The 121,896-nt window shown below is 40.4% G+C and overlaps 2 protein-coding genes and 1 long non-coding RNA gene across 3 annotated transcripts; 1 reads left to right on the forward strand and 2 right to left on the reverse strand.

Annotated features, from left to right (window-relative positions):
• Positions 1–49,023: 49,023 nt before the first annotated feature.
• Positions 49,024–56,294, forward strand: LOC117519414. Its single transcript, XR_004563282.1, has 3 exons — positions 49,024–49,035; positions 53,284–53,289; positions 56,217–56,294. It is a non-coding gene; the product is annotated as an uncharacterized LOC117519414 (long non-coding RNA).
• A 19,439-nt stretch (positions 56,295–75,733) lies between these two features.
• Positions 75,734–110,787, reverse strand: mfsd8l1 (major facilitator superfamily domain containing 8-like 1). Its single transcript, XM_034179995.1, has 12 exons — positions 110,641–110,787; positions 97,805–97,990; positions 97,321–97,383; positions 95,192–95,311; positions 94,413–94,492; positions 91,698–92,052; positions 89,681–89,754; positions 83,783–83,996; positions 83,503–83,625; positions 83,206–83,336; positions 80,486–80,605; positions 75,734–76,666 (listed from the first exon to the last, which is right to left on the reverse strand). The coding sequence occupies exons 1-11, from the start codon at positions 110,714–110,716 to the stop codon at positions 80,525–80,527; spliced, it is 1,503 nt and encodes a 500-aa protein (XP_034035886.1). The 5' UTR covers positions 110,717–110,787; the 3' UTR covers positions 75,734–76,666; positions 80,486–80,524.
• Positions 110,788–116,465: 5,678 nt separating this feature from the next.
• On the reverse strand, positions 116,466–118,821 carry LOC117519513 (DNA-directed RNA polymerases I, II, and III subunit RPABC3-like). Its single transcript, XM_034180830.1, has 4 exons — positions 118,732–118,821; positions 118,307–118,400; positions 117,450–117,533; positions 116,466–116,869 (listed from the first exon to the last, which is right to left on the reverse strand). The coding sequence occupies exons 1-4, from the start codon at positions 118,778–118,780 to the stop codon at positions 116,590–116,592; spliced, it is 507 nt and encodes a 168-aa protein (XP_034036721.1). The 5' UTR covers positions 118,781–118,821; the 3' UTR covers positions 116,466–116,589.
• Between the last annotated feature and the right edge of the window lie 3,075 nt (positions 118,822–121,896).

A 121,896-nucleotide genomic window follows, 5' to 3' on the forward strand; every position in this document is an offset into this window, starting at 1 on the left:
CCATAGGTATTAAAGGCACTGCGCTGTGGTGGTTTGAATCATATTTATCTAATAGATTACAATTTGTTCATGTAAATGGGGAATCTTCTTCACAGACTAAGGTTAATTATGGAGTTCCACAAGGTTCTTTGCTAGGACCAATTTTATTCACTTTATACATGCTTCCCTTAGGCAGTATTATTAGACGGCATTGCTTAAATTTTCATTGTTACGCAGATGATACCCAGCTTTATCTATCCATGAAACCAGAGGACACACACCAATTAGCTAAACTGCAGGATTGTCTTACAGACATAAAGACATGGATGACCACTAATTTCCTGCTTTTAAACTCAGATAAAACTGAAGTTATTGTACTTGGCCCCACAAATCTTAGAAACATGGTGTCTAACCAGATCCTTACTCTGGATGGCATTACCCTGACCTTTAGTAATACTGTGAGAAATCTTGGAGTCATTTTTGATCAGGATATGTCATTCAAAGCGCATATTAAACAAATATGTAGGACTGCTTTTTTGCATTTACGCAATATCTCTAAAATTAGAAAGGTCTTGTCTCAGAGTGATGCTGAAAAACGAATTCATGTATTTATTTCCTCTAGGCTGGACTACTGTAATTCATTATTATCAGGTTGTCCTAAAAGTTCCCTGAAAAGCCTTCAGTTAATTCAAAATGCTGCAGCTAGAGTACTGACAGGGACTAGAAGGAGAGAGCATATCTCACCCATATTGGCCTCTCTTCATTGGCTTCCTGTTAATTCTAGAATAGAATTTAAAATTCTTCTTCTTACTTATAAGGTTTTGAATAATCAGGTCCCATCTTATCTTAGGGACCTCATAGTACCATATCACCCCAATAGAGCGTTTCGCTCTCAGACTGCAGGCTTACTTGTAGTTCCTAGGGTTTGTAAGAGTAGAATGGGAGGCAGAGCCTTCAACTTTCAGGCTCCTCTCCTGTGGAACCAGCTCCCAATTCAGATCAGGGAGACAGACACCCTCTCTACTTTTAAGATTAGGCTTAAATCTTTCCTTTTTGCTAAAGCTTATAGTTACGGCTGGACCAGGTGACCCTGAACCATCCCTTAGTTATGCTGCTATAGACTTAGACTGCTGGGGGGTTCCCATGATGCACTGAGTGTTTCTTTCTCTTTTTGCTCAGTATGCACCACTCTGCATTTAATCATTAGTGATTGATCTCTGCTCCCCTCCACAGCATGTCTTTTTTTCCTCATTCTCTTATTCTTTTTCCTGGTTCTCTCCCTCAGCCCCAACCAGTCCCAGCAGAAGACTGCCCCTCCCTGAGCCTGGTTCTGCTGGAGGTTTCTTCCTGTTAAAAGGGAGTTTTTCCTTCCCACTGTCACCAAGTGCTTGTTCACAGGGGGTCGTTTTGACCGTTGTGGTTTTTACGTAATTATTGTATGGCCTTGTCTTACAATATAAAGCGCCTTGGGGCAACTGTTTGTTGTGATTTGGCGCTATATAAATACAATTGATTGATTGATTGATTGTTTGTTTGTTTGTTTGTTTGTTTTTGTTTTTGGGTTGTTGTTTTTTTTTGGGGGGGGGGGGTTGGTCCCCCAACATTAATAGAACATGTTTAAAAGTTAAGCCTGTTAAGCCATTAAAGTTAAGCCATCAATGTTATCCCATCCAGTTTAGTGGAAAGGGAAGCTTCGGTGAAATGGTGTTTGTTTATTTGCACAGAACCTACGCTGCTAGTAGTGCAGCTGAGCTTAGCAGATCTAGCTTTCTGTATTTATCCTGTCTTATTATTCTATGGTATGTGATGTCCCAGAGCTTGAAGTAGACTTGTTTGTGAATGGTGGTGTGATTGTTCACAGCATCAAACACTGTAGCCTACTGACTATTATTTTGTGGATGGTGTGGATCATTTTAACTTGAAATTCTTTGCAAATTCTATCTGGAATGTTCACGATCACCCTGGAGTACTGCAAAATCCAATTCTCAGACTAAGCCGTTTAAGTTTTTCTTTTCGTTTCTTTCTATTGAAAAAAAGATTTGGGCCTCGTCAGTGTGTGTGAGGTCACTGAGGCAGACCACCTACTGCTGACCCACACCGACTGCAGACAACTTTAATCTTTTTCTATGACCGACACATAAAGATAAAGAATCTATGGGGAGTCTAAAGTGGAGTGCTCAGGATGCAAGATTTAAGGTGTTTGGTTCTCCCTGTTGATCCTCATAGCCAAATGTCTGTTTCCTTGATGTCTCTCAATTGGTTTATAGCCTCTTTTTTTATTGCCTCCTCAATCCACACACACACCCCCACCACCACCACCACTACCTCAGAGGTTATCCACTTGAAAATGTTCCTGAATAAAAGTGTCCTTCTTAGTTTTATTCACTGGCTGTTTCAGTGTTTGGATACAATGTGAGAGCAGTAAGTCTGTGAAAGAAATCATATTTTATAAAGCAGAAGTGGCTTGCCAATGCCCAAGAAAAAAATTGTGGTTCCCTCAACATTGTTATTATGTTCTGAATATATAAACACACATGCAGACATACATACAAACACGTGAATCTACTGTATATAAGCTTCACCTTGAGTGGGAGTAAAATTCAAATGTCTGAGCTTTGAGCACATTTACAGCTCTCCCTATCACATAAAGGTAAAATGGACCCCAGAATGCATTGCACACTTAACATCCAGTGTTTAGTGCAAATTCTGTTTTATTTCTACATGTATCTATGAGTAGCCTGTGTACGTTTATTCAATTTTGGAAGAGAGTGCCCAAGAAGTCTTGGAGAGGAAGCGGCAGCAGGTGTTTGCGATCTCAAAGGGACTGCAAAATGTTAGTGACGTCTACACTGACCCATCTATTGAGTGTGGTTGGAAATATGAAAGAATCAAGAAACACAAATGTGATGCTGGCAATCAGATGTTGAACAGACATCATATCGGACTCGTGGAGCTTGGGAGTGTTGAAGCATATGTAGCCCTGTTAAGGCCAAAGTAGTGTTGGACAACAAGAAGATACTCTACGTAACTGTGTGTCACTTCAGGAGAAGAAAAAACAGACAAATGCGTTTGTGTTACAAGGTATGTATGTATTTTTTATTACCGGAGGTGGTTCTAGCTTGTGTGATGTCCTGGGCAAACACCCTCTTCGGTGCCCCACCACCACCACCACACACACACACGCACACACACAAACCAGTGGTGGGCACAGTTCCGTTAACTGCTAATTATGGAAGATAATGTTTTCATTATCAGATTAGCTTTTCAGGTAATTTTGAAAACCGTCATCGGACCAATTATATTCCGATAAGTTTTGGTCCAATAATTTTTAGACCGCTAACGTATTTTTGCACACGATAGACAAAGCTGAATAGTTACAAACATCTATGAAATCTGAAATCAGTTAAGTAGCTGCCTGTTAAATGTTTTATAGTAGATACACAGTTCTATCCTCCGTAAACAGAGGAGAGCTGGTTTCAGAAGAAACCACTCTATCATCTGCAGGCAAAGGAGAACTAGTCACAAAAAAATTTTAAAAAAGGCTAATTTCTTTTGATCCCATACTGATAGGCTGGCGATATCACCCAAGTCATCCAGAGGCATACAGTTTTAACTTTTTAGCCAAACTAATTTCGGACAAGTTACTTAAACTAACATCACATCTGAAGTTTTATAAAGTGAAAATATCAGATATATGTTTTAGTTTTAAAGTAATGCACTAATTTTGAAGGTTTTAGTGTGGACATGCTGTGCCCAGGTGCATTATGGATACCTCAGTACATTCACGACAGAAGAAATGCATTTGAGACACTCTGATCAGGCTCCACACGAACAATAGCATTAAACTCTTTGTATATTGTGCGTAAAACTCTCGTGAATATATTCTCTGGGTTTATAGACATTGTTATTGTGTTTGTTTTATGTAAAAATGCCAGAAGAAGCCCAGGTTGCTCCTCCATTATTTTTAATTGGAATCATTGCAATCGATTCCTGTTTGCTATTAGAGTCCTGCTTATGGTAAACACTGTCTGTCATCTTTGTTCCAGAGTAATATATATAAGATGTCTGAAATTCAGTTTGCATATTATTAAATTCCACGCAGCTTAAAAGTAGCAGACACGGATTATCTGGAATTTTGTTTTGGCAAGTCTTCATGGTCTCTACTGCCATCTACTGGCCAGTAGTGTTCATGGCAGTATTCGCCCTAGTGCTGAGCATCCAGTAGTTGGCAGTGTTCTATTTATTTTGACATCGGTTATATCAGACGCTTATCTAATTACAACATGGCTTTTTTTTTTTTTTTGAAAATGCCTTTTTTTTTTCAAATAAAAAAATGGCATATTTTACAAAAGCACATTTATCTGTAAACACCAACACATGACACACCTCACATTAACGTGTTGGTTTACATACAGTAAATGAGTCAACCAATCAGTGTTCATGGAGACACAGTTTACCCATAATCCTTTGCAATCTATCTGTGTTTGTTACAAAACTTCAGAATTAGTGCATTATTCAACATTAAAAGATATATGTTATATTTTTGTACAATTGACAGAAATGACATGAATGGAGTTATTCTATCAGTATTAATTTTATTTATAAACCAAACCATAAGTCAGCACTGCTTTATTTTCCAAGACCTCCACTTCACAGCAATGCTGTTATTAAGTAGAGAATTGACCTTTGCTGTTCCTCTCAACTGGAAGCTATGTAATAAACAGGAGCTTCCAGCAGTGGATAGAGTACACAAAGACAGAAGTGCTGAGTCATTGTTTGGGTCATAGTCACCTTTGATACTTCCAGAAGTGATTGTGGTGTTAAACCTCAAAATCAGTTTGTTAGTAGTTGCAAGTCTGTCGGAGACAATACTGGAACTTATCTGTAGCTTCTGATAAATTTTTGGGTGGTTTATCAGTTTAGCTTTATAAAAGATAACTTTTCAGTTAGCTGATTATCCGTTATCAAAGCTAATTTTTTTTGGTTAGCTGTGCCCACCACTGATGCAAACACACATGCAGTGGTGGGCACAGCTAACTGAAAAGTTAGCTTTGATAACCAATAATCAGCTGAGTGAAAAATTAGCTTTTATAATGTTAAGCCGATAAACCGCAAAAACAATTAGCAGAAGTTACTGCTAACTGCTAACTTTTACTACTGACTCGGTCACAGCCACATCGGATTACACTGTCGGCTACTGATAAGCCTGTTTTGATTTTAAGTGCTGCAGGGGCTGCTGGGTAAATTCAAAGGTCAAGTCACAAAAGGAATTATGATTTTCTACAGCATAATTATGAGGTTGAAATGCAAAATTTTATCTTTGTCATAATAACAAGGTTTTGTGAATATAAAATACAGGCAAAAGTCACAATACTGACTTTGGGTCAATTAGGAAATAGGAGGAAAAATTTGTCCTTTGAAATCATAATTTGGACTTTCGATGCAATTTTACTTTGACATTATTCCATAACTGTTATTTTACTTCTCTGTGGTAGAAACGGCTTCCATGCACGTCTTAGATTTCAGCTAGGAGAAAAGCTGCAGGATTCATGATGCTACAATATCTATCAGTAAAACTCCACAGCAACCGCACACACAGCACCTCTCACTGTTTGGACAGATTGAAATGTGTATCATCTTACCCATGACGCAAAGAGTATGTGGTGGAGATACATCCCTCCAGCTGTGGTGGTTAAGACGACTGGTAACAACCGTGGAAGAAATATGCGCATGCATCGCAATCTGTGAGATGTATGCGTGACAAAAAGAAAATGAAAAAGAGAAAATAGTTATATTAGATGCACATTACAATCATGTAAAAAGGCCTGACTCCTGCAGCTCCCACTGCACTGGGAAAACGGGGTCACAAATCCTCCATAATTCTGCCACTACACTATTATTACAGCTGCTCTGGACACTCGCAGCAGGAAGACTAGTAATGTAGGTTTTCAAGAACAACAAAAGAATGTGACAATGCAATGTGCCAAAAACCTCCACATCTCATCACCATCTGTCACCTCTGTAGAGCTTTCATTCATGCTGAGGACACACGCTTTTACTGATGGCTGCATTGATGCTGTTTTGTGATGCAACCAGCAAAAACAAGTATCTAATAAATATGCCCATAACACATGCAGCAGGTGACACTTTATCAATTTCTGATGGAACACTACACAAATCACAACCTAAAACCTGCAGAAAACCCAACTCTCATGCAACATCAGCCCAAAGGTTTCATTTGTTCACATCATGCACTGTAGTGAAAAGGAAAATTCTTAGATTTACAAAGTAAATGTAAGAATCACTGCAGGTTTTATTTATGTATTTATTTATTTATTCTTCATTTTTCATACATCCCAAATGTTTGTGGTTTGGAATTTTATTAGCAGTAGTAGTAGCAGTAGTACTAGCATTATCATTATTCCATCCAATTTCGATACTCACTTACACCAATTGAGGGTCATGTCCAGCAAGTTTGAAGGATCTATGATGAAGTATGTAGGCGTGACAGCCGTTCGAAGTGAAATGGCGTGCTCCGAAAAGCTCGCCAAAGTTTGACGACCCCTAGCAGCCATGCCTTTTGACTTTATTAGAATCTTTTGATAACTTTTGGTCACCATTGTGTTGTGATGATTTTGACCAAATTTGAAGACGATCGGATGAAATCCGATGAGTTCGTTCAAATGTAAGTAGTGGAAATGGCCAAAAATGGCAAAAATTTGCTCAAAATCGAAACTTAAAATCAAAATGGCTGACTTCCTGTCAATATTTCACCATGACAGTAATACTTTTTCGTGCGTCCTGGCATGGTAAATATGTGTACCGAATTTCGTGAGGCTATGACGAAAAAAGCCCAATGCGGAGGGGTTTTTGAAAATTTCTAGGGGGCGCTATTTCCCGATTTTTCTGCGACCATGTGCAATGCCCCCAAAATATCGAATTCCGGATCCGGCCGGACAACTTTGGAAAGTTTGGTGAGTTTTTGAGCATGGGAAGAGGCCGAAATTTCGATTTCAAGAGTGAGAATAATAATAATAATAATAATAATAATAAACAGCGCAATTACAATAGGGTCCTCGTAGGACGTTGCCTACTCGGGCCCTAATAAATCCATTAAGACAGTAAATTAACATTGCGTAATTAAGAGGAAATAAAAGGGTTGGTTTCTTCAAAACACTGTTGAGTCGAAGTTTCTAAAAACATTCTGGACTCACACGCCATTCCAACTCATTATAGAAACTTTGTATAATTTATTACCAACCTTGAAAAATGTCAGCTACACTCTAAAAAAGGAACAGCTGTCTCAATGAGAAAAATTGATGTAACAATTTACATAGATTTTTTTAAGTTACTTCAACTCAGTTATTTCAACTTTCAACTGAGTTAATACCACAAGACTTCTTTAGTTAAGTTGAAATAAATTTTAAAAAACTACGCAAATTGCTACATCACTTTTTCTTGTTGAGACAACGGTTCATTTTTTTTTAGAGTGTACCTGTTTTATACACACTACCCGATCTAGAGCCTGTGAATCCCCATGGGCAACAAACTAGTGTGTGTTATACTCAACAAAAATATAAATGCAACACTTTTGGTTTTGCTCCCATTTTGTATGAGATGAACTCAAAGATCTAAAACTTTTTCCACATACACAATATCACCATTTCCCTCAAATATTGTTCACAAACCAGTCTAAATCTGTGATAGTGAGCACTTCTCCTTTGCTGAGATAATCCATCCCACCTCACAGGTGTGCCATATCAAGATGCTGATTAGACACCATGATTAGTGCACAGGTGTGCCTTAGACTGTCCACAATAAAAGGCCACTCTGAAAGGTGCAGTTTTATCACACAGTACAATGCCACAGATATCGCAAGATTTGAGGGAGCGTGCAATTGGCATGCTGACAGCAGGAATGTCAACCAGAGCTGTTGCTCGTGTATTGAATGTTCATTTCTCTACCATAAGCCGTCTCCAAAGGCGTTTCAGAGAATTTGGCAGTACATCCAACCAGCCTCACAACTGCAGACCACGTGTAACCACACCAGCGCAGGACCTCCACATCCAGCATGTTCACCTCCAAGATCGTCTGAGACCAGCCACTCGGACAGCTGCTGAAACAATCGGTTTGCATAACCAAAGAATTTCTGCACAAACTGTCAGAAACCGTCTCAGGGAAGCTCATCTGCATGCTCGTCGTCCTCATTGGGGTCTCGACCTGACTCCTGTTCATCCTCGTAACCGACTTGAGTGGGCAAATGCTCATATTCGCTGGTGTTTGGCACGTTGGAGAGGTGTTCTCTTCACGGATGATGCGAAGGAGATGTGTTGCACTGCATGAGGCAAATGGTGGTCACACCAGATACTGACTGGTATCCCCCCCCAATAAAACAAAACTGCACCTTTCAGAGTGGCCTTTTATTGTGGGCAGTCTAAGGCACACCTGTGCACTAATCATGGTGTCTAATCAGCATCTTGATATGGCACACCTGTGAGGTAGGATGGATTATCTCAGCAAAGGAGAAGTGCTCACTATCACAGATTTAGACTGGTTTGTGAACAATATTTGAGGGAAATGGTGATATTGTGTATGTGGAAAAGGTTTTAGATCTTTGAGTTCATCTCATACAAAATGGGAGCAAAACCAAAAGTGTTGCGTTTATATTTTTGTTGGAGTTGCGTCAGGAAGGGCATTTGACGTAAAACCTATGCCAATTCAACATGCAGATCCACCTTGGATTTGCTGTGGCGACCCCGAGTGCAAGAAGGGAGCAGCCGAAGGGACTTCCTATATATATATATATAGTGAGGAAAATAAGTATTTGAACACCCTGAACACCCTGAACACAAGGTCCCCCTGCTCAAGCCAGCACATGTTCAGGCCCATCTGGATGATCCAAAGGAGGCATGGGAGAAGGTCATGTGGTCAGATGAGACCATAATAGAGCTTTTTGGAATCAACTCCACTTACCATGTTTAGAGGATGAGAACAACCCCAAGAAAACCATCCCAACCATGAAGCATAGGGGTGGAAACATCATACTCTGGGGGTGCTCTTCTGCAAAGGGGACAGGACGACTGCACCACATTGATGGGAGGATGGATGGGGTCATGTATTGTGAGATTTTGGCAAACAACCTCCTTCCCTCAGTAAGAGCATTGAAGATGGGTCATGGCTGGGTCTTCCAGCATGACAATGACCCCAAACACACAGCCAGGGCAACTAAGGAAGGGCTCCGTAAGAAGCATTTCAAGGTCCTGGAGTGGCCTGGCCAGTCTCCAGACCTGAACTCAATAGAAAATCTTTGGAGGGAGCTGAAACTCCAAACCTGAAAGATTTGGAGAAGATCTGTATGGAGGAGTGGACCAAAATCCCTGCTGCAGTGTGTGCAAACCTGGTGAAAAACTACAGGAAACGTCTGACCTCTGTAATGGCAGACAAATGTTTCTGTACCATTTGTTAAGCTCTGTTTTTCTAGGGGGTCAAATACTTATTTTATGCAATGAAATGCAAATTAATTATTTAACAGTTGAAGTGTACCTACAATAAAAATGACAGACCTCTCCATTCTTTGTAGGTGGGAAAACCTGGAAACGTTTGACCTCTGTAATTGCAATCAAAGGCTACTGTACCAAATATTAACATTGATTTTCACAGGTGTTCAAATACTTATTTGCAGCAGTAACATACAAATAAATTATTAAAAAATCATCACTTATTTTTCTCACTGTATATATGTTACAATATTGAGATAAATTGCTGCAGACTGCATGAACAAAACTATGTATTCTTTTTCACCAGAATATATGTAATTTTAAAGGTCAAAAGTAGTAATTTTATTTATTTCTAGATTTTAGACATTTATCAGGTTTTTGAAAATTACTATTTATAATATTCATAGTTGTGTCTAAACCTTCTGTACAAATTTAAAGATTTTGCTGAGGGGGCCCAGTGATATATTTCCAGCCCGGTCTCATGTTTTTTTTGTTTTGTTTTGTTTTGTTTTGTTTTTTTTCGTGCTCCCGTGACGAAATGAGTAAAATTTTCGTGACGGGTTTTTTTAACTCACTATTACTAACCCTACTCTTACCCCCGACCCTAACCTTAACCATAACCTAATCTTACTCTTTCCCCCCACCCTAACCATAACCACCCCGACCCCCCCGCTTCACTTTTAATTTTGTGCAGCCATCACGAAAAATGAGGCGCTTTTCGTCACAATATCATGAACCAATAGATTAATGTATATTTTGTGCTGCTGGATCACAACTTGCCGTGAGACCAGGTTGTATATTTCTACTCGCAACATGATAATGATGATGATCTGTATTATTATGCTGAAAAGATTTTGGAAAAAAATGGAGATTCATGACGTGAAAATCTTGTGGCATCTCTCCTGTAAGAGCTCAACAAAAAGCACGAGTTTCATCACGTACAGAGAGTTTGCACAGTACCTAGCGTCTCGTGTGTGTGTGTGTGTGTGTGTGTGTGTGTGTGTGTGTGTGTGTGTGTGTGTGTGTGTGTGTGTGTGTGTGTGTGTGTGTGTGTGTTCTGCACAGTCGTCCGTCATCCTGTCTCCAGAAGGATTTAATCTGGTCCCTGCGGCTTCATGCTCAAAGCCAATGACTGACAGCTGGCACGGGGTGTTAGAAATTTGCACAACTTGCTGTACTGTAAAACGTGCATGTGTCTATGTGCAAAACTGTGTGACAGGGGAAAAGACACACATCATCCATGCATGCATTCCATTAGGACCGTATCGTACATTCTGCAGGGTCTGTGCAGGTCTTGAAAAGTCTGTAAAATTCGGACATATTTGATTTTGCATTTCAGTTGGTTTTTGAAAAATTCAGAAGAGTTTTTAAAACGCTGGAAATGTGGCACAACAAACAAAAACTGTCACTGATAAATAATAATGACAAAATTATCTGCAAAATTTGAGAAAACACTACCTTTCACTAAGCCGATATGATGTGGAGTCACTTTCACCTCCATGTGGTAAATCGTTGTCCGTATTTGTTAGTCACAAGTGCAGTCAGGTATTTTGGTGTATTTTTAAGTAATCTATTGGGCAAAATGTGATCTGGAGACCTGTCTGTGGGACAGACAGGTCTCATGAGGAGGGTTTACCACCAGAAGCCCTGTGGGCTTGTGTATTTGTGTATTACACAGCCACAACACTTGGCAAGTGCAAACGTCTGTAGTGTGAAGTGAAACAATCTGGTTTCTTGAAAGAAAAAAAAATCTCGTACATTTTTTAATCTAATCTCAGAGAATGTGTCTTCTTGCAAATTTGTGACTTCACTGTCTCAGTGTTTTTACTTTTAAATTTGTTCTTTCTTCTGCAAATGTAACCACTTTGTTCCAAGGAATAACATAGTTTTTGTCATTCATTTTGCAATTTTAATTTCAGAAATTAGTTTTTTGTTGAACTGTCCTTCTGGCTTCACTTTTGTAATTAATTAATGTATGCCATCCAAGCCCCAAGACAGTTCCATGGTGTGGTGGATGCGGCACCGTGCAGCACAGCACATGCTCCCAGACCTGACTTGCTTACCGCATTTTACAGAGTACAAGTCAAACCAGAGTATAAGTCACACCTTTTTCTGTATATGGAACTTACGTTTTAACATAGCATTTAGGGAGATTGTGACGTAATAGTTTGCACATTGGACCGTGACACTGGCGATCTGTTCCCATTTGCAGCCAAGCTCCCAATGGACAGGGGTGCTGGGGAGGTGGAGCGGCACATGCTGTGGGCCCTTCTGGAAATACTAGTGCTGTCATTGGCTACACACCTTAAATAAAGATCCCTTATTATTATTATTATTATTATTATTCCCTGGAGGCAAGTTTAACAATGGACAGAAATTCAGTGCAGCACATGTACAGTGCATCTGGAAAGTATTCACAGAGCTTCACTTTTCCCATGTTATGTTACAGCCTTATTCCAAAATGGAGTGAATTCATTTTTTCCCCTCAAAATTCTACTCACAACACCCCATAATAACAACATGAAAAAAATGTTTTTTGGAAATTTTTGTAAATTTATTACAAATCAAAAAAAATAAGCAATCACATGTACATAGGTATTCACACCGTTTGCTCAATACTTTATTGATGCTCCTTTGGCAGCAATTTCAGCCTCAAGTCTTCTTGAATATGATGCCACAAGCTCGGTGCACCTATCTTTGGCCAGTTTTGCTCATTCCTCTTTGCAACACCTCTCAAGCTCCATCAGGTTGGATGGGGAGCGTCGATGTACAGCCATTTTCAGATCTCTCCAGAGATGTTCAATCAGATTCAGGTCTGGGCTCTGGCTGGGCCACTCAAGGACATTCACAGAGTTGTCCTGAAGCCACTCCTTTGATATCTTGGCTGTGTGCTTAGGGTCATTGTCTTGCTGAATGATGAACCGTCGCCCCAGTCTGACGTCAGGATGTCTCTGTACATTGCTACATTCATCTTTCTCTCAATCCTGACTGATCTCCCAGTTCCTGCCACTGAAAAACATCCTCACAGCATGATGCTTCCACCACCATGCTTAACTGTAGGGATGGTGCCTGGTTTCCTCCAAACATGATGCCTGGCATTCACACCAAAGAGTTCAATCTTTGTCTCATCAGACCAGAGAATTTTGTTTCTCATGGTCTGAGAGTCCTTCAGATGCCTTTTGCAAACTCCAGGCGGGCTGCCATGTGCCTTTTACTAAGGAGTGACTTCCATCTACCCACTCCTGGAAGGTTCACCTCTCTCCACAGAAAAATGCTGACAGGTTCTTGGTCACTTCCTTAACTAAGGCCCTTCTCCCCTGATCACTCAGCTTAGATGGGTGGCCAGCTCTAGGAAGAGTCCTGGTGGTTTCAAAACTTCTTCCATTTATGGATGATGGAGGCTGCTGTGCTCATTGGGACCTTCAAAGCATTTGAAATGTTTTTGTACACTTCTGAAGATTTGTGCCTCAAGACAATCCTGTCTCAGAGGACTTCATGCTTGGTTTATGCTCTGACATGCCTTGTCAACTGTGAGACCTATCTGTGTAATGGAAAAGGGGCTTTATATGTACACAGGTGTGTGCCTTTCCAATTCATGTACATTTAACTGAATTTACCCCAGGTGAACTCCAATTAACCTTTAGAAACATCTCAAGGATGATCAGTGGAGACAGGATGCACTCGACCTCAATTCTGAGCTTCATGGCAAAGGCTGTGAATACTTATGTACGTGTAATTTCTGAGTTGTTTATTAACACATTTGCAGAAATCTAAAAAAAATTCTCATTGTCATTATGGGGTATTGTGTGTAGATTTTGAGGAAAAAATGTTGAATCTATTTTGGAATAAGACTATAAGATAACTAAATGTGGAAAAAGTGAAGTGCTGTGAATACTTTATGGATACATTGTACGCACTACAGCCTGTGTTGTTGCTTAACATAAGCGCTTTTGAATTTTAAAATAACCAAAACAGACAAATAAATATGCAATGGACAACATTCACTCATTTTCATTAATTCATTTTATTTACTCGCTTATTCCTATTAAGGATCACAGGGAGGCTGGAGCCTAACATTGGAAAACATATTGGATGTTATTTGACACAGTTTGAACAATAAATGGTAAATGGACTGCATTTATATAGCGCTTTTCCATCTGCATCAGACGCTCAAAGCGCTTTACAATTATGCCTCACATTCACCCCGATGTCAGGGTGCTGCCATACAAGGCGCTCACTACACACCGGGAGCAATAGGGGATTAAAGGCCTTGCCCAAGGGGCAATAGTGATTTTCCAGTCAGGCGGGGATTTGAACCCATGATCTTCTGGACTCAAGCCCAACACCTTAACCACTAGACCATCACCTCCCCAATAGAAATCATCAGATGCATGAAGATGGTTGGTCCACAGCAACATGGAAAAGTGAACAATGGATTTATGCAGGAAGTCCACAACTTGTGGTGTGTACCATAAGGACTGTAAAACAATGGCCAAATAAATGTGTGTTATTTGAAGCACTTTGGACAAAAGAAACCTGATTAGAGAAACCTGATTAAAACATGATTAGATTGCTGACCAACAGCATTCCAAACACTACATTAATAATGAGTTCATTTGATTTTTTTTAAACAGCTTGTTAATTTGGGGTTTTTGTGTGTTGTTGTCGTGTACTTTTCTTAGTGATGTTTATTCTTTTACTGTCTGAGTTTATTTTGATTGGTGCTTTGATTCCTCAGGAATAATAATAATAATAATAACAATAATAATAATAATAATAATAATGTTGTTGTTGTTGTTGTTATTGTTATTATTATTATTAACAATCACATGATTTTCAGGTTATAAATTGGACGACGTCCCAAACTACAAAACAAACACTGCAACTTATACTCCAAATAATACCATTTATGACTTTTGTCTGCTATTCGATGTTTATTTCAATGCCACCCAGCATACATGATAATGCTTGTACAACTATGAAGAGAGGACATACAATTCATTAACTCCACGTCGCTCATGTACTATGGGGAAGCTTGTAAAGCCTGTCCTGGAGAACCTGCAGAAAACAAGGAACCAAACCAACCTGGGTTTGAACTCAAGGCCATCTAATAATGAGGCTACAACATTCTGCTTTTAGATTTCAGACTTTTGATTTTTAATCAGGTTCTAACCACTGACCACTACGCCACTCCACAGTTTACATTAGCTGGATATTAGTGAGTAAAGTTTGACATTTCATGTGAAGGCCTCAGTGTTAATTATGCCAGTGCACAGCTGCATGTTAGCATTAAAATGAGTTCTCAAGCCCTCAGGGTTTGAATGGTCGCTCTGTATGAACGTCCGTCTCATATGTCAAACTATGGGGGCACCGCTGGAGGACCTCTAAGCTTAAATCATCGCTCCAGTTGCTACTGTTGGACATGCTGTACTTACACTGTTGCTTGTGCAACGTTTGTTGTCTAGTACGTGCCTAAATCTAATTTGTGAGCTAGCCTGTGCATGTGCTCAAAAGAACATAAACATGCACACGGAGTCCCGTGTATATCTTAACCGCGCGTCCTCAGTCATCTGTGTGCTTTCGATTATAAGCATGTGTAAGATCTGAAACCGTCAACAGGAGGACACTCGTTTTCTGTGCCAAGTCACACAGTGCCCCCTAATTCCCCATAATCCATCCTGTCTCCTGGTTGGGAAGACTTATATGTAGTGTTTGTGTGTTGGGGGAAGGGGGGTGTTTGTGCCAAGCTCCAGTTTGGTGACGTCAACTATGTGTAGCTATACTCTCACAATACTTTGGGAACTTATTTTCCCAACAGCCTATCATTCATCACCGTAACCAGTAGGCTAAGCCCGTCCCAGGCCGAGTTAAACCAAATCATGTGCTTGCCTCTCACTGGGGAGCATTAAGGCCATTAAAGATCAAGACAAGGCCACTTTGCCACTGCCATCAGTCATTGTGTCAGCTACTAGTGTATTAGCAGTGTAGCATTACTACAGAGACTTCACGCTTGCATTACATATGTCCTTCTAGTAACACGTTAAATGCCTTGTTCAGGCATTGAAGCATAAAAGGCACAAGACAGTGTGAGTTCATGAAACGTGTTCTTGATCCTGATTGCTGCTCCGTGTTGAAGGGTTCTTCATTATCTTACAAACCTTTCTGTGACAGAACAACCCACTAACCAATCAAATTATAAACTAGGTTTCCGTTTCAGATTTACAGAAATGTTTAGAAATATTTTCAGAATGTTCATTAAAAAATTGTTGATAAATGTCAGTGTTTCCACTGAGTGACTGAATGGAGATTGGAGAAATTGTGCATAGTGCATATTTTGCATTTTGTACCACCAGTTATACAGCTTCATGATGAAGTGGTACAGAGGAGGATTTTCTTAAAAAGAATACCTGAAAGTTTAGCTACAATTTGACAGAAGGTACATCTGAGATGCAAGCCTAGATTTGATGTTGTGGTGAAAGCTATGTGTGAAAATGTGATAAAATATTTGAAATACCAAGCGTTCTAATACTTTTGGAGGGCACTGTAAGTCCCATGGTAGCAGAAGTTGCATCTGTTTTAAATAAAAATGCCTCTTGAAGAGCAAAACCCATATATAAGTCATACCGGTGTATAAGTCACACCTTATTTTTGGATTGTTAGTTATTTAATTTTGGATTTTTCTGCATGGTTGTTGTGTAAAATGGTAAATGGACTGCATTCATATAGCATTTTTCCATCTGTATCAGACGTTCAAAGCGCTTTACATCAATGCCTCACATTCACCCCGATGTCAGGCTGCTGCCATGCAAGGCACCTACTACACACTAGGGATTAAGGACCTTGCCCAAAGGCCCTTAGTGATTTTCTGGTCAGGCTGGGATTTGAACCGAGGCCCAACACTTTAACCACTAGACCATCACCTCCCCCTGACCATCACCTCTCCCAAAGATTAAGACAAGGCTACTTTGCCACTGCCATCACTCATTGTGTCAGCTACGAGTTTATTAGTAGTGTAGCATTACTACAGAGACTTCACGCTTGCAGTACATATGTCCTTCTCGTAACACGTTAAATGCCTTGTTCAGGCACTGAAGCATAAAAGGCACATGACAGTGTGAGTTCATGTCCTTTTTATTAGTGGTATTTATTCTTTCATTATTGATATTATAATAGCCAAGTGGCCTCTGTGTGTGTGTGTGTGTGTGTGTGTGTGTGTGTGTGTGTGTGTGTGTGTGTGTGTGTGTGTGTGTGTGTGTGTGTGTGTGTGTGTGTGTGTGGCTTCAATCATGCAAAAAGAGCTGACATTTGCCGTTTGGCATGTTTATGTATTTTGGGTCAAGGATGACCGCTGCGAAAATGGAAAGCTGATCGCTGAAAGCTGACAAATATTTTTGGAGAAATAAGCAATTTTAGCTAACCAGTAAACAATGGATGCTGTGCTGGAATGCGCCATGGGAGTTTGGGGTTTGAGGTTTTAAATGTTGTTGTTGTTTATGTTATTTTAACAGTGCTGTGTTATTGACTCATTGTGTTTTTGTTTCTCAGTTGGTTTAGTCAGTTTAGATAAGTCTCATGTTGCTATTCCCACGAGTGACTTAAGTTTCATGTTGGTACCATGAGTGAAATGTTTAGTGGTTTTAATGTCTTCAGCTACTGCCTTTGTTTGTCAAATTAAAACCACCTGCTTACAGTAGCTGTGCGTGCGTGCGTGCGTGCGTGCGTGCGTGCACACACAGTGGTGTGCTTGTGTATTTGGTATTGGGTCAAGGATGAACAACGCCAAAAATGGAACACTGATAGGACTAATAGTTTTGGAGAAGCTAAGAATATTAGCTAACGTTGCTAATTACATTTTGGACTCACACACCTTTCCAGCAGGGGGCAGTAAATCATCTTCATATTAAAAGCGTGAGTGTAAGTGCATATAATTGTAAATACGTTAAAAATACATGGATGACACAAGAAAGTGAAAACACTTATTTCCATTGTGGTCCATTTAAAATCAAATCACAAAATATAAGTCAAAATCAAATAATAATAATAATAATAATAGTGTGTATAAGACAACAGCAACCTAAACAATTTCTAAATACATTAAGATAGTGAGTTAACATTAAAAACTACATAATTAACGGGAAATAAAAGGGTTGACTTCCTCTTCTAAAAATTGTTGAGGTCTAAGGTTCTAAAAACATTCTGGACTCACATGTCATTCCAACTCATTGCTTAATTTATTACCCTTGAAAAATGCCAGCTACCTGTTTTAGAAACACAACCCAATCTAGAGCCCGTGGATCCTCAAGGGTTAGTGTTGCCCATAGAGCAACATGGTAGAGCTATTAGTCTGAGGTCAGTTCACAGTGTCACCACACTAACTGTCACTCAGAGCAACCACACCTCTAATTATGTATGCCTTCATGGCTTAAAATGTCAAACTAATTAGTTATAAAAATACAAAATTTACCCCTCTACAGTTGTCATGGGGGGGGGTTAACTAGTTATAGAGACCAAAACCTTTTTTTTTTTTGTACCAGGCTGTAACCATGTTTAGTTGTGCTCTAAAGTTAACAATCAAGGAACTGCAACTTTTTCTTCTTCCTGTTGTTCATCTTTTTGGACGGCAAGATCTTACAGCTTGTCTAAATGGGTGCACATGTGGGAGGATTAGGAAATACATTTCGATAAAAGTTTTGAAAATCCCTGACATGGCATAGGTCTCTGTGGCTAAAGTTTCTAAAGTCTTCGCCTGAAATGTATACTTCTTTGGAGGATACCGAGCACTTACTCCCTTAATGGTCAACTCAACCATTTGATTGAGCACATTGATTCATTCTATTGAAAAATGTGAGTGCTTTTACTTGGAAAGGCTGCATTTGGAGCTAAAGATATATATATATATATATATATATATATATATATATATATATATATATATATATATATATATATATATATATATATATATATATATATATATATATGCAAGCTAGCTAATATGGCACACAGCTAATCTACATCAAAATAAAAAGGGGAAAAGAGACAGTTCAGAAATGATCCATCTCCCATTGTAGGTCTTCTAGTGAGGCTGCTATAGGATGTGATGCATTACCTGAAAATCAAATCTTGTTGAAATAACTCCAGATGTGAATGAGAAAAGTTGAACCACATGCCAGCACACATTCGTAAGGATATCAGGACCCGTCAGTACACTCTTACATATTTCCTACTCTAAGGTACACACAAACCCAATGACACCACCACCATCGTTCTTCTCTCTGACTTGTACATACCCACTGCATTTGTCAAACATTCAATCAGTTATACTCGCTGTCAGTCATCTTCTGCACTGACCAGCCATTGTGGCGTGCAACTACAACGTTCACCAGCTTCCCTGCTGCACTCCAACGTGAACTCCTCACCCCAGCTGTAATACACTTGGACTCCCTCCAGCCTTCTGTCAGTCTCCCAGCTTTTACCTTTCACTCTCTGTTCACAACACCGGCATTTATAGACTCAAACAGATCTATCACTCACAGTCCTCTGTGTACCATCTCCCCCTTCTTATCCCACCATCCTTGTTTAGGCTCTAATCCAACTATTCCTGGTATTTAGACTGAGCGACAGTGTTTAATAATATGTTCAAGAATAAAAGGGTGTTATTAAAAGGGTGATCGGGGGAGGGAGGCAAGTAAAAGGACAGCTTTTAGGGCAGCCAGGTGAGGAAGCAGGCTGACATGATGGACGCTCATCGTGGGTGGAAATGGGACTTGTGGGTAGTCATGTACACTGGCACAAATGCATAATTTATGATGAAACCCTGCAGCAATCCAGTCGTTTTATGCCTACAATGATATAAATAAATGCTCTCCTGAGTGCTTTGTTTGTTGGGTTCCGCACTGATAATGCATCGAATAATGAGCACACTATCATGGTAATTTGTTGCATGATTCTATGTGAAGTTAGCATTCGCTGAGCAACACAAAAGGCATTACCGGTATGTCTAGGAATGTGTGCCGATCCTGACCAATGATAAGGCGGCATCTGTTACCCATGAGTGGAACTGGTGGGTTGTCCACGGACAGATATTCAAACACACCACCCTTGTCATTTGTTCCAAAGACCTCTCTCTGTAGCCTAGATTATGGAAGGGTTTCGTTGTTTCAGGCTGCTTGGTTTCCTTCATGTTATTGTAACGACTTTTGGCGGCAGAGGGTGCCCTTTGTTCCTCTCTTCGGTTTCTCGTCGGGATTAAGCAAAGTAAAGGGGGTGAAGTCGCGGCTGTAAACTCCCATCTAACGTCTCCTCCTTTTCTGAATTTAGGGACACAGGGCCCCAGTAGGGGAGAGGGAGACAATGACAATGAGGGAGAGAGACAGAGATTGCTTTTTCTTGCTGTGTATATTCCCTGTTTGTTGTGTTTGGACGCCATTCAGCATGCGAGAGAGCTGCCATGGGGCACACAGAGAGGATAAGGTGACTCCAGCTTTGGAAACAGTCGTAGGATTGTATTTCCATAAAAAAGCTTTTAAAACTGGTACAATAATGGTCTTGCCAACCTCGCTACGGTTTAATTAATGCGTAAGTGTAAGCGAGATCCCTATCAGTTCAAAGAAAAATGACAATGTTGACCCATTTGGAAAGTAATTTTGCCTGGCAGTGACATACTTAAAGCAGCACCAAAACAGCCCTTTCCAGTTTTGATTTGATTTGATTTGACTGATTTTTATCTGAAAGTAAGGCTGCCCTTGAATAGTTGGACACCAGTGTGGGCTTTGTCACTGTTGGAAGAAATGTGCCTCATATCTGTATTTGCTGTTGTTGTTTGTGTTGTTTACAAGCCAAATACAAAGATTAAAATGAAATCTGAAATCAAATTTGGTTGTTTTTCTTTAGCATGAGTGATTTTATACGCCGCCCCTGTGCAATATTTATTTTCTTCCAGTTTGTTCGCCGTCTCGTGATACTTCAGTCTTCCAGCTTCGCCTTCCCACGATGGCGGCTGTGGCTGAGGCGTAGTTAGCAGGTGGTAAATGAGCAACAGGGAGCTGGCTGTAAAATGTGTCAGGGCATCTGCAGAGAGGCAGCAGGGTGTAATGCAGACAGTAACAAATGGCAGTGAAGAGTCAGAAAGACAGCAAGAAGGTTTTTCTGTCTTGGACACACTTTCCCATTCACTTTGTCCTTTGGTCAGATGATTCTTTGTTCAGGGAAAAGTTGATAAAGTTTTGGTGGTGATCTGGATCTGCTTCACAGTTTTCCCTTGTTTTCTTATTCTTTAACATTCATGCTTTATGACATTGCAATGATGTAATGGGGGTAAAAGGTACTGCTCTCCTCTATCATACATATATGATAGAGGGTGGCCATTGTTATACGACTGATCTGGCATTAAGTAAATATAATATTTATTATTATATGGCTGTGACGGTACGCATGCTCCGATTGGCCGATTCCGGTCTTATTTGGGAAACCATAACAATGACCATTTACCTTGACAATCGGTCTGGAACACGTATCACATTCGTTACAAACAGAAAGCTAAAAACACGATTAGAAAAACCAAGTCGGACATGAACATACTCCATAATTATCTAAATAGCATTGGAAACGACACAGATTAAATGCTTTCTGGCTAACGACTGGACCATCTGTTAGCAAGTTCTTCATGGAGGTGAAGCAAACAGGTCTGACTACAAGCCCAAAACCGTCAGCAGCTTTCATATTTGGGTGATACCGTAAGTTTGTGTGTTTATATATATTTAATGACTATAAATTAAACAAATTATTAACCTCACACTCAGTTAATAATCCTTCATTGTTTGAATGAATAACTTGTGAATCTGCCATGTTTGTTGTGATGTCAACCCAACTGGATTTCATCCCCAATGCATCAAATTTTGATAACTTGTTAGAGCTCTTAGTATCATCAATGCAATGCCAAAGGTATCCTTCAGGGGAAAGTTTTCTATAACAGCAGGCACTGTGAATAGGACAAAAGGGGTTAAACCAGAAGCATTAGACGAAACAGAAGGGGTACCAGGTCACTATTGTTGATCTTCATTCGTATCCACCCAGCAAAAAACCCTCAAATTCATGATGTTGTCAGGTTAAATAAGGGGTTAACCAAATTGGGGCAGAAGTAAGGGTGCTGAAGCTGCCAAGTGTTTGACACTGGAGCACTGTTGGTCTCTTGGCAGGAAAACCCTTGTGGCTGCTGTCTCGCATCCAGTGGCAGTCACACAAGTGTCGGGCATACTAACACTCCCCTATAGCTTAACAGATACAAAGCCTGTTTCAGCCACTGACAACATGCTACAAATTGTTTTTACAATGTCTGACATGTTTTGTGAGCATGGAGGTCCATCCTCATTACATTTATCTTCACCCACTTTTCCTGTCAAGGGTCATGGGGAGGGGCAGTGCTATTGCATATTCCTGTTTATATAACACCTAAATAGATCCTTGTCATTTGATTGGTGGATTGTATGTCACGTGGCATTGATGATTTGTACCCCTGTCCAGAAAAATATTACATTGTATGATTTATATCATTTTTCATTCAGTTTAGTTCCATTTACGATTCTTTTTGGTTCCATATGTTTCACTCCATTAAACGACTCCACTAACTTTCCATAAAAATGCACCCATGACACAAGGAACCTAAATCTAGTAAGCTGATTAGAAGCTTATGCACTGATGTGAGGGACATCTCCAAGAGCCAGAGAAGCATTGTTACATGAAGAATTCGACAAGCTACTTTTACAAAAAAAAATTTTGCTGGATTGAGGAAAGTAGACATAAGTAGACATAGTTTTATCTATTTTATGTATCTGGTGTTCTGTTTCTTTGTTCTTATGTGAAGCAGTTTATCTTGAAAGGTGCTATATAAATAAACTTTACTAACTTACTTACTTGCTTACATAAATGCTGTTCTCCTGTCTAAGGAAAATGACAACTCACAAAGCTCTATTGAGGTGTCATATAAAACAAATAATGAATGTTTTCCATTTGTGCAATGGAAAGAATGTTTACATTTATGATCTGTGCGTCAGCTAAGTGGCAATAGCAGGGTACTGTTTTCACTGGTATGTGAGTATGCGTGCATTCGCATGTGGTAGGAACATTACTTGAATAGTTATATAGAGATAATTCGATTTTGGAGTAGTTTGGACAAAGGTCAGGGTAAAGATAAACATGGCCCAAAAAACACAATGATTTTTTTTCCCCAACAAGCAAGGAGCGTAGATTAATCAAACTTGGTAAGACTATATATCTAGAGGTACTTCGATTTTTGGAGAAATTTGGTCAAAGATCAAGGAAAACATTGTCCAAAAAACACTTGTTTATATATCTCAACAACCAAGAAGCCTAGATGAATGATGTAAAGCAAGAAATTGTGATTGATTAGAATGAATGACTTCATAATGAAGTTACACAGAAGTCACATCATGAAGTCATACACTGTCAAAAATGTCATAGCAGACATATTTATATTATGGTGTACAGAATGTGCAGGGTTTGCATCAGCCCACTGATGCCTTCTCTTTTTTTGTTTAGCTTTGTTTGCTCTCTGTCAAAACTATTCACCCTGCAAAGGAAACCCAGCATACATTTTCTCACATATTAAATTAAGGCTATTTAAGACATTTGCTGCCAGATCACTTCTAAAAACACACCCTTGGTCCCCAGTGTTTCACTTTCTGGACTTACACCCACCCACCCAGCTCTATCACTTTCTTTTCTTTAACTCTTGTTTCATTTCCTAACAAAACCCAGAACCTGGAAACACATGATTAGGTCGCCATTAATTGGTATCAGATTCACAAGTTTGGATCAGCATCGTGTGCACTGGAGCCAAAGTATTGCTCACATCTCCACGGAGAGCGGGTCAGCGAGAGCCCAAGTCTGCCGAGCCATTTGGCACACCATCAGTTTCCGTTCACAGTGTCGAAGACCTGCCATCACCCACACTGCTTCAGGGCCAGACAAAGTCCATGCACATACATGTATGACAGCTTTAATGTACAAGCCAAACTCTGATCACAGGACCTCCGTATTGACACCTTTCATGGTTTGTTAACACCTTGACACTGAGGGACAGCTGAGATGTTGATAATGTGACAGAAAGAACAGACCGGCATGGAGGGAAGGCTCAGAGAGGTGGGGCGGATTTGAGAATTACGGAATCTGGTCTGCATGCCATATTTTCTGCTTTTGTGCACCTCAGACTGAAACACTCACATACAATCTAGCGAGAAAAAAAAATACTGTATAAATGTAAATAAGTGTGTGTAATTTTGTTTTCTCTGGGTTTTTGCAAAACACACATGGAATTTGTGGTTGGCCGAGCCAATTAAATAGTTTTGACAAGGTATTGTTTTCCCTTCATTTCAATTTATTTGTAATGACATGAACTGGCAGATGAGGTTGGACGGACAACGGTACTTTGCAGATATCGCTGCACTCATGATGCAACCATTGACAAAAATGATGGAATCGCCACCCTCAAAGGATGTTCACCAAGCCTTTTTACATCATAGAAGACAAACAAATGGCAAATGATATCACACAAAACAATTAGCTGAACATTCTGATTTACAAGACATATCTCAAATTAAATATGATTGCTTCACTAAATGGTAGATTGGTAGAGTGTTGAGATTACAGTGATCCCTTGTTTATCGTGGGAGTTATGTTCTAAAAATAACCTGCAATAGGCAAAATCTGCGAAGTAGTCAGCGTTATTTTTTTACAATTATTATAGATGTTTTAAGGCTGTAAAAACCCTCACTACACACTTTATACACTTTTCTCCAACAGGCATTAACATTTTCTCACTTTTCTCTCCTGTGTAAACACTCTCTTTTTTCTTCTGGGTGAGAAGATTATAAGCAAACACATGCAGAACACAATGCGCGTGCTCTCCCTTCGCTCACTGCCTCCGGGGGTACGGATGCGGGACCCGCAAAGAATCCAAGTCATGGCCACGGAGCTCTGCAGCTGTGGTTACCAAGACCATGCAGCGGGCGCTGCGGATTTTTCCCCAAGAAGTCTATCCTTGCGGGCTACCGGAGCGCTCTGCATCAAAACAGCAAGCATAGTCTCTGGACCTGTTGCCAGAGCTGTCCGCAGCTCCGCACAGCAGACAGGGGGGCGGTGTGAGTGGCCCGCTGCTGCGTTTACCGAGCCCGCAGACTCAGTAAGCGCATCAGAGGCAGTGAGAGCAATCGCGGTGATGCTGACCGGTACCCGGACCGGCCCGCCTGATAAGGACGCAGAACACAAAGAAGAAGCATGCAAAATTGTACTAAAAAAAATCTGCAAAACTGCGAGGCCGCGAAAGGTGAACTGCGATATATTGAGGAACCACTGTAAAATTGTCAACAAAAATTAATTCTTTCTTTCTTTCTTCTTTCCTAGAGCCATTACAGAACTGAACAGACATGCCCAAGCTCCATTCAGAACAACAGCATTGCTCTAATTAGAACAATGGGGGACATGTGCAATATGGGACGAAGACAGTGTGGGATCAGTGCAATATGAGACATATATCTGACTGGAATAGTGTAATTTAGAGGTTTCTGCACTTGCCTCATTCATTCCCCCCCCGCCCACGTGCACACAAATTTCCTGATGTTCTTAACTGAGGTATGTTTGGATGTGGATGTGGGTGCATGTGAGGGTGTGTGTGGCTACGTTACGTGTGAGTGCAAGCATTGTTTTATTAGCATTCGTTATGCTGTTTACTGTGCAATGACAATAAAGGTGATTCTGTGATTCTGTTTCTGAACTGCAATTAATAAGTTGCTGGCCCTCCTTGGGACTTTTATGACAGCCTGAAATGTTTGAGGCATGGATTTCACTAACTAAAACAATATTCTCCATCAGTTGTAGCTCCGCCTTTCCTGAAAAATGATTGACAGATTAATTTTGCAGGATGGAGCATTGTCATACGCCAGTTTTCTTAATTTACACCATGCGTTTTCAATCAGACTGAGATCTGATCTGTTTCCAGGTCGTGTCAGAGAGCTGATATGCCTTTCCTGTAGAAGAGCTTTAACACTTAACTCTGTAGCAAGATATATTATCATTCTGTCACTTGTCTCCAACATCACAAAACCGATGGAATATGAAAACTTTTCAAAATGCCAGTGAATAATTTTGTGCACCTGTGATAATTAGTGGGATCTCCATGGGGTTCCTGGACACGAGCCCATACAGAGGTACTGTGAGTGCTGAATAGAGCAAGGGCAGAGTCTTCTTTTCCTACTGAATACTGCTATAAGACAAGGCAGGGGTGGTGACCAAGAGGTTAAGTGCGCTTGTTTCCAATGTGGAAGGTTCCTGGTTCAAGGCCACCCCTGCCTGTTCTCCATATAATGTGGAGTTGTGTCAGGAAGGGCATCTTGCGCCAAATCAACATGCAGTTCCACCTCAGATTTGCTGTGCTGACCCCAAGTGGAGTGATGGAGAAGATGAAGGGACTTACTTTTACTGGCATAAGTCCAGGATGTTTTCTTGATCCTACAGCATTCAGTATTTGCATTGCATTGACTGGGTGTTGGGTGGCTTAGGTGTCTTTTTTGACTAGGAATGGTCTAGTCACCTTGACTTCACAGACGACTCTCTGATCTTAGCAGATATGGAGTCTGCATGTCTATGTTCGTGATTGTCCTCAATCAAGATGAAGATCCAGGTTTTCAGTGACCTCCTGGACTCAGTCATCAGAATTGTATCTGTTTGTGGAGAAAGTGTAGAACTTGTATAGACATATTTGTTGTGTGGGCCGCCAGAAGAGGAGGTACTGCTGGCCCACCACCAGAGGGCGCCCTGCCTGAAGTGCGGGCTTCAGGCACGAGAGGGCGCTGCCGCCACGGACACAGCCGGGAGTGACAGCTGTTACTCATTACTTCCTGACAGCTGTCACTCATTCTTCATCACCTCACTCCATAAAACCCAGACGTCATCTCCACCTCATCGCCGAGATATCGTACTTCATTGAAGGTAATATCTTCAGCCGTTTTGTGTTACAATATATCTGTATATTGTGAGTGTTTGCAGGAGTACCGGTTCCTCTTTCTGTGGAAGCTGAGTGAGTGCAGGACAGCACTCTTTTCCCCTGAGGAATCACTGCGGTACTCGTCACATATTGAGTGAGAGGTGGAGGTGGCATTCCCACCGTTGTTGTTACTGGGTGTACACACACCCACACTTGACTGTCTTTGTTCTCGCCAGCAGTACCAGATCCGACAGTCGGAGACGGTGATCACCTGGGAATTCGGGACTTGGCGGCTCCAGTATTCACCAGGTTCGGTGGTGGCAGAAATCGTGTGGTTCCGGCCCTTCTCAGGACAGACGTCTTCTATCCTCGAGCCTGCCCACACGTCACCTTTGTAATTTGACTGTAATCATATTCTGAGATTGTCTGTATATTCGTTGTGCACATTTCACAACATTAAATTGGTACGTTTTGGCTCATCTATTGACCGTTCATTTGCGCCCCCTGTTGTGGGTCCGTGTCACTACACTTTCACAACAGGATATCTCGGCCAGCGTCATGGACTCCGAGGGGCGTCACCCGGCTGTTGAACGACCAATGGGAGAGCAGGGAGCGCAGGCGTCTGCAGGAGGCGTGATTGGTGAGCTGCAGCACATTCTCACCGCCTTTACGGCTCGGTTGGATCAAATGACTGAGCAAAACATCCTCCTGAACCGCAGGGTGGAGGCTCTCTCCGCACAGATGGCGGCGAGCACTCAGGGCGCTGCTGCAGCTCGTCCTCCTGTCGACCCTGTGCAGGATATGAACGTTCCAGTGGTGGTTCAACAACCCCTCCCACCATCCCCTGAAGCATACATAAGCCCTCCTGAGCCATACGGAGGTTGTGTGGAGACGTGCGCGGACTTTCTTATGCAGTGTTCGCTCGTCTTCGCACAACGTCCCGTCATGTACGCGTCAGATGCTAGTAAAATAGCTTATGTGATTGCTCTGCTTCGGGGTAAAGCACGCGCCTGGGCTACGGCACTCTGGGAACAGAACTCACGGTTGTTATCAGCATACACTGGGTTTGTGGGGGAGTTCAGAACAGTGTTTGATCACCCTAACAGAGGAGAGACCGCTTCAACTGTGCTGCTGTCAATGAGACAGGGACGCGAGAGCGCAGCCGCTTATGCATTCAACTTCCGCATCGCGGCTGCGAGGTCCGGCTGGAATAACGTTGCGCTCCGCGCTGCCTTCATAAACGGACTGTCATTGGTTCTGAAGGAGCAGCTGGTAGCTAAGGAGGAACCGCGGGATTTAGATGGGCTTATCGATCTCGTTATACGGTTAGACAATCGGTTGGAGGAACGCCGTCGGGAGCGAGGCGAAGGACGTGACCGGATACGCACCGCCCCTCTCCCTTCCGGGTTCGAAAAGGGGCCGCCCTCCCCACGCTCCACAGCTGCAGCGCTTTGTGGGGCAACAACTCCCCCTGCTGACGTTGTTAGGGAAACGCACAGGGCCAAAATGAGGAGGTTGATCCGTGGAGAGTGTTTTCTCTGCAGCTCAACTGAGCACACACAGAGAAACTGCCCCAAACGGCCAAAACAACAACACTCGCCCTTAGAGACTGGGCTAAGGGGGGTCAAAACATTCAAGTGAGACACACACAGATTGCCACACGACTCCCAGTCACGATCCTGAGCGGGGATTTAACCCTTCAAGCCCCAGCACTGGTGGACACAGGGTCAGAAGGGAATCTGCTAGACAGCAGATGGGCAAGGGTGGTGGCGCTTCCTTCGCCATTGCAGGTGCACATAAGACACAACCAGTAACTCTGGTGGTGTCTGGAAACCATCGGGAGGAGATTGAGTTTTTTGTAACTCCTTCTACCTCCCGCGTGATTTTGGGCATCCCATGGATGTTGAAGCACAATCCCCGGATTGATTGGCCGTCTGGGGTGGTGGTTCAGTGGAGCGAAACCTGCCATCGGGTGTGTTTAGGATCCTCGGTTCCTCCCGGTTTACAGGCTAAGGAGGAGGTCAAAGTCCCTCCCAATCTGACGGCAGTGCCGGTTGAGTACCACGATCTTGCTGACGTCTTCAGCAAGGATCTGGCACTCACCCTTCCCCCGCACCGTCCGTACGATTGTGCCATTGATTTAGTTCCTGGCGCTGAGTTCCCATCCAGCAGGCTGTACAACCTCTCACGACCTGAGCGCGAATCAATGGAGACCTACATCCGGGACTCATTAGCTGCCGGGCTGATCCGGAACTCCACCTCCCCGATGGGGGCAGGTTTCTTCTTTGTGGGCAAGAAAGATGGCGGACTCCGTCCATGCATTGATTACAGGGGGCTGAATGAGATTACGGTTCACAATCGATACCTGTTGCCATTGTTGGATTCCGTGTTCACCCCCCTGCATGGAGCCAAAATCTTTACTAAGCTGGATCTTAGAAATGCGTATCACCTGGTTCGGATCCGGAAGGGAGACGAATGGAAGACGGCATTTAACACCCCGTTAGGTCACTTTGAGTACCTGGTCATGCCGTTCGGCCTCACCAACGCCCCCGCGACGTTCCAAGCCTTGGTTAACGACGTCTTGCGGGACTTCCTGCACTGATTCGTCTTCGTATATCTGGACGATATTCTCATCTTTTCTCCAGATCCTGAGACCCATGTCCAGCATGTACGTCAGGTCCTGCAGTGGTTGTTAGAGAACCGACTGTTTGTGAAGGGCGAGAAGTGCGAGTTTCACCGCACGTCTTTGTCCTTCCTGGGGTTTATCATCTCCTCTAACTCCGTCGCCCCTGATCCGGCCAAGGTTGCAGCGGTGAGAGATTGGCCCCAACCAACAAGCCGTAGGAAGCTGCAACAGTTCCTCGGCTTCGCTAATTTCTATAGGAGGTTCATTAAGGGCTACAGTCAGGTAGTTAGCCCCCTGACAGCCCTGACCTCTCCAAAAGTCCCCTTCACCTGGTCGGATCGGTGCGAAGCCGCGTTCAAGGAGTTGAAACGACGGTTCTCTACTGCGCCAGTTTTGGTGCAGCCCGACCCTAGCCGCCAGTTCATGGTTGAAGTGGACGCCTCTGACTCAGGGATAGGAGCCGTGCTGTCCCAGAGCGGAGAGACCGATAAGGTTCTTCACCCGTGTGCCTACTTTTCACGCAGGTTGACCCCGGCTGAACGGAACTATGACGTCGGCAATCGAGAACTCCTTGCGGTGAAAGAGGCTCTTGAGGAGTGGAGACACCTGTTGGAGGGAGCGTCTGTGCCGTTCACGGTTTTCACTGACCATCGGAACCTGGAGTATATCAGGACCGCCAAGCGGCTGAACCCCAGGCAAGCCCGCTGGTCACTGTTCTTCGGGCGTTTTGACTTCCGGATCACCTATCGCCCTGGGACCAAGAACCAGAGGTCGGATGCCTTGTCCCGGGTACATGAAGAGGAGGTCAAAACTGCACTGTCAGATCCACCGGAGCCCATCCTGCCTGAGTCCACTATCGTGGCCACCCTCACCTGGGACGTGGAGAAGACCGTCCGGGAGGCCCTGGCACGGAGCCCGGACCCAGGAACAGGTCCGAAGAACCGTTTATACGTCCCACCAGAGGCCAGAGCTGCAGTCTTGGACTTCTGTCACAGTTCCAAGCTCTCCTGTCATCCAGGGGTGCGAAGGACCGTGGCAGTTGTCCGGCAGCGCTTCTGGTGGGCGTCTATGGAGGCCGACGTCCGGGAGTATATCCAGGCCTGCACCACTTGTGCCAGGGGCAAGGCAGACCATAAAAGGTCCCAAGGACTTCTCCAGCCATTACCGGTGCCTCATCGCCCCTGGTCCCACATCGGCCTGGATTTCGTCACGGGCCTCCCGCCGTCCCAGGGCAACACCACCATCTTCACGATAGTGGACCGATTCTCCAAGGCGGCCCACTTCGTGGCCCTCCCGAAGCTCCCAACAGCCCAGGAGACAGCAGACCTCCTGGTCCACCACGTCGTCCGTCTGCATGGGATACCCACCGACATCGTCTCTGACCGTGGTCCCCAGTTCTCCTCACACGTCTGGAGGAGCTTCTGCAGGGAACTGGGGGCCACCGTGAGCCTCTCGTCTGGGTACCATCCACAGACGAACGGACAGGCAGAGCGGGCCAACCAGGAACTGGAACAGACCCTCCGCTGTGTAACATCCACGCACCCGACAGCCTGGAGTAACCATCTGGCCTGGATCGAGTATGCGCATAACAGCCAGGTGTCTTCTGCCACCGGCCTCTCCCCATTTGAGGTGTGTTTGGGGTACCAGCCCCCATTATTTCCCGTGGTGGAGGGAGAGGTCGGTGTGCCCTCGGTCCGGGCCCATCTTCGGAGGTGCCGTCGGGTGTGGCGCACCGCCCGTTCTGCCTTGTTGAAAGCCCGGACGAGGGCCAAGACCCATGCAGACCGCCGGCGGTCCCCGGCCCCTGCATACCAGCCCGGGCAGGAGGTGTGGTTGTCAACGAAGGACATCCCCCTGCAAGTACAGTCTCCAAAATTGATGGACAGGTTCATTGGCCCCTTCCGTATCCTCAAAGTCCTCAGCCCTGCCGCGGTGAAGCTCCAACTCCCAGCTTCACTGCGGATCCACCCGGTCTTCCATGTTTCCAGGATCAAACCTCACCACACCTCACTCCTCTGTGCTCCCGGTCCGGCACCGCCTCCTGCCCGGATCATTGACGGGGAGCCGGCTTGGACAGTGCGCCGGCTCCTGGACGTCCGTCGAATGGGCTGGGGGTTCCAATATCTGGTGGACTGGGAAGGGTATGGACCCGAAGAACGCTCCTGGGTGAAGAGGAGCTTCATCCTGGATCCGGCCCTCCTGGCCGACTTCTACCGCCGACACCCCAACAAACCTGGTCGGGCGCCAGGAGGCGCCCGTTGAGGGGGGGGTCCTGTTGTGTGGGCCGCCAGAAGAGGAGGTACTGCTGGCCCACCACCAGAGGGCACCCTGCCTGAAGTGCGGGCTTCAGGCACGAGAGGGCGCTGCCGCCACGGACACAGCCGGGAGTGACAGCTGTTACTCATTACTTCCTGACAGCTGTCACTCATTCTTCATCACCTCACTCTATAAAACCCAGACGTCATCTCCACCTCATCGCCGAGATATCGTACTTCATTGAAGGTAATATCTTCAGCCGTTTTGTGTTACAATATATCTGTATATTGTGAGTGTTTGCAGGAGTACCGGTTCCTCTTTCTGTGGAAGCTGAGTGAGTGCAGGACGGCACTCTTTTCCCCTGAGGAATCACTGCGGTACTCGTCACATATTGAGTGAGAGGTGGAGGTGGCATTCCCACCGTTGTTGTTACTGGGTGTACACACACCCACACTTGACTGTCTTTCTTCTCGCCAGCAGTACCAGATCCGACAGTCGGAGACGGTGATCACCTGGGAATTCGGGACTTGGCAGCTCCAGTATTCACCAGGTTCGGTGGTGGCAGAAATCGTGTGGTTCCGGCCCTTCTCAGGACAGACGTCTTCTATCCTCAAGCCTGCCCACATGTCACCTTTGTAATTTGACTGTAATCATATTCTGAGATTGTCTGTATATTCGTTGTGCACATTTCACAACATTAAATTGGTACTTTTTGGCTCATCTATTGACCGTTCATTTGCGCCCCCTGTTGTGGGTCCGTGTCACTACACTTTCACAACAATATTCACGGGTTTAGAGTATCCCAGAATCCTTTGCGTGTTGGGGAGGGAGGCTTGATAATGGCTTAGCTTAATGCTAACTTTAACATTGAAAATGCCATAGACATGCTAATGCATTAGCATTGGTCCCATTTTTAAGTTTTAAAATACATCTATCAACTGTTTCAGAAGACCATAACAGGTCAGTTTCACAAAAAAAAAGGTAAATATTACTCACAGACATACTTAAAGCAAAATAAAACAAAGACGCAACAAAGCAGCAAATCGAAGCACTGCTTCATTGGTTCAAGGTTCAAAGCAAAGCAGTGCTGCAGAAACGGTTGATTATACAGACCCGCTGCAGGGTCTGTAATCAATGTAGAGAAATGATCATCATCACAAACACCCCCAAAAACAACGGCCACTCTGAAGGACCGATAGTCACCCTGATGCTATAGTCAACTGTGTGTCAGTTTTGCTGGACAGATGCCTGCAGTGATACAGTTTTAAACAAGTCTCAGACATGTCTCCTAAAGAATCCCAGCCAATTTTTTGTGGGCAAATCTCTCAAGCTACTCCAGATTTGATGGTCTTCTTGCATGGATCTTGGTCGTCAGTTCGCCCTACAGATTTTCAATAGGATTCATCAGGGTTTTGCTGCTGTCTGGTTGAGGTTTTCTTTCAAAATCTATATCTTTCTTTCTTCATGATTCCTTCCAGCTTGAGGAGATTTCTAGTTCCAGGCGTACTGAAGCATAATACTCCCACCACGGTGTTCCACTGTGGGGACGGTGTTCTTTAGGTTATACATCTCTCCCTTCTTTCTCCAGTCACAAGCAATATGTCTGTGGCCATAGAGCTCTAGTTTTGTTTCATCTGACCAAAGGACACACTTCCAGTATGCATAATCTGTCTCCAGGTTGTCCTTACCATACTTCAGTCTGGCTTGAAGGTGTCTCTTCTGCAGAAGTGGAGTTTTTCTTTGTCTTCAACCTCACAGTCCATTCCTGTCCAGGGATCCAGTGATTGTCTTCTTTGAGACTATAATTCCAGACTTGGCTACGTCATTCTCTAGTGTCTTGGCAGTTGTTCTGGGGTTTTTAAAAACATCTCTCACTAGTTTTCTTTTCAGTGTCATTGAAATCTTTCACTTCCTACATCTGCCAGGCTTGTTCTGTACTGTGTGGCTCTCTTTGAATTTCTTTATGATTCTTCTCACTCCAGTTCTTGACACTTGGAAACACTGCGATAACTCCTTCTCCTGCTTTTTTTTTTTCTCAAGTATAAACTGATTTCTTTTGATGCTTTCTCAAGTGACACCTCAGACCCCGACTGATGTTTTTATACTGTGTGTACATTGGAAGAAAACCCTCCGATTTAACTTGATTTCACAAGCTTTGATCATTATAAGGGTAAAGCACATCATTGCACAACAGTGATTTGTGCTGTGGTTCAGCAAAAAGTTCAGTTCTTAAAGGGTTAATAATTTTGACCCTGGTAGTTTTTTGGGGGGGTTTTTTTTTTTTTTTTTTTTTTGGTTTTTGAGAAATAATTTTGTTTCTGTGTGCAAAGTAAAATAATGTAAGCATCCAAACTAAAAAATAGGACGTTTAGAAATTCTGCATTAAGAGTTCCTTGCTCTGTTAAAAAGGAATTTAGTAAAATTCTGAAGAAAATGTTACATTTCGTAGTGGGGGCTAATAAATTGGTCCTCATCTGTACACTAAAAAAAAGTATTTATTGAACGATGTTTTCCTTGACCTTGACAAATGACCTTTAATCAAAGGATTCCAAAATCTAATCACCCTGAGATTTCTATCCAAGGAATATTCCCACGAAGTTTGAAGTAAATCCATCCAGCCGTCCACAAACACACACACACACACCTCAGTGAAAACAATACTCTGCTTTACGGCTTCACTGCAAGCACAGAGTGAAAACAAAAAGGAAAAAAAAAGTAATGTTGAGATGTGCAAGTTGTTGTTTGCTGCACGGCTGGTTACATGGTTGTATGACTAACCACACCCATAAAACAATGATTATGCAAATAAACACGAACCTACAAGTGCAAATAGAAACACACGGACAAGGACTCAAGTGTGCTCATATGCATATGGATACATAATTGTCGTTGTTCCCCTGCAGGTGGAGGGTTGGCATTTAAACAGTCAGCAATGCCCCGCTGAGCTCCCAGCAGATCTACAGTTCATCACAGGGTCATATCTCTCACAGTCCCTCTGCACAAGCCCCCCCAACATGCACTACTCACACCTTAAATAAGTGGCATACTGCCCCCTAGTGAAACTTTCCTATACCAATACAGGGACTTGCCTCAATCAGATCTGTAGTTCTTGGAGATAATTTGAACCAATAACCTCTCTGTGAACCTTGTGTCACTTAGAGTTCACAGTGTCTATGTTGTGTTAAGCTTCTTTTTATTTTATGTTGATGAGGCTTAGACACAATATAGTCTGACAGAGCGCACAAGAGTGCTTGTGTTTGTTGATTCACAGCATCCTACCCACTGTTCATGACGTCCCTGGATGGTGTTTCCAGTTTCCAAGAGCCTATGCCAATCTTTTTTTTTTTTTTTTTTTTTTTTTTGGAATATACAGTTAGTGTGGACCTGAAACGCATCACTGAGTGTTCTTCGTCAAATATATGGTGTTCTGTAGTACTGTAGATCAGAATTTTCAGATTTACAGTCAATCTAGGCACAAATAAATGAAGGCATTTTTGTTAGAAAAGAAAATAAATCTAGGTCATTGTTCGATATAAATCTATAGTAGTGCACAACCGAATCCATCAAAGGCAACTGAAAATTTTCAATTATCTTGATGGTGTACTGTTAAAGTCTCCACCAGCTAAAAGAAAGCAGGATTTTCCCTCATACCTATAGTTCACTGTGACATCATGAGGCAGACTGAGTATCATCAGGAGATGTGTAGCCATCTGTGATGTCTTTAAGACGGTTCTTAAAATATTCAGGATGAGGTAAACGAAAACACTATCCCACATGATTTGAGATAAAGACGAAATATTAATCGAATTAATTTTTTTAACTTCATGTATAGCATATTATGGCCCTTTAGCATTTGTTTTAATCTGTGATTATATCCTGAATACTGTTTTTAAGATCCTTACTTACATGGGTACAATATGTTTCATTCACTGTATATTTAAAAACAATGATAAATATGTATAATTATCATAAAATGTGTTTAAACTGTATTAGAAATTTTAATGGGAAAGGTGAAAATTGAGCAATTCACAACATGGAATACACATTTTCCAAATAATAATTACACAAATAAAATAATAATAATAATAATAAATATCCTCAACAAGAGCAATCTGAGATTTCTGATGTCTGCCAAACCAGATCCAGATCAGCTCCAAAATTCAGTGCCCTAATATCTATTTGTGATGCAAATTTGGTGAGAATCCATTAAGTATTTTTGACGTAATCCTTCAAAGCCTATACATAGTGAAATCTTGATCCAGAATCCCGATCCGGATCACGTCCAAAATTCAGTGGAATCTTCCATGCCCTAATATTTATCTGTGGTGCAAATTTGATGAGAATTTTTTTTTTTTTTTTTTTTTTTTTTTTTTTACGTAATCCTTCAAAGCCTATAAAGTGAAATCTTGATCCAAAATCCCGATCCGGATCACGTCCAAAATTCAGTGGAATCTTCCATGCCCTAATATTTATCTGTGGTGCAAATTTGGTGAGAATTCTTTTTTTTTTTTTTTTTTTTAAAGTAATCCTTCAAGGCCTATAAAGTGAAATATTGATCCAGAATCTCAATCATGATCCGGATCACCTCCATTATTTAATGGAGTCTTCCATGGCCTAAAATCTATCTGTGGTGAAACTTTCGTCAAAGTCCGTGTAGAGGTTTTGACATAATCCTGCTAACAAATAAATAAAAGTTAATGATTTTATTACATCCTTGGCAAATGTAAAAATAAATTACTGGGCTCTCTGGGGGGAAAAAAAAATCCAGTGACCAATTTCATATTTATTTACTTTAAGACTCAGTAAAATGTTATTGATATAGAAAACCTGTAAACAGAAAATTCACATGAGGTATTGATAAGGAAATCGATAAGGAATCAGATCGATAAGAGGAATTGATAATGGCATCGATATCGATAAAATCTTATCGATACCCATCCCTTATTATTTATGTTAAAATGTGTTAGTTCTGCCAAACATGTTTAAAAACACACAAAGGTGTTTAAATTTTTAAAAAAACGATGTCTAAAATGTGACAAAAGATAAAAATAGAATAGAAAGTTCTTTAAAAACATGTTTAAAACATTTGAAAAGGCTGTAAAATGGTTGAAAGAAGAGAAAGTTCTTTAAAAGCACATGTTTAAAATGTTTACAAAGGCTGTAAAATGTGTAAATGCATAGACAGTTCCTTAAAAATGCACAAATACTTTTAAAATGTGTTTAAGATGTGTAAAAGAATAAAAAGAAACACAAAGATACTGAAATTGTGTGTATGTGTGTCAGTGGGAGGGGCACAGCTATTCATTTGTTCTCTGGGGGGGGCTCACTCTCCCACACTTTGAAAACCCCTGCATTAGATTATCACACACAGCTTCTTGTTCTGCTCAGAACCCCAGCGCATCTACTGTATTTGTCAGTGTTTGTCATTGTTTGCTCAATTCCTGACATGTACACATGACCGGCAGAGACGTGGATGTGATGAAGGTGAATGAGGGGTGACGTTGATGAGCATTCTCAGTCCTGACCAAGACATATGATGTGCTGGAAAGACAGACAGCTATTTTAGGAAGGGGGGAGTAATGGGCCACTGACTTTCAGCCCCCCCCCCCACTCCCTGGCATGTTCACATCACAACTGGTCAGCTTTGATAACAGTCTTATCTTAACGAGGCCAGATCCTTTGTTAAGCCCACAGTGAATCCACGGATTGTTTTTTAAATAGGTTTCCCCTGTTTTACTCAACTTGATCTCAAGCCAAGTTTCTGATGGCATCACGAAAACTGATTTAATCTGTTAGTTTGTGTTACCGTCACTGTTGAAGCTTATACCTCCATCACACATACGCCAATTGAGGCCGAATTGCGTCAGAATGACACATCCGGCCATAATCAGGAAATAATCACTTGCGATCCGAAGACCAACAGACATCTACATATTTGGTCCCGTTCGCGCAGCTGTCCCGAGTGTGTTGCACATGTTCAAAACACTCTTGCTGCCATCGAGATGGAATGCACATCTGACAGCTGTCTATATGCAGTTTTTGCATCATCTGATCGTAGTCTGCATATTCTAACGGCATGAAACAGCATCTGAAACGATCTGATCGCGGTTGATTGAGCTCGAACGATCGGTCACAGCAAAGCCTGCCGGCATGTTGTGGGATGTCCACCTCCGCTGGACCCCGGCCAGAGAGGGCAAAGGAAATGCTGATATGTAATAACATGGATGTGGCATTCATCGTGTGCCACTGCACCTCTCCGCAGTAATGCATCATAGCGCACGTCAGGCACGGAGCTGAACAGATCTGCGTCCTGTAATATACATATTATTACCTGAGCACCATCTAAACTCTGTCTGAGGTGTGATGTGGAACTGTATCACCAGGCCGTGACAACGTTGTTAAACATGAGACTCACCTCCAGCACGGAACCAGGACAGCGCAGAGTGCACAGGAAACAAACCACAGCCTGTGGTGAGAAGCCTCTCATCAGGCAGCTGTGTTGTGTTGTGCTCCTGAAGTGAGCAAAAAAGAAAAAAGAAATTAAAGTTCACTGGAAAGGCTGTGTCTGATGCATGGTGTGACTCCTTGGCCCACTGCCAGCAAAGGTGTCCAGTGGCATGTGCGCACGTGCGCTGGCTCATGCAGCCCTTATGAACACACACACACACACACACACAGCTGAGTGATAATTTCAGCCCCACGCGTGTGTACAGGGTGCACGTGTGCGTGAGGAACGCACTGCTGCCTCCCGTGCCAGTCCCGTGTTTGCCATCCAGATGTTCATCCAGATGCCATCCAGTCTTCAGCGCCTTTTCTGGCCATCTGATAGTAGTCTGTGTCATCTAAACTGTCTACATACTCTTCGGATCCCATCGTCCAGGTGTGGACGAGGTAGTCTGGCTGCGTTCTGACACTGCTCACCACGCCTGTTTCCCTCTCGACTGCATCCGGTGATGGTAATATTTGCCATTTCAGCCTGGTTCCTGCACATTCTTGCTTTGTGTGACGGAGACTTTCGGGTTGTGATAGGGTTGGAGTTAGGGTTAAAAATAGTGACTGAAACTTGACCATGTCGCAAAAATGTGACACATTTCATGATGGAATCATGAAAAAAAGTGAGACTGGGCTGGTTTTACTCCATGTACCTCTGTTCAGCTCGCTAAATCTACCATGTTTCTTACGCATGCCTCATACATGCAAATTTGTCATTTATTCTGCAACAAAATCAGGAAAGTTCCTTAATTTTTTCTTAAACAATTGTTTGTAAGTGTTCCTGATGAGCCACAGTGATGTAAATTCAGGAAACAAATCAGCTGTAAAACTCCACAGAGCTGCCTCACAGTTTGCCAAATGCTTTCTACGAAGTATAGATATACAGACTTTTATAGATGATAAAAGTCATATAAATAATGCATGAATGGAGGCCTTTGGAACAGTTTTGTGAGTTTAAGGCCTCAAGGATATTTTTAGTGAAGTAACAAAGACATGCGCAACAATGTAACTGGGCCACCAAATCATCCATTAGTAGCAAAACAAATTTAGCCTGAGCTAGTTTCTGTTGTGATATAAGTCACCACTTTTACCCTTCAGCACACTTATCCCAGCTAGCTCCTCAGACCCACAACTGTCTGCCTTGTATTTGCTTGCGGTCATTTACAGAGGATGCCAAACCCACTGTTAGTGAAAATGCAGGGGTAAAAAGTTCAGTCGTTGTGTGGCAATTCAGCTCTTTGTTCCCTGTGTTTATGCTAACACTTAGTGAAGGCAGGCTTCGCTTGTGCTGTAAAAACCCTCTGCCTTCTCTATTAGGTGAAACACTAACTCCACGAGACATTATGTGCAATAAAAGTAAACAGTGTAAAAGCTTATAAACAAAGTTTCATTCGTAAATTAAAACATGGCTTTACCTTTAAGCTACTGTTACGTTATTATCATGGTGTCTTCTTTCAGGGCTGCTGGTCTCAGGATAGAACCTTTGACTTTCTTGGCATAAGATTTCATTTTTATGAAAATGGATAGGCAGAGTACAGTGTCTCAGAGATACTTTATCACAACAAAATTGGAAGACTTATGTGTGTTTCTGTGTTATATATTTGAATTTCAGTGTGTTGCAACTTGGAGATGTGCCTATAGCAATGGATATTAATCTTTTAGATACTTTAACGACACATAGTAAAGTTACATATGGTGAATTAATTCGAACCAGACACCTCTCATTTTATTTTTATTTCATGTCACTGTAGACAGGACTGTGCAAATGTTTGTGCACCCTAAAATTTTGATCAAATTTGTGTATTTCTGTAATTACTGTATTTCTTTAAGTTAGAATTTTTGTCATTTTAATGTTTAATAATAACAATAATAATGATGATGATGACAATGATGATGATGATGCCGTAATTATTGTATGGCTTTGCCTTACAATATAAAGCGCCTTGGGGCAACTGTTTGTTGTGATTTGGCGCTATATAAATAAAATTGATTTGATTTGATTTGATGATGATAATAATGTGTATAGTAACTATCAACACCAAATACCTAAAAATAAGAACTAAGTTTGATGGAGAATGTGATGTGTTAAGTCAAATTAACAAAATTAGATTCATAAAAATTTTAACTCATTTAAATTTGTGTGTTTGCTCACATGTATTATTTTAGAGTGTTTCTTTTGCTGAAATATTTAACTATGCATCCTAAAACGTTCATTTAATTTCATATAGTCTTGCTTAGTTGCGATAATAAGTATATTTTAGAGGTTTGAAAGGGACCACTGCTCAAGTTATTCAGGAAGCCATGTGCACAACAATTCATAAAAAACAACAAAAGTTTAATTGGAAAAATACAACGAATTAAAATGGAATTGGCTGCAAAAAAAATAATTCAGTTTGACAATGGAGTTTAAATCAACATTGTCACCAGCCAAATGTATATATATATATATATATATATATATATATATATATATATATATATATATATATATATATAGTTTGACATTAAATCGTTCCCTGTTAGTTTAAATCCAGAGACATGAGGACATTGTCACCAGCCAAATGTATATATATATATATATATATATATATATATATATATATATATATATATATATATATATATATATATATATATATATATATATATATATATATATATATATATATATATATAGTTTGACATTAAATCGTTCCCTGTTAGTTTAAATCCAGAGACATGAGGACCTTCTGTTTTACATTATTTCTCTTTGGCTCCTGTAAGAGGAAAGCATTTCTGCCAGCAACAACCTAAGGGAGAGATAACCTAATGGCTCCTGGAGCTATAAGAAGTCATTTCAGCTGAGGTTTCTTAGAAAAAAGAAGCTACATATTCAGCACTCAGAGACAGAATGAAGCAATAAACAAATATGCAAAAAGATGGAAAATGATTTTTATAGTTTTCACAGTACTGTACTTTAAACCAAATACATTTTCAAAGCTCACGAGGATCACAACACAAAGTTTAGTTTTAAATACGGTGTCATTATGTGGTATATGGGACATAAAACAGAAAGTGTGTTAATACAGGGAGGATCAGATTTGGCCATCAGAGACAGTAGAGGCTGAAAAAAACGTTCAGAAATGAGAAGGTCTAGCCCATGGAGTATTTTCTTATTGTGTCATTACTTTTTATTGCCTCTACCTGCTGTCGACTGGCCACCTCGACAGCTGCACGTGACAAACTAGCATAGTAAGCATAATCCATACGTTAGTAATAATTTTTCAATACTTGGCAATCCCTAGGTGGTGAGGAGGGTTGTCTCTTGATGCACTGTTTGTTGGTGCACACTGTATCTGACAGAGCCTGCACGTGGTTGCCGCGGGAAGCTTCTGCCGGTCAGGATCTTGCTCTTTCTCCTTCCTCTCTCTCAATTCAATTTATTTAATTTATATAGCGCCAAATCACAACAAAGTTGCCTGAAGGCCCTTCACACAAGTAAGGTCTAACCTTACCAACCCGCAGAGCAAGCACACAGGCGACATAAGGAAAAATTCCCAGTAAGAAACCTCAGGCAGACCAGACTCAAAGGGGTGACCCTCTGCTTGGGCCATGCTACAGACACAACTGACAAAACAATTCACAAAACGAATATACAGGAAATGCTGCCAGTGCACAGGACAGAACTGCCTTAAAAAACAGACACCACACCCATCTCTGGATGGAGCTGCACCTCAAACAGAGAGAAAAAACAGAATCAGGCATCAGAAAGACAACAAATACAATATAATTTGTCAGCATTAAGCAACAAGAAAAACAGAAGAAATACTAAGGTGATCGCCAGTCACTAGCTCTAAGCTTCACTAAAAGACACATTTTAGATAAAGTTGAGGGCCACGGCCTGTTCCGTTTCCTAATAAAATTAACTTAAAAGGGTAAAAAGCATAGTAATGAGTAATACTATGCCAGTATGCTAGCCATACGAAAGGTAAAATAAGTGCGTCTTAAGTCTGGACTTGAAAGTCTCTACAGAATCTGACACGATAAGTGAAAGCTCTGTGACCCACAGACTTTTTATTCACCCTAGGGACACAAAGTAGTCCTGCACCCTGACAACACAGAGCCTGGGCTGGCACGTAGGGTTTAATTAGATCACCTAAGTAGGAACGTGCCAGTCCATGAGCAATTTTATGTTTAACATGGAAATACTGTTGCATGCTGACAAACACATGGCCTTTGACAGATCCTTAGCCTGGTCCAGTGGTGGGTCCCGAAAATTTATCAAGAGGAGCAATTTTTAAATACATTAAGCAAGACAATTGTATCAATTTGTTGTTAGGTGATTAACTCAGACCCCTGTGACCCGGTCCCAGATAAACGGTTGAAGATGAGTGAGTGAGTGAGTGAGTGAGTGAGTGAGTGAGTGAGTGAGTGAGTGAGTGAGTGAGTGAGTGAGTGAGTGAGTGAGTGAGTGAGTGAGTGAGTGAGTGAGTGAGTGAGTGAGTGAGTGATTGACACATACAGCAATACCTCAACTCGATGGTAGCATACAACAGAAATATTTCCCCTCTAGCTACAAAAATTACAGGTGGAAAGCTGTGGAAGAAAGTTGCATCCAGGAATGTTCACAAGCAAAGTGTTCATCAAAATGAAGTGGCCCCGCAATAAATTAACCCACTTATTTACACTGGGAGCAACTGGGGATTAATGATCTTGCCCAAGGGCCCTTAGTGATTTTCAGATGGTGTGTGTGTGTGTGTGTGTGTGTGTGTGTGTGTGTGTGTGTGTGTGTGTGTGTGTGTGTGTGTGTGTGTGTGTGTGTGTGTGTGTGTGTGTGTGTGTGTGTGTGTGTGTGTGTGTGTGTGTGTGTGTGTGTGATATTCTCAAGTAAAATTAGATGATCTGGGTTATTTTTGTTACCTAAGTCACCAAGGTGTTAATCAAGCTGTGACATAAATTCATCTTAAATTGGGAGAACATCTGTGAAAACACACAGAATTGTGGGACTTTGGAGATGTTATGGAAATAAAAGGTGATTTAGCACAATATGACCTCTTTAAGTCTGATTCTCTACACCCAAAGCGATCAAAGGGGATAATGTGCTTATTAACCATCAGATGACAAAGTAAAACCTCTGAAATCATTCTAAAGTCAGTTTTAAGCAGAAACGAGGCGAAAATCTGTGAATGGCTACTGATGCTCCGAAATGACGTATGCGCAGTGAAGGCAGGGGACCGATTTTTAGGGGGAGCCATTCAGTTGGCAACACAGGCCTTTTTTAAGAAATAGTAAATGTTTTTGTGAAACAGTGAGGTGTTGCCAGTAATGACAAAAATTTGAAATACTGAACCAAGTGTCTCATTTCTTTAAAACTTTCAAAAAGCATCTTTCTGCCATTAAAGTATGAGATACATTCTTAGAGGGGTTTAAACTTAAATCCCATTCCTTCTAGCAATGCCTGTGGTTACAACTATTTCTATTTTAAAAACCATTCAGTCATACTGGCTCATCTTTTTTTTACACTGTCAAAGAAGGATATTTATTTGATTAAGTTTCATATATAACATCCATTATACTGCTTTAATACTTAGCCCACTGTGTTATTCATTAGTCATTTCTGTTTTTCATTTGTGGTTTTATTCCATTTAGAAGCAACAGTATACAAAATATTTTCTCGGACATTAAATCAGCTATTAATTTCTTAGTAGTTGTCAAAAATAATGTGCAGGGATGATGGTTAGTGCACTTGGTTACAGTGAGGAAGGTTCCTGGTTCAACCTCACCCCTGCTACATTTCTCTGTGTAATGGGGAGCAACAGGAAGGGCATCTGACATAAAGCTTACACCAATTCAACATACAGATCCACCTCGAATCTGCTGTGATGACCCCGAGTGAAAAACAAGTGGGCAGCCGATGGGACCTACTGCCAAAAATAACATAAACTGGACTGTCAAACTGTCACACATACTGAGTTCATTGGTTATTTAATACAGATTTTTAATGTTCAAGCTGCTGTTAATGTTGCAATTTTTCAAGTTGAAGTTTTAGTGAGAGCATAATAACCCATCCAATAAAGGGGAGTTTGGATTGGAAACAGCCAACGTGGAGACATGATGCATGAATCACAGATAAGGGACACAGAGCGGGTCGAAAGTCGAGCAAACAATGTGCGTTAGAGCTATGGGGGTTTGACACTTTTTGGAAGCAGACCAGACCCTGTGAAAAGAATGACTAAGATGTCAAAGTCTCTTGTAATCTGTCGTGTTTGTTTGTGCCTCCAAATGCTGCGTTCAGTTTAGAGATGAACCATGAAAGCTGGAGAAAACAGATTACATTGGGAACAAAAGTGAAATGACAGATGAGGAAATGGTTGATGGATTATGAAATCCCTGAAGATTGGGATGTTTGCCTGTCGTTAATTTTGTTTTATGAATGCTTGAAAAGAAGCCGTTGAGGGACCACAGCAGTATGCTGTAATGCTATATGCACATTTAGAATTTGTCACTGGATTTTCAGCAGCTATACACTAAGAGGCGAAAGGAAGACTGAGAATGGCAGATGAATGAAAATGGAGTGAAGAGTCCCGTTGCTAGGTCAGGAGTTGGTAGTGGATTTGTCACCTTGTTTCTTGGCAAGCAGCTCAGTAGCAGAGGACTAAAGTGCTACCACCCTAAGTACCCTTCATCCTGTCTCCTGATACCTCTCCCTAATTGGATTTAATGAGCAATTTAGCAACACAGCTCTGCTCGATCAAATCAAACTGCTACTGTCCACTGTGTTTAATCATGGGTCACTGATTAACAATGTGAACAGATCCCTGGAACCTTTCTGTCGCTTAATGGCTCCTTCCTCACACATTCTTTGCATCCAGTCTGTTTGGCCCAGTGGCCTCCAAATAGACTTTTGTCCAACATCTTCTCCAACATGATTTATTGGTCAGATTTGGAGAAGCTTTAATACTTTTTATCAAGATGGAGGTCTGAGCTCATATATATGGCTTTCCCATTATGCAGGACTACTTTGTATCCCAAATGTGAAAAAGAAGTCAACAGGCCACGGTGCTTGATCTTGTTGTGCTGCATTCCTTAACGCAAACCTGCCTGATGATAAAAGACTGGTTGAGTCCTTTAAATCCTGGCTCAAAACACAAATATACTTACATCTGTTCTAATGTTTAAAATCGTGCTGTAGTGCCAAATATTTATCCTTACACAATGTGATTTTAGCATCAGTCAGTAATACTGTGAGAAATCTTGGAGTCATTTTTGATCAGGATATGTCATTCAAAGCGCATATTAAACAAATATGTAGGACTGCTTTTTTGCATTTACGCAATATCTCTAAAATCAGAAAGGTCTTGTCTCAGAGTGATGCTGAAAAACTAATTCATGCATTTATTTCCTCTAGGCTGGACTATTGTAATTCATTATTATCAGGTTGCCCTAAAAGTTCCCTAAAAAGCCTTCAGTTAATTCAAAATGCTGCAGCTAGAGTACTGACGGGGACTAGAAGGAGAGAGCATATCTCACCCATATTGGCCTCTCTTCATTGGCTTCCTGTTAATTCTAGAATAGAATTTAAAATTCTTCTTCTTACTTATAAGGTTTTGAATAATCAGGTCCCATCTTATCTTAGGGACCTCGTAGTACCATATCACCCCAATAGAGCGCTTCGCTCTCAGACTGCAGGCTTACTTGTAGTTCCTAGGGTTTGTAAGAGTAGAATGGGAGGCAGAGCCTTCAGCTTTCAGGCTCCTCTCCTGTGGAACCAGCTCCCAATTCAGATCAGGGAGACAGACACCCTCTCTACTTTTAAGATTAGGCTTAAAACTTTCCTTTTTGCTAAAGCTTATAGTTAGGGCTGGATCAGGTGACCCTGAACCATCCCTTAGTTATGCTGCTATAGACGTAGACTGCTGGGGGGTTCCTATGATGCACTGTTTCTTTCTCTTTTTGCTCTGTATGCACCACTCTGCATTTAATCATTAGTGATCGATCTCTGCTCCCCTCCACAGCATGTCTTTTTCTTGGTTCTCTCCCTCAGCCCCAACCAGTCCCAGCAGAAGACTGCCCCTCCCTGAGCCTGGTTCTGCTGGAGGTTTCTTCCTGTTAAAAGGGAGTTTTTCCTTCCCACTGTAGCCAAGTGCTTGCTCACAGGGGGTCGTTTTGACCGTTGGGGTTTTACATAATTATTGTATGGCCTTGCCTTACAATATAAAGCGCCTTGGGGCAACTGTTTGTTGTGATTTGGCGCTATATAAAAAAATTGATTGATTGATTGATCAGTCTCAAATAGTTTAATTTTGTGTTTCAATTGTTTTAAAGCAATGACTCCTCTTGTGAAGCAAGGAGCAGTTGCTTCTTTTGGTATATCCAACATTTGAAAATAGTAAATTATTTGTTGAAGGCACAGTGGCCTTTTTCTGAAAAAAAAAGTTTCATGCAGTGAGACAGAGTCCACCAGATGTCTGTATTATAGTGTTTCGGATTTTTTTGAAAGAAGTTGTTTAATTTAATATTTCCACCATTTGGACACAATAAAACTTTTTTCTGACGTAATTCTTCCATTGGTGGTGCCAATACCTATGCAAGTGAGTGAAGATTCAAGTATTTACGGCCCTGCTGCTTCCACTCTTTCTGTATGGTTTTGAACAAGTGAACTAAAACAATGACTCTGTGTCTTTGGTACAAAGTCTCTGTGAAGGATCCTTGGGTGTCACTGGTATGATTTTGTGTCATTTCGGAGACTCCGATGAGGTGTACTCTTCTGTCACGAGGGAAAGTTACCTTTAACACGATGGCCATATGGTGCACTTCTTTATGCATGATCCACCACATAGGTGTCTCAGTGTTGGGGACCCCAGCAACTGAAACAGTCCAAGTTGACACCTCACTGTGGAAGATAGATGGCTACTTGTGGGAGGTGGGGATGTGCTGGTTGTCTGTTTGGGTGGTTGCCATCCAGTGTTGTGATTCTTGCTGGTTTGTTGTGTGTCTGCTCTCTCTCTCGCTCTCTCTCCTGAAGCTGTAATTGTGGCACCTGTGGTTCCCTCAACACCTGCAGTCGTTCATCCTGGCAGCATATATCCTGGTCTTCCAACCCATCTTTGCCAGAACATTCAGTGATTCTCCACCACTGGAGCTCCACTGGCGTGCACCTCAATCAGTCTGGCTTCAGTCATTCCTCCTTCCATGCCTCATTCTTGGTTCCAGTTTGCACATTTTAATAAAACGTTTTGCAGTTTTAGTTTATCTGGCTCATTGCAATCGAGTCCAACTGTTTGAAATGTGGTGGACAGAGTGACTCATTGGACAGATTTTGAACATTTGTGAGGAACTGATCTTTGTTTAGGCTATGCAAATTAATCTCTTTCTTTAAATGAAACCTACAACACTGACATGACCGAATACCACGGATGTCTGTACACCACACTTTGAAATCGACTCTACAGGGTTTTTGCTGATGAAGTGCTGCCTGGACGGATCTGCAACTTACTGTCATGACATTAATCTCACCACAATGTAAAAAAAAAGTCATATAAAACATGCTCAGATCAAGAATATGCACATTTCTGCTCTCATTTTTACAGATTATAAAGGCAGGATTACTTTCTCAGTGGGATGATAAAAGATTTTGGAGTCAAATGAGGGATCTGAGACCACATCATTGTGATTCAGGGGAGACAGGCAGCCTCCATGAAGAGGTGGTTAGGTGCTCAGGGAGGAGTGATTTGTCACTGCACATTGGCAAAGCTGCTTCTCAAATTATAATGCCAAAAGCAGCTTTATTAGGTCAAAGGAGAAAGGTCTGGAGGAGGAACAACAGGGCTCAGCATTGTATTACCTCTTCATTTTGAGTAGGGAATGTTACTGCTAATGCGCAAAGGTATTTTTAAAGCTTTCTAATCCACAACAACAGTGTTATTTTTGCATGATGTAGACGTGCCAGTTGTACCACAATGGAATGCTTTCAACTCTATAGATCAGATCCAGAGCCAAAAGTGTGTTGACTCAACACAATGGGGATGACACCTTAGCCCGTCTCTAATCTAATCTAATCTATGCTTGCAAAATGGTTGAATGTTTTAAAGAAGCTAGAGCACAAATCCTGATATCTATTCCTGAATACCCACACAACACATGGAGAACATGCCAATTCCACTTAGAAAGATGGGCAAAGAGCGAATCACTTCTCCACTGTACTACTCATGGAATGAATATAAAGCTCAATAAAAAGCTAAGGGTCCAAACTTCATACATAGTGCAAAGTTTGTACGAAGTGCACACTTAGTGCGCATGACGCAGGAATCGTGTGCAAACTGGGTAATGTCGTCCCTGCCTCAAATGCCTCCTACACTTGTTGCTACAACTATTTGCACACACAAGCGCCTGAAAGACAACGTGTGCACTGTGTGAACCCATCGCACCCTCTCACGGCAGGTGCCGGCCAAATTCCAGGTGACACGCACAAACATCTAATACCGCTTGCATGGCACTTAGAAAATGTGTGGCCAGTCCCACTCTTTGCACGATAACAGACTGCAGACAATCACTTTCGTACTCGCACAGAAATTTGTCGAAATCCCACACGAGTGTGGCTTTGGTGTGTGCGCTGAGATGACAGGAGGTATGTCCTCCCACTAAAGCAGCTGTGGAAATCTGTAGATCTGGACATTCCAGCTGGACACCACATACTGTGTTTGGACAGACATGGACAAACAACTGCCCACTGTGATGTGCGTGTGTCTGTTTGCTGTTATCAGGTGGACATAAATAAAAACATATATCACTGTGGTGACATGCTGCACACGGCGCGCACATGGACAGGCTGCTCCCAGGTTGAAACGGAGCGTCAGATCAGAACACGCAGCAGGTGATCTCACTGTCATGTCACTCACGTGAGCTCTGTTCCACATGATGCAGTGTCCTGTGGCGTGTCGTCCACAAGACATGCACGCATGGCCAGTTGGAGACATTCCAGCAGATGTGGACATGAATAAGACGAGCAAACTTCTTCTCATTCATGTTATTTCATGACTGTATGTCTGTGACCATGGATGATACTTGTATTGCTCGCTTGATAAATGCTGTGATTTTATATGGTGTGTAATTTAAATTTTTTTATTTTTGTAATACTTCCATGTCTTTCCTGATACGAGGCAGATTCCCACAGCTTTCAAAGAACAGCTCTGTAGCTCAGTGGTAAAGTGTCTGACTGGCAATCAGAACTTTTGGACCATGTGAGTTTGCATCCAGTGGGTCATATGTTTTTTTTTCCACATAAGCAGCGTGATGTGGTCCCACAGGTACCGGCTGGTTTATATATATATATATATATATATATATATATATATATATATATATATATATATATATATTCCACATAAGCAGCGCGATGTGCCACAGCTGGCACTGTGTGTTCCTGCCCGAAAGACACCGGCGCATGCACAAACTCTCGCACCGGGTTCATGCACACCTGCCTGTCGGCATGACGTTTCGTGGTGCGCTAATTTTGAACTGTTTCATGCTGCTTCACCGCTTTCGTCCAAATGCCATCCAAACCTCGCACTATGTGTGAAGGGGCCATTACCAAGCATACAGCTAGCTAACGGAATATACAGTGAACTGAACATAACCATAAAACTCACTTACTGTAAACTTCAGTAATAAACAGTTAACTAAAGCTCTACTAAAAAGCTAACTGAACAAGCTAACAGACTACAAGATAAATTAATCTACAACTAACTGCATATAGCATAAAAAGTAAGTGCAACCCTAACCAAATCTAAAACTCAGAGTTTAATTTTTAAAAGAAATTAATCACCTGGGGCCTATTCTCAAGGTTGGCCATCCGGGCATTTAACCTCGAGTGGCGTTTTTTTCCCGGTGAAAACATCACCAAGCTCAATAAAAATACTTGTAATTTGGTCACTTTTCAAAGGGGTCAGACTCGTCAATAAAGTCACTTTAATCTACAATGGTTCATTTCAGGTCATTTTAGTGTATAATCTCATTGTTTGAGGCAATGATAGCTGTCAGCTGGCCATTAGAAGTAAGTTAGAGACAATAAAAAACTGGCTGATTTCAATAAACCAACATACAGACTAAGCATGTTGTCACCGAGTGGCCAGTGACGGAAGTACGAATTCTCGCCTTTGGATTGGCCACTTCACCACGTCACGTAGGCGCCGACCTTGAGAATAATGCAATGCACCTTTGGAATAGTTCCTGTTGCTCCGGTCTCATTGACTGCTATGTTAACTGTTAAAATTAACATTGTTTGCACATAAAATTTAAGTGTCAAAAGAGTGAATTCTGTTAATTTGAGTCCAACTTAACTCCTTATAACTCATTAACTCTATTTGTCTTTAACGCTCTGATTACTGCACACAGTAAAAATTCTGAACACAGATGCTGCTGTGCCGATTCTCCGGCCAATCTCACGCTCCATTGTCCCCTCACTCGTGAACAAGACAGGGACCAAAGTCAAATCATTTTTGAACATTAAACAAATAAATTATTAAATAAATGATTCTTGTTAAAAATAAATCTCTATTTAGTCTGCAGCAATCAAAAAAATACCTTCCATATTATTATGCATAGCTTAACCCTGAATTATGAACTGCACTATTTTAAATTTTAAATCAAATTTACAAAAAAGTTTGATTAAAAAAAAAATGTTTCACTCTTGTAAACTTTATTTTCTTTCCTTCTTCCTTTCCCTGTTCATTCTCATTTTAATTGTTTAATTAATTGTTGCAGTGTTTAATGTCAACATTTAATTCTTTATGTTCTTATTAACAGCTGACCATGTATAATTGATGGTCTTGAATAAAAGTGTTTCAATGTAATTGTTGCCATAAATGTTTTAAAATGTGAAATGCTTTGTGCTGCATTTCTTGGATGAAAGTTGCTTCATAAATATAGTTTTATTGTTATTAAAGGATGGTTGGATTTACCCATACAGTATGTACAGTATGTGCAGTATGTGCAGAAGAACTGTACTTTGTTTTCAGTGAGCGGAAGAGAGCCTGTAGTTTACAACTTGTTCTTACATTATTGTTTAATTTTGAATACAAGCTGCCAGGGAACAGGCCCGGTGGTTTATCCTGGCAACATGTTTTGCCAGTATGTCAAAACCAAAATATCAAAGCTGCAAATTACTGCAGACATGTGGTCTAATTTGACCTTTCATGCAGCCGTTTGCACAGACATTTTTCTGTGCACAAAAGTAAATTTGCAAATTCATGTTGATGTGCAAAACAACAGAATTGGTCATGATTACAAGCCCATATGTGAAGAATTCTTAACTGAAGAGCATATAACAGGCGATTATCCATGTCACACAAAACGTCATTCTATGTTTTATTTAATGCTCTTCATAGTCTTCTGTGCTAGAATAAATGTAGTAACAATGAATATTTTACAACGAAAGAGTGACTGGACATTTGCATATTTTACCATTTTAAAAGTAGCAAAGGATGTGCATTTGTTTTTCAGACAAGAAATTAAATAATGATTTAAATGATTATGAACCGTTGTGTTCACTCTCTTTGCTTAAATATGTACAGTGTTTTCAGTATTTGTATTTACTCGTTTCAAGAGTAAAGGCACAAAAATAAATGTGCAATTATCTGTTCACCCGTCAGATTCTTCAGTCGAAGCCTCAAGCTGTTTTTATTCTTTCTACTATCACTAGCAGTCATTCTGACTGCGTCTCAGTTTTCACTGCACTCTCTCTTCTTTCATTCTCATCCTCTTGCCTCAAGTTTGTTCAATTCCCCTATGGTTCAGTAGCGGGGCACTAGGTCAAGGCACTGGCTTGATTTTCACACTGTTTCCTCTACTGAGAGCCACATCAACTTAATCAGGGTTAACAATTGTGGCGGTGCCTTGCTGAGACGGGCGACCATCAGCTTAGCGCTGCTTTGCTTGGGTGATACAGAAGCGGTCTCTGTTCAGAGAGCAGAGGGCTGGAGGTATGTGGGTGGGGGTGAGATGGCAAAATGCACTTTTGGGGAATGGATGTATTTGTATTGTAATGCCAAGGAAAAAGACATTAGTTTCCAAAGCATTTAAATGATTACTACAGTATAAAGATGATGATGATGATGATGATAATTGTGTTCAGACACCATTTTCAAAAACCGTTATTTCAAAGTTCTTCATAAATTAAATACAGTAAAAACAACAAAAATAAGTTGATCCTCTTCAGCCCAGGCAAAATTATAATCTTTTTTACACATTTTACAAACGTCATGTCTTGACAGTAGCAAAAAGTAAGTGAAAAAAAAAAGTAAGGTGGATCTGCATGTTGAATTGGCACAGGTTTTACGTCGGATGCCCTTCCTAACGCCCTTCCTAATTACGTGGAGAAATGTGGCAGGGGTGGGATTTGAACCCGGAACCTTCTGCACTGAAACCAAGCACATTAACCACTTGGCCACAACCCCTTGCTACTAGCAAGGCTCCCATTTTGACTTAAATGTGAATTGGTCGGTAATTCATGAAGATACAGTTTGTCCACAGTAGGTTCTGTGATGAATAATATGTGCACAATTTAATCATCTGTCTTATCAGACAGTTTCACTGTGCAGCAAAGTACAGAAGAGTTGGGAGGGAGAGGATTAATATTATAAGTACATAATTACATCCATAAATACAAACAAATACATAATGTTTTAATGTTTCTAAGATTTGATGGCATATAAATGTCTAATAACAGCAAACAATGATTCCATAGGAGTGCATTAAGAGGATGCCTTGTAGCCTGCTGGCCTCTTTTTCACTTTTGGAACACAGAGTAAATTTGTGTTCCCATTATGGCAGATAAACATACTTGGTGTGTATTTTTGTTTTGTTTTTTCATTAATATGTATGTAGTGTATTGCAACACTTGTGCATGAGGAATACCGCTTGCACTGGGGAGATGCATTGAATTGAAAGTTCACATTTTTTGCATATTCACAGTTTAAACATATGAATCTTTATATGCACAGCTAGTGCATGGAGGAGAGGGTAAATCTAATAGTTGGAATTTCCAGACTTGTGCAAAAATAAATTTCCTATTGACAGGAAAATTAAGAGGGGAAAAAACATAGAATAGTGTTTTTAAAAAAAAGTGCAGTTAATGCAGTCGATATAGTGGCATCGACGTGTTTAGTAATGGGTGCAAAGTAGCAGAAAATGTAGTGCCAGTGCAAACTGTGGAGTGGTAGGGTGATGGATCTGCACAGACCAGTACAGTGTGCAGAGTGCAAGACAACAATAATGTGATTATGCATAAAGCACAGACGTGTTCAAGCACTTTTTTAAATCATTGAAATGTTTGGAAAGAAAAAGAGAATACTTGGTGGGGGAGAAGACCGTGTATCATTTTTATTGTTAAACTGATGCCATAGATGATCAGAGTCAGTGTATAATGCAGTTTAAGTTAAAAAAAAAAAAAGAAGAAGAAGCCTGTTTTAGTATAAAACGCCAACATTGGAGACAACTGCATCATAACCCATTTAACAAAACTCGGTTGCCGAAGAACTCCCACACTGAGGAGTTCAATATTAATTCAGCAATGCACTTTATACAACCACAGCATCAACAAAAAATGAAAAATGAATAAATAAACGCTTCACCAACAAAAACGGAGCTTCAAAATTGACCTTTTAAAACCAAAAAACAAAGCCTTTACCATGAGACTGTTACAATCTTCCCTCATCCTTTTATACGAGCTCAAGTGTTCCACTTTCTTTATATCCTCCGTAACCATAGTGCCCGAGGCGTAATGTTGCACCTCTTCGGAGCAACACATGCATTATTAAGACAGGATGTGCGTGCAACCCATGCAGGGACACTCACAGACTTTCACAAGTTTGTGTTGTTGCCACTATTTTGATTTGACTTTGGCTGGAGCATTTTTCATGAAAAGGGATTAAAGGTCCGTGACACCAGTGCACAGGCTAAATATTTCATACGACATCTCAAAAGCTCCGAAGTTCAGACTTGAAAGCATTTCTGCCCGTTCAGAGTCCATCTCAGCTGCCTTCATGAAAGTCTTATAATGATGGCACTAAAGATGTTATTCTTGAAGTGCTAAGTTGTCCACTGAACTACTGGGGGACAGCGTTCAAACATCGCATTTACGGACAAGAAAATTACATAGACAGTTACTTTCCCATATAAATGAAAGGCATCAGAAGGATGATCCATACCTTGTGTGTTCTGCACACTATAGCTATGACCACTACCTTTGCACACACACACACACACACACACACACACACACACACACACACACACACACACACACACACACACACACACACACACACACACACACCCAGGACTAAACCAAACCAACTTTTTTAGGTTCTTTAGATGACCCCAAAACACAATCAGGATGTTCCCAAAAATAAAAATGGGCCTCAAGCCAGTTATCCAAGATGGCGTACAAGATGGCCGCCAACATAGGGTTTTTCACTACAACACCTTTAAACAACATATAAACAACTTAAATATCACAGAGATTCAATGGGAAGACCATTGCAGGTCACAGCAAACTCATTTGTGCCTAAACTAAATTCATTCATGGGTTTAAGATTCAAAATGGCATCCAATAGACCCTTATCATTGAATCTCTGTGATATTTAAGTTGTTTATATGTTGTAGAGAAGCTTGAATCTTCGACTGGACTGGGTTGCTTGACGTGAGGATGTTTCGCTTCAAACCACAGAAGCTTCCTCAGCTAAAATTCTTGCTCTGGTTGTTTATATGTTGTTTAAAGGTGTTTTAGTTAACAACCCTATTTTGGACGGCCATCTTGGATAAATGGCCTGAGGCCAGTTTTTATCTTTGGGTACATCCTGATTGTGTTTTGGGATCATCTAGGGAACCTAAAAAAGTTGGTTTGGTTTAGTCCTGGGGGGGGTGCAAAGGTTAGTGGTCGTAGCTCCCCTAGTAACAAATTAAATATAATCATAAATATGCATACATATGTCTGCAATGGTGTTTTTGTTTATGTATGATGTCATCCCATGACTTTTTTTGTGATTTCATTATGAAGTCATTCACAGCAACCAATTACACATTTTTTGCTGATGATATACTTTATCCTCAGCAAAACATAAACAGTATATATATTTATATACTGTTTATGTTTTAGATCATCCATCTAAACCTCTAGGTTGTTGACATTCACCAAAAAAGAAAGTTTAAGAAAAATGTTTTATGGAACAGGTTTGAACTGACCTTGATCTTTGACCAAACTACTCCAACTTCTAATCACATATATACGTAGATATCAAGCAAAGCAATATTCCAACAGAGTTTGAATCAAATTCGTCCAGCCGTTTTTGAGTTATCCTGTTCACACATACACACACTTTAGTGAAAACAATACCCAGTTATTGCCATTTATCCCACACACAGGGTAAGTAGCTACATTTTGAGAAAAAAAACAATTTGGCAACTTCAGAGATTGACCATTCCAAATGAATCTTTTTTCATGTAGGATTTCTGTTTTGTTTTTTGATACAGTGGATAAGGTCATATGAATTCTACGACACCAACCATACCCTACAATGAAATGGACCAAAAACAAAACAATACCTAAGGCGGGATTGTTCTTTCAAATATACCTTGCTGCAAAAGTCATTACACTTGCTAGGTAGTTACTCCATAGTGTTGGAACGTCAAGAACAATGGCAATCATCAAATTTTTCCAACTACTTATCCCAGAGTTGTGGTCAACAAATTTAGGCCAAATCCTAATTCTCAATTGAACCTAATGCACAGAGATCATCTACTTGCCATATTTACCTCCGCTAACAAAGTTGGAGGATGTTGGCCCATGTTTGTTCGTTTGTTTGTCTGTTTGTTTGTTTGTGAATGAACAGCCTGGAGCCCACAATTTTTCATATTAGGCCATGGGATGTAATGAATATATGCTTAATTTTTCATTTTCATGCAACAATGGTGGGGCAACCTAAAACTGGTATGGCTTTGGGGGAAATGTGTCCCTGATCAGGAATATCAATGTCCCCACCCTGGAAGAGTGTTCATGAATTTATAACGTGTAGTTGATGAAAACGTGTGTTTTCCTATGTATGGGACATCAAGTGTATTGTGATTAATGTTTTCCACAGATCATCAGATTCAGGATTAAAATTGATTGAGAACATTATACAAACTATTCTGAAGTACTGCAAAGTCTTTTCTTGCATGTGCAGTGGGGTGGGGAAAGGGGGCAAATTTATACCACGTGTTTAATGAAAAATTATGATTAGCAGGTAATATCTCGTATTACATTTTTGAAGGGGTAAAGTGAAGCAGACCATGTTGGAAAATAATTAAAGATTACAATGTATCACCTCAATGCTAATACTTGAAAAAAAAGCCAGAGTGTTACTGGGGTGGGGTCAATTATTGTCATATACCTCCATGAAGTCCACAAATTTTGCAGTATTATGTTTGCCAAGACCGATCTACGTTTTACCTACTTGAATTTACCACTCGACTTCTCTTTACAGCTGTCAGGACCCCGAGGATAGGACAAGATCCCAGGACCCTACCCCAGGACCCTTCCCCAAGGACCCGAAGGAATGGATGACACCCTAGATTTAATAAGCTCTTACAATGCACATAAACACAAAATGCCCAGTTTTCTGCAGACTAGATCTTTAGATTTTTTTTGCTACTGAAAAATAATGAAAAAGCAAAGAATTGAAATTGTAGAATCTGGACTATTATGTGCATTGTACATAATGTAAACATAAACACAATATGACTTGAATAATCAACACAGACAACTTATATTTTTTTTATAGTTTCTAATTCTCACCTGTTTCTCAATATACAATGAGGTACTGTAGCTTCAAAACATTTGGCAAGTTGAAACATATTTTTTAATCAAATATTTTCCTAATTCTTTAAGCACCTTCAGTAATTTGGTGGATATGGATGGTGCATAAAACAATCAATTAGACATCATACATAACCAAATTCTTAAAGAATTAGAAAAAGATTTGTAAAAAATATTTTTTGATGTGCCAAATGTTGCAATTCTACAGTATTATATACTGTTTAATCTACTGCATTACAGTGGAACCTAATTATGAAACGTCCATGGGACAAGTAAATTACTTGATATCCAAATTTTTATAATATCAGGGTGGCAAAAATAATGAATGATAAAGAATAAAAAAAAATCAACCTTTGGATGTAAAAAATACTTTATTTTATGAGGAATTTGTTATTGTAATAGATTTCTTTATAACAAGTTTCAACAGTATCATGTGCCATATAATCAGTTGTAAAGTATTATCAATTGTGCAGTATTATATTTTACTGTGACAGTAAATATTGTACAGATAAGTACATGTACAGATACCTAACTGCTGACACTTGCATGGTGTACACTGAGATAAGCTAATTTAAAAATTTTGATATCAAGCATGTTTTCTGTCCATTTGTTCTTATTATCCCAGACAGTGACCAAAAGTATTTTAACCTTTGTGACAGAAAAGATTTCCATTTTAGACACAATGTTTGAGATGCTACAAATTTAATGTAATAATTTTTGTCATAAATGTTATATAAAATGATTGGACAAAAACATTCTTCCAACAAACCAATGACACTCAGCCAATTTCTTGAACAAGACTTTGCACTTGGGCTTTAAATGGATTTCATGATTATGAAGAACATGAAACGGTAAAAAGAATGCTTTATAGATTTTTGTAGAATATGTGAATGCCTAGAAAGCAGCACCTGACATAAATGAACAGTGTTCGATTTACTTTTGTCAAATTGTGCATTCGGTATGTTCTCATTTTCATGTTTCAGTGGTTAAAAATTGCTATAAAATTTTAAATAAATAGTACGGCGATCGTGATTGGTCTGCTACACCATCACATCGAATATGTTATTGTTGATTGGATGGATAAAGTGAAAATAATTGCTGGAATTATTCATTTTCATGCTTTTGTCAGCAGGTTTTTGATGTGGGGCTGTACATCTTCTGAACAACAATAATATTTTTTGAATTTCCATTCAAGAATAAAGTTCCCCCCTATGTGCTGCATGAAACAGAGCTTTAGATGAGCATGTATTGTGGCCTATATATCATTATGAATTTTTTTTTTACTGAAGATTCATATCATGATAGGCAAGAAGTGATTCAATTATTGTTGGAGTTATTCTGTAGATACACTGTTTTATTTGATCATGCATGTTTTGTGTTCCCTGCTCTGGTAGAATGTAGTTCTCTCTGCTCTGATAAAGTGTATTGTACTGATGTGATGGGTGAAGGTTACTTAAGATATGTGACATGACGTGTTTCTGCAATAGAGAATTGAATGTTCCTACCACAGTGTGATTGTGATACATCAGTCCTTTTGTCAGAAGAAGTGTGATTAATCGTTAGATGTTTTAAACACATCTTAACCGAGCCCAAGATTAAAAAAGGTTCTGAACATCCTGAATGTATTATGCAATCAGCAGTTCTGCAGCAACAGCTCACGCGCTATCACTCTTCCCCTCAGGAGCTGTACCACCCATGTATGTAGGGAAGTCCTAAATAAAAAGAGCGGGAGCGCAGGCCAGACTTTAGTGTAGCTTTGGTGTACAGCCTGACTGCACTCCTCGCGAGCTTAAATTAAATTCTATTTCTCACTTGTTTTATTGCCTGGTTGTCTCTTCCTCAAAGCAAAGGTATTCTAAACCCGACAAAGACTGGGGGCTCGTCCGGGGTCCCAACAGACCTGACGGTTCCAGCGAGCGTGATCGACACCAGAGAAATCCTTGGCCAAGGTAACTCAGACCCTTTGACGGGACTGGCTCAATCCGTTGGCTGGAATCTGAAAGGTTGACGGGATCACCGAGAAGGAAAGAGACCGACGGAGTGTGAGTATAGAATTTGATTCTGATAAAATTGTTGTTGTGAATGGTTTTACGCAGCCTACTGAGGCTGCGTAAAATAGAAATGTTGAAATAGTGAAATAGTGACAGAAAGTCACGGTTAAACAAGGAAATAAGTGCACAGTGAAAAGGCAGTTAAACCTCGCAGGGATGGTGGAGTCCCCTAATGCAGGACATTAGTTAAATTCCACGGGAGGGCGAGCTCCCCTGACCTAAGAATACGCGTACGGTTATTAAAAGTGTTTCTATGTATTTGTGTAAATAAAATAACTGTGTGTGAGTGTAATAAAAGTGACTGAGTGAGAGTGTGGAGTCACTTTGACTCCCCTCTATGAAAATCTCACAGGAAAGTAAGTAGTAAGCTTTGAGAAGAAGCAAAGGCAAGGCCTTCCCGTGCCCTCCGGGGTGGCGAAAGGGAACGCACTTCTCAGAATAGTTGATTACTACCCTGTGATTGTAACAACACCAGTGGATTAGGACCCTGTAGGGGCAAAACCATCACTGGTCTAAAACGCAGCAGAGAGAAGAACAAGTCTTATATTTTCTGCCCCTTTTTACAATACAATCTTTCAATATCCAGCGTCATTTTTCAACATTATTTAACAGATTGTATTTCTTTAACTTGTCACATACCACTGACTTATTTCATAATTATGTTAAAAAGCACCTGTATAAATAGTTTTTCTTTGCACAAGCATTTTTGATTCCCTTTGTCAGCCATGGTTTATTTACTCTTTTCTTACTAATTTCTATTAATTTACAGTTTTTATGATATGATTTCATCAATATTTTCATAAATGAGTTATATGCTACATTAACATCACTGACATAAACTTCTTCCCAATTTTGATTTTTAAGATCATATTTTAATGCCTCTAAGGCTTTTACTGACTTGTCTCTTTTAAAGTTTATAACAGTTTTTTTCTTGTACCTATTTTTATATTTAAATATTGAAAAGACTGGTAAATGATCACTAACATCTGTCATCAAGATCCCATTCCTGATAATTTCATCTGTTCTATTTGTAAATATATTGTCGATTACCGTTGCACTTTGCGATGTGATTCTGGTTGGTTTTATTATCAAGTGGAATAACCCCAAACTATACATTGAATTCACAAAATCACTTATTCTTTGGCAACTGGAGCTCTCTATGTTAATGTTAAAGTCTCCACATATAAAAAGCGTTTGGTTTTTAATTTGATAGAATAACTCTATTATTCTATCAGTAAATTTCACAACACAAGTGTCTGGTGCTCTGTATACACAACTGATTAAAATATTTTTAGATGTTTCATGTACAAGTTCCACTGTTACAATTTCTATGATGTCATCCACAGTTGTCATTTCTTCTACAATTGTACATATCAGATCTGCCTTTATGTACAGAGCAACACCACCACCCCTTTTATCTCTTCTGTTCACAAAATACAGCTCATATCCCTCTATTTGAACATCAGTCATGAGATCATCATTAAGCCAAGATTCAGTGATTGCAACAATATTAAATTTATTTTTAAACTGATTTAAATAATCTTTTATTTGCGACATTTTACAATACAAGCTTCGACTGTTTATATGTAAGAGTGACAGGGTATCTTCTGCAATTTTTTCACTATTTAGCTGTTCTACCGTATAATACTCGCAACCAATCGTTTTTAAGTCAAATGTACTTTCATCAATATTAGTGTCTATGTCATATATTTTATCATCTGTTTCCATGTTTGATCAGATTTTTTTTTTTGTTGGTCCAATTACCAACAGACTTCATATTTGATTGTCTATTCAGGTCTGTATTTTGTAAGGTCCTCCATGTTTTTGATTTGTATACCGTTTGTTCCTTCTTTTACTCTAATCCACACCCTACAATTCCAGACCCATGTAGCAACAATGTGCTTCTGTTTTTTTAATAGTCTTGCTTCCCTAGCAATATCTGCATTTTTTTTTTTGTTTTTTTTGTTAAATGCTCATTTATATAGACACTTGTTCCTTTCAAATTCTTTGCCTGTCTTAATACTTCATTTTTATATTTTCTGCTTGTAAATCGTATAACAATGTTAGACAGTTAATTTTTTCTATCTTTAGTTGGAACAGTATAGCAGTCTGATATTGTGTCTTGATGGATGTCAACACCATTTTGATATAAAAAGTTTGTAACTTGCTGTTCCAATGATTGTTGTTCTTCAGGTGGTGCATTCTCCCCACTGGTTCCACCAGAATCCACCACCCTTGCATATGTCCGATGCCTTGTTTCTAGTCCAGATATTATAACATCATCTTTTCTGGTGAATTGTTCAAGTTCATCTACACGTTGTTCAAGTTTCTTAATGATCTTGTCCTTCTCTTTAACCAGTTTTTGGAGTTCTTTAATCTCCACCGTCAGCTTGTCTAAATTAGACATGTCTTTTAATATCTGGTTTATTGAGGTCTTTATCTCCTCTATATTTTCCTCAAGTTTCTCCGTTTTCTTGGGTGGTGCCATGTTAACTATCGTGGCTTAGTATGGCCACTGTTAATTGCAAAAAACAATTTTCACCCGTAACCTCCACCACCACAGGTCCGGTCACCGCACACCAACCCTCCCCGTTGCTCATTAATACTAAAAGTACCCGACATGTTAGCAGGTAGCTTGACAGCTTGTAGGACACTATCATGTGTCACTACCGCGTACCCAGTCATCGTTTCTCCTAAATGATTTTTCTTTGAGGAGCCGTCCACAAATACCACTGTGCCCTCTGAAAGAGATGTATCTTTTAAATCGGGTCTACATTTAGATACTCGTTGGGCTTCCTCCACACAGTCATGTGGTTGCTGATCCTAACACACTTACAATTGATAAAGCAACTGAAGTAACACCTGATCTCTTGGTAGAAATGCAAAATCAAAGCCCGGACAGTGAGAGGAAATTATGGGAAAAACATGGAGCCGTCAAAAACAAGGACGGTCTCTACATGTGACCCCTTAACAAACCTGTGTTGCCCAAAAAATTGTATAAATGGGCAGCTATTTCGAGCCATGGTGTTTCCCATGTCTCGACAGGGGGGATGATTAAACAAATCGAAACAGTGTATACAACATTTGGATTTAATAATTTTTCAAAACAATTTTGTAAAGCATGCATGATATGTGCAAAACACAACGTGCAAGGGAATTTGAGACCTCTACGAGGAAAGTTCCCCGAACCACAATATCCATTTCAGACCATACACATGGATTATATTCAATTGAACAAAAGTGAAGGGAAAGAATTCTGTTTGGTCATTATTGATGCATTTTCAAAATGGGTCGAGATCTTCCCCACAAAACATGCAGATGCATTAACAGTGGCAAAAGCACTGTGCAAAGACATAGTACCTAGGTATGGTATACCAGAAAAAATATATAGTGACAATGGACCGCATTTTGTAAACCAAGTTGTGAGAAACATTGGACAACTGTTTTGCATAAACCTAAAAAACCACTGTGCATATCACCCGCAAAGTGCAGGACTAGTGGAAAGAATGAATGGGACAATTAAAAATAGGCTAAAGAAGGCGATGGAAGAAACAAACAGACCATGGACACAGTGCGTGGACTTAGTAAAAATGTATATAAACATCACAAGTACAGCAGGATTAACACCATATGAGATCCTTTTTGGCCGACCGTACAGATTACCTCAGTTCAGAAATCCATGGGAAATACCAAAAGAAGCAAACCTAGCTGATTATATGAGAAAGATGCTGGAAAAGCAAAAGGACAGGACCTCAAACATTGATGATCCCATCTCTCCACAGGACGACCCTAAAGTGGTACCTGGAGACTGGGTACTGATAAGAAGCATCAAGAGGAAACACTGGCACTCACCTAAGTGGGAAGGTCCATTCCAAGTACTGCTCACTACACCCACAGCCTTAAAAATAGGAGAAAGACAAACGTGGATACATTTAACACATTGTAAGAAAGTGATCTCTGTAAACCCAGTGTAAGTACGGAAAGTGAGCAAGTCTGATAATAGTGTGTGGCTCTGGTGTTAAGATCCAGGGCAGACACGAAAATCAGCAGAAGAAATTACAAGCCACTGACCAGAAACTTAGGACACTGACTTTAGGGAGATCCTGACTATGTCGCGCCATACACCATTATGGATGAAAACAGCATTGTGCTGCTGGGCATTAGTGTTAGGAGCCATAACAGTCACTATATGGGGAATGCACGTGTGGACACCATTAATGAAAAAGGGAATTGACTATGGGGAAGTAGAGAACATCACAACCAGAACAGACGAAACTACAAGTGGAAATTCAATCCGCCGCGTTAAACGATATGTGGTTACCTCAAAGGGAGTAACCTGCTACAATCATGGGAGGCAGATACTATGCGGACTAAATCCTTGTGAAGACCAGGAAACATCCTACCAATGGTTTTATGCCTGTTACACCACGCCCAGAATTTATTCAGCGATATCGGACGACTGCCTATTGGTGGTAATGAAAAATACAACAATACACCGAAACCACAATTGTTCAGTATGGGACCACATTTACCCCATTGCGGCTGCGGTAAAAAACAAACCAATATTCTCAGAAAAGGTAGCTTTGGGAAATTTCTCCTGTATCAAACTGCCCGGAACAGGGAAACCACTGGGAAATCTGAACGAGACTAAGTGGTGTAGTCGAATAATACAGATAAACGGTTCATTTGTACCAGTCAGCCGAAGTGACGTGTGGTGGTGGTGTGGAGATAATAGAATTTTTGACAGATTGCCTAGGAATGTGTCAGGCTACTGTGCTTTAGTGTCCCTACTCCTCCCAGTAAAAGCCATTCCCATTTTAGCCAAGGACTTGCTGACACACCTAAAGTCTGTGGTGCCTGAAAATTGGCATAGAGTAAAAAGAGATTGGAAAGGAGTGGGAGATCCAACATATATTGACGCAATAGGAGTCCCCAGAGGAGTGCCTGATGAGTACAAACTGGCTGATCAGATAGCAGCTGGATTTGAATCCTCCATCTGTTGGTGGTGCTCAATTAATAAGAACGTAGACAGAATAAACTACATCCACTACAACGTGCAGAAATTGGGAAATTGGACAGAGGAAGGTTTTAAAGCGGTACATTCCCAACTCGCAGCCACCTCACTGATGGCCTTCCAGAACCGCATAGCCCTGGACATGCTACTCACTGAGAAAGGAGGAGTCTGTGCAATGTTTGGAGAACAGTGTTGCACATTCATACCGAACAACACAGCAGCCGATGGAAGCCTGACCCAGGCCATTGAGGGCCTGCGGACACTGAACAAGAAGATGAAGGATCACAGCGGCATTAATGCCGAATTCTGGACTCGTGGCTGGACGTGTTTGGGAAGTATCGCACTTTGGTCTCCTCTGCGCTTATATCTATAGCAGTTTTTGCTGCAATTCTGACCTTGTGTGGATGCTGTTGTATTCCTTGTCTACGTGGTCTAGTCAATAGAATGATAACCACTGCTATCTCACCAGCCAGACAGGATTCAGCTCAGGCATACCCCCTTCTGGGTAACCATCCAGGCGATAACGATAATGAGACTGATGAAGAAGACGACTACGACCACTATCTTCCAGATCTGTTCCCTGATCCAGGTGATTATGGTGAACCTGACGATGACCTCAACACCAACGATAAGACCTCCCGAGTGTAAATGTATTCTTACCATTGTTTAATGACCCTGCAGCTGAAAATCTGAATAAGAAGTGGTTGCTTAGTAACAATTGTTTACATTTAGGTGAAGATGTAATACCGTTGGAATGCATGATAAAACAGGGGGGAAATGTTGGAGTTATTCTGTAGATACACTGTTTTATTTTATCATGCATGTTTTGTGTTCCCTGCTCTGGTAGAATGTAGTTCTCTCTGCTCTGATAAAGTGTATTGTACTGATGTGATGGGTGAAGGTTACTTAAAATATGTGACATGACGTGTTTCTGCAATAGAGAATTGAATGTTCCTACCACAGTGTGATTGTGATACATCAGTCCTTTTGTCAGAAGAAGTGTGATTAATCGTTAGATGTCTTAAACACATCTTAACCGAGCCCAAGATTAAAAAAGGTTCTGAACATGCTGAATGTATTATGCAATCAGCAGTTCTGCGGCAACAGCTCACGCGCTATCACTCTTCCCCTCAGGAGCTGTACCACCCATGTATGTAGGGAAGTCCTAAATAAAAAGAGCGGGAGCGCAGGCCAGACTTTAGTGTAGCTTTGGTGTACAGCCTGACTGCACTCCTCGCGAGCTTAAATTAAATTCTATTTCTCACTTGTTTTATTGCCTGGTTGTCTCTTCCTCAAAGCAAAGGTATTCTAAACCCGACAATTATCAAGGTCATAGGCCAAAGGTCAAAATCAGGAAAAAGCTTGGAATATTGGAAAAATTGTTATCTTTAACATTGAGCGAAGATTCACAAATTCATGCCTCTGTCAAAAATGACCATTTTTTTCATATTTGGGAGCGTTATATAGTGTAGTGTCCTTTATCGACTGACAAAGTTTGATCCGGATCTGATCCAGATTACAGATTTTGTTGCCATTTAAATTTAACATTGAAAATCCTATTTAATATATATTTTACATTATATATTAATCAAATATGCCCCAATCAGTCTCCTATTTCAAAGTGAGGTGCAGACTGGCACTCACTATCGCCTGACAAAGTTTGATCCGGATCTGATCCGGATTGTGGATTTTGTGGACACTTGAATTTAATATTGAAAAGTCCATTTGTTGTACATTTTGCATTATAGCTCAATCAAAAGTGACTCAGTCATTCTCATTTTTCTGTTATGGATTTACCTACACCACCAATATTGGACGGAAGTTACAATTTTATGCCTGTTTGTCTGTCTTCCAGTTATCAGCCAAAAAGCAGGTGCCAAATTGCGCATAGCAAAGATAACCAATGTTCTGTGAAAATGATCTGAAAAAGAGTTGGAAAAAGTTGGAAAAAACTGACAACGCCACAAAAAACTTCTAAAATCTAATTTAGCTTATGAAAAGTCACTTCTACCAGGACTTTGACCTTGAAATTTTTTTCCAAGGTAAAAATTTGTAGAATTGGAAACTAGTGTTGGTGGAGGTTTGCGCTCTATGAGCATAGTGCTCTAATTTCCCATTGTCCCTGCTGTGGCCACACCTTATTAGATAGGTCTGGTGTCTGCCAGCTCTTGATTGGTTAAATTAGCTAGGAATGCAGCAGGTGACAATGACAAATAAGAAAAACAGGTGATTTCCAGGAGCAGGGTTTTTGACCACTGCCAGTTCTTCACATAATGTACATCAGCTAGGCTGCGATTTCCCACAAGCACAAACACCATCGAGCATGAATTCAAAGTTTTTCTCCGCAACGCAGCGGAGTTGGATCAGTCGTCAATAAGCTTGGAGCGTGAGACTGAAAAGGGGGAAAAAGAAGTCTAGCTGACCACCTGCCTTCGCTGCCCTCCATAGTATAGAAGGAGAAAAAAAAAAAAAAAAACAGTTCAAAAGTTCACAACAAATTCGACTGGAATGTCTCATAACCTATGCTGTGATTGGCAGAAAAGGAGGTGGCGTGGCTTTACCACACTTACCCCAACAACTGATGTGGTCCGCATCGTGTTCTACCCACTGACCTCGATACGTAGGGTCACTGTTTGGTCAGACTGATGCTGCAGGCCAACTGTGGATAGCATTTGTATGTGTGAGTGTGGGAGAGCTGAGGGAGATGATCTATTTTAAAAAAAGCCTCTTTCTGCCCGTGTGCTGCAACATTTGGTGCCAGCCCTGCCTAACATCAAAATGGGTTCATTTAGAGTTCACAGCAGAGACCACGCCCATCCCGCCAGGATGTCATCGCATGGATGACGTGTCGTCACGAGTAATGGAGGCCTCGATTTTTTTTTTGTCAGCCTCGGCCTCAAAACTACCTGTGAGGTCACAGCTACTCCTAGAGGAGCAATTTTCGCTTAAGCGATGAGCGGAGCAAATTACAGATTTTGACATGAATTATAATTAGGAGTATAAAATGTGCCATAAAAACTGAACATGTGCAATTATTTGTTCAAATTTCTAATGAGCTGACAAAAATTGATTCACTTTTTTTATTTACCCATTTTATCTACAATAACATTATACGGTCCAATAAATGAGGCTTTTTTTTTACACAGGGAAAGTAGGTTATGAAATTTCAATGCAAAAGCTTTTCTAAAACTGTCTTAATAGTCAGCAACTTACTGAGTAAAGCTTCCACTGTCGAGGAAACACTGGAGGAAAATATTTTATTAACACTTTCACTGCATCCAAATAATTATTCTTTATTATATATATATATATATATATATATATATATATATATATACGAGGGCTGTCAATAAAGTAACGGTCCTTTTTATTTTTTTCAAAAACTATATGGATTTCATTCATATGTTTTTACGTCAGACATGCTTGAACCCTCGTGCGCATGCGTGAGTTTTTCCACGCCTGTCGGTGACGTCATTCGCCTGTGAGCACTCCTTGTGGGAGGAGTTGTCCAGCCCCTCGTCGGAATTCCTTTGTCTGAGAAGTTGCTGAGAGACTGGCGCGTTGTTTGATCAAAATTTTTTGTAAACCTGTGAGACACATCGAAGTGGACACGGTTCAAAAAATTAAGCTGGTTTTCAGTGAAAATTTTAATGGCTGATGAGAGATTTTGAGGTGATTCTGTCGCTTTAAGGACTTCCCACGGAGCGAGATGTCGCTCAGCGCTCTCAGCCGCCGTTGTCAGCCTGTTCAAGCTGAAAACCTCCACATTTCAGGCTCTATTGATCCAGGACATCGTGAGAGAACAGAGAAGTTTCAGAAGAAGTCGGTTTCAGCATTTTATCCGGATATTCCACTGTTAAAGGAGATTTTTTTAATGAAAGACGTGCGGACGGGTCCGCGCGTCGCTCCGCCACAGGAAAAACACCTTGTTGAAAGCCTTAAGGACACGTTGGAACATGTCCTGCTGTTAAACAATTTCTCATATACTCACTCCACTGAAAGCCATTAAAAGCCGCCTGGATTTTACAAATGGTTATCAACACGGAGGTGTTTTTCCTGTGCCGCCGCACCGCGTCGGCTGCGTCCCGACGCGCGGATCCGTCCGCACGTCTTTCATTAAAAAAATCTCCTTTAACAGTGGAATATCCGGATAAAATGCTGAAACCGACTTCTTCTGAAACTTCTCTGTTCTTTCACGACGTCCTGGATCAACAGAGCCTGAAATGTGGAGGTTTTCAGCTTGAAACAGGCTGACGACGGCGGCTGAGAGCGCTGAGCGACGTCTCGCACCGTGGGAAGTCCTTAAAGCGACAGAATCACCTCAAAATCTCTCATCAGCCGTTAAAATTTTCACTGAAAACCAGCTTAATTTTTCGAACCGTGTCCACTTCGATGTGTCTCACAGGTTTAGAAAAAATTTTGATCAAACAACGCGCCAGTCTCTCAGCAACTTCTCAGACAAAGGAATTCCGACGAGGGGCTGGACGACTCCTCCCACAAGGAGTGCTCACAGGCGAATGACGTCACTGACAGGCGTGGAAAAACTCACGCATGCGCACGAGGGTTCAAGCATGTCTGACGTAAAAACATATGAATGAAATCCATATAGTTTTTGAAAAAAATAAAAAGGACCGTTGCTTTATTGACAGACCTCGTATATATATATAGTAGTGTTCAGAATAGTAGTAGTGCTATGTGACTAAAAAGATTAATCCAGGTTTTGAGTATATTTCTTATTGTTACATGGGAAACAAGGTACCAGTAGATTCAGTAGATTCTCACAAATCCAACAAGACCAAGCATTCATAATATGCACACTCTTAAGGCTATGAAATTGGGCTATTAGTAAAAAAAAAAGTAGAAAAGGGGGCGTTCACAATGTCGTCAATGTTGTGGAACAAACAGGTGTGAATCAGGTGTCCCCTATTTAAGGATGAAGCCAGCACCTTTTGAACATGCTTTTCTCTTTGAAAGCCTGAGGAAAATGGGACGTTCAAGACATTGTTCAGAAGAACAGCGTAGTTTGATTAAAAAGTTGATTGAAGAGGAGACAACTTATACGCAGGTACAAAAAATTATAGGCTGTTCATCTACAATGATCTCCAATGCTTTAAAATGGACAAAAAAAAACAGAGACGCATGGAAGAAAATGGAAAACAACCATCAAAATGGATAGAAGAATAACCAGAATGGCAAAGGCTCACCCATTGATCAGCTCCAGGATGATCAAAGACAGTCTGGAGTTACCTGTAAGTGCTGTGACAGTTAGAAGTTGCCTGTGTGAAGCTAATTTATTTGCAAGAATCCCCCGCAAAGTCCCGCTGTTAAATAAAAGACATGTGTAGAAGAGGTTACAATTTGCCAAAGAACACATCAGCTGGCCTAAAGAGAAATGGAGGAATATTTTGTGGACTGATGAGAGTAAAAGTGTTCTTTTGGGGTCCAAGGGCCGCAGACAGTTTGTGAGACAACCCCCAACCTCTGAATTCAAGCCACAGTTCACAGTGAAGACAGTGAAGCATGGTGGTGCAAGCATCATGATATGGGCATGTTTCTCCTACTATGGTGTTGGGCCTATATATCGCATACCAGGTATCATGGATCAGTTTGGATATGTCAAAATACTTGAAGAGGTGATGTTGCCTTATGCTGAAGAGGACATGCCCTTGAAATGGGTGTTTCAACAAGACAATGACCCCAAGCACACTAGTAAACAAGCAAAATCTTGGTTCCAAACCAACAAAATTAATGCCTCACAGATGTGAAGAAATCATGAAAACCTGTGGTTATACAACTAAATACTACTTTAGTGATTCACAGGATTGCTAAAAAAAAGCAGTTTGAACATAATAGTTTTGAGTTTGTAGCATCAACAGCAGATGCTACTATTATTGTGAACACACCCTTTTCTACTTTTTTTTACTAATAGCCCAATTTCATAGCCTTAAGAGTGTGCATATCATGAATGCTTGGTCTTGTTGGATTTGTGAGAATCTACTGAATCTACTGGTACCTTGTTTCCCATGTAACAATAAGAAATACGAGGTCTATCAATAAAGTAACGGTCCTTTTTATTTTTTTCAAAAACTATATGGATTTGAATCATGTGCGATTACATCAGCCAACCTTGAACCCTCGTGCGCATGCATGAGTTTTTCCACACCTGTCAATTGCGTCATTCGCCTGTGGGCAGGCTTTGAGTGAGGAGTGGTCCAGCCCTCTCGTCTTTTTTTTCATTGTTCAGGAATGGCTCAGAGACTTTGCTTTATCAAAATTTTTTCAGAAACTGTGAGGCACATCGAAGTGGACACCATTCGAGAAATTCAGCTGGTTTTTGGTGAAAATTCTAACGGCTGATGAGAGATTATGGAGTATTACTGTCGCTTTAAGGACTCCCCATGGAGCCGCAGGGCGCGCTGCGCCCCGAGCCGCCGTCGTCAGCCTGTTTCGAGCTGAAAACTTCCAAATTTAAGCCTCTGTTGACCCAGGACGTCGTGAGAGAACAGAGAAGTTTCAGAAGAGGTTGGGATCAGCAGTTTATCCAGACATTCCACTGTTAAAGGAGATTTTGTAATGAAAGACGTGCGGACGGATTCGCATGTCGGCACGCAGCTGCTCATGGCCCGGCACCACAGCAAAACACCTCCGTTGGAAGCCTTTCAGAACAAGTTGGAACATGCCCAGCTGTTAAACAATTTCTCGGATACTCACTTGACTAAAAGCCATCGAAATCCGCCTAAATCTTAGGAATGGTTATCAACACGGAGGTGTTTTTCCTGTGGCGCCGTGCTGCGCCGGCTGGGTGCCGACGTGCGAATCCGTCCACACGTCTTTCATTACAAAATGTTCAACAGTGGAATGTCCAGATAAACTGCTGATCCCGACCTCTTCTGAGACTTCTCTGTTCTCTCACGACGTCCTGGGTCAACAGAGGCTTAAATTTGGAAGTTTTCAGCTCGAAACAGGCTGACGACGGCGGCTCGGGGCGCAGCGCGCCATGCGGCTCCGTGGGGAGTCCTTAAAGCGACAGTAATACTCCATAATCTCTCATCAGCCGTTAGAATTTTCACCGAAAACCAGCTGAATTTCTCGAATGGTGTCCACTTCGATGTGCCTCACAGTTTTTGAAAAAATTTTGATCAAGCAAAGTGGCAGTCTCTGAGCCATTCCTGAACAATGAAAAAAAGACGAGAGGGGTGGACCAGTGCTCACTCAAAGCCTGCCCGCTGGCAAATGACGCAAGCGACAGGCGTGGAAAAACTCACACATGCGCACGAGGGTTCAAGGTTGGCTGATGTAATCACACGTGATTCAAATCCATATAGTTTTTGAAAAAAATAAAAAGGACCGTTACTTTATTGACAGACCTCGTATACTCAAAACCTTGATTAATCTTTTTAGTCACATAGCACTACTATTATTCTGAACACTACTGTACATGACGGTATGCCTAAAAGATCACAATGACCAAAATAAAGAGTTTTGACATTATACTATTTAAATCATGTCTACTTTCTGCGGGTAACTTTTTATTTATACATTTGTTTATTTTTGTTTGTCTGACTTTGTGCTTGTAGAGTTGCTGAGAGAAAAGGTGGTTGTGTTGCTGGCTGCTCAGTTCATCCTGCTCTTCAATCACACTGCACTGGAGGTACAAAAAACACAGAATCAGAAACACACAGACAGACAGACATGATAACACTGAATAAGGCCCAAATTAAAGGTTTCTTAAGTACCTGAATCTTTCTTTTTCCCCCTAATCCAGTCATGAACCTATTAACTATGTAGAGCCAGTTTGTAGAATAAATCTATATTATAACAACCAAATGTGTGTGTATATATATGTATAGCTTCGATCATGCACAAACCGGGGAGAGCTGACATTTGCGGTTTGGCATGCTTATGTATTTTGGGTCAAGGATGAATGCTGCAAAAATGAAAAGTTGATAGGACAAATATTTTTGGAGAAATTAGCAATTTTAGCTGTCCAATAAACAATGGACGGTGTGCTGCAATGCACCATGGGAGGTCAGGGTTGTGAGGTTTCAAATGTTATTGTGGTTTATGTTAAACAGTGTTGTTAGTGTTATTGATTTGTTTTTGTAGCTTAATTTAACACTACTGTATATATATATATATATATAAAATCATAAGCGATACCAAACAACTATTAATAATAGTTCATTCAAATATTTTGTTGTGGTACATGAAGAGGCAATCATTTAGTTTATATTTATGCCAAACAGATACTTTATACAAATAAATAAACAATTTATGTGATCAAATCAAATGTTTTTTGACTTTTCTACATTTTGTAGTATCTTGGAATGCATTGATACTTGCTTTAAATTCTTAATCCAGCTTTTTACAGTAGCTACTGGAAATGCTGTAACAATCTCAATATACACAGTGTGATTATGCACATATAGTCACAAATTGTGTGTGACTGTGACATGCAGTAAATATGTCAGTTCTGCAATGATTTTAAGTGTGTGTGTGTGTGTGTGTGTGTGTGTGTGTGTGTGTGTGTGTGTGTGTGTGTGTGTGTGTGTGTGTGTGTGTGTGTGTGTGTGTGTGTGTGTGTGTGTGTGTGTGTGTGTGTGTGTGTGTGTGTGTGAATTTGTAAGTGGTTATACTGAGATTGTTACAGCATTTCCAGTAGTTATTTAAAAAAAAGCTAAATTAAGAATTTAAAGCAAGTATCAATGACATCCCGACACTACAAAAAAAGAGGGAAAAAAAAGATCTCTTTCAGCTTAAATTGAAAACATCTTTTGATATGATTTGATCACAAAATGTTTATGTACTTATTTGTATAAAAGTCCTATTTGGCATAAATACAAAATGAAGATGTGCACTGCTCCTGTGGTTTGGCCAGATCTCCCCAGTGTGAACAGTTCTATCAGTTTGAAACCTCTTTACAATCTTCTATATTGCCTTTCTGTCTGGAGCATTTCTAACTGCAAAATGACATTGATATGGTCGTTGGGTTTGCACAACCGATGACCGATTTGGTCTCAAAGTAGAATTCCACCAGTTTCCTTTTTTTTTTTTTTTTTTTTGCTCGATTGTAAGCAGCATCCTCATTGGATCAGTCTCAAACTACATCAGAAGAAATTCTTCACATATATCTTGATGTCTGAGGAAAACAAAAAAAAACAGAATTCAGATTAACTGTTGCTGTATTTGTGGCACAGTGGCTTCATGATTATCACTGTTGCCTGACAGGAAGAAGGTTGTGGGATTGCTTCCCAACTGTGGCCTTTCCGTGTGGCCCTTGATTGGGATAAATGGATACAGAAAATGATTGAAGTTCAGATGCAATAAGAGTTCAGACAGGATATAAAAACTGCAGCTCCTTAAGCCACTTGTTAAACATTTCAAGTAATATTATACAACTTTTTTTCCTTTAAATCTGCATGAGGAAACCTGTAACATTATCTATAAATATACACACACGCAGAGTCAGAGAATAATGAATCCAAAGATGCGTGAATACATTTATGTCACCAAGTTTAGGAAAAGAAAAAATGTTCATCAGTCCACAACATGTTTTCCAAGTAGAAATGTAAAAAGAACAGATGGGCACTTGGGTCCAGTTTCTCTAATACTGCCACAGTGTTTGTCAGTAAAAGCAGGCTTTCCCTTCTCATCTTTTTGAAACTGTGCCGATGATGTGGTGGTTTTCTAGATGACAGACTGCACTCAAAGAAATGAGGTTGGTAGAAAGAGTGAGAGTGCCCACCAGTGACGACAATATGCACTGCCTCTGTCATAAACAATCACTTTATTAAATAGCCTCCTTGGGTTTAGGTTTGAAAGATGCCCAAAGATTAAAGAAGACAGATTTATTATTTATAGAAGAGATGTGCTGATAGTTGCTGTACAAATCAACACTTTTCAACATGAAATTTCATATCAACTCCCACGAGTATATACAGTTGTATGTAAAAGTTTGGGCACCCCTGATGATTTCCATGATTTTCCTTAATAAATCATTGGTTGTTTGGGTCAGCAATTTCAGTTAAAAATATCATATAGCAGACAAACAGTGATATTTGAGAAGGGAAATGAAGTTTATAGGATTTACAGAAAGTATGCAATAATTCTTTAAACAAAATTAGGCAGGTGCATAAATTTGGGCACCCCAACAGAAAAAAAAAAACAAAAAAAACATCAATATTTAGTAGATCCCCTTTTTGCAAAAGTAACAGCCTCTAAATGCTTCCTATAGCTTCCAATGGGGGTCTGGATTGTGGTTGAAGGTATTTTCAACCGTTCTTCTTAGCTTTTTATTGAGCCTTATATTCCTTCCATGAGTGCAGGGGTGGTGGCCAAGTGGTTAATGCACTTGGTTTCCATGTAGAAGGTTCCAGGTTCAAATCCCACCCCTGCCACATTTCTCCATGTAATGTGGAGTTGCATCAGGAAGGGCATCCGGCGTAAAACCTGTGCCAATTTAACATGCAGATCCATCTTGTATTTGCTGTGGCGACCCCGAGTGCAAAACAAGGGAGCAGCTGAAGGGACTTTTTACTTTACAAAACATCTCAGGTTTGTTGGTTTCCGAGCATGGACAGCCCGCTTAAAATCACACCACAGATTTTCAATAATATTCAGGTCTGGGGACTGAGATGGCCATTCCAGAACATTGTACTTGTTCCTCTGCATGAATGCCTTAGATTTTGAGCAGTGCTTAGGATCGTTGTCTTGTTGAACGATCCAGCCCCAGCGCAACTTCAACTTTGTCACTGATTCGTGAACACTGTTCTCAAGAATCTGCTAACATTGACTGGAATCCATGTGACCCTCAACTTTAACAAGATTCCCAGTACTTGCACTGGCCACACAGCATGATGGAACCACCTCCAAATTTTTCTGTAGGTAGCAAGTGTTTTTCTTGGAATGCTGTTATTTTTCAGCCATGCATAAGCCCCTTGTTATGTCCAAATAACTCAATTTTAGTTTCATGAGTCCACAGCACCTTATTCCAAAATGAAGCTGGCTTGTCCAAATGTGCTATAGCATACCTCAAGCGACTGTTTGTGGCATGTACGCAGAAAAGGCTTCCTCTGCATTACAGCATCATACAACATCTCTTTGTGCAAAGTGCGCTGTATAGTTGAACGATGCACAGAGACACTATCTGCAGCAAGATCATGTTGTAGGTCTTTGGAGCAAGTCTGTGGGTTGACTATGATTGTTCTCACCATCCTTCACTTCATGTTATCTGAGATTTTTCTTGGCCTGCCACTTCGGGCCTTAACTAGTACTGTGCCTGCGGGCTTCCATTTCCTCACTATGTTCCTCAGAGTGGAAACTGACAGCTGAAATCTCTGAGATAGCTTTTTGTATCCTTCCCCTAAACCATGATGTTGAATAATCTTTGTTTTCAGGTCATTTGAGAGTTGTTTAGAGGCTCCCATGTTGCCACTCATTAGAAGAGATACAAAGAGGGGAAACATTTGCAAATGGCCACCTTAAATAGCCTTTCTCATGATTGGATTCACCTGTGTAAGAAGGTCAAGGGTCAGTGAGCTTAATAAACCAATTTTGTGTTCCAATAATTAGTGCTAAATGTATTCAAATCAGTAAAATGGCAAGGGTACCCAAATTTATGCACCGGCCCAATTTTGTTTAATTATTGCACACTTTCTGTAAATACTAGAAACTTCATTTCTCAAATATCAGTGTGTTTGTCTGCTATATGATATATTTAACTGAAATTTCTGATCCAGACAACCTATGATTTATAAAGGAAAATCATGAAAATTATCAGGGGTGCCCAAACTTTTGCATACAACTGTATTTAATATTTCCCTGAGTATTTTCATGCTGTCATATTGTGAAAACATTGATGGCTATAACCCAGTTAAAAACAAAATATTTTATTAATTAATAGGGCCACATAAGCAGCAAAAGTAGAAAAAGAAAATTACCCGTAATCACAAATAGAATAAACAATCTACAGGGGAAAAAAAGTACACAGACAATCCACTGTTATGGTCATCATCTGTCAATTTTGTTGTTTCAGCTCAATATAGAGAACTTTCAAAAGCATGCATGCTATTAAAATGAGATATTTGAAGCATTGTTGGAATATTTAACGCATTTCCATTTTTGCCCATGACAGACATATTTTTAGTATTTTTGCAACAGTGTTGCTGATGCTCTGAAAAATGTCCAAAGGATGCATCATGTGCTGCAATGAAAAATCCACTAAAGTTTCTCGTGTGGCTGCAGTTAATCATATTGGGAAGTTGAATACTTAGGGTGGGAGAGAAGCAGCAAAAATGAATTAAATTAGACAAATAATTACTCTTTTTGTACTTTTGTGTCAGCTTCCCCAATATCATCAAATTCAAATTAATGGAAAGCTTTTGGTCAGTCTTCAATGCACCACACAGGACCATTTTTAAGAGCATTCCTGCTGCACTTTTTAAATATAAAAACACTAAAAAGATAAGTGGATAAGTGGGGGTTTCTTTAAGTCAGTATGAGTGATGTGTATGCTACTTTTATGGTTTTGATTCAAACAAGCATCAAGTCTGAAAACACAATCTATTCTACTGCAGAACAAAGACAAGGGTCAACTTATTTAATGCATTTCCATGAAGCATGTTAACAATTACAAGAATTACACTGCCTGTGCTGAAACACAGGTCAAACGTGACAGTTTGCCGACGCAGGTGAAGAAGGATTCCATATTTCCATGGGAAATACACTGTAAAATATACAACAAATCAGTTTTGCTGGATTCAGTCTCCTGAGTGTAAAGACCAAAAAGACTGTGGAAAAGGTGAAGACGCGCTGCAGCTGCTGATTGGTGTGATCACTCTTGTGTACTGGCCTTAAAACTGGGTGGGGAGAGATGGAAGTGGTCAGACTGTCAGGTGCAGGTGGTGACCTCTCACTGTACACTGCCAGGGAAGAGAAGGAAAGGCAAGGTGAGAGGAATACAAGCCCACAGAATTAACTGGACTGGTGCATTTTACACAGCAGGGTGGCAAAAGCAGATACTATGGCACCCTGTTCTTTTATGTACATCTGGAGGTGTGTCACAGAGTGTATCAGACATTAATCTTCTGCCAAAGTAGTGTGCAGAACCACTCTGGATCTGCTGTGGCGAACACAAGCAAAAATGGTTGAAGCCAAAAAGAATTAGTTTAATGCATTTTACGCAGTGCTACAACTACAGGAATCAAACATTTTTTTAAACATTAAGGGCCTGATTCCAGGTAATTATCTCGTTATCCCAGATAACGAGTGCTAAATTGCGTAGACAATCCAAATTTTTACATGTTGGGGTGGAGAGGACAGGAGCAGACTGCAGCGTATAATCCACACAGCAGAGAAGATGATCGACTGCAATCTGCCCTCCCTACAGGACCTGGTGTAGAGGAAGATTTTATTAAAAAAAAAAAAGACCTGAAACTTTAGCTACAATTTGTCAGAAGGTACAGTAGGGTTCAGAATAATAGTAGTGCTATGTGACTAAAAAGATTCATCCAGGTTTTGAGTATATTTCTTATTGTCACATGGGAAACAAGGTACCAGTAGATTCAGTAAAGTCTCACAAATCCAACAAGACCAAGCATTCATGATATGCACACTCTTAAGGCTATGAAATTGGGCTATTAGTAAAAAAAAAAAGTAGAAAAGGGGTGTTCACAATAATAGTAGGGTGGCATTCAGTCAGTGAGTTTGTCAATTTTGTGGAACAAACAGGTGAGAATCAGGTGTCCCCTATTTAAGGATGAAGCCAGCACCTGTTGAACATGCTTTTCTCTTTGAAAGCCTGAGGAAAATGGGACGTTCAAGACATTGTTCAGAAGAACAGCGTAGTTTGATTAAAAAGTTGATTGGAGAGGGGAAAACATACGCAGGTGCAAAAAATTATAGGCTGTTCATCTACAGTGATCTCCAATGGTTTAAAATGGACAAAAAAAAAAGACGCGTGGAAGAAAATGGAAAACAACCATCAAAATGGATAGAAGAATAACCAGAATGGCAAAGGCTCACCCACTGATCAGCTCCAGGATGATCAAAGACAGTCTGGAGATACCTGTAAGTGCTGTGACAGTTAGAAGACGCCTGTGTGAAGCTAATTTATTTGCAAGAATCCCCCGCAAAGTCCCTCTGTTAAATAAAAGACGTGCAGAAGAGGTTACAATTTGCCAAAGAACACAACTGGCCTAAAGAGAAATGGAGGAATATTTTGTGGACTGATGAGAGCAAAATTGTTCTTTTTGGGTCCAAGGGCCGCAGACAGTTTGTGAGACGACCCCCAAACTCTGAATTCAAGCCACAGTTCACAGAGAAGATAGTGAAGCATGGTGGTGCAAGCATCATGATATGGGCATGTTTCTCCTACTATGGTGTTGGGCCTATATATCGCATACCAGGTATCATGGATCAGTTTGGATATGTCAAAATACTTGAAGAGGTCATGTTGCCTTATGCTGAAGAGGACATGCCCTTGAAATGGGTGTTTCAATAAGACAATGACCCCAAGCACACTAGTAATCAAGCAAAATCTTGGTTCCAAACCAACAAAATTAATGCCTTGCAGATGTGAAGAAATCATGAAAAACTGTGGTTATACAACTAGTGAGTCACAGGATTGCTAAAAAAGCAGTTTGAACATAATAGTTTTGAGTTTGTAGCATCAACAGCAGATGCTACTATTATTGTGAACACACCCTTTTCTACTTTTTTTTTTTTTACTAATAGCCCAATTTCATAGCCTTAAGAGTGTGCATATCATGAATGCTTGGTCTTGTTGGATTTGTGAGAATCTACTGGAACCTTGTTTCCCATGTAACAATAAGAAATATACTCAAAACCTGGATTAATCTTTTTAGTCACATAGCACTACTATTATTCTGAACACTATTGTACATCTGATATGTAAGCTTGGATTTGATGTTTTGGTGAAAGAAAACCCTCCTCTGTCCCACTTCATCATGAAGCTGTATAACTGGTGATACAAAATGCAAAACATGCACTATGCACAATTTCTCCAATCACAGCAACAGAAGCCTGTAACTTCTTCCAGGCTGTTTAGGTGTCTTGGTGGCTTTCCTCACTCTTCTCCTTCTTGCACAGTCACTCATTTTGAGAACTGTCTACTCCACACAGATTTACCATAGAGTGCCATACTGTTTGTATTTCTTCATAACTGATGTAAATAAAGTCCAAGACATATTCAATGACTTGGAAATGTTCATGTATCCATCCCCTGACTTGTCTGAAGAAAACTGGCAATTAAACTGATTATTTACAGGTATTATACCAAAGGGGCTGATTACTTATACAACCCATCATCTTGGCTTTTATATTTTTACTTAATTTATATCAACTTGTAGAGATTTACTTTCAGTTTGAAAGAAGATAATTTTTGAAATTTTTATAATGAAAAGTCTGATTTACTTTTTTATCTGAAATGCCATAAACAAATTAAAATGCATGAAATACCAATGGGCTGAATATTTTTGCAAGCTACTGTATATAATGCCAGAGACCCCCATTTTCCCTGCCTCCACCTTCCCATGTAAAATAAATAATGCTGACTACTTTGCGGATTTCACCTAGTGCGGGTTATTTTTAGAACGGAACTCCCACGATAAACGGGGGACCACTGTACATTATATATATTTAACAGCGAACATAGTCTTGCCTATTTGACTCTTCCACTTCTTACAGAAGTTTTCTTTTTATTATTGTTGTTTATCCACCAATAACACAAGATCAATTCCTTGTATGTGAGAACTTACTTGGCAATACATTTGATTCTGGTAGTTTAGAGACATTTGGGTGATTTACTAAGACTAAGTGCCCAATTGATAGTGGGCGGTAACGTGGCATATGCAGCAGTATGTAAAACAGGATTTTGTGCACGTTAGTGGCCCTAAGTGCAAAATGAAGTTAAATCAGCCACTCACCGATTGCGGTGACCCCACCCCCCGCCATTCTGTCGCATAATTAAGCGTGTTCACACACTGGCAATTTTGAAAATAAATAAATAAAATTTAAAAATCTCTTATTTCAGATATTTATTTCTTGATTATCCATGGCGTTTTAGTAAATTGCTTCATAATTTATGGTGTATCCTGCTGGTGGAAAGCACACAAACAACTATGCTCACAGTTCTCTGCGTTCCACCGGCAGCATGCAGCATAATTATTCACCACTTTGCTCAAACAAGAATTAAATGCCTGAAACAGGAGATAGTTTTTATATTTGTTTGTTGTAATAGCCAGTGCATGAGTGTGATCAAGCACAGACATAATGTCCCCACACAGATCCCGAGATGTGCATGTGTGTAGTCACCCTGTTACGGACAGATACATTTATTCTTTAAGAAACCAGCAAGGAATAAAGTTAACTACATCCACTGTTTACTGTACTTTTTTTTTTTTTTTTTTTTTTTTAAATTGTATGTGGCTCCTGTGCTGGAACAACAATCAGTTAATGTAAAGGTTTCAAACATCACCTATCTGGCACGGTCCTCTCCCGCACTTTTGCACACTCAGGTGGACAAACCCAAAACTGCATATTCATAAAGGCAAACATGCTAAATGAATAATACGCACCATTTTACGCATTTGACATGCTAGCTTCGCTACACATAGTTTGTCACTCAGCAGTTTTACACAAGCAAACCATTAGTAAATCAGGAACCTAAATGTTGTCTTGATATATTTTTTCAAGAACAATGATACAGTTCAGCAAGTTACCTTCAGTAATATCCACCATGAATTGATCACCCATTGAGGTTATACAGATGTGGTTGAGGTCTCCTCTGGTTTCTCTGCAGGAGGACTCACCAGTCGTTTATAAGAGCAGATCAGCATCACCTGGATGACAACCACATAGGATTAGATTAGTGTTGATACAAACTGTGGCATGCTGATCAGGCAGGACTCTGTGACATACAAGAGTAAATTTTACACCCACACAAATATTCTGTCCGTTTAGTACGCGTGCGGGTGTGCATGTGTACAATATAACTTAAAACAGTCTAATTTAGATCAAACTTACAGTGACAGTCGTCTCCAGTCTCCAAAGATTTTGAGAAAAATTATAAAAAAAAATAAAATAAAATAAAAATCAATCAATCAAGTTATGTCTGTGTGCATGCATCCTCCCATCCACACTATGGAACCAACGAGGATCATGGACAGCAGCCACAGAGGGAGGAAACCAGTAAATCCTCACCAGCCGAAACTAGCCATACATCTATCATATCCAGGTGAAATATGAGCTTCTCCTTAACCTTTTCCAGATGAACAGTGACCTACCGGCATGGTGGATTAGCACTAAAAACTATTATATGTGAAACAACATCAACTACATAATTTTGGCCTTGTGGTGCTCATTCACAATTTATACCGTCATGAATTAAAAAAAAAAAAAATTAAAAAAGTTTAAAACTTCCCCTTTACACATTATATTCAATAGTGCAACGTTACTTTAGCCACTGATTACACCCACATTCAGGCTTTGATTGAGCATCTGTCCTTTTTTGTTTTGAAAATAGACAATTGGGTATGGAAAAAAAAAAAAAATTAGATTAGTTAATAATAAAATAATAATAATAATAATAATGTGTTTAGATTTAGAAGTGTTTTTCCCCCACTACCTTTAGGGGAGGTGATGGTCTAGTGCAGGGGTGGCCACGTTCAGTCCTCGAGATCTATGTTCCTGACACTATTAGTTGTCTCCCTGCTCCAACACACCTGAATCCAATGAAAGGCTCATTAAAAGTCTGCTAACGAGTCTTTCATTGGATTCAGGTGTGTTGGAGCAGGGAGACAACTAATAGTGTCAGGAAGGTGGCTCTCGAGGACCGAACTTGGCCACCCCTGGTCTAGTGGTTAAAGCGTTGGGCTTGAGACCAGAGAATCCTCAGTTCAAATCCCAGTCTGACCGCAAAAAAAAAATCACTAAGGGCACTTGGGCAAGGTCCTTAATCTCCTAGTTGCTCCCGGTGTGTACCTTGGACGGCAGCACTATTATTGCATTATTGTAAAGTGCTTTGAGCGTGTAATGTAGATGGAAAAGTACTATATAAATGCAGTCCATTTACCTTTCATAAAATATAGGAGAAAATGGAAGCTATATTAGATTTGTACAGAAATGCAACTGTTGAAGTGTATTCTGCCATCTTGGATTATTTTGTTTGAGCAAGCGACCAGCTGATACTGCTTTCATTCAGATTAGCAGGTGCTGTGTCACGTCTCAGCATTTACATAAACAGACTTTTTGTCTATTTTGACGTCGCCTAGCTGGTGGCATAGCAACCACTCGGTTGTTGGTCTAGATGACGGCAACGTTACTTTCAAGGGTAAGGATGGACCAGAGTGTGGAGGATGCAGCAACATGCATGATCCCACACCTGACCGTATAAAATATTTCTTAGACAATAATTATAGGGGATATTTCAAATGTCTATTTAGACAAATAACTTAAAGACACACCAAATGTTACAACTCAACACTAACACGAAGTCTTATATCAACTTTGTCACATGCCCCTTGACCTTGTAAGGTCAAACTCATGGTGCTAACTGTTTAACAGCTTGGAACAAATACATATTAAACACAGTGAAAGTGTTGTGCATTAGTCAAGGATGAAATGGTTCAACTTTGGACAGAATTAAGAAAAAAAACAAAAAAAAAAACAAACATGAAGGCAGCACAGAACCATACATTACTGAATCCCAAAGAATGTATGTGTAGGAACCGACATCAGACAGGTAAGGCACACGTGTCAGACTCTCAGTGACCCTTCCTAGGGCTGGGTATCGATTCAGTTCAGAAGATTCAGAATCGATTATTTCGATTCGATATCGATTTGGGTTAGTCTTATTAAAACCTTTTCTTTTTTTTTAACTGTTATCATATTGTCTAGTTATGCAAAATATTAATGCTACTTCACAAAATTTGGCCTCAAAATGCAGGCAATAGTGTTTCAGAGAGTTACAAATTTAAAATTTTCTGGGGGATAATGGCCCCGGTCTCCCCTACAAAATTTGCACATACAGTGCTCACTGCGCAGCACGCAGCAGGAGAAAAGTCCCGGTAGTCATGATTGATATCTTTAAATCACTTCCGAGGTTGATGAATAAATTGCAGATGCACTGCTTCTAAAATCAGCGTCCACAATCAATGTTGAGAAATGAACTTTTTTTTTTTCTGTTACACACCCTCGGAAACCACGCAACGGCTCAACTTCAGCATAGTTTTGAGGCACACTGTTATAACGCTGGCAAGAAGTGCATGCATATATTTTATTTTATTCAATCTTTGGATATATGAATCAATCTGTGGGAATTTAAATGAGAATTGATTTAAAATCTGCAAATCCATCTTTTCAACCCGACAATACCTTTAAAAAAGAAAAAGTTGAAATTTGGAGTTATTAAAAAAAAAACACAATGACAGCAACTACTCACAGTTAGCACCAAAAGCAATGCAAACATCACGCCGAGCAAGATGTACATGTTGTCTGTAAGACCTCCGGCCCAAAGAGGCCCCAGAATGGTGGCCAGACCGCCAACGGATCGACGGATCCCGTGACTAAAGCCTGCAACACAAATACAGGAAAAATGTCAACCCAAACTACAGCGCTTTCCCTGAACAGGTATAACTTCAAATGGCACATACCAGAGGCGTTTTGTGAACCCATGTGATGATTTAACAGCAATGAGTTGTATTCTTTCTAACGTCCACTAGAGTGGGTCATTTCCTACCTTGTGTTTTCTCAGGAGTAAGTTTGGAGTACAGAGACACTTGAGCCACTGCTAAAATTGGCAAGGACAAAACCTGCAGGAACATCCCAACGATGAACTCCCCCAGCTTCCAGGAGTAAGTACCTACAGATGGCAGCAAGAAAGCAGTTACTGTGAGGATGTGCATCCAGAGTTCTGCGTGGCTTGTATACCTAACTATCCACTGCTGCTTTAAACTGGTTCTATATGTTTGTATTGTAATAGTACAAATTAATGTATTTTTAATGCACTGGAGTCTGACCTATTGGGTTAGTCAGGAAGATGTTGCACCAGATGGAGGAGACGTTGCAGAGCGTCACACCGGTCGCCATAAGCACCCGCTCAGGAACACAACGGCTCAGCCAGCGAACCAGCATAAAACCAACGATCACCTCTATGCCACCGAGACAGTACATCACGCTGTTCTGCAGCTCCCCATACGAGAAGTACTTCTGGGTCAGTGGGGTCACCATTGTCTGGGCAGAAGAGGCATAAATCTCCATATCAAGCCATGTCTTTTCTTACAACTTTAATGAAATAAAATTCTTGAGTACAAATATATGCCACTGTTGAGCAGAGACGAATTTAAATAAATAAAATTAAAAAAAAAACGTAATGTGAAGCAGTGTAGATTAACTAAAAAAAATGGTTATTTTAACAATAAGCTTGACATTTGTAATGTTTTAACAAGCTATTACTGATTAAATCTTTACTTGATGGTATGTATGTTTTTCTAAGTCTCTGAGAAGACCAACAGAACGATTACAGTACAGAGACTACAGAAGTTATCCCATGGCTCATTTTCAGAGAAGGGAGCTAGAAGCTAGCATGGAAATAGTAAATATTCACCAATAGATACATTCTCTCAATTAAACATCAATTTTTAAGCTTTTATCTTTAAGTCAGTGGTTTTCAAACTGTGACGCATGTCCCCCTACCATCCCTTGCGCCCGCAAGGGATGGATATCGAGAACCGGTTCTTTTCGAGAGGTATGGAGTTAGATTTATGCCATTAATGTCTGAAAGGAAATGCTTTTGAGAAAAACTACAGATTTTGTTTATTTTTAATTCATGTCCAGAGATCAAGGATCCAGTGACCAATTTCATATTTATTTACTTTGAGACTCAATAAAATGTTGTTGACATAGAAAATCTGTAAAGCCTACTTTTAGTACACAGAAAATTCACAGGAGGTATTGATAAAGGAATTGATAAAATCTCCATCCCTAGTAAGAGACTAAATATGTATAAAAGTTGAATTAATATTATTTATGTTAAAATGTGTTAGTTATGCCAACGATGTTGGAAAACAGTGATGTGTAATGTCTAAAATATGACAAAAAGTAAAAATAGAAGAATAGTTCTTTAAAAACATGTTTAAAATGTTTGAAAAGGGTGTAAAATGTGTAAATCCATAGACAGTTTCTTAAAACCCACAAATACTTTTAAAATGTGTTTAAGATGTGTAAAAGAATAAAAAGAGACACAAAGATGTTGAAATTGTGTGTATGCGTGTCGTGGGGGGGGGGGGGGGGGCAGCTATTGATTAGTTCTCTGAAGGGAGCTCACTGTCCCACACTTTGAAAACCCCTGCTTTAAGTTAATCATCTAAAGGCTTTGAAATGCTGTCTGTGAAGCTAATATGAGCCTGTTTTATTGCTAACATTAGCAGCTAAGTACAAAACTATTAACAGTATTGATGGTTGAAGAAATAATGTTGCAAAAATTTGTTATGAGGACAAATCACTTTTTTAAACTGATTTTTTATTTTCACACACACACACACACACACACAAAGCAGTGCGTTGCCCATGCGATCCACGGGCTCTAGATTAGGTAGTGTTTATAAAGTAGGTAGCTGACATTTTCTAAGGTTAGTAATAATACATTTAATAGTAATACCATTTTTAGAGGAGGAACACAACTCCTTTATTTCCTGTTAATTATGTAATTTGTAATGTTAATTTGCTGTCGTAATCTATTTATAAATTGTTTAGGATGTTATCATATGGCTCACAATATGCTAAACTGTTATGAAAGTGTAACACAAAGGTCAATTTTTCAAGTTACATGTTTTTATTGCAAACTAGTTTGAAATTGTAGTACACATATTCATTCATTCATCTTCTACCACTTAGTCCAATTAAGGGCTGCTGGGGGGTGGAGCCTATCTCAGCAGTCATAGGGCGCGAGGTGGGGTACACCCAGGACAGGACGCCAGTCTGTCACAGTAGTACACATATATTTCTTTCATAAACCACAAAGCTCAAGATAACTCATTAACTATTAACTTTAAAAATTTCACTTTTCCATTATGGAGTATGGACCCTTGCGGATGTTATTTTTGACGGACAATTCTCAGGTTGTTTTCAACTTGTTATAACTTCTTAATACGCGTTTCTTTTATACAAATTAACGATGTATATCGGAAAATACATATTTCAAAGTAGAATGCCCATCTATGTGTAAATGTTAGCTATAGTTTATGCGACTTTTAACCATCTATATCTCCCACTTCGTTTTGACAGATGGCGTAACATCCGCAAGGGTAATTTTTAATTTAATTTTTTTGTACTTAAAATTGACTCAGGGGCCTTTTATTTACTTTTAATTTTTCATTTCATGGGTTTTCTATTGACTAATGCACAATGCAATTGCCTTGAGGTTGGTTTGAAAAAAATATGACATGGTTGAAGAAGTGGGGTCCAATCGTGTTATACAACCCCTGGCAAAAATTATGGAATCACCGGCCTCGGAGGATGTTCATTGAGTTGTTTAATTTTGTAGAAAAAAAGCAGATCACAGACATGACACAAAACTAAAGTCATTTCAAATGGCAACTTTCTGGCTTTAAGAAACACTATAAGAAATAAGGAAAAAAAAATTGTGGCAGTCAGTAACGGTTACTTTTTTAGACCAAGCAGAGGGAAAAAAATATGGAATCACTTAATTCTGAGGAAAAAATTATGGGATCATGAAAAACAAAGAACGCTCCAACACATCATTAGTATTTTGTTGCACCACCTCTGGCTTTTATAACAGCTTGCAGTCTCTGAGGCATGGACTTGAGTGACAAACAGTACTCTTCATCAATCTGGCTCCAACTTTCTCTGATTGCTGTTGCCAGATCAGCTTTGCAGGTTGGAGCCTTGTCATGGACCATTTTCTTCAACTTCCAAAGATTTTCAATTGGATTAAGATCCGGACTATTTGCAGGCCATGACATTGACCCTATGTGTCTTTTTGCAAGGAATGTTTTCACAGTTTTTGCTCTATGGCAAGATGAATTATCTTGAAAAATGATTTCTTCATCCCCAAACATCCTTTCAATTGATGGGATAAGAAAAGTGTCCAAAATATCAACATAAACTTGTGCATTTATTGATGATGTAATGACAGCCATCTCCCCAGTGCCTTTACCTGACATGCAGCCCCATATTATCAATGACTGTGGAAATTTACATGTTCTCTTCAGGCAGTCATCTTTATAAATCTCATTGGAACGACACCAAACAAAAGTTCCAGCATCCCTTGCCCAATGCAAATTCGAGATTCATCACTGAATATGACTTTCATCCAGTCATCCACAGTCCACAATTGCTTTTCCTTAGCCCATTGTAACCTTGTTTTTTTCTGTTTAGGTGTTAATGATGGCTTTCGTTTAGCTTTTCTGTATGTAAATTCCATTTCCTTTAGGCGGTTTCTTACATTCGTTCCTCATTTGTTTTGTTGTGCATTTTTGATTTTTGAGACATACTGCTTTAAGTTTTATGTCTTGACACTTTGATGTTTTCCTTGGTCTACCAGTATGTTTGCCTTTAACAATCTTCCCATGTGGTTTGTATTTGGTCCAGAGTTTAGACACAGCTGACTGTGAACAACCAACATCTTTTGCAACATTGCGTGATGATTTACCCTCTTTTAAGAGTTTGATAATCCTCTCCTTTGTTTCAATTGACATCTCTCGTGTTGGCGCCATGATTCATGTCAGTCCACTTGGTGCAACAGCTCTCCAAGGTGTGATCACTCCTTTTTAGATGCAGACTAACGAGCAGATCTGATTTCATGCAGGTGTTAGTTTTGGGGATGGAAATTTACAGGGTGATTCCATAATTTATTCCTCAGAATTGAGTGAGTCCATATTTTTTTCCCCTCTGCTTGGTCTAAAAAAGTAACCGTTATTGACTGCCACAATTATTTTTCCTGATTTCTTATAGTGTTTCTTAAAGCCAGAAAGTTACCATTTGAAATGATTTTAGTTTTGTGTCATGTCTGTGATCTGCTTTTTTTCTACAAAATTAAACAACTCAATGAACATCCTCCGAGGCCGGTGATTCCACAATTATTGCCAGGGGTTGTAATATCCATCCATCCATTTTCTTCCGCTTTATCCGGAGTCGGGTCGCGGGGACAGCAGCTCAAGCAAAGCCGCCCAGACCTCCCGATCCACACACACCTCCCCCAGCTCCTCCAGGGGAACCCCAAGGCGTTCCCAAGCCAGCCGAGAGATGTAATCCTTCCAGCATGTCCTGGGTCTTCCCGGGGGCCTCCTCCCAATGGGACGTGCCCGGAACACCTCTCCAGCGAGGCGTCCAGGGGGCATCCGGAAAAGATGCCCGAGCCACCTCAACTGACTCCTTTAGACGTGGAGGAGCAGCGGCGCGACTCCGAGCTCCTCCCGAGTGACCGAGCTCCTCACCCTATCTCTAAGGGAGTGCCCAGCCACCCTGCGGAGGAAACTCATCTCGGCCGCTTGTACCCGCGTTCTCGTTCTTTCGGTCATGAGCCAAATCTCATGACCATAGGTGAGGATTGGAACGTAGATCGATCGGTAAATCGAGAGCTTTGCCCCTCTACTCAGCTCTCTCTTCACCACGACAGTCCGATACAGCGACCGCATCACTGCAGACGCTGCACCGATCCGTCTATCGATCTCACGCTCCATCCGTCCCTCACTCGTGAGCAAGACCCTGAGATACTTAAACTCCTCCACTTGAGGCAAGGACACTCCACTGACCTGAAGAGGGCAAAGCACCTTTTTCCGGTCGAGAACCATGGCCTCAGATTTGGAGGTGCTGATTTTCATCCCGGACACCTCACACTCGGCTGCAAACCACCCCAGTGCACGCTTAATAAAGACATTCATGAAGTACCTCAGGTGTAATATAACGGTTTAGCATATTGTGAGCCATATATACACTATTATTATTACTTCTATTTTGTCATTTGATTTTTAAATGAACCACAATGAAAATAAGTGTTTTAACTTTGTGTCATCCATGTATTTACAATTATATGCACTTACACTCACACTTTTAATATAAAGATGATTTACTGCCCCCTGCTGGAAAGGCGTGTGAGTCCAAAATGTAATCAGCAACGTTAGCTAATATTCGTAGCTTCTCCAAAGTTATTAGTCCTATCAGTGTTCCGTTTTGGCGCCGTTCATCCTTGACCCAAAATACATAAGCATGCCGAACAGCAAATTTCAGCTGTGCTGTGTGTCCCTGGTTGAAGTTGCACGTATGCACAGCTGCTGTAAGCAGCTGGTTTTAAATTTGACAGACAAAGACAGTGGCTGAAGACATTAAACCAGTAAACTTATCACTCATGGTACCAACATGAATCTTAAGTCACTCATGGTAATAGCAACATGAGACATCTAAAACTGACAAAACAAATTAAGCTACAAAAACACAAATCAATAACACTAACAACACTGTTAAACTAACATAAACCACAATAACATTTAAAACCTCACAACCCTGACCTCCCATGATGCATTGCAGCACACCATCCATTGTTTATTCGACAGCTAAAATTGCTAATTTCTCCAAAAATATTTGTCCTATCAACTTTTCATTTTTGCAGCATTCATCCTTGACCCAAAATACATAAGCATGCCAAACGGCAAATGTCAGCTCTCCCCGGTTTGTGCTGATCGAAGCCACACATATACACACACACACACACACACACACACACACACACACATTTGGCTATTATAATATAGATTTATTCCACAAATTGGCTCTACATAGTTAATAGGTTCATGACTGGATTAGGGGGAAAAAGAAAGATTCAGCTACTTAAGAAACCTTTAATTTTGGCCGTATTCAGTGTTATCATGTCTGTCTGTCTTTGTGTGTTTTTTTCGTACCTCCAGTGCAGTGTGATTGAAGAGCAGGATGAACTGAGCAGCCAGCAACACAACCACCTCTTCTCTCAGCAACTCTACAAGCACAAAATCAGACAGACAAAATAAAACAAACAAATATAAATAAAAAGTTCCCCGCAGAAAGTAGACATGATTTAAATAGTATGATAAAACTCTTTACTTTATTTTGGTCATTGTGATCTTTTGGGCATACTGTCATGTATCTGCAACTGGCATAGAAGGTGGAATGAAAACAGTTAGGCACAATTTGATTTTTGTGCTTTTTTTGTTTTCTTTATGGCATTTAAAAAAAACTGAATTCAGACTAATTTGTATTAAAATTCTGCTGTTTAAACTTGCAGTGAAAATAAATCTCAACATGACATGAAAAATGTAGGAGAATGGATATGTTGACATTTCCAAGTCACTGAATATGTGTTTGACTTTAGATACATCAATCATTAGGAAATACTAACTATATGGTACTGGTAAATCTATCTTCTGTACACAGTTTTCAAAAACTGCGTGGCCATGCAACCAAGAGACTAGTGAGGGCAGACACTTCATGGTGGTGTGGGACAGAGAAGGATTTTCTTCAGAATAAGGTGTGACATTTCAGAGATTTTATAAGTTTTCTTCCAACAAAGAAAGGCCTTTTCTGTTCCATGCGACCAATAATCTAGGCAACTACTGTATTTAAAGAGCATAATTTTTTAGAAATGCTCCATGGTTGGCATAAAGCTGGACTCTCTGGTGATATTGGCAGAGAAGAGAACACCGGAAAAACTGCTGGACATTATGGACGATGCCAGCCACCCTCTGCACACAGTCATCAGCACCCAGAGGAGCCTCTTCAGCCACAGACTGCTCCTTCCCAATCGCAGAACCAACAAACTGAAAAACTCCTTTGTCCCTCAGGCCATCAGACTGTACAGTGTCTCACTCGGGGGAGGAGGAGTAACAGGAAGACAGAGGATGGGAATGAGAGGAACAGTAGTAGCCAGTAAACCAGTAGCGAGCAGTATTTCTGGAATTTATATTTACAAACTGTTTTTTACTTTCACTTTTGATACTCTGGGTGCTTCTTACCCTGTGTGCTGCTATATAATGCTGCTGGAACCTCGATTTCCCTGAGGGAGTCTTCCCAAGGGATTAATAAAGTTCTATCTAATCTAATAAAGTTTTCTTTATTTCATAATAAAATTTAAAAGCATAATAAATTTTAAAAGCATTCAAGTACATTTTAACGTAGGTGACTGGTAGAACAGGAACAGAACTACCAATCTGCACACTGGAGTTCAAGTCCAAGTGTGTGCTTCAGGCTACCCCTCTGTGTCCTTGGACAAGACACTTTATCTACATCGTCTCAGTCTACCCAAGCTAGAAATCGGTACCAGTCTTGGCTGGAGGAGTAACCTATGACAGGTTCATGCCATGCAGGGAGAGTCCTACCCAGTGTCTAGGAATAAGCCCAATGGGCCTCAGTGCCTATGTAGGACTTACTTCCTCTACATTACAGGTAATCATTTCCACTTTTACTGATTTCCTGCAATACAATATATAGACCTCAGAGCAAGTTAACGTTTCACATTAAGCTGCAGTTAGAGTTGGAATTAATTCAATGGGACCCAAGAAAAAAAGAACTAAGATCTGTATAGATCCTGAGACTTGTTGGTGTTAGGGCTTATTCCAGATTCTTCCTGGAAGGGACGTCAGTCCATTATAGGTCATTTCCCCAGACAAGGCCGATACCCATTTGTAGCTGGGTGGACTTGGACAAGGCAGATAAAGTGTCTTGTCCAATGACACAGACAGGTAGCGCAACCAGCAATCAAACCCAGGTCTACATACCAGTAGCTCAACTCCTTATGCCACTGACGTAGCTGCACCAATGACTTTTTGCAACTTTTCTGCTCTGGTTAAATCGTTTCCAAACAAGCTTTCAGCAATGCGACATGTTCCAGTTGTACATATTTGGATAAAACAAAAACAGTCCGATATGTCGCCATCAGTCACTTACCTCGCCACTTGCTGAGACTCGTACCAGTGCCGCGAGGCTCTTGGGGTTCCGGTGAAGAGGTTGGGGCAGATAGGGTGTTATGAGTCATTGTGCTGTGTCTGTGCGGTTTATGCTTCCCCACCGTGCCATAGGAGCCAAGCAGCTCATAAGACAACATCAGTGGCCTTTCTTCATCATCATCGTCATCATCATCATCCTCCTTGTCACTGTATTTCTCAAGCACCTCTTTTTCCTCCACCATATTGTTGTTGCTTGCCCCTTTCTCCTGGGCCTTCCTCTTCTCCACATTTGGCCCATCCCAGAACATGAAGATCACAACCAGTTGAAGAAGAATCCACAGCAGGCACATGAATATCTGTGGGAAGTTGCACGGTTATACGGCTTTTGTGCAGCACCTCCTAAACCAGCCATCAAATTGGGGCAGAAAAGTGATTCATGCTTAATAAAAAAAATAATTCTACTTCATATTCACATTGATTAATGTATTAATGTTTTTGTGGAAAACAGAGGAAATTTAAAAAAAAACAATTTTTTTTAAAAAGCTACATATTTTTGATACAGTTGCTATAACACAAATGGGTGACAAAGGAAACGATGTAAAACTACTTCCCAGTTCCAAACCCAATTGAACACTTTTGGATGCTGCCACATGTGGATTTTGGATCCACATGTGGCAGCACAGGCCATGACCATCATTAAAACACCAACTGTGAGACCATCTTTTGGAACAATGGTGTTACAGCCCACTAGCAGAGTTCCAGACACTTCAAATCAATTGCCATGGTGCACTGATGCTGTTCTGGTGGCACATGATGGCCACCTTCCTAAGACACTTAATGTTGATTTCATCCATAAACAAGAGCAACAGAGATTTCTGACATTCGTCAATCTGGATCTGGATCACCTCCAAAATTGAATGGAGTCTTCCATGGCCTAATATCCATCTGTGTTGAAAATTTCATCAAAATCCGTGCAGTAGTTTTGACGTAATCCTGCAAAACCCTATATGAAATGAAACTTGATTCAGAATCTGGATCACCTACAAAACTTAATGGAAAGATATAAGAGATTGTACATTTTGCATAAACATAAAATAAGAAAACTATCACACATGCTACATTTTCCCACATGGATAATAAATAGCAAAATCCAAAATTATTGCCATGCCATTTCAAAACCTATTGCATCCAGAATTACACTGAATGTTAAAAAAAAGAAGGAAAAAAAAAGGTTGGCATGATATCTATATCAAACATACATACATACATCTTCAACCGCTTCTCCAGGATGGGGTCATGGGAACAACAGCTCCAGCAAGGGACCCCAAACTTCCCTTTCCCGGGCCACATTAACTACCTCTGACTGGGGGATCCCGAGGCATTCCAAGGCCAGTGTGGAGATATAATCTCTCCACCTAGTCCTGGGTCTTCCCCAGGGTCTCCTCCCATATAGACATACCTGGAACACCTCCCTAGGGATGCGCCCAGGAGGCATCCTTTCCTGGAACACCTCCCTAAGGAGACACCCAAGAGGCAACCTTACCAGATGCCTGAACCACCTCAGGTGGCTCTCTGCAATATGAAGGAGCAGTGGCTCTATTCCAAGCTCCTCATGAATGACCAAGCTTCAAGCTCTACTTCATTTCATTTATATAGCACCAAATCACAGCAAAGCTGCCTCAAAGCGCTTCACACAAGTAAGGTCTAATCTTACCAACCCCTAGAGCAAGCACACAGGCGACACTGATAAGGAAAAACTCCCTCTGATGATATTGAGGAAGAAACCTCAAGCAGTCCAGACTCAAAGGGGTGACCCACTGCTTAGGTCATACTAATAAAAAACATTTTTAACAATACAGAGGAACATCAAATTTTTGAGAGTTATAGCACCACCAGCCACCCAACCCATTTCGGCCGCTTGTACCCGCGATCTAGTCCTCTCAGTCATGACCATAGGTGAGAGTAGGAGCGATGATTGATGGGTAGATGGAGAGCTTCACCTTTTCTCAGGTCCCTTTTTGTCACAACAGTACGGTAGAGCGAATGCAATACTGCCCCTGCTGCGCTGATTCTCTGGCCAATCTCATGCTCCATTGTCTCCTCGCTCATGAACAAGACCGAGAAGTATTTGAACTCCTTCACTTGGGGCAAGACCTCATTCCGTACCCAGAGTAGGCAATCCATCAGTTTCCTGCTGAGAACCATAGCCTCAGAATTAGAGGTGCTGATCCTCGCCGTTCCACACTTGGCTGTGAACCCAGTGAGTGCTGGAGGTCACAGCCCGATGAAGCCAACAGGACCATATATCAAACAATTTGTGTAAAATTTGGTGCTTTTATCATAAAAAAGCACAGTTGTTTCACATATCTATCACGCTGTAATAACAGACAATAGAAATTACAATTTATAATAATGAATGAGAATTTCATTTAAGATGTTCTGAACTAATCGTTTCTTCCCAACTAAAACATTCACATGCACAGCTCCCATCACATTATGTCCAATTTTTACCCATGCATATCTACATTCAGTATGATTGCAATGAATGACAGGAAGATTGTTCAATTTCTGAAATGTGCAACCATATATTATTTTATCACTGATTCACTAAGAATTAATTAAAATTAATCTCTGTCAAACATGTAAAGTGGGTTTGTGTTGCACTCTGAGTACAAATTATGTCACAATATGCCAAATGATTTTGGTTCTTAGTTACCCCTGGTGCCGTGTATTTGTTGACTTCAAAGGGACCCATCTTGAAGTTACAGAACCTGAGGAACACGTTCAATCCGGGACCTGTGTCAAAGTCACATGCATTTATTACAACGCCTTGATGAAACAATCTACACAATCAACAATTACAATCAAACCAGATTATTCTATTATTATTCTATTATTCAACATCTGCACACGTTCCACAAGCATACGCACATCAATATTCCACAAGTTGTTGTATTCTGTGATATTTAGTCTGGAAAAAAATGTTCAAAGACAAAACACTAGAAGCTTGCATATAGATGTTTGCATTTTAGTTGCCCCTGGATGTTCAGGGTCACCACAGCAGATCCAGTACATATCCACATAGGGATTTAGCACAAAGGCTACACTAGATATCCTTCCTGATGTGACTATATTTCTATACAGAGTAACACACACAGCCCAAAAATGTACAAAATGATCATTGTGGGGAATCAAAGTTTGCCCTGGTGATCAACTGGCAAATAATGCGTTTATTCCGGATGAATAACTTCACCCCCTTGAAATTTAAGACTGCACATTTTTAACAAAGATGTGACTTTTTACTTGGCTGTTTTCATATCATAAAAATAAAATCATATGTAAGATCTACAGATGTGCACTTTTAAGTATGAGGACTTTCAACTGCTTACATCCTGAACTGTTCCATCAAACCCACAGTAACCCCAAAGTCTTTTCAGTGCAAGAAATACAAATCTGCAGGATCAAATTCTTGAATTTCCGATTTCCAATACTAACCAATCACAAGGCCCCCGTGCCGACAAGCCATGACTGCAGCAATCGCAGTAGCACGGTCCTTCACAGAGGTGGATCTGGTCAGAAAGCCAAAGATGGACGAGCCAACACCTGAACCAACGCCTGAGGAAGAGTAAATATTTCAAGATTAAAGAAGACAAACAAAACTGCAATGCATTTATGATCTATACACACTTTGTCCTGTTAAGAGTCCCAGGCAGCTGGAGGATGTCTGAGCTCACTAGGGATGCACCGATTTTTTTTCCCCAGACTGAGTACAAGTACTTACATTTGGGTACTCGTCAATACCGAGTACCGATATGAATACTTAATGATACCATTACAGTTTTATGATGACTTTGAAAATGTTTTATTCATCAGTTGTTCTTTACTTTTTGACTGTAACTGCTACCAATATCTTTAGCTTTGTTTTTATTTACAAACATTTCACTTAAATCATGTAACTTCACTTTTTGACCACAACAAATTGTCCGTTAACATTAACAATGTGTTTTTAACAAACATGACACTGTCAGACATCTCACTCAAATGTAACCTTTGGACTTCAGCACAACAAAATATACACCACCAGGAACAGAACTGAACCTGTCCATCACTAACTTTACTTATGTCTGTGAGCACCAGTGTTGCCACAGTTACTTTGAAAAAGTAACTTACTTTACTGATTACTCAATTTTAAAAGTAACTAAATTAGATTACTGGTTACTTTAAGCAGCTGCTGACAACACCCACCACCTCAACATGAAAATGATGACCTGTTTTGCCAATACTCACTTTATAGTCACCCTTTCTTGACTTCAATGAACATAAATACTTGTTTTATAAAAAAATACAGACATCTTTCTTGACCTCATATTTAAATACTGACAGCACTCTAACAGTAAAATTTACAATTTACAATGGATTCGCCCCTGGATGGCAGTCTGAGCAGGAACAATTAGCAACGTGTATTCATGGAAAAAGCACCATCAGATTGAGAGAGAATTTTTTTTTTTTTTTTTTTACATTTTTCAGCATTTTTTTGTACATCATGTCATCCTCAGTCTTAAAGTCTCAGAAAGAGACTTTAGGTGCATTTGGGTGGAAAAAGCTGCGCCACAGAGTTTTAGTAAAGCTCAGTGCAGGTGTGCTGCCGTCCCCGCGCTTTGAGAGACAACAACTGTTTTCAACTGAAAATTCTGAACACTCAAGGCAGTGTGAACAGCATTTGCCACATATTCGCTAAAAGTGATGAATCACTTAGCAAACAGAATTTTCAGTTTTCAAATTGCCTTTTTTTTAACAAATGAAAAAAAGGACATATTTACAAATACAGATTTATTTGTACAACCCACCACACATTTCAATATATGGTTATACCGACCGACCACCCAATGACGTCAGAAAACTAATGTTCCCATAATGCATTGCGCCATGTTTGTCTAAATGCTAAAACCTTCAAAATTAGTGCATTACTATAAAACTAAAACATATAGCTGATATTTTCACTTTGTAAATTGACAGACATGACGTTAATTTCAATAACTTGACTCTAGCGATATGCCAGCAGGTCTGTATGGTGTGAAGATGAATCATCTTTTTTTTTCCTCCCTCCTTTCTCTCTTGTCACCAGGTTTTTTTTGCTGAGAGAAGGCTGATCTGAGACAGAAGCGCTGCCTTATTGTTGTGTCAGTAGCTGCCAGTGTACTGAAGTCAATACTGAAAGTTATCGGTTTAGCTTTTATCTATAACTTCCGCTAATTTTTTTAAAATAAATTTTATTGCAGTTTATTGCACTCAGTTGATTCCACAGTTTAAATTTTTTTAATTTATCAGTTTAGCTTGATAAAAGTTAAAGTGGATTAATGGTTATCAAAGCTAACTTTTTGGTTAGCTGTGCCCACCACTGCCTGTGCTAGTGTTGAAATGGTTTAATTGCTTAGCTGATAGGAATCCAGGCCGGGTTTGTTAGGTGTGTATCTCAGCTCCATGAATATCAACAAATCCGTTCTTGAAACTGAAAGTTTTGAATGATATATCTTGACCAGTATTAGCATTTGAATAGTAGATGGATACTCACCATCTACCAATGAGCCATCAATCCCAGTGCAACTTTCTACACACACACTCACCTGCCACCAGTCTGCTTGACAGTACGATCCATTTGGAGTAGCCCACAGAGTACATTAAGCTACCTGGAGAGTAAAAAGTAATTGAAAAATGATTTGGACATGAATCAAACTGCCCAAATTGAATGTGACAAGTAAAATTAAACAAGTTGCTGACACCCAAATGATAAATGGGACACTGCTAGACTTATTTGCGCGTGAAGAATTTTCTATTTCTAGTTTTCATTTCAAATATCAGAACGTATCAAAATAAAGAACCTCTCTAACACTGCAGCAATTTATAATGCTCTAGTTCTAATTTTAAAAAAACTTATGTCAAGTATTGGATCTTCACAAATACCATGAAGTGTCCCATTTATTACACAAACTTGTCGTGAACACAAATCCATCTGAAGGCAAACATAGCAGGTTTTAAAGTTCAATCCCATACCTGAGATTGTCAGTAATAATAACAATCATCATCAACTGAGTGGAAGCGTGAACTCACCAACTATCTCAAAAAAGTTGCCCACCAAGATGGCATTTTTTGTGGATCGTGTTCTGTCAGTCCAGTGGCCAAACAGTGGTCCAGAAAGAAGCCCACTCAAGCTGAAGGCAGACAGGCACATACCCAGAAATGAAGATGTTGCATCCAAATTCTGCAGGTACTCCCATACTGTGGGTAGAATCACAGCTGGGAAGACATACAGGAAAAGGAAATACACCTGTTCATTTACATTCAACAGTGATTCTTCATAACCAGAGGACTGCATTCAAGAAGTAACTACAAGGTGCAATCAAATTACATATTCAGTGGCACGGACACGTTCAAATTCCTTTTTTGTGATACTATAATATGTGGTTCTGTGTGGCCTTAACATTTGATTACTGGTAATTCTGTTCAAAATAGAACCACTTTGCCATTCACTGGTACATAAAACTTCCACAGGGTAGAATCGAACAGCAGATCCTGGTTATAAGTCCACCACTCGAACCACTGTACATTGCCTTCCCCCATTGAATCCATATTGGTTCCAAACAGTTATGCCCTTGAATATGGCCTTTCAAGGTCATCCATAATCAATCAATCAATATTTATTTATACAAGGTCTGTGAGAAAAGTAACCGACCCTTTTATTTTTTTCAAAAACTATATGGATTTGATTCATATGTCTTTATGTCAGCCAAGCTTGAACCTTCGTGCGCATGCGTGAGTTTTCCACGCCTGTCGGTTGCATCATTCGCCTGTGGGCAGGCTTTGAGTGAGCACTGGTCCACCCCTCTCGTCGTTGTTTCATTGTGAGGAAATGGCGGAATGATTTGGGCTTTTTTTCCCATCAGAATTCTTTCAGAAACTGTTAGAGACAGGCAGCTGGAAACCATTCAAAAAATTTATCTGGCTTTCGGTGAAAATTTTATGGGCTTCACAGAGAATAAGGACTGTTACTACAGCTTTAAGGACGGCCCACAATGGCGCACCGCGCTCCGAGCCACCATCGAGAGGCAGAAACCACCACATCATTTCTAAACGGATGGCTGTGTGGAGCCAGGACCGTCGTGTGCAATTTCTCTGGTTATCACAAGAGCTGGACATCAGCCATTTTCCGGCAGATTTCACTTTTAACAAGAGATTTTGTAATGGAAAGCCGCGCGTCACGACCGATTCGCTGATGAAGCGAGACAAAGGAACACCTCCGTTTCGGAGTGTTAGAGGACAAGTTGGGACATGCCCAGCTCTCCACAATTTCTCTTATACTCACTTGACTGGTAAGCACTGAAAGCCGAGATAGGTATGTCCCAACTTGTCCTCTAACACTCTGAAACGGAGGTGTTCCTTTGTCTCGCTTCATCAGCGAATCGGTCATGACGTGCGAAGCCTCCGCGCGGCTTTCCATGACAAAATCTCTTGTTAAAAGTGAAATCTGCCGGAAAATGGCTGATGTCAGGCTCTTGTGATAACCAGAGAAATTGCACACGATGGTCCCGGCTCCACACAGCCATCCGTTTAGAAATGATGTGGTGGTTTCTGCCTCTCGATGGCGGCTCGGAGCGCAGCGCACCGTGCGCCATTGTGGGCCGTCCTTAAAGCTGTAGTAAACCTCCTTATTCTCTGTGAAGCCCGTAAAATTTTCACCGAAAGCCAGATAAATTTTTCTAATGGTTTCCAGCTGCCTGTCTCTAACAGTTTCTGAAAAAATTCTGATGGAAAAAAAGCCCAAATCATTCCACCATTTTCTCGCAATGAAACAACGACGAGAGGGGTTGACCAGTGCTCACTCAAAGCCTGCCCACAGGCGAATGACGCAACCGACAGGCGTGAAAAAAACTCACGCATGTGCACGAAGGTTCAAGCTTGGCTGACGTAAAAACATATGAATCAAATCCATATAGTTTTTGAAAAAAATTAAAAGGTCCGTTACTTTTCTCACAGACCTCGTATTTTGCTTTACAGCAACCAAGAAATGAAAGTAACAGAAATAAAAGCACAACACAATTACATCAGAAGAGTCACATTAAAAGCAAAAATGTCACAGGGCAACTAGGTATTAAAAGCAATTTTCAATGTATACGTTTTCATCTTAAATTAAAAAAAAATGCTTGGTCAGTGATAGTAAGTATATTGGTGTTAACTTGTTCCATAGTTTGGGGGCAGCGACCACAAACATATGATTACACCAAAGCTCGTCTCTCAACCTCGGGACTTTTAAGTAAAGCGGACCAGATGACAGCAGTGCCCTGTTGTCATTGCGGAAAATAAAAATATCGAACTAGTAAGGTGGGGCAAGGCCATTAATTGCTAAAAAAAGAAACATTGAAATATTATGATAGATTCTAAAATGAACTGGATTGGGCAAAATACAAGGGTAATATGGTCACTTCTGGAAGTGTTCATTAAAAGACGAGCAGCAGTATTTTGCACAAGTTGGAGGCACGCAAAAGAATTTTGTTTAACACTGACAGTGCATTACAGAAATCTGGTCTGGAGCTAATAAAAGCATCAATGGCCTCATCTAGACTGTGCCTACTGAACAAGGGCTTTAATTTAACCAGAAGGCTAAGCCAACTTGTTTTAGCAAGGTCTATCAGAGTGAAAGGTCATGTGACCAGTAGAAAGGTGATACTTCTTATTAGTGTTCCATAGTAACCATATGTATCTTTACCCAGTTTCTCAAAACAGTCATTTTAAGTATAAGCACTTGGCCAAACTTTAAATCTTGACCTTGACTTTGAAGTGATTGCCTTTGGCTGACCCTCAGTCATTCCTCTGAGTGTAGTCCAAATATGATCAAAACTCTTTGATGGTCACTCATCACTCATCTTCAACCACTTTTCTGGGTTTGGGTCGCGGGGGCAACAGCTCCAGCTGGGGGACCCCAGATTTCCCTTTCCCGTGCCAAATTGACCACCTCTCACTGGGGGATCCAGAGGCATTCCCAGGCCAGTGTGGAGATATAATCTCTCCACCTAGTCCTGAGTCTTCCCCGGGGTCTCCTCCCACATGGACGTGCCTGGAACACCTCCCTAGGGAGGCACCCAGGAGGCATCCTTACCAGATACACGAACCACCTCAGCTGGCTCCTTTCAATGCGAAGGAGCAGCGACTCTACTCCGAGCTCCCCACGGATGACCAAACTTCTCACCCTACCTCTAAGGGAAACACCAGCCACACTCCTGAAGAAGCCCATTTCGGCTGCTTGTACCCGTGATCTAGTTATTTTGTTCATCACCCAACCCTCATGACCATAGATGAGAGTAGGAACGAAGATTCACCGGTATATCGAAAGCTTCACCTTTTGGCTCAGCTCCCTTTTCATCACAACAGTATGGTAGAGCAAACACAATACCGCCCCTGCTGCGCCAATTCTCTGGCCAATCTCACACTCCATCGTCCCCTCACTCATGAGCAAGACCCTGAGGTACTTGAACTCCTTCACTTGGGGCAAGGCCGTATTCCCTACCCAGAGGAGGCAATCCATCGGTTTCCTGCTGACAACCATAGTCTCAGATTTAGAGGTGCTGATCCTCATCACAGCTGCTTCACACTTGGCTGCGAACCGATCCAGTGAGTGTTGGAGGTCACCGGCCGATGAAGTCAACAGGACATCATCTGCAAAAAGCAGTGATGTGACCCTGAGCTCACCAATCCGGAAACCTTCCGGTAGGTATGATGGATTATTTATCTGTCACTAGATGGCGAACTTGTTTCAAACTTAACAATTTCCCATTTCAGGCTCTCCTCCTGAACCCTCCCTCCTCCACATGGAGCAGAATAGCCAGCAGTGGGAGTCTTTTTGCTGGGTCTCTGTATGTGTGTGTGTGTGTGTGGGGGGGGGGGGGGGGGGGGGGGAGATCAGGTGTATGTGGATTCCAGTCAGAACACGTTCCTCATCAGAATCATGTTTAGCCCCAAAATGCAATTTTTGGATGTATTGCTGAGAAGTCACTGTTTTCTGCCTTCTTGAAAGAAAAAAAAAAAAAAAAAAAACCATCAGCCATGTCTTAAGTAGCAAGTACTACTGTCACGTTATTTTTTTTTTTTCTTGGGGGGGGGGGGGGGGGCAACTGCTTCAGAGGGCACTCTTGTAATAAAAAAAAACAAAAACAAAAAAAACTCATGCACTGAATATGCATGTGTGGGCAGACTGAACAGACAAGGCAATGGTCTGCAAGGCAATCGTAGTTCCGGCCCTCTTGTATGCGTCAGAGACATTGAATGCCATACCATCACCATCACAAGACACTCAAAAACTTCCAAAGTTGTCTTCAAAATCAGTTGGGAATCCACATCAGTGTCCTACAAGAAACCAACCCGACCAGCATAGAAGCCTGAATCATCAAGAACCAACTCAGATGGTGTGACCATGTTGTAAAGATGAGTGATAATAGTCTCATGAAGCAAGTCTTTTACTCCCAACTCAAAAAAGGCAAACAGAGCAGAGGTGATAGATAGATAAGGACAGATAGATAAAGATAGACAGACAGACAATAAAGATGTCCTGAAAGCCAACATGAAGAACTGCATCATGGACCCCAACAACTGGGACGACGTCGCAAGAGACAGGCCACTCTGAAGAACAACAATCAAACAAGGAGTGGAGACCTTGAAAGCCAAATGATGTGAGGAGCTGGAAGAGAAGTGGCAAAGAAGGAGAAAGAACTACAACAGAGGCCAACCATAAGTCAGCAACGACATGCCCTCACTGCAACTAAAACTTCAGGTCAAGAATCGGACTCAGCCACCTGAGAACTCACAACTAACTACAAAATTAAATCTGGACGAGGAAAACCTTCAACCTCGAGATCGAAGGAATGCCACGATGACTGCCAGACTGAGAACATAAACAGGGAACACAAAAGCTCAGAGCACAGAGGGAGTTCTTGCTTCCTTCTGGGCACACACTGAAAAAAGGAATATAAAACAATAAAACCATCCAATTTGTTATACCTAAATGTATTAGTTTCTCACAAAATAAATTCAGAATTTAAAAGGGTTCAACCATATTATAAATATACTTTAAGAAAAACTAATAACTTTATGTGCTACTGACATGTTTTAAAGTTAATTCAAGTTTTACTTTTTTCCCAGTGGATGATACCATTAAGACACTAAATCTGGACACAAAATAACTGTTAGCTGCTATATTAATGTTTAAAATTCCATTCATAACACCTTTAATTCATGTTTAAATACTGACAACAAAAGCAATACCCCATATTTGCAGTGTGACACTGCCTTATCAATGTATGGAAGCTACAAAGTCAAACACAACACTGAATCGTACAGTCAAGTAGAAGCTTTTGCCATCAGCCAAAAGTTTGTTTGTTTTTTTTTTGGTAGGTTATTTTGCTGAGGTTGCATTACCACTGCATTCCAGTAATGTTATGACTTCCACCTAATGCCCTGTGATGGATTTCATGGCTGGTCAATGCATCGATACTGATAAAACATTTATAGTTTTTAAGCTGCAAGGAGAGCTGTTTGAAAACAAGTGTACCTGTAATCTGCTACAAAAAGTACTTAATAAAAATGTAAAAAATGCAGATGTCCTCATTAAATCAGAAGAGATGGACCCGTCAATCTATTATCTATTCATTCACTATTTTACAGGGTATAATGCAAAGGCTTTTCCAGAACTAAGGAACATGAGAGTCTGTTCCTGCATTTTCTCCATTCGTCAGCAAAAATTAAACATAGGGTCTCTTGCTGATCATTCTGAGGGTGCTTCAAAGGCCACCACAAGATGGTGGTAATGTCATTTTTACCTGTTTTTAGTCAAAACCTATTTGTCCATACTAGTGCAGTACCCGTAGGAAGTTTGTATTCCTATAGAAAATTGGAAGCTAAAAAATGTAAATTAAAAAAAAAAGACCATCATCAGAACAATACCATGTAATAACGCCAAATACCACCACCAGACCAGCTGAATTCTAAAGTGTTGTGAAATGCCATGACCAGAATGCAGCACTTTAAAAAGCCACCAGTTGTAATATAAATGAAAAAATTATAACCAATGAATACACCTGTACAGTATTTAGCACAGTGCTATCATTTTCCTTCAAAATATTTTATTTTACAAACTACATCTCATCATTTTTGAATGGTTTATCTATTAAAAGAGTAAAAACTGAAGGAAATAAATTGTAATGCCTGAAAGAAGTTTCTTTCTGAAGTATTTTAGCCATAAGGTCAAGTGAGTGGGGGAAGTGTTGGCTTTTTAAATACTTGAAAGACACCGGACTCACCGAGAGGATTTAGTGCTGCCATAACGGACTGATACAGGAGGTGGCAGCAATGCAACAATAAGGATGCCAGCTGCCATTAAACACCATAGAAGAAGAAGAGGGATTTGTTTTTCTCCACAGGGTCACTGTTTGAGAGGAGCACGTTTCATGTCAAAATAAATACAGTGGTATGTAAAAGTTTGGGCACCCCTGATGATTTCCATGATTTTGCTTTATAAATCATTGGTTGTTTGGATCAACAATTTCAGTTAAATACATCATATACGTAGCAGACAAACACAATGATATTTGAGAAGTGAAATAAAGTTTATAGGATTTACAGAAATTGTGCAATAATTCTTTGAAAAAAAATTAGGCAGGTGCATAAATTTGGGCACCCCAACAGAAAAAAAAAAAAAAAAAATACATCAATATTTAGTAGATCCTCCTTTTACAGAAATAACAGCCTCTAAACGCTTCCTATAGCTTCCAATGAGAGCCTGGATTCTGGTTGAAGGTATTTTGGACCATTCTTCATTACAAAACATCTCAGGTTTGTTGGTTTCTGAGCCTGGACAGCCCGCTTAAAATCACAACATAGATTTTCAATAATATTCAGATCTGGGGACTGAGATGGCCATTCCAGAATGTTGTACTTGTTCCTCTGCATGAATGCCTTAGTAGATTTTGCGCAGTGTTTAAGGTCGTTGTCTTATTGAAAGATCCAGCCCCGGCGACACATTAACTTTGTCACTGATTCATGAACATTATTCTCAAGAATCTGCTGATATTGACTGGAATCCATGTGACCCTCAACTTTAACAAGATTCCCTGTACCTGCACTGGCCACACAGCATGATGGAATCACCTCCAAATTTTAACTGTAGATAGCAAGTGTTTTTCTTGGAATGCTGTATTCTTTTTCAGCCATGCATACCACCCCTTGTTATGTCCAAATAACTCAATTTTAGTTTCATCATTCCACAGCACCTTATTCCAAAATGAAGCTGGCTTGTCCAAATGTGCTTTAGCATACCTCAATGACTGTTTGTGGCATGTACGCAGAAAAAGCTTCCTCTGCATTACAGCATCTCTTTGTGCAAAGTGCACTGTATAGTTGAACGATGCACAGTGACACCATCTGCAGCAAGATCATGTTGTAGGTGTTATGTGCCGACGCGGGTTGAGGAGCGGACCTGCGTCTGACTGAACCCAGCGCTAAATAACCAGAAAGCGGTTCCAAAAACAAAACATTTATTTCCCTTTCCGTGCAATAATTGTGTACAACATAATATATAGCTTGTCTGGTGGAGTGAAGGACGGCACGCTCTCCAGCGCCCAAAGGGATCGAAGCCCGGTGCTTCTGGACTCAAATTCACCGCCAAACACCCCCCAGGTGGACACGACAAACTGACTCTGAAGGATAGAAGAGGTGAGGTAAGTCAACAGCTACAACTAATATCCTTCAAAGGCACACGCTATCAGCAACACATTCAGGTCTGACTTGAAGCTTTATGTAAATGAGCAGCTTCTCACAACAGGTGGAGGATCATCAGTCCGCATGCCACGGCCGTGAGAAGCGAGCTGCACAATTCTCATCAATGTTCAAATATACTGCGTAACAAAATACCAAATTACTATTAACACTTATTCAGACAATCAATCACCTCTGATGTGTGCTGACACAGCATGTGTCCCTCACCCGTCCTCCTTCACAGGCACGATGTGTCAAACCCAGGTGCGGTCCTCAGCGTCTCACAAACGAACGTCACAAGGTCGAGTTCCCGGCAATTCTGCTTGAACCACTCATGGCTTAAATGCAGAGCGCCATCTAATTATCTGCGTCAGCTAAAAGTCCTTAAGTCTGCACGTGAGCATCATCCACAGGTGCTGCGAGTCGTTAGGCCTGCACATGGACATCCTCCACAAGTGCAGCCAATAATGTTGATGAGGGTGAAGGATTCTTCTGCCAGCACCTTTTCCACAGACAAAAACCAGTTTGCATACCACCTGGAGAGCAAAGAAAAGAAAACAACACAAAAACATCCAGCCAAACCCCCCAACACACAACAGTAGGTCTTTGGAGAGAGCTGTGGGTTGACTATGACTGTTCTCACCATCCATCACTTCAGCTTATCTGAGATTTTTCTTGGCCTGCCACTTCCGGCCTTAACTAGTACTGTGCCTGTTGGTCTTCCATTTCCTTACTATGTTCCTCACAGTGGAAACTGACAGCTGAAATCTCTGAGATAGCTTTTTGTATCCTTCCCCTAAACCATGATGTTGAACAGTCTTTGTTTTCAGGTCATTTGAGAGGCGTTTAGAGGCTCCCATGTTGCCACTCATTAGAAGAGATGCAAAGAGGGGAAACATTTGTAAATGGCCACCTTAAACAGCCTCTCTCATGATTGGATTCACCTGTGTAAGGAGGTCAAGGGTCAATGAACTTACCAAACTAATCTGGTGTTCCAATAATTAGTGCTAAATGTATTCAAATCAATAAAATGAGAAGGGTTCCCAAATTTATGCACCTGCCTAATTTTGTTTAAATAATTATTGCACACTTTCTGTAAATACTAGAAACTTCATTCCACTTCTCAAATATGAGATGTTCATCTGCTATATGATATATTTAACTGAAATGTGTGATCCAGACAACCAATGATTTATAAAGGAAAATCATGAAAATTATCATACCATCATATCATACCAAAATTATCATATCAATTATCAAACATACATTTTACAGGACAGAGGCGCCACGGAGGGTGCCATCTTGGATGTTACAATGTCAAAGTAAAGGTTTTGAAAATGAATCCCAAAAATTTTCATAAAAAAGGATGCACATCATTGTGTCATGCGCAAGCCGTATCTAAAAGCTGATGTTGATCTGACAAACAGAGAGATACGTGAGCCACGCACACACACAGACATTTATTGGTTTATAGATAGATGCTTTCAAATTGGCTACAGATGTTTATTTTTTAAGACAACTTAACAAATGAAAATAAATGCAATTCAACACTGTCTTTTGAAGGGAAAAATTATTTTTGTGATACAAGTCCAAAGTTAAATGAGTAAAAGCACACTGAAATGAAATATTTATATAAAACATTGTGACTACTTTTTGGAAGAACTGTACTCACAAATAAACATCTCTGCATAACTTATCCTACTTTGTTGATGTGCTACTTGTGCAAACTTGATAGCATGATGGTTAATCCAGGGAGAGTTAAAAAAACAACTATTTTTCATAAATGTAGTTGATAACTTGTCCTCTCACTGAATTGATACAAAATAATTTCACTTTGATTAACCTCTTTTTTGTGGAGACAGAAAGTGTTAATATTTTTTAATTATGTTGATTCACTGTGTAGTTATGTAAAACTTACATTACCGTCACACCAAACTGAACACTTTACAAGACAAAAAAATATTGCTACAATAATTATCAGATGTGGAGCAATCATTCTACTGATTATTTTCTGGATTAATCAATTAGCTGTGTTGTCTAGAAAATGGTGAAAATTATCAGTTTCTCCAAGCTCAAGACAATGTCCTCAAATATTTTGTGTTGTCCACAACCCAAAAATATTCAGTTTAATATCAGAGGAGGAAATAAACCAGAATATATGTTTATTTAAAAAGATGAAATCACACAATTTGGACATTTAAAAGAAAGACTCAAAACAATCCAATTCCAAAAATCAATGGTGACTAATTTAATCTGATTAATTGTTGCAGCTCTAATATACATTATTCAACCTCACCCCAGCATAGAGCTGGTGTTAACCACACAACAGTTTGTTGCTTCACCAAAATGTTTGGTCAGCAGCCACCACGTGTCATAGGTCATGGATTGACCTCGTTCAACCTTTATTTTGGTGTCCAAGCATTCAAATCTAATCTTTTGTAAATCTTTTCAACTCAGAGTAATTTTCATCTTTTCTTTGTTAATTAAATCTGGAGAAGCTTTCATCATTTCTCTCTGTACAAACTCGAATTGGCCTTTTTTTTCCCCACCATTTTTACCCCATAAATCAATACTTTTGTGCCTAGGTTAGTACAAGCTACACCTTTTTGGAATTATTCTGATTAATCTTCATATACTCCTTCAATGACCTCTACCTAGCTATACGTACCATGTGTGTACGACACGACATACCAAGAGTGGCTTGCCAGTGTTCTTTTGCCACCTAAAGTGAAACCAATTCCACAACTGCCTAAGGGAACACAGACTACAAATACAATCGGTTGTCTGACAAACAACCAAAAGATGACTCTCATGATTATGTCACCATCTTGACAGAGCAGACAAGAGTAAAATCCAATTGGGCAAACAGAGGGGGGATGCATTTATCTACGGTTTCTTGATTAAATTGCAACCTTAACAAATGCAGCTTTGAACTTTGACCTTATCAGTGCTTTTTACTGAAGCCGAACAACAACTGCAACAACAGCCCACTAATCTCCTCAGTGAGTGCCTTTAGTCACATCATCACACAAACCAATGTTAATTCTCATGATAACACAATAATTCAATCACAGAGTTGGAAGAAACACCCAAAAATGGACCCAAAACTCCAGAAAAGGACTGATGGAAGAACATGCAATTTTGGAAATGTCCTGACTTATTTCAAGCAGTGTTGCAATGAAGAAGATGACATCGCTTACAAAATGAATGTTTGTTTCTCACAACATTTACGACATCCCGGTGCCGTGAGAGTGACCAGAAAATAGAAACATGCACACACTGTAGTACTTAACTAAAACAGTATTGCCACCCTGTATGCCTTCAGAAAATACTGACGCTTTACGTCCTGATTACTTCAGCAGCTTGACAACTGAGCAGACATAAAATAAGTATAATTAAACTGACATTTGTGATGATTCTGTTGGCTGTTTTTACGTTGTACAAGTCTTTGACTTTCTCTGTTGCTTCACATCATAGTTGGGCTTGAGTGACTGTTTTCACGGTTTAAATGTTCCGTCTCATGCATCACGTGGCATCCATTAGTGGATGCTGTTCCCAAATATTCAATTTGTTAGCGTCTCCGCATTTGTGTCAAGCACTGGCTATTTTACAACAATAAAAAAGGACAGTAATCACAAATTAATTTCTCTATTATTTTGATTTAATCTGTTGACACTGAAAACCTTCTACCAGACAACACAATGTATTTTGCTCAGTGCAGTACCCAAATCACAACAAACTCATTTGTGCCCTCCAAAAAAAACAGACCTCTATTTTTGGAGTAGTGCTGCAATCTTCCGGTGACAGAACGAGGCCCTAAACCTGATGTCTTAGTTGCCTATTAACCTTTCAAATTATTTTGGATTTGTTTTTTAAAAATGCATAAAATCTTTAGCAATTTCTTCATTGCTTCCTCTTCCAGACAGCTTTGTGCACTTCTGGAGTTTTTGCAGAGGAACATAATTCCAATAAGGTCCATGCCAAATTCTGGAATACTTTATATTTGCATAATAAACAGAATACATTAATTGGGAATTAGTAGGGCTGCAATTTTGATGATTTTACACCACTGGTTAATCATTTATTTGAGTCCACAAATGTCTCAAAATAATAAAAACAACAACAACAATAATAATAATAATAACAACAGTTATGGTTCAAGCCAAAAAATAATATTTACATTGAAATGATTAAATTATCTAAATCTCCATATCTGAAATACAGTTTATATTAAAAAAAAATGTATTTGGATGAAAACAAACAAACAAAAAGCTGACCTTTTCCCCTATCAACAAACCATTTTCAGTATACTACACTTAAAAAAAGGATATATTTACTTGATCCAGTTATGTCAACCAGCTCCACAAAACACGATTGTTTAAACTAGAAAAGGGAATTGTAACAAGTTACAACTAACTGCACAGAATTTTTCCCCATTTTAAAATGAATAGGATTTGTTGGATAAGTAATTACAATATTTCATTTAGAGTGTAAGAATTATTTATTGGACATTATGATGTTTGTATTGTGATTCAGCGTGCGCATATTTTTATATGTGTGTGTGTGTGTATATATGTACAGTGCCCTCCAAAAGTATTGGGCCTTTTAGCATTTCACACATTTTAATTTGTTTATGCCATTTCAAATAAAAGTAAATCAGGCTTCTGAATATAAATATTTCTAAAAATTTCTAAAATTATCTTCCTTAAAATCAAATCTCTACAATTTGAAATATATATATATATATATATATATATATATATATATATATATGATGATGGAAACTTTGTTGGTCATTTCCGCCTTGTCATTAAACCAAACTTTAAAACCCACTTATGTATCCTGATCAGGATGAGGATCAGCCAGTATATATGAATATTTGGTGCCAAAATGACACACCAACAATTACTGATATGTTCAGTCAATAAAGTTTCAAAATTAAATACAATGTTGTTTTACTATAAACTGTAAGACACTTAAACAGTCACATTTTAATGACTTAAAGTAACTTTTTTTTTTTTGTCTTTTTAGGTTTGTAAAATAAATGTTTTTCTCAGTCCTGCATTTAATACTTTAATCCAGGAATGCGTTTAATATTCTTACACACGTGAAAACGTTTCCGTGTGTGTGCGTGCGTGTTATCTCACCGTATTCCACGCCGTTAAAAAAGAAGATCAGGCCGATGGCGATGAAGGTCATAGTCTTCCTCCGCGGGTCATCCATCGTGTTTGGTTACTGGAACCTTCGACCATCAACCTCCAAAACCTGACCTTACTTTCCGCTGTTATCCAGCGAGCAGCTAAAAGCCCTAAAGCCTGAACCTCCGGCCCGCTAAACTTAAACTAAAGCAGAAGTCTGCTCGACAACAAACCCGAGTCCGCGCCGGTACAGGTTAAATACACACGCAGTGACGTCACAGCAGCGACCTGTCAAACAAACATCACTTCCGGATGTCAGATGAGCGCGTGCACCTGAAGAAAGTCTCTGCAGTCCGAACCCCGGTGACTGTTTAAAGCCCATGAAGCTCCTTCTTCACGGGCTGAATATATGTTAACCCTTTACGACCCAAAATCAAGACTTTTTACTGCTGAACATCTAATGAGTCATTTCCTTTGCACCATCTGACATAAAACCTTTAAAATGTTCAGGAAATTAGTTTCTCAAGTCAATAAAATCTTTTGGCAGAGAAGATTTTATTTCAAGTTAAAGTAGTTTTGAAATTGTTTTCCTGGGAACAACTAAACAGGTCCCTGGATAAGTTTTTGTCATCACCACGGGTAGCAGGAGGCCCATCCAAACTCTGTACTCACAAAGTGAGAGCTGTGTTCGGGTCCTGGGCAGTTAAGTTGGACTCGTTTCTGGTGGAGGTTGGCCTCCACCAGGGCTGCGACTTGTTACCAATCCTGTTTGTGATATTCATCGACAGGATATCAAGGTGTAGTCAGGGGGAGGAGGGTCTCATCACTGCTTTTTGCAGATGATGTGGGCTTCATCAGCTTGTGATCTCCAACACTCACTCATCGGTTCACAGCTCAGTGGGAAGCGGCTGGGATGAGGATCAGCACCTCGAGATCTGAGGCCGTGGTTCTCAGCAGGAAACCAATGGATTGCCTACTCCAGGTAAGGAATGAGGTCTTGCCTCACGTGAAGGAGTTCAAGTACCTCGGGGTCTCCTTCACGAGTGAGGGGACAGTGAAGCGTGAGACTGGCCGGAGATTCGGCGCAGCAAGGACAGTGTTGCATTCACTCTGCCGTTGTGTTGCGATGAAAAGGGAGCTGAGCCAAAAGGCGAAGCTCTCAATCTACTGGTCAATCATCGTTCCTACTCTCACCTATGGTCATGAGGTTTGGGTCATGACCGAAGGAACTAGATCGTGGATACATGCCGCCGACATGGGCTTCCTTAGGAGGGTGGCTGGGGTCTCCTTTTGCGATAGGGTGAGAAGCTCGGCCATGCGTGGGGAGCTCGGAGTAGAGCTGCTGCTCCTTCACATTGAAAGGAGGTAGCCAAGATGGTTGGGGCATCTGGTAAGGATGCCTCCTGGGCACCTCCCTAGGGAGGTGTTCCAGGCATGTCCAGCTGGGAGGAGACCTCAGGGAATATATCTCCACACTGGCCTGGGAACACCTCGGGATCCCCCAGTCGGAGGTGGTTAATGTGGCCCTGGAAAGGGAAGTTTGGGGCCCCCTACTGGAGCTGTTGCCCCTGCTGCCTGATCTTGGATAAGCAGTTGAAGATGATTGAGTGGGCAGAAGCTAGTTTTACCTGGGGGGGGTATAGTTGTCGTTTGTGTTTTTAAGCACTGTTACCCACTAGATCCACTATTCAGTACTTTGGCATGTTGATAGCTATACATACCAGCATCTAGAGCACAGCACAGAAACCAATAATTTGCATCACTTTTTACCAAAATTAGAGCAACTTTAACTTTTGACCCCTGTACAAATTGAAATTGACCTTTGTCACCATTCTTGCTGTTTATCCCATAACTCCATAACATTCAGTCACAGATTGTTCAAACTATTCCTTTTTGGAATCTTTGTCATCAGACAAATAATATGGTGTAGTTTTCAATATGATTGGAGCATATTTAATTTTGACCCCTGTGTAATTCTTCAATTGGCCCCTACCTGGCAGCTTAATGAAAATTTAAATGGGCAATCGTTTTTTTTTTTTCTTCACAAGAGCAATGTCTAAGGTGTATTTGTGCTGAATTTGGTGCTTCTATCACAATTTGCACTATTCCTCTGTAAATATTCTGTTACCTGCTGCACTGACTGCAGCCTTCAAAGGTTTGTTAAGCAAAGCCAAGAAATCCAAGTCCAAGAAATTAGCTGCAAGCGTCACACTCCTAGTGTCAAGAAACTCTTGAACCAGAGACAACGTCAGAAACATCTTGTCTGGCTGAGGAGAAAAATAACCGAACTGTTCCTGCAAGTGTTGGTCTTTGTGTAAAAAAATTTTTGTGAAAGACATTTGTCACATTTAAAGATATTACACACCTGCAAAAGTCTATGTGCATATACAACATATCAGCACCGTTATCATTCAAAAATCAACCTGAACATTCCTCCTGGAAGTATCTGCTGTCATTCCAGCATTCAACACTGCACATCTTGGCCCCGTGTCTCACACAGTAAAGGGTTAAGGCCCATCGCCTGAGTCACTAGTGGCGTTTCTCTCCATCTTGTGACATCGATTACATGCACAAAAACAGGCTCTTTCAGGCCTAATTTGATTTTGAGTTTGTGCGTTCGTATTTCACTGTGTTGCCATCAAACACAACCCACAACCTCTGTTGTGAGCATAAGTTTACATACACACTTGCTACAAACTTTCACGTTTTCCCCGACTATACATATTCCATTTTGTCAATACGAGTCAATCTCCATTTTATTTCTGTGTAAAGTTATTGTTACAGAAATTGATGGCATTACTGTCCAAGCTTCTGAATTTCTGACTTCCTAATTATGGGTTAACTGGGGGACCCTTTGGCTGTATTTATGCTGCATTAAGTTTAAAGGAAAAAAGGAAAGAAAAAAATTAAGCTAAGGCTTATGGTACACAATTCTGGATTTCCACAATTCAGGCTCCTCCTAAGGAGCTGTCGCAGAGTTTCATTGTTCCGCCAGCAACTGTACAAACTATTCAACAAAAACATCTTAGTATATGAATGAACTTCTGACCACGAGATCAAAAGATTGTTGACCTTTAAGAGTGCGCTCCATCACCATGACCTGAAAGTCTGTCAACCAAGGAGGAAGCCATAACTCTGAAACTCACATAAAAGACAAAAAAAAAAAGTCATTCAAAAATATTTGATCACAGGACAAAGGCTGTCTTTTTTATCCACTTGTAACCACATGGAAATAAGACATTCTAACAAAGCTGTACGTACTTTCAAATTTCACATCACACTGCCTTTCTTTATGGTAATGAGTCATTCACGTCATCAGCAGAGTCGTCAAGGGAGCCATCAAGAGAGGGTCCATCCCATCATTAGGAGGGACAGCTGCCCTGTCATTAGGAGGGTGCTAACTAGAGCACAATAGGTGCTAATTAGAGCTATTGTTTAGTCACTGGCCTATAGCAGTCGGCCTCTCGGTAGGAGGGGTCTGGTTAGGTTTAAAACTCCAGCTTTTGTGACGTCTTGATTATTCTTCTCTACAAGAATCAAGACAGAAGTCAGACCACCAGAGCAAGAATTTTAGCTGAGGAAGCTTCTGCGATTTGAAGCGAAACGTCCTCGCGTCAAGCAACCCAGTCCAGTCGAAGATTCAAGCTTCTCTACTGCCTTTCTTTACTCCAACCGGCAGCCACTGTCCATCGAAGCATCCTCACACAGCTCGGGGGAAGTCTGTATCTGATGTATGACATCGGTACCAACTATAGGTCATTGTGTCTGATCGCTTGAATTTCAACCCATCAGGGACAGAAATTCTATATTGTTTCCAGACAGTGCAAATTCTGATCATATTGGCAATATAATATTGTGAATCCCTTATTTAAATGCTATGGCATAAAATTACAGTGATGAAGCTTTGATTCACTGCCGGAAATGTTGAGAAATGCTGGTTTCTCACAATGCAAAATATGGAGAACCATGCCCTACTTTTCCCCTCATATGTACCAAATATTTTTCTCATCAAATCATATTTAAAACATTCCGTACTCTGTGGCTGTTAAATGTGTGAACTCCTCTCATCTTATTTAAGACTCTGTACCTGAACTCTTATCTATAAAAAGGAAATATATCCCCCCACAGATAGTCCTTCTTCATTCACTGCTTTAGGATCAGTGTCTTGATATTTCATGAACATCTATCCATTCATCCATCCATCCATATACTTTGCACTATTTTCATTGCTGTTTTATACTTTTACTAATTTCTAAGTTAGAATTGTTGCACTTTATTCTATTTACTTCTTTTACACTTCATAATTGCAGTGTTCACGTGAACGTGCTAATAGTGACTCACTATTACCACCCCATCAACTGTACTGTCCAAACAGCATTTTATTATTCCAGACCTCATCCATGTCCTGTTTGTGTCTAGTTATTTAGGTTATGAAAGTACAATGAGCAAGTGCAACCGGCATTAAATTCTTTGTATGTGTTGACATACCTTGCCAGTAAAGTTGACATGACCTGAGACAGTAGACCTCCATGTTAGAGGGGAAATAGCTGAAAGTAGTAGTCAATTATTACAGCATTTTTTTTTTTTTTGGAAAGCCAGTTTAGGATAGGCATATGATGAACATTGTGGACTGGCCTTCGGGACCTGTATTTTTTGTGGATGTATTCAGAGCTGCTGGCATGCGAGTATGTCCCTGCTATTCAGTACCTGGATATATATACAACTATTTTGTCAGGGATACAGATACTTCGTTGCAAGGTCGATGAACAAGATCATCACAAGATGTGTCTCAGATCATCATAGCAGAGGTGAGTTGTTTTGTGCAGCACAGTGGCTGAGTGATTAGCACTGATGCCTCACAGCATGAAGGTTGTGGGATCGCTTCCCACCCTTTCTGTGTGAAGTCTGCATGTTCTCCCCGTGTCCGCATGAGTTTCCTTCGGACACTCCGGTTTCCTCCCACAATCAAAAAGCATGCTTATTTATGAATATGTATAAATGAGGTGATGCTCAGAGATTGGCAGTCTGCCCCAGGGCAGCTGTGGCTACATTATGGTAAATGGTAAATGGACTGCATTTATATAGCGCTTTTCCATCTGCATCAGACGCTCAAAGCGCTTTACAATTATGCCTCACATTCACCCCGATGTCAGGGTGCTGCTATACAAGGCGCTCACTACACACCGGGAGCAATGGGGGATTAAAGGCCTTGCCCAAGGGCCCTTAGTGATTTTCCATTCAGGCGGGGATTTGAACCCATGATTTTCTGGACTCAAGCCCAACACCTTAACCACTAGACCATCACCTCCCCTTAGCAATTTAGCACCAGGTTCTCCACAAACATGAGTGCAATCATGGAGCCCCGACGGGCTGAAAACAGTCTAAAATTGTTTGATTCATGACGTTTTTTCTAAAATCTAAAACTGCGGCTCCTGTCGTCCAACACAGATCCAACAACACCACTCGTTCACCACCTCTAATGATTGTAAAAAAAAAAAAAGCTCAGACAGGCTTAAAACGTTCAAACAGTTTGGTTCATGACATTTTTTTCTGTTTGAGTCCTGTTCTGACACATGGACTGTCCCACTGTCGACCTTGTGAGTTCTGACAATGCAATGTATGGATGAGCGAACACGGCTGCTGTCACTTTGTTTACCATCCAGCATGCTGGTATACTGCTGGCTTCCAGGTTTGACTACGCCACGTGCACACCCTCCATAGAATAGAAATGCACTCTGATTTGACCATGTTTAGAAATCCACAAAACGTGACTATGATTTGAAGTGCCCAACGACATCAGATTCATTTTTATTTAAAAAAAATCTTTACAGTTTGTCAACAGATGGCTTGAGGTGAACTTCTTTAAGACACACAACAAAAAACTGGATCACAACGGTGACAAAAATGTTGTGCTTGTCCACCAAATCCACATGATGCTTTCTGTGATAAGCTGTTTTGTCACATTGCAAATATGGGCAGCTGAAAACAGTGTGCATGTTCCTGCCTTTCTAAACTGGTCCAGTAGGGGGCATAATACAACCACCTGATGAAGCACACTGCAGCCTTACAGAGGGCCATGATGTAGAAAGAGCAGGTGTGGGCAGTGGGGTAGAGGTGGGTTTCAAAGGCCAGTTTCTTCATGAGGAGGTATACTCTGGAGTCCACCTCAAAGCCGTGGAGGTTATTTGCATCTCCTTGCAGCCTCATGAGGAGGCCGCCGTAAGACACATAGGCGGAGCTAAAAGAAGGAACACAATCACCAAGTTGCATTAAAACTAATCAATGAGATGACCATGAACAGAGAAAAATGTAGTAACTCCGAGATACACCAATATTAACAGCATTTGAACAATAGTACATTAATAACTATTCTGATTAAACTGACTCCAAACATTGGACTAGGAGGTAATTTTAAAACATTTCAACTTTCGTGGAAAAAGTTCTTCATTACCTCCACCATCCAACAGGAGATACAGAGGATAAAGAGGTGACATAACATCACGAAGTGTGGATAAAAAGATGATACTATGGCCAGGTGGAAACCCAACTCACACTAAACCTTATTTGTATACTCTTACCTTATGACATCATAAAGATACGATGCCAGTCTCTGTCAGATGGCATTGGTAATAATGATGATGTAGTTAGTTAACCATAAACAGGTGCAGTCATTATTTAGATCTCTGTGAGGAGACTCGGGTATGGTTTCCAGTTTGTGAGTACCTGGACAACTCGAACTGAAGAGGACTTCTTCAGTTTAATTGCTAGTCCGGTGATTCAACTCATTGATTATTTTTGCTTAGTTGGAGATCACTCACAGGCGTGTGGCCGCTTCTGTTGAAGTCTCATCGCCCTCAATCTTGTACACCTTCCCATACATCACATAGTCGAACTGGTCCGCTCTAAATATTTGCACAAGGTGAAGTATAAGCACAAATACTGTAGAGAGATGAACTAAAAATCACATATAAGACCATCATTAAAGGAATGTGGTGTGCTATGTTTAATTTATTCTACATGCCCAAATTAACTGATTAACAAACTATGTGAAATTCTGCTCTTGGTTGTTAAAAAAATATAGAACGGGTGATATTTGCAAATGACATTTGACAGTCATACAAATCAATTCTTTGTAATTCACTGACGCTATAATATATGGGTTGTGCAGCTTTGACATCTGTCTGGTCAGCAACTTAAATAGTTTGACCTTTGAAAGTCACCCAAAGTCAAAAGGTCCATGCCTTGGTTGTGAAACTCCTATGGCAAGACTGTGTTACAATATATGTCTATGTTCACCTCATATCAGTCCTCTTCAATCCTTGAACTGAATTGTGACTTTCTAATTATCACAACAGAATATTGTGATTTACACCCTGAGGAACACGTATGACCATGTTTATTTATTTTTTTAATTTTAACTAGCATGTTTCCTTCATATACATCACCCATTTTGATTTTCTTTTGTGTCAAATATTTGTACATTTTTTTGCTTCACATCATTTTCTTCTTGCATAGCTCATGATTAAATGCAACTTTATTGTCTTACATCAACACAAATTACTGATTAATTCAGTTGTTCCCACTGACATTTTTAAATGTATTTATTTCATGTTCGTCCGCGTGCGCTGCCCAATTTGGGATCCAGTGACTTAATTAATGGAAGGAAACATCATACCTTGATGGCCGGTCATCTTGTGGATTGTACTCTCCGTCATCTGGTGTTCCGTCTTCATATAATGTGCTGGCAATAACCAGCCTGAACTTATCACCTGAACAATATGATTGCAAAAGTAGACTTCATGTTACTACACACAGAAACACTGAGTGGTTACATTTGTACTCAGTGTCCTTCGTCTCCTTATTTAAGGAGTCTTTAATTACGGAGATGAAGGACATTAAGTCACATTGCCAACACTAGTTAGTCATGGTGACTACATTATTGCATAAGCTCCATTATTTTCCCAATGAATCATAACATGACATTAAAGGAGATTAATTTGCGATATTAGCAAACAGAATCAAACCAATAAAATGCTTGTTGGTTTTGTGTTCTCCCCATGTGTTAATGCAACAATTACAAAACAAAAACCAAACCCATACCAAGATCCACAGGATAGATCTGAATGTTGACGTCTAAGATGAGGTCCATCTTGAAAGACTCACTTTCACAATGTAGACGAGAAACTGCAACAATCATGGAAAAGACTGCATTAATTTATCCGCGAGTCTAAAACCATGCTTGATATACAGTTAAAACAGAGCTAGAAATATAATTTATTGAACAATTAAATACAAACAAATAAATGAAGCAAGACAACAAACATGTAGATCATGAATGTTATTCACTGGACATTCTTAAAAACATAAAAATAAGAACATCAGATAAGACCTTGATCAGACCCTCCAGGAATTTGCAATGTTGCAATCGGAACTATTAAGCCTGACGTCGACAAACTTACTTCCGCATATGTTCATGAGATACGGCAGATGTCTGATGTCTCACACATAACTAAAGGAAAAAACAAAAAAAACAGTACCCAGTAGGGGTGTCAGAGTACAGGTATTTGTATTGAAACGCAGGGTACCCGCATGATGTTTCGGTGTGCAGAACTGCTCACAGAATACACAGTACGACGCTGCAGAGTTTTATTATAGACGCGTGCATATTTGTTTCCCTAAATCACTGATATTTCATCTCATATCCACAGACTGTGTCCCTCCTGATGATCTGTGCAGGAAGGCACAAACCATTACTTAAATCTAATCTTGACCCAAGTGTATTGAAAAATTACAGGCCGATCTCAAATCCACCATTTTGTTCTAAATTCTACAAAGTGGTTTCACAGCAGCTTGTGAACCACGTTACTGAGAATAATCTCTTTGAGCCACTGCAGTCTGCATTTAGAACATATCATTCAACAGAGACAGATCACACTAAAGTGGTAAATTATCTTCTTTTATCTAAATTCCGGGTCTCTTAGGAAGCTTGGGGCTAGCGGCCAGCAATCACCTTAGGATTTCTCTGCTTTCCTGGTGATTTAATGCTGATGAATTATACCTTAAGGGTAGTTTTTCTGGCCGACCGATTTTGCTTTCTCTCTGTCCAAGGTGCGGATAACGTTGAATACGATTGCAGGATTGACGGCGACAGACCGCAGGGTAGTGGACTGACTGCGAGATGCCACGCCTTAGTTGATGCAGCACACTGCAGTCGCATTTGGGATGTACTCTGCCACGGGAACAGGCCCACTGATGGCAAGGAATGCTAGATGAGCCCTGCCTGTGATGTAAATACCTGCATGGACGTCTCATTAAATGCATCTTCATTTATGATGTTATGTTGTTTTGAGTTTGTGTTTTGTAAAAACCACTGTTAGAATGTCCTAAGCAGTGGGTCACCTCTCTGAGTGTGGGATAATTGAGGTTTCTTCCTCAATATCCTCAGAGGGAGTTTTTCCTTGCCAGTGTTGCCTCTCTGCTTGCTCTTGGGGTTGGTAAGGTTAGACCCTATTTGTGTGAAGCGCCTTGAGGCAGCTTTGTTGTGATTTGGCACTATATAAAACTAAATAAATTGAAATTGAAGCTAGGGTCTTTCCCTTCACTGCAGGCGACGCCACACCCTCCAGCTTGCTGTGTCTAACTAGAACAGAGGAAACCAACCAGTTGAAGCCAGTGACCAGATTATTTAACCAAGAAACTTTGGAAGTATGAATGAAATTGGTTAATTTCCCCTTTTTTTCTGGAAGACGAACCTAAAAGCGAAAGCGTACTGATATGCGTTTGTGTTGAGTCACTGTTCCTGAATGAGGTCAGCCCGCTTTTGAGTTAGACAGAAAACACTCATGGCAGAAGTTGATGTTTTGTATGAATTAGTGGAAAATTTCACAGGTGAGAAGTTAACTGAATACAGGTGAGCCCCATTAACTCGCGCAAGTTGGGGTCCACAAAAATCAAACCGTGGGTTATCTGAAACCGCGAGTTATAAGTTTGACCCAAAAAACTTAAAATCAGCTTAGCTTGCCATGGTTTCGACCATTTGAAGCGTGATTCTGTGGTCTCTGGAAGTGGCAAGGGTGTAATGAATTGTTGTTACCAGCAGAGGGCGCTACACGCTAGTTTAAAAGACTCAGTGAGTCGGCAGGAAGCGAGACAGTTATGCTGTTTTTCATCTGGAGTGGGTTTGGGATCTTTTTTTCCCCTAGGCTGGCTGCTGCATGTCAGGCATGAGGCGTTTGTCAGTGCGGAAGATTTCTGATAATTTGAAGTTTTTGGATGTGACTCTTTGAATCCTTACTGCCTCAGATCAATGTCCTTTATTTAACCATGTTAAAGAACTCATTGAGATTTAAAACCTCTTTTTAAAGAGTGACCTGGCCATGAACAGAGGGCACAAAAAAGGCAGTCAGAAGCAGACACAACACAGTCTGATGGCTGTAGACAGGAAGGACATCCTGTACCGCTCAGTCCGCGAGTGCAGGGAGATTAGCTGCCCATTGCAACTGCTGCTCTGCCAGGATGGTAGACTGGGCAAGAATTTATACACGCACTGGCCACACACACAGCGGGCGTGTGTACGACAAGCATCATCCAGAGGAACAAGGAATCATTGTCCACAGAATTGTACACACTAACGATCCCCCCTAAAAACCAGTCAAATCAAAATTTTTGGGGTCCACAACTTGACTGCAAGTAAAACCGAATCGCGACTTACCCATGCACAAGTTAACGGGACTCACCTGTAGTCACACCGAATGGTCACAAAATCTATAATCTGGGTCAGATCAAGATCAAACTTTGTCAGTGGATAAAGGATACCATCCTACATAACGCTCTCAAATACACTCAACAAAAATATAAACGCAACACTTTTGGTTTTGCTCCCATTTTGTTGAGATGAACTCAAAGATCTAAAACTTTTTCCACATACACAATATCACCATTTCCCTCAAATATTGTTCTATTGACTGGAATCCATGTGACCCTCAACTTTAACAAGATTCCCTGTACCTGCACTGGCCACACAGCATGATGGAATCACCTCCAAATTTTAACTGTAGATAGCAAGTGTTTTTCTTGGAATGCTGTATTCTTTTTCAGCCATGCATACCACCCCTTGTTATGTCCAAATAACTCAATTTTAGTTTCATCATTCCACAGCACCTTATTCCAAAATGAAGCTGGCTTGTCCAAATGTGCTTTAGCATACCTCAATGACTGTTTGTGGCATGTACGCAGAAAAAGCTTCCTCTGCATTACAGCATCTCT

Source organism: Thalassophryne amazonica, chromosome 10 (assembly GCF_902500255.1).
Source record: "Thalassophryne amazonica chromosome 10, fThaAma1.1, whole genome shotgun sequence".
Classification (NCBI taxonomy): domain Eukaryota; kingdom Metazoa; phylum Chordata; class Actinopteri; order Batrachoidiformes; family Batrachoididae; genus Thalassophryne; species Thalassophryne amazonica.

Bases quoted from the DNA above. Each gene is read 5' to 3' on its own strand.
- mfsd8l1 (XM_034179995.1), bottom strand. From the start codon at position 110,716: ATGGATGACCCGCGGAGGAAGACTATGACCTTCATCGCCATCGGCCTG. The intron at 97,991-110,640 runs GTGAGATAACAC...ATGTCTTCCCAG, and splicing joins TTTTAACGGCGTGGAATACG to CTGTGATTCTACCCACAGTA. The intron at 95,312-97,320 runs GTGAGTGTGTGT...ACTCTTCCTCAG, and splicing joins GTCAAGCAGACTGGTGGCAG to GCGTTGGTTCAGGTGTTGGC.
- LOC117519513 (XM_034180830.1), bottom strand. From the start codon at position 118,780: ATGGACCTCATCTTAGACGTCAACATTCAGATCTATCCTGTGGATCTT. The intron at 117,534-118,306 runs GTATGATGTTTC...GCAAATATTTAG, and splicing joins CAAGATGACCGGCCATCAAG to AGCGGACCAGTTCGACTATG. The intron at 116,870-117,449 runs GTGAGTGATCTC...TCCTTCTTTTAG, and splicing joins ACAGAAGCGGCCACACGCCT to CTCCGCCTATGTGTCTTACG.